Source organism: Panthera onca, chromosome B4 (genome assembly GCF_046562875.1).
Source record: "Panthera onca isolate mPanOnc1 chromosome B4, mPanOnc1 haplotype 2, whole genome shotgun sequence".
Classification (NCBI taxonomy): Eukaryota; Metazoa; Chordata; class Mammalia; order Carnivora; family Felidae; genus Panthera; species Panthera onca.
In genome coordinates this window covers 82,533,608-82,676,420 of record NC_138345.1, presented here as the reverse complement: position 1 = coordinate 82,676,420, position 142,813 = coordinate 82,533,608, and the positions used below count along the sequence as shown (strand labels likewise).

Below are 142,813 nucleotides of genomic sequence, written 5' to 3'. Positions count from 1 at the left end.
ATTTCCCTTTGGATAGAATAAACCTTGTGAAGTCAGGTTTTAATTGACTAGATTTTGTTATGTTTCTTTGAAAACTAAGAGCTAAAATAGTAAATATCTAGTGTCATGTTTGCAACTACTTAACATCTTACATGGTTCTGGCACCTTGATTTCAAATTAAAGAGGAAAAAGAAGATGGGGCAATTCTTTTCAGCTGTGCTATTCCCATTTCTTACCTGTAGTAATTGGTGCCGCCATTTCGCCCAGCTGTGCATGTCACAGCTTAACACTATTCTTTTACTGCCTGTATCCAGTATAACATTAGCGGCCATCTTTTTTTGGTTTTTTTTTTTTAACCTCCTTAATAGCTCTTGAATGTATTTAGTTCATCCTATTTCTATTGCCATTGTATCTTCAACACCTAATATTGTATTTGGCACATTTTGAGCATTTTTCTTGCTCAAAGAAACTTAACCAAAGTGTTCAACAGTGCTATCAGACGTAGGGAGACTCTTTAATAGTTACTCATATTATTTAAGACTAGATTGCCCAGAACTTTTACACTGAGCAATTTGGTGATTAGGGATCTTTCAAAGGCCCCTTTTAACTGTAAAGTGCAGGTGAGCATAGATTTTAGAAGTTTTAAATTTTGTGTATAAAGTTGTATATGGTTATTGAATTTTTTAATTTTAGGAGATTTATAGAAAAGTTGTAGCTTGGGAAGATAAGTCCCTCCCCATCTGTTAATAGTTTAGTTTTGGGTTATATGTACTTTTTTAAATAATACATTGCTTACTTTATGATCAGAAACAACTAAATAGGAAATTAGTACTTCATGTAAGTATGTTGTTATTAGTCCCAATGTTTTGTATGTCTACAAGAGTACTTACATGTATGCAAGTGTATTTTCTCCATAATAATATGTGTCTTTTATTTCAAGAATCATATTTCTTTTCTGTTTTTAACTTTTATTGCTGTTTAGTCTTTGGTTCAGTGTTCAGGTCTTTTATACAACCTAATCATCCTGAAGGACTTTATTTTAAATCATTTATTGGTTCTTCACAATATTTAAAACTGTAGTGAGAATACCATAATACACATGCCACTTAGCTTAAGATACAAAGCTTTAGAACTACAAATGAATCCCATTCTTTTCCTTAGGCACCAGAGGTAAGCACTATTTAGGATTTCGGTGTTTAATTTCTATATCATACATAAATAACTTGCTGGATAAGTTTTAATAATTTCACTTTTCTTCAGTGAGAACTTAGTCTTAACTTCCCTACAAGTTGTCAGGATTTTATAATTTACTTTTTCCGGAAAGGAAGGTACTTAACATTTGTTTTGCTTTTTTTATTGGTGGAAATCTATGACAGACTTAAGGTTTATTCTGGAGCTTGCAACCTAATAATTAGGGCTTAATTTAACATCATTTTTAAAACTAATTTTTACACTTCAAATAGATGATGAACAACATGGGTGGTGATGAGGATGTAGATTTACCAGAAGTAGATGGAGCAGATGATGTAAGTCTATAAATTCTTTTCTCTGTTTACTTAAATAGTAAGAAACAATGTATTTATAGGTTGTTTTATATAGATTTAGGATTGCTTTTTTGCCACTTCTTGTTGGGTTGGTTTTTTTCCCCCTCTCTCAGAAATACAGGAAAAAGCAGATTTTAAAATGTGCTAATTTTTGAAGGATAGGTACCTACCAGGAAACTGGTGTCCCATGGGCCATTCTTAAGGGACCAGATTTTCAAGAGAATCATTGCATCGTATACCTTATTCAATTAAGAATTAATTTAGGGATTATTTTGACAGAGTTAAACAGGTTTTGCAGCAGAACTGGTCAGAAACTAGAGTAAATAGATGGACATTGTGAATCTATAAGAAGGATAAACTGGATCACTCTTCTCAACATTCCGCTCTGGCATCCTGCTAACATCTTCAAGAAAGTTGTTGAGTATAGTTTGAAAAATGTTTAGACAATTCAGCAGCTAGGGTTGGAGTTCTTTGTCTTCTATCAGTCCAGTGGTCTTCGCAGTGAGCTGTTTCCCTGTTACACTGAATGCTAAGAGAGAAGTGAAATCCATTTTATACTAAAATTCAGTCTACCCGACAGGAAGGGATTTAAAGGGTGAGCACCAATTCCCACCAAAAGGCACACATCTTACAGGAAGATAGATCCTCAGCTGTACATCTGTTCATCTTCAGTGAATCTATTCTTAAGTCCAGTGATTAAATTCATAAGCTTGATATAACCACATATTTTTGCTACTTTAGTAAAAGTACAGTGCTTCAGCTTTTTAAGGCAAACTGTTCAGTTAGCAGAGGAATGTTTCATCAACTTGGTAACTTTCAAAATTCTTCTTCTGCAGGATTCACAAGACAGTGATGATGAAAGTAAGTATCTTTGTAAAAAGTATGTTTTACAGTGATATTTCACATCAAAGACAAAACTCTGAAAATGGAGACATTAACTTCTTTATAATTCTTGAGAGAAAAATTATTTTTTCATGGCCTATAATAGCCAAAGAAGAAATTTGAATGCTTTGAGATTTACATTTAGAAAAGGCAAAAAATAATAAAACGACAATTCCCTAGGAAAGTATTAACTCTGTTGTTGACTGCTTTTTTTTTTTTTTTTTTTTTTTTTAAATAAGACTTTGAAGTTGATTGTTCCCTTGTACTTCATACTAATCTTTTTTAAAATCTTTCAGAAATGCCAGATCTGGAGTAAGGAATGTTGTCATCACCGGATTTTGAGAAAGAAAAATAACTTCTCTGCAAGATTTCATAATTGAGAGAATTCCTGAGTTGATAGCTCTAAAGGCAGATGCTGTATTTGCCTCCTTTAACCCATTTTTCAACCTGTTTGTTTTTTTAAGGCTTCACTAAGGGTTGATATGTACCATTGTATGGGGCAGTTTTAAGTCAGCTAAGGCAATAACCTTATGCATGAACTTTTCCCAGACTTCCATGATGCTGTTGAGGTCCTAGACAATTGATACAGCAGTTGTGATAAATAAAAACATTTCACCTCAGTCTCTTTTACTTCATAACATAGATACTGACATGATAGGAAACTCTTGGCTTAGAAGAAAGAACTAAATTTTACATTTTAGAACATGGACTCAAAAGTGGCTGATGAAACAAATTGGTTGATACCTTAAACTGGTAACTTGTTGTTCTTCTGGTATATCCTCCAGGATTATTCCACTAAAGTTTTATTTTTCAAAAAATTTACTTCACATTATTGTAAGTGATCACTTGTCAGTGTTCCAGATGTATCTTAGCTAAAACTAGTGAATGCCCTAACTTAGATGGTTTTGAAGCCTGTACATTTGGTATTGTTTGACCCTTAAACTTTTACATCTCTTAGCATGGAGGACGAAGAAAGGCTGTACATTGTTGCTTGAGAGTCTGTACATTTAGACCAAATTGTATTTGCACTGTCAGTATGGCAAATGAGTGAAAAAAATGTTAATACACTATTGGATTTTTTATTTCTTTTTTTGATTCAGCTTGTCCCAGGCTGAAAACCTCAATTTATGTTCATGACAGTGGGGATTTTTTTTTTTTAATGTCTACCTACATTCTTTCTAATAAACTGTTGGAAGACTTTTTGGCTGTCCTTTTAAGTGTCTGGTTTACTGTAATTTCATGTATTACCATTTACTGGAATGGAGTTTTTATTTGAGGAAGAATTGGGAATATTCCTCTGTTTGGAAAAAAAGAGGCTTGCTGTAATGTCACAGGAAACCTTTTAAAAGTGGATCTGTAATAGCAAATTGTAGATGCACTTTGCAGCAGTTGGAAAAGAAAGTGTTGTGATTTGATTGAAATAAAACTAAATGTGTTGTCCTCCTGTAAATCTTTGAGCTTCTGCATTTGGCAGTTTTTATTCCCTCTAACTTCTGTGTATTTGTCATAGCATAGAAATGCTTCCTATATCAGTACTTTATGTCTTATATTAAGGACCTGTGTTACAGGAAGTTTTAAGTGCTGGGGATACAAAGACAATCCTTCAGGTACTTGCTGTGCTCAGGGAGTCGCAGGCTAGACAAGAGCACAAACAACAAAATCTTGATAAATGGGAAGTGTGCCATAATAGGTTTGCATGGGACATTATGGTGGTTTAGAAGGGAAAACATTTTTTCTTTCCCCTGTTGAGTATATGACTTCAGAGTGATATTCACAACCATTTTCTTGAAATGGTACAGCTAGAAAAATCATCTACTTTCCAGGAGGCCTGGGCATAACACTTGAAATTCAACTCTATTTTCTTATATTATAGAAGTATAACATGGGTTCTGGGCCTGTTAAGGGAATGCAGTTTTTATTATCTTTAAGTAGGCTCTATGCCCAGTGTGGAGCCCAACATGGGGCTTGAACTTGCAACCCTGAAATTGAGTCAGATGCTTAACGGACTAAGCCAGGTAGGTACCTCTAGTCCTTTTAAATTATTGTTTTAAACTTGGTCGCATTTGTCTGGAGTATGCCAAAGGTATTAGTGTGATTGATAAGTAGAGTGTAGTTTTTAGCTTCAGGGGGAAATTTTTTTGAAGTTAAACCCTTCTATTTTTAGTGTAGTTCTCTTGCAAAACATTTTGTGTATCAGTTCTAGAAGTTAAAGAGTCATTAAGGGTTCTGGTGGTTTTATTGCCAGCCATTGAGCTATAGAAATAAAGTATAGCTTGATGGGTTTCTGACTGTGTCCTGTCTCGTAAGATTTTCTAAATTTAATTAAATTTATTTTGTGTTCAAACACTTGAACCTATTCAAGTGTTTCATTAATCCCTTTTGCTCAGTCAGGTACCAAGCCTTACGGATGGCATCTGATCCCTCTAACTCCAGTATTTCTGGCCGAAAGGTGAATCAATAGGTCAAAACTTGAGAAATATTATTATCTCATCTGAATTGTAGTTAGTATTGCTTTAAAGAAAATTATTGGGGAGAGGATCACTTGAGTGAGTTTTTAAGTTTGGCATCTGTTCCCATAGTTTTTGTCCATTTTGACATGTGATAAAGGTGCTTATATTCAACTTTAAAAAAAAAAAAAGTAATAATCCATTGATTTTTGAGAGAGCACAAGCAGGGGAGGGGTAGAGAAAGAGAGGGAGACTGAGAATCCAGAATCTGAAGCAGGCTCCAGGCTCTCAGCTGTCAGCACAGAGCCTGATGCGGGGCTCCAATTTGTGAACCATGAGATCATGACCTGAGCCAAAGCCGGATGCTTAACTGAGCCACCTCACCTTTATACTGTGAAGTTCCCTTCAAGGAAGGGAAGGAAGGCAATTAGTTCTAATTGCATGAAGGTTTTATCTACCAATTTAGTTTGGGCTAGTTTTAGTTTCTTCTGTTGGGGATTTTTTTCTTTTTTCTTTTAATTAAAAAAAAATATATTTATTTTTGAGAGGGTGTGAGTGGGGGAGGAAGAGAGAGAGGGAGACAAAGAATCTGAAAGCAGGCTCCAGGCTCCAAGCTGTCAACACAGAGTCTGATGCGGGGCTCGAACCCAAGAACCGTGAGATCATGACCTGAGCCACCCAGGTGACCACCCCCCACCCCCCACCCCCGCCTTTTAAATATTTTTAGAGAGCACAAGCACTCAGCTTGAAGCGCAATGCAGGGTTTGATCGTACAGATAATGGGAGAGGCAGAGAAGGGGGGACAATCTGAACCAGCTTCCAGGCTCTCGGCTTCGAGCTATCGCACAGAGCCCGACAGGGGGCTTGCACCCGTGAACTGTGTATGAGATCATAATCTGAGCGAAAGCTGAATATTCTACCAACTGAGCCACCCAAGCTCTCCTAGCAGTCTTCTAAAGTGGAAAATCATGTCACTTGCTTATAAGTTTTATTGTCCTGTCTGAATAATTTGTTAATGTGAAGAACCTATCCATAAGTGTAGCCCAAATATTTCAGCTTTAATCCAGTGACCTTCACTTCCATTGTCCGTCTAGCAACCTATTTCCATGGCTATATGTAGTAATGACCAAAGTTCAGGAGAGAGAGTACTATAAAGCTGCCTCTGCTACAAGTGTAACAGCTTTGTCCCTTAACCGCTGTTCTTTGTTCTCACAAGTAATAAGCCTCACAACTCTATAGAGTTGGATCCTTCTATTTCTCTGCGGTCATCTCAAACCCAGTGGTTCTCAACATACCAAAATCATGGGGCTTTGTGATAATGTGGATTCCTAGGTCCCAATGCTAGATAGGCATGTAGGTCCATGTGGGGGCCAGAAATTTGCACTTTAACTGATACTTGAGGTCAGTGATTCTTGAGGTGTGATCGCTGGACTTAGCAGGAGTCTCCCTAAGAACTTGTTAGAAATATAAACAAATTCTGGGCCCCTAAACAGGTCTACTGAGTCAAACAGGATAGAGGCCAGTGATCTTTTTTATTAAAAAAAAAATTTTTTTAACATTCATTTTTCAGAGACAGAGTGTGAGTGGGGGAGGGGCAGAGAGGGGGACACAATCTGAATCAGGCTCCAGGCTCTGAGCTGTCAGCACAGGGCCCGATGCGGGGCTCAAACTCACAAACCGTGAGATTATGACCTGAGCTGAAGTCGGGCACTTAACTGACTGAGCCACCCAAGCGCCCCCAGTGATCTTTAAGTCATCTAGGTGATATGTGCCAAAGTTTGACAACCACTGTTTTTTGTTTGTTCAGTTTTAGAATATTTTAAAGAGAGTGTGAGCAGGGGAGGACAGAGAGAGGAAGGTACAGAATCTGAAGCAGGCTCCAGGCTGCAAGCTGTCAGCACAGAGCCAAACATGGGGCTCAAACTTAAGAACTGTGAGATCATGACCTGAGCCAAAATCTGGCGCTTAACCAACTGAGCGATCCAGGTGCCCCCAGAATCTGAATTTTAGATCCAAAACTGGTTGTTGGGGAGACAGTGGTTCAGCTCAAGTCATGATCTTGCAGTTCATGAGTTTGAGCCCCACATTGGGCTTACTGCTGTCAGCACAGAGCCCGCTTTGAATCCTCTGCCCCCCTCTCTCTGCCCCTCCCCTGCTTGTGCTCTCACAAAAATAAACATTTAAAAAATACAGATTCTGAATCAGTTTATGCTGCAGGTATATCAGCTCTGTTCAGTGAGACTGACTGATGAAGGAAATATTCTATATGTTTATTGTCTGATAGAGTAGCTACTAGCCACATAGTTATAATCTGAAACGTGGCTAGTGTGACTGAAAAACGGATTTTTTATTTAATTTTAGTGAATTTAACTCCACCCCATATGGTTATAGTGGATAGTGTAGTTTTGGTGATTCTGATGCTGGTGATACCTGGCCCACTTGTTAAAACAATTCATTAATCAAATTCTAACCAAATGCTATGGGGAAATCCTTCCAAGCATGATGTAAAATGTAAAAGCTATAAAAGAAAAGTTAAATCTGACATTAAAAATTAACATGGGGGGTGCCTGGGTGGCTCAGTCGGTTAAGCGTCCCTTCGGCTCAGGTCATGATCTCGCGGTCTGTGAGTTCAAGCCCCGCGTGTGGTTCTGTGCTGACAGCTCAGAGCCTGGAGCCTGTTTCAGATTCTGTGTCTCCCTCTCGCTGACCCTCCCCTGCTCATGCTCTGTCTCTCCCTATCTCAAAAATAAATAAAACGTTAAAAAAAAAATAAAAAAAATAAAATTAACATAGGTTGGGGCACCTGGCTGGCTCAGTGGTAGAGCATGTGACTCTTGATCTCAGGTTTGTAAGTTCGATTCCCACATTGGGTGTAGAGATTACTTAAAAATAAAATCTTTAAAAAAACCAAAACAGGTCAAAAGCTATTAGGTTAAAGGATAAGTGCTGTACTAGAAAATATTTAACATTTTTTTTTTAATTTTTTTTCAACGTTTTTTATTTTTGGGACAGAGAGAGACATAGCATGAACGGGGGAGGGGCAGAGAGAGAGGGAGACACAGAATCGGAAACAGGCTCCAGGCTCCGAGCCATCAGCCCAGAGCCTGACGCGGGGCTCGAACTCATGGACCGTGAGATCGTGACCTGAGCCGAAGTAGGACTCTTAACCGACTGAGCCACCCAGGTACCCCTTAACAACCTTTAACAAATATTTGAAGAGCGTCTGACTTCGGCTCAGGTCATGATGTCGCGGTTTGTGAGTTCGAGCCCCTCATCAGGCTCTGCTGACAGCTCAGAGCCTGGAGCCTGCTTCGGATTCTGTGTCTCCCTCTCTCCTTCAAAAATAAACATTAACAAAACATAAATTTAAGGGGTGCCTGGGTGGCTCAGTCGATTGAGCATCCAACTTCTGCCCAGGTCATGATCTTGCGATTTGTGAGTTTGAGCGCTGCATTAGCCCCGCATTCGGATCGTGTGTCTCCCTTTCTCTTTGTGCCCCTCCCCTGCTCGTGCTCTGTCTTGGTCTCTCAAAAATGAATAAATGTTTAAAAAAAATTTTTTTTAATTTTTTTTTTAACGTTTTATTTATTTTTGAGACAGAGAGAGACAGAGCATGAACGGGGGAGGGGCAGAGAGAGAGGGAGACACAGAATCGGAAGCAGGCTCCAGGCTCTGAGCCATCAGCCCAGAGCCCGACGCGGGGCTCGAACTCACGGACCGCGAGATCGTGAGATCGTGACCTGAGCCGAAGTCGGACGCCCAACTGACTGAGCCACCCAGGCGCCCCTAAAAAAAATTTTTTTTAACATAATTTAAGCCAACATTTCTAGGAATCTATGTTAGAAGTATTAGTGCACACTGTGTACAAGATTTATTTTTCATTCATTATTGCATGTAATAGCCATTTGAAACAATCCAAGTGACCATTAATGGGGAAAAATAAATTATTACATGTTCTTAGGGCATAATGTGCAGTCATAATCAATAAAATAGATGTATTGGGGCTTCTGGCTGGCTCAGTTGGTACAGCAAGTGATTCTTGATCTTGGGGTTGTGAGTTTGAGCCCCAAGTTGGGCATAAAGATTTACTTAAAATCTTTAAAATTTAAAGAAAAGAGTAAATGTACTGACACAAGGTTCTGCAAAACAAAGGTCATACAACTTAATTTTTCTGGGGGCACCTGGGCTAAGTCAGTAGAGCATGCGACTCTTGATCTCAGGGTTTTAAGTTTGAGCCCCACCTTGGGTGTAGAGGTTACTGAAAAAGCGGCTCCTGGCTGTCTCAGTCAGAAAAGCTTGTGACTATTGATCTTGGGGTTGTTAGTTCAAGCCCCACATTGTGTATGGAGATTACTTAAAAATGAAATCTTTAAAAAAAAATTACTAAATAAAAATAAAAGTTTTCTGCAGTGTGCTTCCACTGAGGTTTAAAAAGATGCAAGGGTGGGGGTAGTATATAAAGTTCTATGTGTAAGGAATTGGATCGAAAGTGAATGGGGTATATGCAAAACTTTTAGTAAGAAAGGGGAAGTGTGATTTTGGGGTAATTGTACTGTTGAAAGGATTTATTTCCTGTGTATCAAGAATATGTTCATGTATTACTTGTGTAAAGAAAAAAACCAAAACTGGTGTTACAAGACAGTATTCAATTTCTGAGGTAGAACTTTTTTTTTTTTTTTTTTAATTTTGAGACAGAGACAGGGTGAGTGGGGGAGGGGCAGAGAGAGGGGGAAAGAGCCTGCTTGGGAGCAGACTCCACACTGTCTGTGCAGAGCTCCATGCGGGGCTTGAAATAATAAACCATGAGATCACGAACTAAGCCGAAATCAAGAGTTGGTCGCTTAACCAATGACACCCCCCCCCCCCCCCCCCCAGCAACCCTCTGAGGTAGAACTTTTAAGGATTACATTTGGGAATGACTGAGGAGTTAAGATGCTTAAGTGAAATGTGAGTGTGAAATTAATTGGAATTCAGAGGTTAAAGAACTCTAGAAGCTAGAATATTGCATGGATTGTTTTCATGAATTTGAAATCATCCAAAATGATAATAAAAAATGTAGAGACAAAAACATCCTAGCCATTACAGGGTACTAGAAGAATGTGTGGCATGACCAAATAAAATCGGTAAGTTTTTCAGTCACACATTATGCAGTCATTTGGAATTAACTTCAGGTAAAAAGCCAGATTAGGTCTACGGGGTTCCTATTGTCTCATTATAAATAGCTTCTGTTTCAAGTAAAATATTACCTTGGGCTATCCGGGAATCAAGAAACATGATATAGGACCAAAACATACCAGAACTCTAAACTAAATGACACAATTTGTTCAGAAAGTTCCATCTCAATTCAAACTAACCACGTTTACATTTATTTTAGACAGTATTTACAAATTTAGCAGCTTTTCTGATTTCAGAACAGGACCTAAAGTTGCTGAGGGCAAACACTGACAGCAAAAATAAGTTCACAAACTTCAGGGGTCCCTGGGTAGCTCAGTCCGTTAAGCATCCAACTTTTGGGTTTCGGCTCAGGTCATGATCCCATGGTTCGTGAGATTGAGCCCCGAGTCAGGCTGTGTGCTGACATCACAGAGCCTGCTTGGGATTCTCTCCCCCACCCTCTCTTTCTGCCCCTCCCCTGCTTGTGTGTAAGTGCTCTTTCTCAAAATAAGTAAACATTAAAAAGTTCACAAGCTTGGGGCTGGGTGGTTCAGTCAGTTAAGCGTCTGACTTCCACTCAGATCAGGATCTCACGGTTCACGACTTCCAGCCCCACAATGGGCTCTGTGCTGACAGCTCAGAGCCTGGAGCCTGCTTCATTCAGATCTTGTGTCTCCCTCTCTCTCTGCCCCTCCCTCACTTGCATTCTCTCTCTCTCTCTCTCTCTCTCTCTCTCTCAAATATATAAACATTAAAAAAAATTTTTTTTAAGTTCACAAACTTAAGCATAATGGAGAAACATCTCTTAGACATCTACCTTAGTAACACTGAAAGTTAGCATTGCAATGTGATTCAAAGATGTTTACTGATAAATATCCAAGAAAAAGTTAAATTATTGATTATCTGCTAAGGGAACAAAGAAATATGTGACACATTTGAAAAAGCAATGAGCTTCAGTTATCTGGAAATTTATGAAAATCTAATATCTGGGTTTAGTGAAGTGTCAGGATAAATGTGTTTGATGATTAATAAAATTTTGGCCAAGACCAAAGTTGGTGATACAAAACCAAAGGATCTTAACACTAAGTCAATAGGAAGTTGTAATACTAGCTGACATAAATACAGTGTTAATTATGTGCCAGGTATTGTTTTAAATGCTGCTTTCATTAATAATCTTAAATCTCAGAACAAACCCTATGAGATTATTTCCATTTTATTATTGCCTTTATAGATTAGAAAACTAATGCTCAGAGAATTTAACTTGCCCAATGACATCTATTAAGTAGCAAAAACAAGATTTTAACCTTGACAGTCTGGCTTCAGTGACAATACTCTAAGGAATATCCTAGCCTATCTATACAAAGTTAAGCTCTAATAGTTGAGGGAGGCTAGTAAAATATATAGGATCTTATTAACTGGGATACTGTGCCCAGCCTAATGGAAAGCACACATGGGTCACAAATCAAAAATGTGGATTATGTCATATGATGCAGCCCATTGAAATCTTTGACCCTACCTACCCAGGATATAAATCCCCAGTTTTCAAACCTAATTGGTTCTTTTCAGCCCTTATTTTACAGGATGTTTATGTGATTGGTGCTATTGACCACTTTCTCCTTAACATTGTCTTTCCTAATTCTTAACATGGTTTTGGTCCTCTGCTTCTTCCTTCGCTATTTTTCTCTACCTGCTCCATACATGTTGCTGTTTTCTTGGGTTCTTTCCCTTTTACTAGGCAAGATTACCCAAATTTTACATTCTCTTCCTGTTTTCTCCTTCAAATTCTTTAATAGCTCTACCTGCCAAACAGGAAAATTTTTCACTATCATTCAGAAAGATGAGAACTAATGGGAGCTGGTGGGGAAAAGTCTGGGGAGGTAGCACCATTATAAACTCTATATAGCCAGGTTCTAATAGATTAAGGTCTCGAATCCCACCCCCAAACACAGAAAAGGATGCCCTGTTTCTGCTTTTCCATACTTCAGGAACACTTCCTCACACCTACCTCTGCCAGTCTCCATTCCATCCAAAGCACTGAGAGCTGGCTCCTGTTAATCTTACTATCCCTTCTCTTTTTTCCTTCACCTCTATCTAACCTTCCTCACCTGCAGTTAAAACAAAAGGAGCATACGGTTTCATGCAAACGTGTGCTTGGAATAGTCTTCCTACTTTATCCTAGGAATTTCTACTCGGTTTCACAACAGGTATATCCATCTCCTACTGTTAGAGGCAATTCCCCTACATCTCTAGGTGACCCATATTTATCCCCTCTTTCGTGCACCCACTTAACCCTGTACTAATCAGGACCCATCACATTTTACTGCATTGTTTTCTGTTTTTAAAAGGGAGGTCTTAAGTCTTTTGTTTCCTCAGTGCCTAGCACACATCTGTTAAGTGACTGGGTTCCATTAATTTCTTTCATTGTACGGTTTAAAGTGATTTAGATTGTCCGGATTCGTGACATGCTGAACGGCCTGGAAGCTTCCAAGAGTACTACTGCAAAAGAAAAACCGAGTTCTGAGTCTGGAGAAGTCTCCGGACTTTTCCAAGGTCACCGTCAGTGGTGTTTCCCCAGGCTATTACTTCCCCAACCCCCGCCCCTGAGACTGTCAACCTACTTCAAAGTCCTATCTAAGGTGAGAGCCCAAGGACAGTCAAAAACAGCCCACGTGCTTCACAACAGGAACTCTGCCCCTTTCTTAAACGTAGTTCCGCCAAGTACTCTCTCCAATTGACATCGCTGTTGTCCAATTACATTTCGAGTCTCTGAGGGTTGCCCCTAACCAGACAATATCCAATGAAAAAGAAGGAATTCAGATTGGCACCAATTTTGACCAATGGTTGAAAAGATCAGAGATTATTAACCTATAGGAGCAGCACTGAGAGTGATATTCAGCAAACTCATCCAATGGACTTGCTTACTGAAGAGTAGGCCTCTCCCCAACGGCGGGGGAGTTGGCGGCCGGGACCGCAGCAGCGCTCAGTCCCCACCCGAGCTCCGCCATGTTGGGTTTCGTGGGCCGTGTGGCCGCTACCTCGGCCTCCGGGGCCTTGCGGGGACTCAGCTCTTCAGCGCCGCTACCCCAAGCCCAGGTCTTACTGCGGGCCACCCCGGCGGTGCTCCAGCCTGGTAAGTGCCTTCCTCTAGGAGCTGGGGTTTTTTCTGCCGCCCCATGACCTTGAGCCGGGGGCAGATTTTCACTTGGGCCTAAAGCTGTCTCTGGTGTTAGAAGGACGTCAGGGCCAGCGACCTGCCCTCTAATGGCGGGAGAACCAGAATAGGACGCCCACGGGAGGTTTCTTAGACCTAATTCGTCTCATTTTGGAAAAGGAGTTCTCTGTGACGGAAAAGTGCGGGCAGGTGCACTGACCTTACTGTGAATGGGGGCACTGAGCCCTCGAATCATGGGGTTTTGTGCATGGGAAAATTGTGCAGACGCATTCTCGGTTGTTGCGCGGCCTTCCCTCCGGACTCGTCTTACTAGCAAGCGAGACGAGGCCGGTCATGGGCCGAATTTACCAGTTCTTGGGGGTTAAGACGGGGCTTCCGATTACCACTAACAGCCCTGACCCCGATTTCTTCCAATCTTTTTTGTTTGTTAGCTAGAGACTATGCCGCCCAAACATCTCCTTCGCCGAAGGCAGGCGCTGCCACCGGGCGCATCGTGGCAGTCATCGGTGCTGTGGTGGATGTCCAGTTTGATGAGGGACTACCACCCATCCTAAATGCCCTAGAAGTGCAAGGCAGGGACACCAGGCTGGTTTTGGAGGTGGCTCAGCATTTGGGTAAGTAGAATTTGTTAGAAATGGTAAAGAGCTTGTTTAGTCCAAATATCCCCCACATCAGTCTTCCTTCTATGATGATTTTATCAAAATGACTTTCGTTCTTCTGAGTATGCTGAAGCCACATTTAGGTACTGAGAAGGAGTCTTGGCTGATTTAGGCCTTTCAGCCAGCTGAACTTCATCATATGAAGCCAACTTGTCCTTCTGTATAACCTGCAATGCCTTTAACAGGTGAGAGCACGGTAAGGACTATTGCCATGGATGGTACAGAAGGCTTGGTTAGAGGCCAGAAAGTCCTGGATTCTGGTGCACCAATCAAAATTCCTGTTGGTCCTGAGACCTTGGGCAGAATCATGAATGTCATTGGAGAACCTATTGATGAGAGAGGTCCCATCAAAACCAAACAGTAAGTATGCCTCCTCCTGTATCTACATGCAAAGGAACTGCTTTTTCTGTAGGTTGTTTTGGGGTTTTTGTTTTGTTTTAAGTAAGCTCTACATCATACCTGGGGCTTGAACTCCAGAGCCACATGCTCAAGTAGACTGAGCCAGTCAGACACCCCTCTTGCAGTTTTGTACATTAAGGCAACACCTAGTGTAGCAAAATTTTCCTGCAGAGAATACTTAAAATGCTGATACTGTTATTAAAACCACAAATGTAGTTTTTTCTGAGGAAAATTGAGAATGTAGAAGTTCTAATTTTAGAAAACTTGATTCTTAGGACTCAAATTGATTAAGTGACTTTTAATACCAAAGGCTTAGGTTGTGGAGTTTCCAGAAGTAGCAAGTCTTTGTATTTCCTAATGATATATGAAGAAGTGCTGTTAGGTTAGGGCTTATTAAAAAGAAAATCTTTACGACGGTTAGGAAATGGGGACAGGGACCTGGGTGGCTCAGTCAGTTAAGGGTCTGATCTAGCCTCAAATCATGATCTCACGGTTCATGGGAATGAGCTCTGTGTCGGGCTCTGCAAGGACAGTGTCGAGCCTGTTTGGGATTCTCTCCCTCTTTCTCTGCCCCTTCCCTGCTGGCTCTCTCTCGCTCGCTCTCTCTCAAAAATAAATAAACATTAGAAAATTTTTTAAAATGTTAGGAAATCGGATCATTGCTTCGTGAGATAATGGAATTCCCTTTATTGCAGAACATTAGGCTAGGTGCCACATGACAACTTGTCTGGAGTGTTATATAAGAGGTGAGAGGGGCACCTGGGTGGCTCAGTCGGTTGAGCGGCTAACTTCCGCTCAGGTCATGATCTCGCAGTCCGTGAGTTCAAGCCCCACATCAGGCTCTGTGCTGACAGTTCGGAGCCTGGAGCCTGTTTCAGATTCTGTGTCTCCTTCTCTCTGACCCCCCCCCTATTCAGGCTCTGTCTCTTTCTGTCTCAAAAATAAATAAACGTTAAAAAAAAAATTTAAAAAAAAATAAGAGGTGAGACTATGAGTAAAGGGTTAGAATTGGGAGGAACCTTTCAACAGGATGAATAGACCCTGCTCCTCTTTTCCAACCTTTACAGATTTGCAGCTATTCATGCTGAGGCTCCTGAGTTCATGGAGATGAGTGTTGAGCAGGAAATTCTGGTTACTGGTATCAAGGTTGTGGATCTGCTGGCTCCCTATGCCAAGGGTGGCAAAATTGGTATGTTACTGGTGGTACATATTTTCCAAACCTAACGTGGGAAGAAAAAATCCTATCGTGTAATGAGTGGGTACTGAGATCTATCCCTCACTGATGAGTAGCTTCTGACTTTCGTTCTTCTGAGTTTGCTGAAGCCAGATGCCATTCCTGAGAAGGGAAAAGAGAAAAAAGGGTTTTTTGTTTTTTGAAGTTTGCTTATTTGGGAACACAGCACTCAAATATTGCTTCTTTTCAACCTCTTCCAGGGCTGTTTGGTGGTGCTGGAGTTGGCAAGACTGTACTGATCATGGAGTTAATCAACAATGTGGCCAAAGCCCATGGTGGTTACTCTGTGTTTGCTGGTGTTGGTGAGAGGACCCGTGAAGGCAATGACTTATACCATGAAATGATTGAGTCTGGTGTTATCAACTTAAAAGATGCTACCTCCAAGGTAAGGAGTAAGCTGATTTATGTTCACATAGTAGTTGTGCCAGGGAACCATTTTAGTTGACTGCAATGCTAGCTGAAACCCTGTGTCAGAGTTTCATTTTAGTGTCCTATGACACTTTTTTTTTTTTTTAACTTTTTTGTAATGTTTATTTTTGAGAGAGAGACAGTGTGAGCAGGGGAGGGGCAGAGAGAAAGGGAGACACAGAATCTGAAGCAGGCTCCAGGCTCTGAGCTGTCAGCAGAGCCCGACGCGGGGCTCGAACTCACAGACTGTGAAATCATAACCTGAGCTGAGGTCAGAAACTTAACCCGACTGAGCCAACCCAGGCGACCCACAAAGGAAATTCTTGACAGTGTTTTCCCCCAACAATCTAATACATTAACACACATTTTCTTTTCTCTTTGATATCAGATTACATTTTCAGACTTTGTTTTTAGTAGGTAGTCCCATCATTTGAAAGTTAATTTTGGAAAGCTGGAGGTAATTCAGATGTCTCAAATAGCCCTATTTTGTGCCCTTCACTTAGTCTTATTTCCTATTTCAGGAATTTTGCTTCAATAACATAAATCTTTGTGGTGTTTGAACCACGTCTCTAAAAGGGAAAAGAAATTTGCAAATCATAATGACACTTGCTGAGAAGGAGGGTTTTTTGGTAGTTTCTCTGGTTTGGGGTCCTTGGGCATATGGCTTCCATATTCCTCTCCCAGGTTTTCTGATTGTGTATAATTACTTCAGGTAGCGCTAGTGTATGGTCAAATGAATGAACCACCTGGTGCTCGCGCCCGAGTAGCTCTGACTGGACTGACGGTTGCTGAATACTTCAGAGACCAAGAGGGTCAAGATGTACTGCTCTTTATTGATAACATCTTTCGTTTCACCCAGGCTGGCTCTGAGGTAAGAGAAGAAGGTTTGGGAGGATCTGTTTCATTTGACCTTTTTATGGAATGATGCAGATGAGGCTAAGATGTAGACACCTAAAACCTGTGTCCTCATTCCCCCTTCTTTTCTTTTTTTTTCCCTATAGGTGTCTGCTCTATTGGGTAGAATCCCTTCTGCGGTGGGCTATCAGCCTACCCTGGCCACTGACATGGGTACCATGCAGGAAAGAATCACCACCACCAAGAAGGGATCTATTACCTCTGTGCAGGTAAGAAAAATGAAATGGATGAAGGTCTAATTTATGTAAAGTTAGATACAGAGAAATATAAAACCTAGTTACTTCTCTCTCGAGGTTTGTTTTTTATTTTTTTTAATGTTTATTTATTTTTGAGAGAGAGAGAGAGACAGCACGAGTGGGGGAGGGGCAGAGAGAGGGAAACACAGAATCTGAAGCAGGCTCCAAGCTCTGAGCTGTCAGCACAGTTGCAGGGCTCGAACTCACAGACCGCAAGATCATGACCTAAGCTCAAGTCAGACGCTTAGCCAACTGAGTCACCCAGGTGTCCCTCAAGGTTTTTAACAAGGTTAATGAGCTCCCTGAAATAATGTGTAATATTCTATGGATTCATGTTAGAGACTAAAAAGTTAAGAAATGCTCCTTTAAGGTAGTTAAAGGCATGTATGTGAATGTAGATTACAAAGTGTAGTGGTTTCTAGCCTGAGGAGTCTAGAGATGCATGGAAACCGGACATTAATTATTCAGTGTATTTATGCACTGTACTTATGTGCTACACTATGCATTTTCAGACATATATGTAGATGGTATAAACAGTAAAATTATCTAAAGGGTCTAAATTGTAGTAACTTTCAGTGAGGCATTGCAATCGTGCAAGGTTTTTTGTTTTTAACTAAAAGTGTAAGTATCAGTATAATAGGGTTAAAATGTAGGATGAAGAACAAAAGGAAGGACAATGAAAATTTTTCATCACAGCTTGGAGGGACCAGATCATCTATAAGCTCACTCAGCAGGTATTAGGGATGGTAAGAAGTCTTTTTGGGGGTGGACTCTTAAATGCTAAGAAGTTGTAATGAAATAATGAGGAGAGGGCAGAAAGGCAGCGTGGCTTTTAAACAGAATTATTTGGCTTCCTGCTGCTCTTCATGGGTTCTTGACTCACTCTAGGCTATCTATGTGCCTGCTGATGACTTGACGGACCCTGCCCCTGCCACTACCTTTGCCCATTTGGATGCTACCACTGTGCTGTCCCGTGCTATTGCTGAGTTGGGTATCTATCCAGCTGTGGATCCTCTGGATTCCACCTCTCGAATTATGGATCCCAACATTGTTGGAAATGAGCATTATGATGTTGCCCGTGGGGTACAAAAGATCCTACAGGTGAGTACTGCAGGTGAGATCAGTGACTAGAAAGTCATATAGTGGGTATATGGGTACTATATTAAGACCAAAGGCTTCCTGGTGACTTGTGTGATTTGCTTTGGAGCAAAGAGGAGACCTGCAGTTTCTATTAAAGAGTATTAATGAGGGTCTCTTGGGTTTCCAGGTACTTAGATTTAGAATCCATTTTTTCCTAATGGCAGTAGACTAGAAGTGGGGAGAATAAGACACTGATCTTAGCTGAGGGCCCTCATGCTTCCAAGCGTGTAATTTCACCACTATTTCACTTGCAAAGTGAGGTAATGTGCTAAAATGCTTTGTACTAAGCTCAGTGTGAATACAAGGTGGTATTAACCCTGAGGTTTTTGTCCAAATTTAAAAGAATCTGAATATTTATTCAGGCCTCCTGTTTTCTTACAGGACTACAAATCTCTCCAGGACATCATTGCTATCCTGGGTATGGATGAACTTTCTGAGGAAGACAAGTTGACTGTGTCCCGTGCACGGAAAATACAGCGTTTCTTGTCTCAGCCATTCCAGGTTGCTGAGGTTTTCACAGGTCATATGGGGAAGCTGGTACCTCTGAAGGAGACCATCAAAGGTTTCCAGCAGATTTTGGCAGGTGAGACTGCCAGTATAAAGCTGAATATAAAATAGCAGAGAAGCTGAAATCTCTAATGTTCACTGTGCTATGTTCCCATGCCAGCCATCATCAAGCAATGTATAAGCATGTCGTGTCTAAAGAATTTTTTTAGTTAAAAACTATTGTCTGTCAGTGTTCTTTGGAAATAGTCTACTTCTGAGAGTGAAATTTGTATCACTTGATTGTTGTCATACAATACTCAACACTTACTGAGTGCTTTCAGTCCTAGCTACTCTTCTGAGTGAATTACAGATCCTTGTTTTTACAAATTAGGAAAATTGAAGCACAGAAAAGTTTAAAATAACAGGTTCTGATACCATCCAGCCAAGGTAGAGAGCAAGAATTTGAACCCAGATTATGTGGCCAGGACCATTCTTTTTTTTTTTTTTTTTTTTTTTTTTTTTTTTTTTTTAACGTTTATTTATTTTTGGGACAGAGAGAGACAGAGCATGAACGGGGGAGGGGCAGAAAGAGAGGGAGACACAGAATCGGAAACAGGCTCCAGGCTCTGAGCCATCAGCCCAGAGCCCGACGCGGGGCTCGAACTCACGGACCGCGAGATCGTGACCTGAGCTGAAGTCGGACGCTTAGCCGACTGAGCCACTCAGGCGCCCCAGGACCATTTATTCTTAATCCCTACTATATCGTCTTGTAAATTGGATTTAAGACAGAAGTTTGTTAAAAGATTTCTTGGATGACACACATTTATCATATTCTGACTGGTTGCCCCAAGTGGTGAAGTATTTATATACCACAAAAAGTTTATCATTCCACTTCTCACCATTGAATTTTTTTCCCATACAGGTGAATATGACCATCTCCCAGAACAGGCCTTCTATATGGTGGGACCCATTGAGGAAGCTGTGGCAAAAGCTGATAAGCTGGCTGAAGAGCATTTGTGAGGAAATCCTTTTGGCAAACTAAGCGCTTGTCCTCTGTGCTGTACTTTTCCTTGCCCCTAATCCAAAAATCTGTTTACTCCTTAGGCCACAATCAGAGCCTTGATTGAAGACATTGTGTTCTGTCTGAAGAGTATTTAAGGTTTCCAATAAAATGTACACCTGTCAGAATTGGTCTGTTTTTCTTGGTCCTGACAACATAACCAACACTGAACATTAGAGTGGCTGTAAGAAACAGCACAAAGTAGACCACATATGTTTGAAATGGGGTCATCAAAAATGAAAAGCCATTGTCTTGATGGACAGCTGTGGGTCTTGTGAGGGGTTCCCTGTAGATGATGTGATCTCAATAGTAGGGCCTCAGCTTTGGCCTTTTTGTTATTTGTCAAAGCAAATTATTTGCTTCTTGAATATTCTATGTAGTTTATTCCTGTTGGTTAAAAAGCACGTATTTTTTATTTTTAGAAGAGTATATTGTGGAAAAATGGGTCTGGAGGGGACTATTCTAAGACAAAGCAGGGGTTAATGAATGAATCCAGTTTTTAGGAAATGAGTGTTCTGAAGGATTAATAACAAATATGCAAAGATTGAGTCAAAAGGGCCCCCCCTCTGTTTTACCTAGGCTTTTTTTTTTTTTTGGCTTTGCTCCTTCCCCTCCCCCCACCCTCCTTTTTTCAGAAAGTTTCTTGACTACTGCCTGCTGATTTATATTTTGGGCAAACATAGAGTTGTATGATTGTTTCAGGCAGTGCATGGTGTAAAATAACTATGAGGCCTAATCCTGAGCTCTGCTGAGATCCTTTAGGAAAGTTAGGGAGATTGAATCTTAAAAGGAATGCCAATTTCCAGAGTTTGTGGGGGTGGGGTTGGGCTTCTGAAATACATAATGGAATTAGATAAACTACCCTTCATTTTAGCCACTAAAAGTGCAGGGTTAAGAGTACTCAAAAGTATCGTTTCACAGTGAAACAAGCGCAAGGTCAGATTTGGTGCCCCTTAAGTGTTTTCTGAGCCAGGGCCCATCTCCTACTGCCCTCTGGTGGGAGGACTGGAGGCTGCAAGAACTCTGATCTCACCATTTTGAAATCCATAAAGGCCATTTGCTGGGATGTGGTTCTTCGCTAATGACTGTTTACAAACCAGCTGGGGCTTTTGTCCTGAGGAGGAGCCTGCGTCTATAGGCTCCACCCCTGAGGCATTCAAGTTGGGTCGAAGCAGGGCGGGGACAAACTGAGATCCCAATTCAGAGGCCCCTGGGGGCTGAAGGTTGAGGAGGGGCCTTGGGAAAGGTGCCAGGGGTGGAGTAGAGGCCTGTAAGTTTCCTCCCATCTGCCTATGACGTCCTTGGCACTAGTCTCTCTTGTGTCATGATCTGGACAGAAGGTGGAGCCCCTGAGCCGACTGTGCCTGGTCGTTTGCTCCCAGAAAAGCCTGGATTTGGGGAAATGCTGAGTTATAGGGGTGGGGGCATTTTCTCCAGGTTCTGACTCGAATGGGTAAGAAACTGGTGCAGAAAGGCCCCAGGATATGGGTCAGCTCTTTCTGCTTTGTTTTTCCATGTTACCCAGATGCAGAGCTGGTAACTGTGATCCTTAAGGTCGTTTGTATCCCTCCATCCCCTCCCCCACACGTTTACGTGCCTCAGCATTCATCGAGAACCTTCTCCCTCTCACTAGCTGCAACTATTTATTTCCTTCCCCCTTTACCACTCTCTTCTACCACGCCTCTGGAGTGTCAACACAGATCTAACCTTCCTCCATATTTCTCCTGGTTCTGCCCTGTCCTCGCCTCCTCCTCCCTCTCCACCCAGAGAAAGCCCCGCCCTTCCCTCCTCCCTCCCCACCCCAGTCTGTCACACAGGGACATCACCCTACAGCAGTTCAGGCTGTGGTTCGCAGGAAGCATACATTGGCTTTTTGATTCGTGCTAGTTCCCAGCTCACAGTTTAGGAGGATCTAACACCAGCCTTCACGTGAAGGGGGAACCAAGGACAGTGAGGAGCTGGGTGGTCCCAGCCTTGGAGCCCTGCCAGCTGGACATGGGTAAGTATGAGGACCAGCCCTGGGGGAAGGCCTGAAGGATGCCTACCTCCCTCCCTGGCTGACTCAGCAGGGGTGGGGCCTAACCTTTGCTCTTTTGGGGGGTGAAGGAGGGGAAACGGGACTATAGGGGTACAGGGCTCAGATAGTGAGGCTGCCGACCAAGGGATCATGAACATTGGCAAGCTCGGTTCCCAGGAAGAGCCTGAGACTGTGCACCTCAGGTCGGGGCTCTCCCCACCTCACTGTCTCCCCCACGCCCCCACACAGCCCCTTGCTCCTCCCCATTTAAGCTGCTGAAGATTCAAGTAATATTTTACAGTATTCACTGCTGGCCTTCCCCCCCCCCCCCCCGCAAAGTAAAGCTCACTTTTGGCTGCGTTGGAGAATTTTTAAGGTGCCTCTCTTTCCCTTATTTTCTCCCAGGCCTTTTAAGTCCCTGACTTCTCTCCTCCCCCACCGCGACCCACCACCAGGTGGGGGCTGCACTGAGCAGCTGCTTCCTGTTGCCCCAGAGGTTGCTGCAAGGGTGGTGGTGGTTGGGGGAAAACTGAAATAAAGCCTATTCTCACGGTCCCACAGCAGTCCCACTAGGGCTGCTACTGGCGGCCCCCTAAGCTCCAGTCACTAACACTGAGTGAGAGAGTTGAAAGGCAGGATTGAGGTTGAAAGGCCTAGGAGGTCTTTGCCCTCGTGGCTTCCTGATTCCAGAAGCTTTTAAACGTGGGCAGTGCTGGGGGAAGGAGACTATGCCTTTCCACAGCTGTAGGAAATCGGGCCCTGTGGAGCTGAAACACAGAGAACCTGTTCACCTAGCAGGGCCTCTGTGTGTTACCCCCAGCAGCCTCGGCCTTCCTTCTTCCGCACCCCCACTCCTCCTTGGCGTCCTTGGGACTCTCACTGCCTTCCCGGCCCTCCTTTGTGAAGAGATCTTTGCCGGAGTCCCGAGAGCGCGGGCGGAGCTCTCCCAACTCCTCCAGTTTGGACCCACCACCATCCCCCACTTCACCATAGAAGTTTGTCTCTTCTTCCTGGGATCTCTTCTCTTCCTCCATCTGGGATCCTTCCTGGTTCTGGCCCCTAGGAGACGCCACCCGCTTCCCCCTCCCCCAGCGGATTCTTCGCGACTGCCTTACCCTAGCGCTTGTCCTTACCCCAGTAGTTCCTGCCCCTTTAAGTGCTACCCCCCCCCCAACCCCCACACACCGCCGGCGGCCCAGGGCTGGGGGAGGAGGCGCCGCCGCCGCCACCCGGCTCGGGCCACCTGCGCCGCCGCCCGCGGCCCGGCCCTGCTCCAGGTGAGGCCCGGCAACCCCATCCGATACCAGAGTCCCCGGGCAGGCCGCTCCTGCGGTCCCCTGCCCCGGGGATCCCCGCTGCCCGGGACTCAGGATCTGACCCTCCCCCTGCGGGAGCTGCCCTTCCTCTCTCCCCCGCACTATCTACTCGCCTATTTCTCCCCTGTCCTCTGCGACCGGAATCCGAAGCCACCTCACGCTTCTCGGCCAACCTCTCCCGGGTACCCGTCCTGTTCTACACCCAGGATCTCCCCCCTCCCCCGCGCCTTCCTCGCCAGAAAAATCTCCCGCGGTCTGGGTTTCGCCTCCTCCCCTCTGGATCCAGAGCTTTCCCACGCCATCCTAACCTCCAATGGGAGGGGGAATAACCGCCACCCCAATTCCTCTTCCTCGTAGTAAGTGAAGGTTGGAGGGTTAGCCTAGGCTATAGGCACTTTCGGGCCCTGCTCCACTTAGACCTTCAAGTTCAACTAAGCCCCATCTAAAGCTTCTCTGTAGCTCTCACCCCACCCCACCCCTCCTGGAGTTTAGGGGTCCGACCTCAGCACCCGCCAACCAGTCTAGGTGGGAAAGGCCTTCTTGAACCTGGGGTGGGCTGATCCAGCTTAGGAACGCTCCTCCAGAGTCAGGGAATGGGGGGAGGGGGGGTGGCAGAGAGGGCACACCCAGAATCTTCTGATTATGGGCTTAAGGGGCTGTTGGAAGATAGTAGGTGAGGGGCTGGAACTGAGCCTCTAAAGGTGTTGGGAGAGGCGTAGGAAGGTTAGCCTTCTCTGCTCAGATGCAAAAGTCCCCCACCCTAAGGAAGTTCAGACTTTCTCCATCCTCTTCTAAGACCACCATGGAGAAGCTCATTGGGGAGTTCCAAACAGGTATGTGAGCTGAGGGCGTACATATACCAACTTGCAGAGAAGAGGAGGAGGGCTTATGGTCCTTTTGATGGGTTATAAGAGAATCTAGCCTCCCCAAAATATAGAGGGGGAGGAGACTGTTTTGCACTAACCTGAAGAGGGAGGGGAGCAAGTTGGAATGGTTATTGGGTTGGGGGCTTTCTCTCTACTAGATCATATTAACACTATAAACTATTCAGCCAGGGAGGGCAAGGGAAATCTTTAATAATTACATCACCTCTGTTGGGGAATTCCCCCGCTCCAAGTCCAGCAGTGCCCCTAGCTCTGCCCCTTCTTGTGCTTTCATCCTTCCCCCACTGTTCCCCACTCCAGGATGAGGGGACAGGGTGTCTGGATTTGCTTCAGACTTTGAGTCCTGTTCCATTGGCTGGGAGGTAGCTGGGGGGAGGAAAGGATGGTCAGCAGTGGTGTTGGGCTTGAATTCCAGGGATATCTGGAGGGGGAGAGAAAGAGAGGTGGGTAGAGGGATGCAAACAAATTCCCTTCTTTCTTCCTTTCTTTTTCTTCCTCCCAGCCCCAGCCATCTGGCTCCAGAGTGGAGCCAGGCACTGTGGCAGCTGACCCCAGAGTCAGGGTGGTGCAGCAGGATCACAGGGAGGGTGAGAAAGGGGGAGCAGGTGCTAATTTTTCCCTTCTCATTTTCTTCATTACCCGTCCACTGGCGTGGCTTGAGAGAGGTTCAGAGTATTCCCTAGATATCCTTCTCACAGGTTGCTGAAAAGATGACCATTTGCCCTTCCCCTTTCTAGTAGCTTCCTAAAGGGAGATGGGGTGGGTGATTGGCCACATCTGATGGGACTGAGGAATGTTTGGGGACATATGGGGTCAGTCTGCCCTCTGTTGTCTGAATGGTGGGGAGAAGCACAGCTGCTGCCTGGGGTGGCTTCTGACTAGAAGTAAATACCCAGCTGTTGGGCATATTGACACCCCACCCTCACCCTTCTTCAAAGAGTAAGGAAGATCTCTGCTTAGATGGGATGAGGAGGGGTCTCATTCAGGGAGGAAGGTAATTGAAGTCCTTCTGCACCAGATGGGAAGAGTGGATCTTGCCTCACTTTCTTTTCTAATCCCAGGTGGCCTTTCTATCCAAACACCCCTCTTTCCTACCGCTCCTGGCTGGGATAGTCCTAGGGGTTGCCCTGGAGACTAGGCCTGGGGCTCGGAAGGGGTGGGGGCAGTCAGTGGGGCACAGGAGTAACCGGCTCTTCCGGAGCATAGTGGAGCCAGCGGGTGGGTGTGTGTGGGTGTGTGGTGGTGGGGGAAGAGGCGTGGCTACACCCGTCTGACTGGAGCAGTCTCCTCCCCTGCCTCCCGACTCTGACTGGCCAGCTCTATGATTGGGGGTGGGAGGTAGGAAGATTCTCCCTCATCTGTCCTGGAAAAGGGAAGAGAAAAAGATATGTAGCTGCCCTTTAGGAAACCATTTACAAGCCCTAGCTCTCTTTTTCATCTGCCTTTATTTTTTTACTTTTTTATTTTGGGGAAGGTGGGGCATTCCTTAGCAGAAGTTTGCTGGATCCCTGCTTTCTCCAGAAGGAAGGACCTCTGTCCCCTGAGTGTGGCTCCTATTTAATTCAGATACTTAAGGTCAGCAGGCTATTGGGGTCCTTATTTTTTTCTTAACGGTGACCTATAAATCTATTATTTAGTCAGGGAAGAGAGAAGGGTTTTGATTTCTACCTGTCTGCTCCTTCCCCCTGGTAATCTGCTTTTCTCTGGAGAGGGAGAGAAACCCTTTTAACCCTCTTAAACCTCCTCACTCTGGCCCACACACTTTAAGACTCTGCTGAAGTTCGCTTTTTTATTAGCCTCTGAGCCGTTTGTAGTGCGGAGTAGTGTCTGTTCCCAAAACTGAGGAAGAGTCCACTCCTCTGTGAAGTAAGGAAATCCAGTCTAGACTGATGTATTTGGCCCTGCCTTGCCCCCACCCAGTTTTCAGATTTTCTTCCTCGCAGACCCACATAAGAAAAGGTATTTGTTGACCCCTCAAAACTGCCAGAGTTTCATTATTCACACTCCGTTCCTCTTCCAGAATATTCAGCCTGAGTTTTGCAATTGTTTGTATAACTGCATTGCATTGCACTGAATAGGAATTATCTTGAAGCCTGCAAAGTCTGTTGAGTTACAAGGAAAGGAAACCTGGTTCCTGGTCACAATTTATCCACTCTTTGACCTTGAACAAGTCAGTTAACCTCTCCAGGCCTTAATTCATCTGCCAAACAAGAGCAGATTGAGCTAGAAAATCTGTAAATTCTAACCTTATGTGACACTGTTCTCCATCCTGGGGCCCTGCATTAGACATTTTAGATGAGAACCAAACCCTAGTCCTCTATTTTTTTTCTTTCCTGTTCTTGAGTTTCATACAGTCCTCTAATCCTGTCAAAAAAAAAAAAAAAAAAAAGTACTGGGATTATAGAATAGGTGGACATTTGGGGCATCTTAATTGCTGTGTCAATTTTCCGGGTAGTCCCCTGCCCCTCTGACCAGGTTTGGGCTAGACTCAGGTCTTGGCTAGACTCAGGTCTTCCTTGTCTGGTTCCAGAGCCAATGCTTCATTTTCCTACGCACAGGCATCTTCCTGACCCCCAGAGCCCTGCAGATGTCGCTGGGAAATTGGTGATCCAGGCAGGACCAGGCTGCCCCCACGGGACAGAGGTGAGTGGTCAGCAGATGCTGCCGGCTCTTTCCTTTCTCCACCCCTTTATCAGTACTGAACTTCCCTGACTTCAGCTTCTACACTTCGTCTTTTCCGCTACACAGCCTGGGAAATAACTGCCACTGAAATGATCCCCTTCACTTCCACCCCCACCCCTGTTAAGGGACTGGATATGCCTTGGTCCTAAAATTTTGATCTAGTCTTTTAGGTTAATCTTTGGGACCTTGGCACGCCTTTCTGTTTGCTCATTGTGAAACAGGACCACAAGGAGACTTGGTGCAGAGGGAGCTGCTCGCAGGCTAGGGAGACACCGCGGCGCTAGGACCCAGATCCAGGTCTGGGAGCTAGGATGCCCGGCGCTAGGACCCGGTGGTGGAGGCCGAGGAGGGCGGCTCTCTCCCGGCCGTAGCTTCCCCGCCCCCCTCCGGCTTCGGCTCACTCCTCCCCCGCCGGCCATGTTGGCTCCGCTTGGGCCCCGCGGTTGAGCCGCGTCCCCCTCCCCCCTCCCGGACCCCAGACCCCCTCCCCCGCGGTCCCCTCCCCTCCTGGCGCCCGGAGCGCGGCCATGTGAACCGCCCGTACCCCGGGGAGAGACAAGCCCCGAGCCAGGCTGGACGCCGCCGCCTCAGGTCTGTTGGGCTACGTCTGGGGGCCTGAGGGGAGGGAGCCCCGCTTTTATCCTAGGCTTCCCTCAGGGAAGAGAGGCTCTAGTGCTGCCTAGAGCCTCGCCTTGGGCGAGAAGCTGACTTGAGCTTATTTCCAGTTAGGACCCAGCCCCGGGCGGGAGTCTCTCTGCCCAAGGGGCTTGGAGGAGAAGGGGGCTGCTGGGGCTGCTGAAGACCCGGGCGGGGGCGGGAGGAGCTATGGAGGCTCCCGGCGACGGCCGCGGCGACGACGAGGAGGCGGAGAAGCCGCCTGGCTGGTGGAGATGACTCCTGTGGGGGACTCGGATGGAATCCCCGGGAGGGGCTCCACCTCCTTGGGTGGGGGTGGGGACTGCACGAGTGCGAAGGGTGGGTGAGGGGGTTCCCTGGGCGGGTTAAACACTCTGTGGGGATTGGGGCGTTTTGGCAGCGGCAAGTGGAGGGTGGAAAGGGGTTTGAGTGGTCTCAGGGTGTCTCCCTCACTGAGCGGCGCAGGTTCTCTTGAGCGTGGCGAGCAGGAGAGGGCCTTGCTGGAGTGGTGCTGTGCTTGGCTTGGGGCCCTCGAGTCCCGGGAGTCTCCCCCTCCGGGGATGGGGGTTCACAGGGCTGATGCTGAGACGTCTGCATTTGAGCTCGGCTTTTAGGGGCTGAAGGGAAGAATAAAGAGGGATCCCCCTTGGAAGGGGATCCCTCACTAAGGAGATCCCCATTTCCGTGACAGAAAAGATGACCCTGTATCATCCCTTTCTTTCCTAATGTTCCCAATTTTCAGAGGAAAGGCAATGCCTATAGCAGACATCCTTTGTAGGATTTATTGGAGTGCGAGATGTGCGTCCTTGGGGGGGCGGGGGGGGGAGATGAGGGGGGTGGCTTCCACCTCCATCTGTACACAAACAGCCCCTCCCCCAAGCCTCCCGCAGGAAGTGGCCGGGAAATGGCAGCTGTGCGTTTGCTGCTGCGTCTCGTTGTTTTGAAATGTCCATTTTAATCAGATTTGGTTTCATTTTCTGAGGCCTTCTGGGCAAGCTTGGATCCTGCCAACAATGTGGTCTTAGAGTCCTTTCGTTTGACTTTTTCTTTCTTTCTTTCTTTCTTTTTTTTTTTTTTTTTTTGTAAAGTTAATTTGTCAACTGGAAGTGTAGTCACTGCAGTTGACTCACAGAATCCCCATCCGTACCCCCACACCCCCCTCCAGAGCATCTCTGCCTCCCTGTCTGGATTCTTTTTTTCCTTGAGCTAGAGGTCATCGAGAAGCAAACTTAGTCATCCACCAGCCCTGCTGCACTTTCAATACAAGTGATGCAAATTCTTTCAGCATGGAAAGCTGCCAGGAAGATTTGGAATCTTTTGTGGCATGAGAGTGGCTTTTTAGGGTCCTGCTTAATATATTTTTAAGTATAACTTTCTGTATTGCAGAGCACCTTGTCAAGTGAACTTGTGAGGTGACAAAGGGTAGACTCTGAGCATGGAATTTATTATGTGTTGGGATAGGTACTGATTTGCAGAGTGCAGGTGGTGGACTTGTTTCTCACTGGTGATTCTAGCCTAAGTCCCTATGGGAAGCCTGTTAGTTGATGTAGGGTACTGGAGGGTATACCTTTTTAATAAGCAGAACCAACTAATAAGGAGAGTTAGCTGTCATATGACTTACTCTTTAGTACATAAAAGACACCTTCTATCTTCTCACTTCTTAGAGAGTGGTAAGCTTTTCCTTTGTTCTGCACAAAATCATGCGTCCAGGTTTTCTTTTTCTCCCCCCAGATAACTGCAGAAGATTTCAACTATAGCATATAGTGATGGACTGTGTGTACTATGTCCTGAGGCACTTTGTTAGACGCTGGGTTTGGTTTGAGAGGAGTTGGTGACAGGATTTTACGTTTTGAGAGGTGAGATTTTAAGATCGTTTGGACTATCCTAAAAACTGTTTAATGTTTAAGACTGGCATTTAAATAATTTTTTCAGGGGTGCCTGGGTGGCTCAGTCCGTTGAGCGTCAGTCTTCGGCCTGGGTCATGATCTTTCTGTTCCTGAGTTCAAGCCCCACGTTGGGCTCTGTGCTCACAGTTCAGAACCTGCCTGTTTCAATTCTGTCTCCCTCTCTCTCTCTGCCCCTCCTCCACTCACATTCAGTCTCTCTCTCTCTCTCAAAAATAAGCATTAAAAAAAATTTTTTTTTAAAGAATCTTTTCAGTATTTTCCAGTCACAAACCTCCCACCTGAACTGTTAGAGATCCAGGATAAGAATGGATATATGGTTATGTGACAGCAGCAGCATCACTGTTAAGATAGTATCATTGCTGTGTTCAGTGGAGATTTTGGGGTTGATATTATGGAAATAATAACAAGTCCGGTGTCATTGTCCTTTTTTCTTGCCCCTCTCTTTGACTCGTTGGTTCTTTTGAGTTGCTTTTGATAGGGTGGATTTGATGCTGATTTTAAGTTCCCCTTTCTTCAACCTTTTTTTTTTACCTAAGTTGGGACCTGACAGAATAGTAGTAAATTGATTTTCCTTGTTGGGGGTTAAAAAGTGAAGGAAGGGAAAAGACCACCTTTTTTTCAATGGACTCTTTAAAGGAAACTGTAGATTTTAATTCATTTGATACATGATTAATTAGCTGACTGAAGCAGACCTTTCCATGTCCTTCTTAAAAATTTTTTTTTAAACATTTATTTATTTTTGAGACAGAGACAGAGCATGAACAGGGGAGGGTCAGAGAGAGAGGGAGACACAGAATCTGAAACAGGCTCCAGGCTCCGAGCTGTCGGCACAGAGCCCCACGCAGGGCTCGAACTCACGGACCGCGAGATCATGACCTGAGCTGAAGTCTGATGCTTAACTGACTGAGCCACCCAGGTGCCCCTCCATGTCCTTCTTGTAAAATGGATGCATTTTTCTATCAGAGCAGTGGATTTCTTAATATTGACTGCTTCTTGTCTGTATTTCCTTCCTAAAGGAAATTTGAGGAATAGAGAGAACTGTGTGCGCTGACATCAAAGCCAGTCAGAAATCTAGAATGTGTGGAAAGGCTCATCTTGCCCTCTTGGTGGTTCTGGAATCAGGGGTTGCCAAGAGAGAAGCAAAGCTTGTTACGGTTACTGTGTCTTGCTGCTGTTGACCTTTCTTATTACCTTTGAAGAGGTTTGCTATGTTATATTCTTTTTTTTTTTTTAAGCTTTATTTATTTAGAGAACAAGTGGGGGAGGGGGAGGGGGGAACAGAGGATCTGAAGCAGGCTCTGTGCTCACAGAAGAGAGTTCGATGGGGTGCTGGAACCCACAGACCATGAGATCATGACCTGAGCTGAAGTTGGACGCTTAACAGACTAAGCCACCCAGGCACCCCTGCTATATTATAATATTCTCTCGCTGTTAAAATAGCATAGGAGTTAGTCCAATAACTAGTATGATGTTTGACCTTGTATCTGATATGTACAGTAAGGCAATAATGCTGAAGTTTTTATGTCTTAGAATGAAGTATAAAACTTAGGAGGTATTTCCTGGGGCAAATAATCTTCCTAATTTTTTCTTGGGATATGGATGTCTTCATATACCCCATAGGCCAAGATTAATACTTAATCAGCATCGTTGCACATGGGTCAGAAGGACTATTTATGTATGTATTTATTTATTTATTTTTGAGAGCGCGCGAGAGAGAACGCGCATACATGAGCATGGGAGGGGGCAGAGAGAGAGGGAGACACAGAATCTGAAGTAGGCTCCAGGCCTGGGCTGTCAGCACAGAGCCCAACGTGGAGCTCGAAGCCACGAATCTGGAGATCATGACCTGAGCCGAAGTTGGACGCTTAACTGACTGAACCACCCAGGCGCTCAGAAGGCGCTCTTTAATCTCTGTGCTCAACATGGGGCTCAAATTCAGGACTTGGAGATCAAGAGTTGCATGCTCTACTGACTGAGCTAGCCAGGTGCCCCCAGAAGGACTTTATTTATTTTTCTTTACCAGCTTGTCAGTCTGAATAATTTTGAAATTATGAAATTCTACAAAATAGAAAACCTGTCTTTGAAGAACTCTGCAGATGGTTCTTAGATTGGGTCCTGGCAGTAAAAGTAGCATTGTGTTACTGTGTTATTCAGTGCTTTGTCCATTTCCTAGTTATCGAGAATAATTAAGAGGGCATTTTATGGACTAAAAGGATAATCCGACTTTACCAAAAAATTCATCAAAAAACTAAAACATGAGGGTACTTAAGAGAACGGTGGTCTCACTACTTTTGGTCTCCTGAGATTAGATTCTTCATGACCTATCCCACTAAACAGGATCCTTAACCTGCCTGCTCAGTTCAGGTTTTTTTGGGAAGGGGATGTCTTCTTGAAGGAAAAGGCCAAGTCCTTAACTGTTAGAGCTGAAATTCTGAGAAACGCTTAGGGCTGAAAGAGGGAAATAACCTTGTTACAACCTCTGGAATGTGACTTTTACTGTCCTGCAATTTCAGACACACTTCCATTTCTCTGACAGTGGAGTGACCAGAGAGAACTGTGGCAGAAAACCTATCCAGATGATTATATTGTTCCTTTATTCAGTCAACAAATATTTTAATGTTTATTTATTTTTGAGAGAGAATGTGAACAGGGGAGGGGCAGAGAGAGGGAGACACAGAATATGAAGCAGGCTCAAGGCTCTGTGCCGTTAGCACAGAGCCCGACATGGGGCTCGAACCCATGAACCATGAGATCATGACCTGAGCCAAAGTCGGACAGTTAACTGACTGAGCCACCCAGGTGTCCTGAGTCAACAAATATTTTAAAACCTACTATGTAACTTGAGTGTTCAGTTAAATCAAGCAAAACATTTTACTAATTTAGAGCTCAAATTTATTGCCTCTGTACATTCTCACTACTTTCCTGTTTCCAGGCCTTATTTTCTGTAGGGGATAGCTGTGTAAAATATGTCAAAGTATGGGACCTCTCTTCTAGAAATTGTTACCTCTGTGAAGAATTAATTTTTGGGTTCTCTGAACAAAAACTACAGCCTTTATTAGATGAGTAAGCTGGCAGTGGCATAAAAGATAGATTTATTCATTCATTTGTGTAATCTGTGCATTCAACAAATATTTCTTTTGGTTCTTTTATGTACTTAGCTCTAAATTAGGTGCTGGACATACAATGGTAAAACATAATATCCAATTGATGCCGTAAAACCTACATAGTTTGGAAGAAATAAGGACAGAGAACAGTCATCTTTGTGTTCTCCTGAGCAGCCTAGACATAGCAATTGTCTTTGAGTAGCCCCCCTTAGTATATATAGTCTTCTTTCATCATTCTCCTGCCTCACTGCCCTGACTATGAAAGGGGTTAAAGAAACCACATTTTGAGAGAATGAGCCTCAGTCTGTACATGCTGTAGTCTGAGTCAGAGTTCCAAGGGTAGATTGTTACCAGGGCTGTCAGAATGGGCTGTCCTTTACTAGAGAAGAAGGCATGGGTTGGCACTTTGCACTCTGAATTAGTGGAGGAGAACAATTTAGCCAGGGAAGGGATTTTTAGATATAAAAGTAATCCCTCAGGGTGTGGGACAGGAATTGGGGAATGGGGCAGTTTTTGTATTAGAACAAGATTTTTCACCCTTGGCACAAATTATCTCTTGAACCAGAAGATTCTTTGTTGTGTGTGGGCTGTCTTGTGTATTGCAGGATCATTAGAAACATCTCTAGCTTCTGCTTACTAGATGCCAGTAGTATATACTTTTCAACAACAATTCTAAATGTCTCCAGAGGCAAAATCACCCCTGGTTAGGAACCACTTATTAGGGTATGGTAGGTGAATCCAGAGATGAGTAGAGTTGACAAATATCCTTTGTAACATTCACAATTATGGAGCCAAAAGATAGCGGTATGATTTATTTACTATACAGTAAAATTTGCATTTCCTGTTTAATAAAAAGAAAACATTTGAAATCTCTTCCTACCTCTTCCCTCCTACCCTCCCTACTCCCCTGACTGCCCCCCCCCCCCCCTCCCATTTAGGAACCTCTCTGTGGAACTTTGGTATACTATATAGGAAGAATGAACCAAAAAGCTGCAGCTACTGCCAAAGTATCAGGCTGGATGGTTAATGTGTGTTGTCTTTCTGGGGGTAGCCTCAGAAGTCTGGGTGTTAGAATTGGTCAGGGCACCTGCAACAGTGTTGAAATCTATAATCTGTATTTCAACATTTTGTGCATTGTCAGCCTTTTTGTGTTAAAATCATGTCACAGATCCACAGGGTAAGTAGCTCTTCAATTGGGACTGAGGAAAACAGTTGAAAAGCAGCCTTATTTGGCTGTGTGGCAAGGGCTTTACTGCTTCAAGCATAAGGAGCAATGTCCCTTAATTCTTAAAAATGAAGCATAGAGTCTCTTAAGAGATCCATTTACATACTCCTGGGACTGGGCTGGGTGCTGGCCTGATTGTACTTCCTGGTCATGAGAGCTGTCTGCTATTCTGGGGGTTGGGTGCTGATTTCTTTTTTCATTTGGCCAAAATCCTATTAGTTCAAAGGGAGAGACTCTCCTTTGCTTTACCTGTTCTCCTTAGTAGGAGGGAGAGTATAGATGGGAGGGCATAATTTACCTTCAGGCATTATTGTGAAAAGCATCTTGGGTAGGAAGGTTGAAATGAAATAACCCTGGCTTTATTGCTGTCCACATTTTTGCATTCCTATAGTATGATCCCGTAGGTAAGTGACATCTGAAATCAAGAGTCAAGGGTAAAGAAGTCTGACTGGAAGGATTACCCCTAGTTTTATAGTACTGGTAATGGTTTCAAATTATATTTATATTTTGATCTTTGGGGCTGGTTATCTTTTTATCCTCACAAGCCATGGAGGTGAGTACTAAAATTTTTAGTAATCCTGAAACTAAGGCTCAGCAACATTAAGTAACTTGCCCAGGGTCACACAGCTAATAGTAGTAGAGTTGGGATTTGAATGTAGAGCCCACTATGTTGTGCTATTTTCACTGCACAGCACAAAGAGTATTTTATATTTCTAGGAATCTTCCTGTAAATGAAGCGATTGTGGTCCTGATGACCCTTCAGTGGAGGCTAGTGGGGAAACAGACCTCAGGCACTAGATAACTTCCCATTCCTTTTACTTATCTGATTTCTGTGAGCCATCCATTTATTCTTATTAGTATGTAATTTATGAGACCGGAAATGCTGTGCTCTCCCAGAGTAGCAGAGAGGAGAAGGTCACTAGTTTCCTCACAGATTCAAATAGAAATTGGAAAAATGAACTGTGGCCTATCATTGAGTGGAAGCATATCCTTTGGTGTACATAGGAGAGAAGGTGTGTATATGTCACACACACACCATGGGGGGTAGGGCTATGCATAAAACTGGGGGAGGAAAGAAGTGGGGATCCAATGAGATTGGCCCTCCAGGAATAGCATTTCTAGGACTTCCGAAATGAATTACTGCATGTCCTCTTTGCTCTGTGATTTAAGCTTTGGAAGGAACCTAACCTAACCTAGAAGATTAGGGAATGAACTTTCCTCCTTTCATTTCAGAAGGATCACTAATCTCATGATGCTTATTTTTCAGATCCCTCATTACTGAGGAGTGGCCCTTTTTAAATTGTAGGGAAATCCTGGGGGATCCTGAGGTCTTTTCTCTATAAGACCCAGTTTCTTTGACGCACAGCAGGTTTAGGTCTGCTGCTTATTTTAGAGTGAAGATGGGAAGCAGATCAATCCTAAAAACTTTTCCTCTTATATCAACAAAATACAGATTGCTTTTATTTTATTTTTTTTTTAATTTCAGTTAAAATTGATAAAGGTAGGGACAATTAGGGTATTTAGCCTGGAAAATCTTCTAGCTATCATGTCATAAATACAGTTCATGCTTAGAACACCTAATGGTGTCTAATTTGCGTTATCTAGCGTATTTAAAAACATGATTTTTCCAAACCTTGGGCAGTGGTCATATGGTCATATATGTTTTTAATTCTTTAAAAAGTTTTACTTCTGATTCTTTTTAAAAAGAGGTTATTTAAAATGTCATCTAGATTTGCTTATTGCCTCATCTTGGGAGCTTGATAAAGAAATCTTTCTACCTTGCACCTGGTGGTTCAGTGGGTTAAGTGTCCCACTCTTACTTTTGGCTCTGGTCATGATCTTGGTGGTTCATGGGTTCCAGCTCGGAGCCTGCTTGGGATTCTCTGTCTCCCTCTCTCTCTGCCCCTTCCCCATTCACATGTGCGCCTGTGTTCTCTCTCCCTCTGGAAATAAATAAACTTTAAAAAACATTATTAAAAATATAAGTAAATAAATAGATTTTTCTACCTGAATTCTTCTGCCCTTTTTAAAAACATAGTAACCCAAGGAGTTGCTTTTTCTGTATTAAGACAGATCATGTTTCTTTTTATTTTTTATTATTATTATTTTTAACGTTTATTTATTTTTGAGACAGAGACAGAGCATGAACGGTGGAGGGTCAGAGAGAGAGAGGGAGACACAGAATCTGAAACAGGCTCCAGGTTCTGAGCTGTCAGCACAGAGCCCGACGCGGGGCTTGAACTCACGAACCGTGAGATCATGACCTGAGCTGAAGTCGGACGCTTAACCGACTGAGCCACCCAGGCACCCCGATCATGTTTCTTTCATATCAAATTAATATGCACTACTACATCATAGGTATCTGATTGATGTATCAGACTTTTACAATAATTCTGGCTTCTGCATCTTTTCTTTCCTCTTATCTTTGCTCTGTCAAAGTTAAATATATTCTGACCAAGGGCTTTACTTCTTCTTCTTAGTAGTATATCACCTCATATTCAGGACAAGGTGAAGAGCTTTTTAACCATACTGCCCCCCAAATGAGCCACCACCCTTTATAAATGTAAGATGTCCAGCTATTCTCTCTGTCACCCTTTACATTTAAGCCACAAAACTAAAACATTAGGAAGTAACCATATAGGTATAACAGACCAATATTCCTTTGGACACCCTCTTTAATCAGTTTTCCACCTCTGACATTTTTCTGAGCTATGTTCTTAGAAAACCATGAAAAAGGAGTAGAAGTGTTGCTGGACGATTTGAGTTTTGCTATTATGGTCCCCTTTCCTAAAATATATTCCTTCCATATTCCTTTGCTAAGGTACTATACTATCTTCTTCAGATGTTTAGGGCTGTGGATAGGATAACATGGAAATTATTTAACTCAAGTATAATAATAAAGCAGCAAATGTATCAAATGCTTTTTCTGCCAACAACCCCCATCTCCATGGCTTCCTATCAAAAAGATGGCTTTGAGAACCTTCTGTGGTCCCTGGGAATGGGACTCTGGCCTTACCTTGAGGGGAAAAGAAAAAAAAAAAAAAAGGATGGAGAAGGTTAAAATGTTATAATAGAGGGTTAATATCTAACATAGAGGGATAACCTAAACTGGAAGTTTAAGAAGTATGATTCACACAAGGGAAAGATTCCTTCAGGCTTATAGCTTGGTTTTTCTCACTAACTCTGTATCTCTATGAGTCTGACTTTAAAAGACTGTTTCTGTACGGTCATTGTCCAGTTAGGGGTATATTTCCTCCACCTCATCTTTCAACCTGTACCCTTACACACTCCCCAGTACTTAGGTAGGAGAAGGGTAAGTAGATGGAGGGGAGGGGGCATTCCCTCTAGAAGATTCCAGGTGACATAACCTTGTTTAACCGCCAGTATTTTTTTTCCCCTCTCTCTCCCCTCCTACAGAAATGGAGGCAAACGACCATTTTAACTTTACTGGCCTTCCCCCTGCACCTGCTGCCTCAGGACTGAAACCCTCTCCCTCCTCAGGGGAGGGCCTCTACACTAACGGGTCTCCCATGAACTTCCCCCAGCAAGGGAAAAGTGAGTGTGAGGGCCACATGGCCTGGGGAGGGAGTGGGCATCATTCCTTTAGAGCAGGTTGATGGGATAAGATTTGGCTCCCCTACCTCACAACAGCTCTTTTTCTTGCCAGGTGGGGAGGGAGGAAGTAAATCTTCAGAACTTCAGCTGCTGGAGAGAAAGCAAGTTTCTAAGAACAAGTTCTAGGGGTTTATGAAGTGATACTCTTAGTCTTGACTTAAGGTTGGAAAGGGTTAGAAAAACATCCTGGCTTTTTCATCTTAGCCTGCTCTTCTGTCAGCCCTGTTCCCTGGCTACTGCCAGAATGGTGAGGTGGCTACTGCTTCTGATAACTACTTGTGGACCCATGAGAGAGATAAAGGTCCAGCCCTCTGAGAAGCTGTTTTTAAAGCTTGGAGAAGCCAGCCCTAGGATTGGGGGTGGAGGGATTGGGTAAAGATTGGGATGTATTTGCCTTTCAGTTTGTGTAGCAAAGAAGAGGGCAGATGCTTGAAGTGTGTGTGCCACCCCTGTCCTTGAGAGTTGAAGATAGGGACAGGGAAGTTTTAAATGCTTACCTAGTTCCCTAGAGAGAAACGTCTATAATTCCAGACAGAAGTGTTGCTGCCAGGATCAGGTCTTTTCCTGGATTTGGCTTATCAATTGTTCTGTACCATAGCTGTGCCAAGTACTTCTCTAATCTTGCCTGGGTCTCAGGTACTTTATGCTTGGAAGCAGAGAGAAGCCCAAATGGTTTCCTCCTTCCTTGCAGCAGAAAAATACTGCTGTAGGCTTATACTTAACCACCTCTCCCTTCTGTTCTCCACAAGGGGGTTGCGGATAGAAGCTCCTTTATTACACTGAGGACCCTCCTCCCCCTCAGCTTCTTTAGTATCTGGTTCCTTTTATTTGAATTGTCCTCCAGTCTAGAGGTGGCCATTGGTGTTGAGAACTGAAGTCTGTAGTACTAGTCATGCAGTGATTTTTTTTTTTTCCCCCTGCAATATTACCCTCCAGTTCCAATGGGGAGGGACCAAGCCCAGCCTTCTGAGTTGGGATCTTGCCGCTGTGGTGACTGCAGATTCTATTCTTAGCCCAGCACAAAGTGCTGGATCTGCATGTGCCAGTGAGGTGGAGGCTGTCCCTTCTGGTGCCACTGTGGGGCCAAACAGGCTCTGGGGTAAGGGGGGGGCCTGGAGAATTCAGTCATGCCACTTCCAAGGGAAGAATTCCTCTAGGGAATGAGGGTGGAGAAGAATGCAAGTCACTGTAGGGAGTCTGCAGGCAGCTTCATATAAAAAAATAAAAAAACCCTGAGCAGCAGCAGCAGCCAGCTCTCTGCTGGTCGCTCCTGTGGTAGGCCAGGAGAGCTCCCCAGCCCCCTACTCAGCAGCCTCAGAAGCAGTTGCTAAGCTTACATCCAGGAGCATCTGGGTTTGGTGTTCCCTGGAGACTGAAAAGCTATAAATATAGTGGAGGGGGAATCCCCCTCCCCTTCACCTTCCCTTTTTCTAGTCAGTGCTGTTCTTTTGGTAGAGGTGGTAGAGTTACTTGCATACATATCTGTAACTGACCCTTTTTCCTCTTTCTCTGCCAGGTTTGAATGGGGATGTGAATGTTAATGGCTTATCTACTGTATCTCACACTACTACTTCAGGGATTTTGAACTCTGCTCCCCACTCCTCCAGCACCTCACACCTCCATCACCCCAGCGTGGCCTACGACTGTCTCTGGAACTACTCACAGTACCCATCTGCCAATCCTGGCAGCAACCTCAAGGACCCACCCCTTCTCTCCCAGTTCTCGGGGGGACAATACCCACTCAACGGCATCCTTGGGGGCAGCCGGCAACCTTCATCCCCAAGTCACAACACTAACCTTCGGGCTGGGAGCCAAGAGTTCTGGGCCAACGGTACCCAGAGTCCCATGGGGCTTAACTTCGACTCACAGGAACTGTATGATTCCTTTCCTGACCAGAATTTTGAGGTGATGCCCAATGGACCCCCTAGTTTTTTCACCTCCCCACAGACTTCTCCTATGTTGGGATCCAGCATCCAGACCTTTGCACCCTCCCAGGAGGTAGGCAGTGGTATCCATCCCAATGAGGCGGCAGAAAAGGAGCTGACTTCAGTTGTGGCAGAGAATGGCACTGGCTTGGTAGGCAGCCTGGAGCTGGAAGAAGAGCAGCCAGGTATAACTATGGCTCTGTGAGTTGGGTTGGGAGAGGAAAAAGGGGTCTGTGGGGGGCAGTGGCTTTTTGAGGTGAGGAAAACTTGTCTTTCCAGCTCTCTGCAGTGGAGGCTGATTTGCATGTTGGTGATTAGCAGAGCCAAGTGGCTGGTGTTTTTGTGGCAGCAGCACCAGCTCGAGAGTGGGAGTGCAAATTATTTCAAGCTCATGCAGAGCTGCTGGCCTGGAGAGGGCAGGTGGGCGAGCCTGAAACAGCCCCAACAGACACCCTGCATCAAGAAGGGCTTCTTCCAAAATATAGGAAGGGGTTGGGGCTTTAGCAGGGGGCATTGAGGCCAATTTTGACTTGGCTGTGGCAAGGCCAGACTGGGCTGCTAAAGTGGGCTGAGCCCTAGTAGTGATTGACACCTGAAGGAGGGAAGAAACAGGCAGAGCATACCATTGCTTGTTTACTCAGTTTCCTGTTGCTTGTTGTTGTTGTTGTTAGCACTGGTACATGTGACAATCCTCTTATCTTTGTCCTCAAAATAGATAAATGCTTAGTTTGCTATTGATTCCACATATAAGGGTGACCAGCCTGTAAAATCACAGGGTATTTTCTCTGTTTACCACCTGTTCCCACTAGATGGGGGAAATAGCTGAGAACATGACAGGGTTCTTGTCTCAGACCCCACTCTCTTCTCCCTTCTCTTTACCTGCAATAGGATTTTACTAGCACTGCTCACTAGAGTATCTTGGTATGATTGGGAATCCGACATAAAACTGGTACCCCTAATTACTGAAAGAATGAACATCCCTCTAGCAAAGACTGGCTGTCTACTGTAGCTGAATGAACCAGTTTAAGGCCCTGATTTTGACTTTTGCCCTCTTCTGGGATTTCCTAGAACTGAAGATGTGTGGCTACAATGGCTCTGTCCCTTCTGTGGAATCATTACACCAAGAGGTCTCAGTCTTGGTCCCTGACCCCACAGTGAGCTGCTTAGATGATCCTTCACATCTTCCTGATCAACTGGAAGACACTCCAATCCTCAGTGAAGTCTCTCTGGAGCCCTTCAACCCTCTGGCACCGGGTAGGCTTGGAGGCTGGCTCCATTCAATATGTCCATGCAGAAGGTAGCCAGCTCTGTCACCTAGAAGAGATAGTAAACCAGGGAAAGTATTTAGGAATTTGGGGCATTGGGGCCTCCAGATAATCCTGTGGCCAACCACAGGTTCATGCCACTGGCTGACTGGGCCAACTGCACTCTGAGCTGAATTGGTTCATTTCCCAGGTTCTCTCCTAGTGTTCCTTTTGGCCAAGAGCCCTGAGCTGTAATAATTCACTGGATAAGGACTTATTACCACACAGTTGGGCTATTTGAGTTCTCAGTAACTAGAAAGGAAACTGTTGCCAGTGAATAATTACCTTTTACCCCACTGAAATATAAGAAAGGCCTATTTTGTGATGGATGCTAGAATTTTCCGTTGGTGTGTGGGTTAATACAGAGTCAATGCTTTTCCCTTCATTTCTATTTCAAGCTTTTACAATCCCTAAAGTCTGGTGACTACTGTTTCAGGGAGAGACCTGTGATACGTCCTTAATTTAATATTAGAAAGATGGGAACTAGAATTGGGATATAATACCAGTATTTCTTAAATCTTGTTTTCTGATTTTTCCACATCCTGAAGAGCCAGTGAGTGGAGGACTCTATGGTATAGATGACACGGAGCTGATGGGTACAGAGGACAAGCTGCCTCTTGAGGACAGCCCTGTGATTTCTGCCCTTGATTGCCCTTCCCTCAATAACGCCACTGCCTTCAGTCTCCTGGCAGATGACAGTCAAACTTCAGCCTCTATCTTTGCCAGCCCCACCTCTCCACCTGTCCTTGGGGAGTCTGTCCTGCAAGGTAAGTGAAGAGAGGTAGGACAGAGAGTCTGTGGCCCAGGAAAAGGTGAGAGAACCAGTTCCATAGTTATAGTCTTAGGGGTGGGTGCCTTGCTGGGAGCTGAGGGGGCTATGGGATAGACTAAAGGCATAGGCTGTTACACTCTGACTTCTGCCCTCACCCAGAAGAACTTGTGGGAAAGGAGGAAAAAGGCCAGGGGCCTTACTGGCTCCAGGTAGAAGGTACTTCTTCACACAGTGACAGCAGCATCTTTGCTCTTTGACCTTCATGAATGGTTGGGGAGGATAGCCAGAGGCTACTTCTCATTTTCCAACCCCAGGGGAAAGCACTGGAAGTAATTCTGTTTAGCTTAGTCTAGGTTTGACTGAATAGATTCTCTTTCTTTGTAGGACACTATTTTTTCTTATCCATCTTATCCCTTTCAATTCCAGATAACACCTTTGACCTGAACAATGGTAGTGATGCAGAACAGGAAGAAATGGAGACTCAGTCTTCAGACTTCCCACCATCTCTGACCCAGCCAGCCCCTGACCAGTCATCCACTATTCAGCTCCATCCAGCAACTTCACCAGCAGCCCCACCAACAGCCTCCCCGGCAATCTCCCTGGCAGTTTCGCCAGCAGCCTCCCTGGAAATCTCTCCAGAAGTCTCCCCAGCAGTTTCGCCAGCAGTCTCCCCAGAAGTTTCTCCAGTCATCTCTCCAGCAGCATTCCCAGCTGTCTCTCCAACTTCCTCAGCAGCCCTTCCACCAGTCTCCTCAGAAGTCTCCTTGACGGCCTCCCCGGTGACCTCCCCAAAAGTGTCCCCTGCAGCTTCCCCAGCAGCTGTCCTCCCAACAGCCTCCCCGGCAGATAAAGATGTCAGCAGCCTCCCTGAAACCACTGCCGACCTGGAGGAAATCACTGGAGAAGGAGTCACTACTTCTGGTAGTGGTGAGTGTCCAGATTCTGTTTTACTCCTAGCCAGTTCCAAGAAAAGTTTCTGTCCTATGTGACATTTAGCCCTTCCCTGCTGGCCTTCCCTGTTGTGCTTGAATTCTTAACTCGATATTCCTTGTCTTCCTCCCAAGGTGATGTCCTAAGGAGACGTATTGCTACCCCAGAAGAAGTTCGTCTTCCCCTCCAGCATGGGTAAATGCTCTAGTTTGTTCCATATGTTGACCTTGACAAATTTAACGAATGACTCTAGGAAGAAGGAGAGAGGTCATCTCTTCTGAGATGGAGAGGAATGGGCTAGACAAGAATGGATTAAAGGACAGTTATCTGCAATGATAATGCCTGACATTCTTAGGCTATTCTTCTCCCAGCATCTGCCTCCCCTCACCTATTCTTCCCTCATCTAGTGGCTACTTTTTTTTTGCTCCAGGGGCTGCAGCTGTTATCTTTTCCAAAGTCCGCTGGTGACCCTAGAGCTCAGATATCCAAATTAGCTGACTTGTTTTATATGCTTAGAGAAGGGATAGCAGTGAATGAGGAATGGCTGAGTTCTGATAAATTGGGATTGATTATTTATTCATTCATTCATTCATTCATTCATTTATTTATTTTTTTTTTAATGCTCTTTGGAGAGGTAAGGGCAGGAATGGTATTTGACCAGAATGAGCAAGCCAGTTGACATCAAGGGACTTATAAGAATAACTGCCTTCCTGATCTTCTCCACTCCCACCCCTCTAGGCTACTTGTGGTCACCGAGTCTGAGTTCTGCTTAAAGGGTTGATTTGTTTTTTAATATATATTTTTGAGAGAGAGAGACAGGCACACACAGTGCGAGCAGGGGAGGGGCAGAGAGGGAGAGACAGAATCTGAAGCAGACTCTAGGTTTTAGCTGTCAGCACAGAGCCAGATGCAGGGCTCGAACTCAAACTGTGAGATCATGACCTGAGCTGAAGTTGGAAGCCCAATTGACTGAGCCACCCAGGAGTCCCAGAATTCTGCTTAATGTTTTGAGAGAAAGATAGGGCTTAGTCTTAGAATAATCTGTTTCTCAGAACAGAGTTCCTCACTAAACCTTGGCCTATGAAGGCATTTCATGGAGTCAGCAGCAAGTTTACTCTTCTGCTTGCCTCCCCACCTGTCTTTTCTGCCTTTACTCCCTCAAGTCTTCTTCCTCTTTGCTGGAAACCCAGACATTGCCATGAATGGCATCAGGGAGGGGGTTCCTGGCTGCTCATTATACTGACTTTATGTAAAGGCAGGAGTGGAGGTCTTTCTGGGCACACGTAGTTGGGTGGGTTACTTTTCTCCAAGGCCCTGAGGGATTTGTGGATCTGCTTTCCAGCCAAGTTTGTGTCTCATGCTGTTTGCGTCTACATGCAGTTCTAGCGAGACAGATGCAGGGAGGGTCATCTCAGTGGGCTTGGCTCCTGGGGTGGCTTGTGTGTGGGTAGGGGTGTGACCTGGCGGCAGGGCACGTGTGCTTCTCTGGCAGGTGGCGGAGAGAGGTGCGCATCAAGAAGGGTAGCCACCGATGGCAGGGGGAGACATGGTATTATGGCCCCTGTGGGAAGAGGATGAAACAGTTCCCAGAAGTGATCAAGGTAATGTAGCTTTCACGGGCTTTTTAAGGGAAGCACAGGCCCCTTTCTTGGGCCCAGTGGCAACAGGCTAGCATTTTCTGCTCTTTGGCTTATCCTTGTGCTATTGCTGGACCAAGGCATGATAGGGCTGTGACTTCATTAATGCCACTTTTCCTTCTCCTTTTAGTACCTGAGCCGCAACGTGGTACACAATGTCCGTCGTGAGCACTTCAGTTTCAGTCCCCGTATGCCTGTTGGAGATTTCTTTGAAGAGAGAGACACACCAGAGGTGCACATTGCAGGGTTAAATACACTTTTGTCTCTGAGAAAGAGTTGGTGGACAAGCTGTAGCTTCCTCTTGTGGGGTTTGGAGGTTCTGGGCATTGAATGATTCAAGGATCTGGTGGCTTGCAGCCTCACATTATAACAGGTTTCTTCGTTACCTTAGGGCTTGCAGTGGGTGCAGCTCTCAGCAGAGGAGATCCCTTCCAGGATTCAGGCAATTACGGGGAAACGGGGCCGACCTCGAAACACTGAGAAGGCCAAGACTAAGGAAGTCCCCAAGGTGAAACGGGGACGAGGTCGGCCACCGAAGGTCAAAATCACTGAGCTGTTGAATAAGACAGATAACCGCCTCCTAAAGAAACTGGAGGCCCAAGGTACAGTGGTGTTTCTTACTTTAGGATTCTGCTTGCTATGTGAAGTATTAGAAATGTTAAGGACTTGCTGATGCCTGGGTTTCTCAGGAGCATGACTGATATTAATTGTCTGGACAGAATGAACCTTCTGAATCACCTTCTCCTCCTTGGAAAGCAGCACCAGGGTCCCAGCGCTTTTGTGGTACTTTTTTAACAACCAGTTTCTTCTTGAATTGCTTATCCTAGTGGAGCCTTGGGCAGTCCCCAGATGTTGATAGGAGAGGAGAGGGCTTCCATGTCCTTTCTTGCCATCTTTTAGCTCCTTGGCTTATTGGTTTGGGTTGTACACTTTTACCTTACTCATTGCCACCATCATGGAGGTTCAGAATTCACATCTGAATCTAAAGATTATCCATGCTGTTTTAGTGGATAGACAGGTAATATGTGTAATTTTTCAATAAATATTGCATGTACCCTGCTGTAGAGTGAAGAATTTGAAAAAATTTGAAAAAAAGTCTTCTGACTCCTCTTCAGAGTTCCAGCTCTGCCACATTCTGACCACATGACTTGGAGCAAGACACATTTTACTAGAAGTGTATACTGGTTTATCTGCAGATAGTATCTATCTAATTTGGAGGGCTGCTGTATAGCTGTGGTGCTGGTAGTGTGTCCATGCCAGAATAGAATATGTATTATGCTATCAAGAACATCAATTCTAAAATATTCTATTGTTTGCAGCATTCCACTTCAATATGCAGTCTTGCAAAAGCAAAGAAATTTGTATTTTTTGGTAGAGTAAGGCATAAGAGCCAAACATAAGCAATAGTTATGTCACTGTTGATCCAGTTCTACTGCGATGTCCATTACTTGAGCCCTTTCTTTCTGGCACATTTTTTGTTAATTGGTGCCTCCAACTTTGGAGACGACCCTCTTTCCCTGGCAGTTTTCTTTCTCTGCTCTAAAATCAGTGTGTGGGTTGCTGCCCTTGTTGGGTAGCCTGGGAGAAAGATGGGCTACAAAGCTACTCTGTTGGGGCTTCTAGGACCCCTTCTAAAGTAGTCCCACCTGTTTTAGGGGCTGGGACTTCTGGACAGGAGATACCATTTGAGTTTTTTGTGCTACCCCACAGCCAGTGTCTCTTCTACATTCTCCCCCCCGCCCCCAACATTTTCTTATGTGTACTAAAAACCAAACTTTTAGATTTTTCAGGGAGCTGCTTGGGAAGCCAGCTTTGTGACAGGCATGTGCTACTCTGAATGCTGGAGCTCTATCTGCCACACCCTTCATTTTTCTTTCTGCCCTCACAGAAACACTGAATGAGGAGGATAAAGCAAAGATGACTAAAATCAAGAAGAAGATGAAGCAGAAGGTACAACGAGGAGAGTGTCAGTCTACTGTCCAAGGGCAGGTGAGGGACATCAGAGAGATTACACAGTGGGTTAGCTTTTCCTACAGTCTGCTTTGTTGTCTCTTCTTCCTTCTCCCTCATTTGCCACCTCCCCACCTCATGTAGCAGCATACCTTCATTACCTGGAATTTTGGGGGGCTTGATTTAGAAAATTGGGCTTGTTCGAGAATCACATGGGTAACTCCAGGGTGAGAGAATTGATCCATTGCCAACCCCTCATCCCATCTCTCACCTCTCCTCCCCAGCACCCTTGTCTGTTTTTGAATCCTAGCCCAAGCAGAGATGCTTTCAGAGTTTGAGGAGAAATGACTTCCCTTATGGTTTACAGGCCAGAAACAAGCGGAAACAAGAGACCAAGAGCTTAAAGCAGAAGGAAGCTAAGAAGAAACCCAAGGTAGGTGCATGTACACACAAGTATAACTTTGAAGTCACCAAACTGATTTTGCAAGACATGTGTGAGTTGGTCTTGTTTTATAGCCATGTTTGTGGGTTCTGAGGTCGGGAGGATGGGGACCAGGGAAGGGTGGTGACTGGAATCTTTATGGAACTCTTGGTTCCTCTCTCCCTTGGGTGAGTAGGTGGAGAAGGAGAAGGTAAAGACAAAGCAGGAAAAACTGAAGGAGAAAGTGAAGAGAGAGAAGAAAGAGAAGGTAAAAGTGAAGGAAAAGGAGGAAGTGGCCAAAGGCAAGTCAGCCTGTAAAGCAGATAAAACGCTGGCCATGCAGAGGCGCTTGGAGGAGCGGCAGAGGCAGCAGATGATCTTGGAGGAGATGAAGAAGCCCACAGAGGATATGTGTCTGACTGACCATCAGGTAGTGAGGGGACAGTAACAGGTTCTGGGTTTCTGGGTTCTAGAAGGGCCAGTTGTGCGGACATTTCCATTCAAGGAAGAACTTCCTAGATATCCAGACTGTTGCCTTCAGTTATGTTTGACAACCCTACCACTTTTATCCTTACAGCCTCTACCTGACTTCTCACGCATCCCTGGTCTGATCCTGCCCAGTGGGGCCTTCTCAGACTGCTTGACCATCGTGGAATTCCTGCACAGCTTCGGCAAGGTGCTGGGCTTTGACCCTGCCAAAGATGTACCCAGCCTGGGGGTCCTACAGGAGGGACTCCTGTGTCAAGGCGACAGCCTGGGTGAGGTGCAAGATCTGCTGGTGCGGCTCCTGAAGGCTGCGCTCTATGATCCTGGCTTGCCTTCCTACTGTCAGGTGAGGGCCTTTCCCAGATGGGTTGGGGAGCCTGGGATCCAGGGCTTTGTCTCAGTTTTGTTTTCTCTTTTAGTTAAACATATGAAAGCCCCTCCCTAAATGAGGGCAAGTGAAGGGAGATCTGATTTCTTCTTATTTCTGTTTTCCTTATATTTTCTCTTCTGTTTTTCTTTCTGACTTCCCTCGGCTTATTTTATTTTCCTTTAGTTTTACTCCTTTTGTACCTTTTCTTTGTCTTCTCATCACATCTTAGCAACTTTCATTCTTTACCTCTTCTCACCTCATAGTTGTCTCCTAGTGTATTTTCTTATTCCAGATTCTCTCAACTTGTGTTGTTCCACTTTTTCTTGTAACTCCTATTCTGTTCTCCTCCAAACAGTCCTTAAAGATCTTGGGAGAGAAGGTGTCTGAGATCCCACTGACAAGAGACAATGTGTCTGAGATCCTGCGCTGCTTCCTCATGGCGTATGGAGTGGAGCCAGCCCTCTGTGACAGCCTGCGCACCCAGCCTTTTCAGGCCCAGCCACCCCAGCAGAAGGCTGCTGTCCTGGCCTTCCTTGTACATGAGCTCAACGGTTCCACGCTCATCATCAAGTGAGGGGCTGGGGTGGGGAAGGTTACTGTATGCCTTGGTGGGAACGAGAAGGGGAGGAGTTTAGCCATCCTGAAGTGTGTGGTGGGTGTATCCACTGCCATGCTCTGGAGATGCTGGAGCAACTTGGGACTGTATCTTCGTACCTTCCCAGGGAGAATCTAAGACTTTTATCCAACCTAGGCTGTAGGATGAAACTCCTTTTTTCTTTTCTTTTTTTTTTTAACGTGTATTTTTATTTTATTTTTTATTTATTTATTTATTTTTAATGTTTATTTATTTTTGAGAGAGAGAGACAGAGCATGAACAGCGGAGGGTCAGAGAGAGAGGGAGACAAAGAATCGGAAGCAGGCTCCAGGCTCCGAGCTGTCAGCACAGAGCCCGACGCGGGGCTCGAACTCACAGACCGTGAGACCATGACCTGAGCCGAAGTCGGACGCTTAACCGACTGAGCCACCCAGGCGCCCCGACGTTTATTTTTATTTTTGAGAAAGCCTCCGAACGGGGAGGAGGGGAGGGGCAGAAAGAGAGGGAGGCAGAGGATCAGAGGCAGGCTCTGCGCTGACAGCAAGCTCCATGTGGGGCCCAAACTCAAAAACCATGAGATCATGACCTGAGCCAAAGGTGGAAGCTTAACTGACTGAGCCACCCAGGTGCCCTTCTAGGATGAAACTCCTGTTCAGCTACAGCCCCTTCACCCTTGAGTCTCCCTTCTTTTCTGTGTTTGTTACCACTTCTACCTCAAAATCTCATTCCCTGTTCTCCTCCAGTGAGATTGACAAGACTCTGGAGAGTATGTCCAGCTACAGGAAAAACAAGTGGATTGTTGAAGGCCGGCTCCGGAGGTAGGCACAGGACAGAGGATGGAGCCCAGAGAGGAGAGAAGGGGAAAAGGGTGAAGCATAGCCAAGACTTCCTTTTGCCTGGAACTCGATGCTGCGCATATCCTCTCCCCTGGGGCCGGGATCTTACCCCAGGGCTCAGGATGGCTTAGATTCCAGGTGTTCCTTTTGTGGCAGTCTCAAGTTCCTCACCACAGCTTCCTTTAATCTGTTTCAAGACTGAAAACTGCTCTGGCCAAGCGAACTGGGCGACCGGAGGTAGAGATGCAAGGGCCAGAGGAGGGCCTGGGGCGGAGGCGCAGTTCTCGAATCATGGAGGAGACCAGTGGCATGGAGGAAGAGGAAGAGGAAGAGACTGTGGCGACTATCCATGGCCGTAGGGGTCGAAGAGATGGAGAGGTACTAGCCACACATTGAGGACAGTGGGAGTTAGAAAACCGATTTTTTTTCTCTTTCTTGATTCTAATAATTCCCTTTCTCTCATTGTCCATTTGTTTCTTTTTCAGGTTGATGCCACAGCTTCAAGCATCCCAGAGCTAGAGCGCCAAATAGAAAAACTCAGCAAGGTATTGTGCTCCTAACCTCCCAGGAGCTGGAGATGTGGGCTGCAAGAGATTTGATCACCTTATGAGTGGGGTCCCAGATGGTATCAATTTTATAGGGAAGCTGAGAGCCCTTTTCCCATGTATCGGACAGAGTTACTCTTTGGAAATGTGTTTTTTATTCATCTTCTTTTTCCGCTGCCTACCCAGCGTCAGCTCTTCTTTCGAAAAAAGCTGCTTCATTCATCCCAGATGCTTCGGGCAGTCTCCTTGGGTCAGGACCGCTACAGACGCCGCTATTGGGTCTTGCCCTATTTGGCTGGTATCTTTGTGGAAGGAACAGAGGAGAGCTTAGGTAGGTATTTCATGGGAGCCTGAATTGAGTCCTATCTAACCAAAGTTAACCAGTTCCCTTTTTTCTATCTAGTCTTTTTGGGCTTTTTTCATTTTATGAAAATCAGTGTAGTATAGTGGTTAAAAGAACAGGCTCTGGAGTAAGACTTCCTACCTACTTGCTCTGCCATTTACCAGCTAGCTATATGCTTCAGTTTCTTCATTTATAAAGCGGAGGTAATAATAGTATGTGTACTTCATAGGGTGATTGAGAGGATTAGAATGAGTTAGTTCTTAGGATAGCGTTTTACATCTGTCTGGTTCTTAATGAATGTTAGCTTATGATTATGCTACTTCTGATGATTACTTGAGAATAGTGTTTCTTTCCCAGATACTTTGTTTATTGGCATAACAACTTGTTCCCAACTGAATCTCAAGCCGAGGAGGGGGCAGGGCAGGGGGATTAAGTCCGAGAGAAAAATAAAATGTATATCCAGTATTATTCACTCTTTCCTTCTCCTTATATATCAGTGTATGTCTTAAGCTCTTCACTTTCTCTTTACAGTTCCTGAGGATGTGATAAAGCAGGAAACTGACTCCTTAAAAGTGGCAGCCCATCCAGCCCCCAGCCCAGCCCCCTTCTCTCTGAAGAAGGAGTTAGCTGGCTCCAGCACCTCTGCCAGTACTCCTGCCCGGGCCCGAGGCCGACCTCGGAAAACTAAGCCTGGGTCTATGCAACCTAGGCACCTTAAATCCCCTGTTAGGGGTCAGGGTTCAGAACAGCCTGATGCCCAGCTTCAGCGTGAAATTCAGCCCCATCCTCAGCTTCAGGCTCATGCTCAGCCCCAACCCCAGCTTCAGCTCCATCCCCAATCCCAAAATGGGTTCCTGGAGCCAGAAGGCTCCCCCTTGTCCTTGGGTCAGAGCCAGCATGACCTCAGCCAGTCAGCTTTCCTGTCTTGGCTGAGCCAGACTCAGAGCCATGGCTCCCTACTGAGCAGCTCAGTCCTCACACCTGACAGCAGCCCTGGAAAACTGGACCCAACCCCAACACAGCCCTTGGAGGAGCCAGAGCCTGATGAGGCAGAATCCATCCCCGATTCTCAAGCTCCCTGGTTTAACTTCTCAGCCCAGATGCCTTGCAATGCTGCCCCTACACCACCCCCTGCAGTTTCTGAGGACCAGCCTACACTCTCCCCTCAGCAACCTGCCTCCTCCAAGCCAGTAAGTGGCCAGAATTAGTGGTATGCAATTGACTTCATCTTGCTACAGGCTCCACTGCTTGCGTGCGGGCTGTTGCTGAAGCTGGGGCAAGGGGTAGGGCCATTAGGTTCCTCTAAACACTAAAATACCCTCATCTCCTTACGTTTCATCTCACAGATGAGTAGACCCAGTGCTGCCAACCCCTGTTCTCCAGTGCAGCTCTCTTCTACCCCTTTACCTGGGATGGCCGCTAAGAGGCGAGCAGGAGACCCTGGGGGAACACCACAGAGTCTCACAGGGCTAGGACAGCCAAAACGGAGAGGGAGACCCCCCAGTAAGTTCTTCAAACAGATAGAGCAGCGTTATCTAACCCAGCTGACTGCCCAGCCTGTCCCCGCAGGTGAGTACCCTTGGGGTGGCATCAGATAGAGGCCATGGAATTCATAGCTAGTTCCCCACTCCCCACCCCCACACGTAAAATCTTCACAGAGATGTGCTCTGGCTGGTGGTGCATCCAAGATCCTGAGACCCTGGATGCCACGCTCAAGGCCCTGCACCCCCGAGGCATCCGAGAAAAGGCACTTCACAAACACCTAAACAAGCACAGGGACTTCTTACAGGAAGTCTGCCTACGACCTTCAACTGGTAAGATACTTTGACCCAAAGCTGAAGAGCCAAGAGTAAATGTTGAGCTGCTGCTGTGGACAAGAGCCTGATTGATGGGCCTTTCCCTCTGTCTTCTGTGTTCTCAGACCCCATCTTTGAGCCCAGTCAGCTACCTGCCTTTCAAGAAGGGATTATGAGCTGGTGCCCCAAAGAGAAGACCTATGAAACAGACCTGGCTGTGCTTCAGTGGGTAGAGGAACTGGAACAGCGGGTTATCCTGTCTGATCTGCAGATTCGGGTACACTGGGGCTGGCACCGGCTAGGAAGTTGAGGGGGAGGTGTTCATCTCTTGGACTCTGTTAGGAAAAACCTTGGGTCCTCACTTCACAAGTGACCTCTTATGATGCTTTTTTTCTATGCTTATTTACAATGAGTTTTGTTCCTCTCTCCCACCTGCAGGGCTGGACCTGTCCCAGCCCAGACTCTACTCGTGAAGACTTGTCCTACTGTGAGCATCTACCTGACTCTCAGGAGGATATCACCTGGAGAGGTCGAGGTAGGGAAGGACTGGCACCCCAGCGTAAAACTACCAACCCTCTGGACCTGGCTGTGATGCGGCTGGCTGCCCTGGAGCAGAATGTGGAGCGGCGGTATCTACGGGAGCCCCTCTGGCCAGCTCATGAGGTGGTGCTAGAGAAGGCCTTGCTCAGCACGCCCAGTAGTGCCCCCCAGTGCACCACTACAGAGATGTGAGTGATCCCTCTCGCCCATTCTCAGTCTTGGGGGAGAAGGGGTAAGTTTAATGGGTCCTGCTCCTCATCCAAAGATTGCCACCTTCTCCCCCCAGATCATATGAGATCACCCCTCGCATTCGAGCATGGCGACAGACACTTGAGCGGTGCAGGAGTGCAGCCCAGGTGTGCTTGTGCCTGGGCCAGCTGGAGAGGTCGATTGCCTGGGAGAAGTCCGTCAACAAAGTGGTAAGAAGCTGGAACAGCCAGCCGGGTGGGTGGGGTCACTAGCAGGCAGAGGCTTGAGGGCTCACCTCGCCTCTTCATATCCTGGGTCTAGACCTGTCTCGTCTGCCGGAAGGGTGACAATGATGAGTTTCTTCTGCTTTGTGATGGGTGTGACCGCGGCTGCCACATTTACTGCCATCGGCCCAAGATGGAGGCTGTCCCAGAAGGAGATTGGTTCTGTGCAGTATGTTTGGCCCAGGTAAGGCTTCTGCTTTCTCATTCCCACTTCTAAGCAGAAGTCAGAGGTTTTCTTTCTCACCCCATTTGTTACTAGTCCTACAGATAACCACTTCTTACCATGCCACAGTCTCTCCTTGGAAAGAGCTCCAGGCTGGGTGCTGGGAGACCTGGGTTCTTTCTGGTCCTTCTTTGGAAAAGTCACTTAAATTCTGTAGCCTCACTTGCTTTCCTCATGATTATACTTTTTCCTTTTACCTCCTTTATTGGCCTACATGAATAGATGCACATGTGTGGAAGTATTTCGAAGCCTCAATCACACTTAGACAAGCAGGGATTGTAATGAACTGGAGGGTAAGCGAGTACTCGTCCAGCTGTTACTCATCTCACCTTTTCCCATCCTCAGCAGGTAGAGGGAGGATTCACTCAGAAGCCTGGTTTCCCAAAACGAGGCCAGAAGCGGAAAAGTAGTTATGAGCTGAACTTCCCAGAGGGGGATGGCCGCCGACGCCGGGTACTGTCAAGGGGTCGAGAAAGCCCAGCGGCGCCCCGGTACTCAGAAGAAGGGCTGTCCCCCTCCAAGCGGCGGCGACTCTCCATGCGGAACCACCACAGTGATCTCACATTTTGCGAGTGAGTTGAATGAATTCTGGGGACTTCTGGCTCTACCTTTGCCTCAGTAAAGGGCTAAGAGGGGTCAGGGTATGTGCTTCCTGTGATGCAGCCTTCTCTGTCCCTTTAATGAAATGACAGGATTATCTTGATGGAGATGGAGTCCCATGACGCAGCTTGGCCTTTCCTGGAGCCCGTGAACCCACGTTTGGTGAGCGGGTACCGGCGCATCATCAAAAACCCTATGGATTTTTCCACCATGCGGGAGCGACTGCTCCGGGGAGGGTAGGTAGACATCAGCACCTCCCCTGGCTGTGTGTCGCTGCTGTAACTCTTCCTCCCCCCACCCCCCACCCCTACTCACAGCTCTGCCTCCATCCTGCCCAGGTACACCAGCTCGGAGGAGTTCGCGGCAGACGCACTCCTGGTCTTTGACAACTGCCAGACCTTCAATGAGGATGACTCTGAAGTGGGCAAGGCTGGGCACATCATGCGCCGCTTCTTCGAGAGCCGCTGGGAGGAGTTTTATCAGGGAAAACAGGCCAATCTGTGAGGCACGGGAGGTGGGGAGTCACCTGGTGGCATCTTCCCCTGCCCTCCAAACAAAAAATACCCTGCCATTCTTACCTGCTGATGCTGCCCTGGGTCCAGACTCGAGTCAGAGATCTAATCCTGATTTTTGACCCCACCCTTGGCAGCGCCCTACATCCTCTTATCCCTACCTACACCCCTTTCTCCCTTTCCTCCTCTTGCCCCTCAAATAAGAGGGGCAGAGATGAGGTCCTTCTGGACTGAAAGCCAAAAAAAGAAAGAAAGAAATAATTTTTCCTTTCTGTTTTATTTCCTAATTTAAAATGAGGAGGAGGAAAGAAGTCCCTGCTTCCTCTTCCCAGCTTCTTCTCCTTCCCTGTACGTGCCCCAGCATTCTGGGGCTGTTTAACAATAGCAATAGTTCTAGTGAATGTGTGAAACCGAGAAACACTCTGTACTGTGTGTGGACCCGCAGTGACGGCCAGTAAAGTGGACTTAACTCCCAAGTGTGTCGAGCCGGACACCGGGCCCTGAACATGCTGCTTCCATGTTCAGTCCCTCCCCTGCTTCTCACTTTCTCAATTTTTCCTTTTCCCTACTTTCAGATTTTCTCTCATCCAATAATGTAAAACTATCGTGTACGGGTTCCTCTCCCCCTCTCTCTTCCCCCAAATCTTTTTTCCCTTCAAAGGAAAAAGAAGTTCAGAGGTCCCTTTCTCTCTGTCCTCAACTTCCTGCCAATAGCTATCCCATTTATAATGTTGGATACTCCTCATGTGCTGAGTTTCTAGCCTTTTTTGAAACTCAGTAGCTGGGGAGAGGGCAGGGAGACACCCTGGACCCTGGGCCTTCCAGCCTCCTTCCCCACCTCTTACCCAAACCTCCCTCTTGGGAACTCCTCAGGGACAACTACTGCTGAGTTTGGGCGCACTCCCAAGATGGAGGCCAGGTAGCAATCAGCTGGCCTCAGAGAGAGGTGTGTGTGTGTGTGTCTGTCTGTGGGTATGTGTGGTGTGTGTGAGGGAGTGGGAGAAGGGGGGAGGGTGGGAGGATGCTGTGATTGTGCCCTGTGTTGTTTGATGGCATCCAGGTTCCCTAAGTATCTGTTTTTATTTCCACCTTCCCTAGTGTTTCAAACCATCACATTTTTGTCCTTGGGAAACCACAGGAGCAGTTTTTCTGGGTATAAGGCTGTGTCTCCTCTCCCAGGCATTTCTGTTCCAGCCTCTTCAAACTGTGCAATCTTTCAGCAGGAACTCCCTCTCCTTTCAGTAGCTTGGAGTCTTAAGCTTCTGTAGGGAGAGGGGTAGAACTGGATCTTCTCCTAATCCCATGAGCTTCTGTGGGTTTAGTTGTGCTTTTCTTCCCTTACCTACTTCATACCCGGGGCCCCTTTCCCAGCAGCAGAGACCCCAGAGCACAAGAGAGTAGGGAAGAGGGCTCTGGGCCCACCGCTGCCCTACATGTGACTATGCCCAGGTTAAGCCCCAGCTTGTGAGAGGAAAGCTGCTAACTCCCAGCCACAGCCATGGGCCCCCACCCCCTGCTCTCCTGCTCAGCAGAGCCCCTCCCATCAGAGATTACGGGTACTTGCACTGGGGAGGCGGCTGCTGGCGGCCCAAGCAGAGAGCCCAGGTGACCAAGAAATGTTTCATTGGTGGGGGAGGGCGTGCCAGGCAAGGTGGAGCATTCCTTGTCCTTCTGGCAGCACTGGACAGCCACTGAAGGGGGTGGGGGGCAGTGTGGGGAGGTCCTGGGGCAGCCCCTTTCTTATTCCTTTATGCCCCCCACCTCCCCCATGGCCTATTTCTAAAGTCGCCTTTTCTGTCAGATAAACCTCAAAACTTTTAATTTTATGTTTTTTTGTTGTTTTTTTTTTTTTTTTTTTTTGCTTTTAAGAGGTGGATTGAAGAATATTTGAATTGACTTTATATTATGCATAAATATTTATATTTTATCTAAATAACTGCGCTGTAACAAAGTTTGTGTTAGTCAAACGTTTGGAACTGTTATAGTTGGGGGCTCTTCTTTCTCCCCATGGCAGTTTTCCCCTGGTGTAAAATGTACTAGATTAATTTCTATTGTTGGAGGCGAGGTGGACGGGGGAGTGAAATCTCCATGTTCCTGTTTTGTATTCCTCTCCCAGCTCCATCTCTTTCCCTAGGGACCAGGCACTCTTAAGGTGGGGTGGAGTCCTAGCCTCAGTTTGAAGAAGTGGGGGCTTTAAGGGGGGTGGGGTAGGGCATGATCAAAGGGGCCATTTCTCATGTTTCTTTCCCTCATCTTCACTGCCCCTTGAGCTAGGTGGATTTTTCTCTTCTTGTCAAATAAGAGTATTCGGTAGGGAAGGCAGGTAAAAAAAAAAAAAATAAAACCCACCCCCTGCCCCTTTGTTTCCCCTCCCCTCTATCAGTCTGGTAACAGGAAGAAACCACACCATCGACACCAACAAGTTTCCATGTTCCTTTTACAACAAAAGGGACTTGACTTTTTATATAACCAAATGTGGTGTTTTAGTGACTTTTTGATAATGTACAGTTTTTTGTGAATTTAAATTTATTTCTTTCTATATTTTTAGGACCAATCTCATTTTTAATAAGGTTTAAAAAAGAAAAAAAAAGGTCTAGAGAAAAAACTCCTGTTTTTGCCATGTGATGTTCCACAAGTGCAGCTGTAGAAAAGTGCTTGTCAGTTGAAATAAAAACCACATTTGATAGAGATTCAAAAGACTCTTGTGTATTTATCTTCCCTTCAGCATAGGTTCTCACACTTGCCTAAGGGAAAGACTGGGTGTTAGGGTATGACTTGTATAGGAGACAGCAGGCAGGGGAGCAATATGCCCCTAAACTTCCAAGGTGTAGCCCCAAACCTCCAAGCTTGGCCTTTGCTGTACAAGAGGCATCATTGAGAGTAGGATTTCTGCTTACGTGGATGGAACAGATTCTTCGTGCTCCTGGCCAAGGTGCTGGAGCCACAAAGTGGGATTCAGAGTGCCTAGTGCTCACCTTGTGAGATGCCGCCTTGGCTTCCTAAGCTGCCACTTGTGTTCCCACAGTAGCAGATACGGGCCCATCACCAACCTCCCAACTTCCCCCCCAATGGATAAAACACCAGGAGGTAGACTTTTGTGTTTTATTTCAAAACAAAAGTTGAAAGACAAAATGAAGCTCTACCAAATTGTAGGGAAGGAACATGAAAATACCAAGGGTCAAAAAGGAAGAATAAGCTAAAAGGTAGGTGGCACTGGCATAGACACGAAAAGAGTATACAACTAGAAGCTTCCGGATAAAGGAAAAAATGTACAAAATGTATTTGAGTATAAATTAAACTTCTGTCCAAGATGACGAGGGCATGCTAGAAAGCACCACTCACAAAAAAATGGGATAGGGACACCATAATGGAGTGAGGACCTTTACTCAGGCTGGAAATCTCCCCACCCTCCAGTCTGGAAGTTTTATTTTGGTGAACCCTCTAAAGATACAAGGTACAGGAACACCAGCTTCCAGCACCATAAAAATCAAATTCCCTTTTTGATACTTGTTAACCCTTCTTGGCTATACAGCAGCCACACTGGTCAACTCCCTCAATCCTCAAGTTCTGAGATGTGCACCAATGGTGGTGGTTCTGGCAGTGGCTCCCAAGCATTAATTAACATCCTAGGCAGTCATTACATGGCCTGTCCCCGCTCCCCGAGCCTATCACAATGAGATCTAACTGAAGAGTGCACACTATTCCAGGGTGATTAATGAGCTAAAAATCCCAAAGGAGACATTTCAGAAATAGAAATTATTGCATTGGATCATGAACCCTTTCTAGCCTCCAGCTCATGAAGGTAAGGACAGAGTACAGAGGTAAACCAGGTGCCTATGCCCTTGTTTAACTGTGAAATTGTGAGGTAGATGTGTAACAAGGACAAGGAAGTTCTGGTACATGGAGTGGATGTGGCAGGGAGAAAGAGCAATGGTAATGGGCAAGAGGGCACCTGTCATGACTGCAGCCCTGTGGGGAGCACCCCTGGCAAGGTCAGCAAAGATCAGAAGGGTGACACAACTCACAGGCTGGCCTTAGTGGCTGAAGGAAGACCCTCCTTACAAAAGAAAGTGGTTAACAAAAGCTGAGTAAATAGGGCTCTGCTAATGCCTGGAAGGACTTAAAATGTAGCTAAGCACCAAAACGGAGTAATTGGTTTAAAGAGGAATCGGTGTGGCCAGGCACAAGTTGAACACCTAGCCCTTACACACGAGCTTCACAACCCCCACCTTCTTCTCTGAAGCTAGTTTAACAGGGCCTGGGGACAAGTTGAGACCTGATCATTGACCCAAGTTTCTTAACTACTGGTTAAGAAACTCCGTCGCCCTTCATGAGTGCAGTTCTCCTGCTCTCCCAGAAGGTGGAGCATGTGCACAACAGAGCAGGGAGGAAATTCCACCCCCCACCTCCCACCCCTCCAAAAAAAGAGACTAAATCATCCACGATCCCTGCAACATCCCATCCCAGCTGGGCCTCTCAAGCACCTATGTGGTGCAAAGTGGCAACCCATACTTAAGGAGGACACTGAAGCAGCAAGGAATGAGCACTGCAGGCATCAAGGGGGTGAATGAACTCACCGACCAGGTTAAGAAAGGAAGAGGAATGGAGCTAGGCTGAGGTGGCCCAACCCAGGAATGGTTGGTAGAGCAGCACGTCTAGTCTTCACCCTCGACGAACGTAATGTCCTCCACCCCTGCCTATCTATTACTGACAATGGCTGTTGCCTCTTCAGAGCCACCAGGCTTCCTAGTCTGGGCAGCTCTCCAAACTCTTTGGTTTAAAACAGTCTTAAAAAATAACATCTCTCCCTATCATCATTCCCACATCTTCTGTACCCTCTACCCACACCCTCCTCCAAAAAGTCTAATCAGCCTAGGGTTTGAATATCACCCCAGAGGGTGAAAGGAACAGTAGGAACACTGATGTGAGATAGGACAGGCAGGCTCTGAGCCTAGTAAAAGGATTATATCATCAGAAGGGACTCTGATGTATTCTATTTGACCAAAAACAGAAAAGCACAAAATATTTTCAGAATGTTACAAGCATCTGTAATGAGTGGGGGTGAGATGTGACATGCAGACAGTATGATCTTGGCTCTTGTGAAGACAATTCGGAAAATACTAGGCACAGTGTTTAAAGACTTTAGCCCGGCCCGAGGCTGTGAGCTTGAAGGCCCTCCTATAAGTCCCCTGCCACTGCTGCCACTAACAGGCTATTTCATGAGAGAAAAAGCATCCCTCATTCTCCCCTTTCTCCGATCACTCACCCATGTTAGCAACTGACTGTTAGAAATGAACTAACAACTAGGGGGAAAACAGGAGCATAACCCAAACACTAAAATTCCACAGTGCCATTAACTACTACAAAAATAACTTCAGGCTCCCACCACTTCCCATGCTCCAACCTGCCCAAACCAGAAACACTCAACAGAACCCATTATGTAGATTCACATGAATCGAATACACAAAAGGTAACTTCATGATTTAAAACAAGCACGACCCTGGCCCTTTAAACATTAAAAAACAACAACAACACAGAAAATACTATCAAGAGTTCTGGGGAAAAAATTTTTTTTAAGTTAAAAAAAAAAATGTCTGGGAGGGCGGAGGAGAGGCAACAGTTGCATGAACAACAGTTTCCATACCTGAAACGCCCCTGCTGCACTAAAGCTCCTGGGTATAGCAAGGCGCCTCCAAATTATCAATTAAATGAACAGGATTGTGGATTTCTTTTTTCCTCTTCAAGTCCACTTATAAGAAATCTATGGCATACTTGGAGACTCAGAAACAAGAGCTACTTGCCCAGTCGGCCAAACCCTTCTAGAAAGTTACTGGGTTTGGGGCTGTTTTACAAGGGATAAGCCCTTCCTGAGGTGGGACTTACTTATGAGAAAATTAATAGTGGCAATTATGTCCTTTACATTTTATACATGACCCAAGCCGTCCACCTCCCCTGCCTGCAGGGCTGTACAAAAGGGCAGTCGAGGGGCAGAGAGCACAAAGACTCACTTCTGGGACAGGGGGAGGGGTGGGGTGGGGAAGCTGGGTCCAAACTCTTTGTACAAGAACTGACACCACAGCTTCTTTTCCCTCCGCATCATCCCTTTGCTCTCCCAACAGCCAGCCTACCAAACACCCATCCATCTCTCCATTCTCTATCATTCGGCTTGGCTTTCTGTCTCATGGACTGGTGAAAAGCACCTGACCTTGCAGTGAAGGGGAGCACAACTCACGGTGCGCAAGGTAGTGGCTGGGAGAGGACAGTCACAGGATCTTACTTCGAGGGGATGCGCGAAGGCCTTCTCCTCTCTGTCTCCATGTCACAGAGTCCGGGCTCGCAAAGGAGATGGAGTTAAAGAGCAAAATATAGATTTTAAAGGATTCCAACCTTGGAAGTAATGAGATGGGATTTATTGCCCTTTTCTGTCCTAGCTCCCTGTAGTCCTTCCACAAGAAGGAAATTTATTGTTGATATTCCGGTTCCCTGGAAAAGGGATCCAAACACACACGAGGGTAGAGCAGGTTGCCCTGGACAGTTACAGAGAGCTTTGTCCTTCTCACCCTGCACAGCGCACAACACAGAGCGGTCCCCATACATGGATCCCGCTGAACGTGTGTGTGCACGTGCCTCTCGAGGGCAGCTCTCACTGCATGCAGAGGTGTCCGAGGTCAAAGCCTGGGGAAAATTCAAGGGCCCTAGTTCCGTCCCTCTCAACTAGTTACGCTGAGTGTCAAAGGACACTGTGTAGCCAGGGTTAGGGTGGGAACTTACCAAGTCCTCTGTTACAGGAGGCAGTACAACACTGTCCACAATGAGGTTTCTCAACCTTGGCACTACCAACATTTGGAGCCAAATAATTCTTTGCTGGGGGAGCTGGGGCCGTCCTGTGCACTGTAAGATATTTTAGCAGCACCCTTGGTCTCTGGCCACTGGATGCCAAGAGCACACAGCCCCCAGCCCCAGGCAAGAGATTTCCAGAGATTTCCAAGTGGCCTCTAGGGGACAAAACCACCTTCTTGGTTTTTTCATCTAGACCAGAACTACTGGTCTAGATGAAGCAGATGATCTTCCACAGTGGGGAAAAAGCCCAAGTCGATTCAACAAGGTCACAGTTGCAAAGGCTCATCTGAGTACAGCAATGTGTGATAGGAAGACAGGACAGATACCCCGGGCAAAAAAGAAGATCCTTCAGGAAAACAGGAAAGCTGGTATTCCTGTAAACCTGTCGCTGGAGAAGAGACACTTCCTCACACGGTGTTGATCTCAGTGATCTGAAGAATCAGTCAGAAGTCAGAAAGTCCACCCTTTTGGAGCTTTCCAGGAAAGACCTAGTCTTCGTCCAAATTTGGCTCAAGGATAGCTTCCAAAGACTGTGGGACTGTCTCTTTAACAAGCCTGCATCACATCTCTCTTTCCTGAAGGCAAAGTCTGGTCTTTCTTCCAAGGTCGTGAGGATGCAGCAAGGCAGAGGGAGGACAAGCTGCTTCCACTGCCTGCTTAGTGTTCTACCTTGTCCCTTGCCCAGGCCTCTAAAAAGTCCACACAAAATTTCATTCAAAAAAGAAATTCACAAAATTAAAAACTGTAAAAAGGCAAAGTGGGCAGGCTCTGCTGTATGAAAAGAGAAAAAGAACAGTCTGGATGAGAGAAAGAAGGCATAAAATGTGTGAAGAAGAGACGGGATGTATGAACTAAGACTTTATAAAATGAAACTTCTGAAGTCTGTATATTCTTCTACACACACCAAAATAAGCCCATAACTAAAATCTGTGTGAGGGTCCACAGTAGGACTTCTGCATCTTTCTTTCACACCTTTTTTTTTTCCTTTTTTTAAAAAAAGAAATGACAAAAATTTTTAAAGCCTCCCCAGAGAAGCCCAACACATCAAACACTGTTTTGCGTAAAGATGAGAAGAAGCTCCAGGCACTGTCTCTTTGGGATATGGAAAGAGTATATTGCAGTTGAAAACAAAATAGAAAACTTTCTTTGCAAAAAAAAGAAAAACAGTTCTTTTGATCTCCTTGGCTGAAGCACACACAAAAAGTGACGGCTCCCCCAGGCTCCATCAGGAATGGAGGAATAAGCAGAGGGCAGGGAGTGCGTAGATTTCTCTTTCCAGGGCCCCGCCAGTGAAAAACGATGACTGCGTGTTAGTCGTTAGCAGGACCCCACAGATGGTCTGTATTCCTGGTTGGCCCTCTGGAGTCTGGGAGCATCAGCATTGCCGAGAATTCGTTTGCACAGGCATGCCTTAGAGAGATTGCAGTTCGGTTCCAGACCACTGCAATAAAGCAAGTATCGCAATAAAGCAAGTTCAAATGAAATTTTTGGTTTCCCAGCACATACAGAAACTATGTTTACATTATACTGTAGTCTATTAGGTGTGCAATAGCATTATGCCTAAAAAAAATAAGCATACCTAAATTTCAAAGTACTTTTATCGCTAAAAATGCTAACCATCACCTGAACTTTCAGAAAGTCATAATTACTGATCACAGATCACCATAACAAATGTATAAAAAATTTGAAATATTTTGGAATTACCAAAATGTGACACAGAGACACGAAGTGAGTAAATGCTGTTGGAAAAATGGTGCTGACAGACTTGCTCAAAGCAAGGTTGCCATAAAACTTCAATTTGTAAAAAAAAAAAAAAAAAAAGATGTAATATCTGCAAAGCTCAATAAAGTAAAACACACAAAAAAGAGGTAGGCCTGTACTCAGCACAGACGGGGAGGGGGATCCTAAAGGAGGCAGAAGCCAGAGAGGGGAGGGAGGAGGATGACAGACATGAGAACCTATGGTTCTTACCGCTGTTACTTGTTGAACTGGAAAGAGTAGACCCCATGATCTGAGGGAGCATCCACCGTCACCTGATTTTGCTGGCCGCCACTCTCCTGCACCACAGCCAAGGTAGGAGGGTCACCTTACACATGCCTTTGGTGACTTCCCACTAAAGTAGCCTAACTAGAACCCACCCAGACCCACCCCCTTCTGCACACCCGTGAGAGCACACACACACATGCACACACAGCATCACCTCCTCAACGATTAGAGCACTCTGTCTTCTTCCCAAGACACTACTCAGTACGAGCAGCATTAACCACTGTCTGTCCAATGTGAGGAAGGGCCTCATTCAAGGACACAGACGAAGTCCTTATTTCCTACATTCACTCACATACCTACCAGCTGACTGGGAACACAGAACCAGCATCACTGTTAGAGGAAGATCTTGATCAGGTGAAAGTCTGCCTGTTTGTTGTCCTATCCTCAATCCAAAGAGACGAGAAAGCTCTTACCTCAGCTGAGACACTAGACGGCGGCACAGGCGTGTACTGGGAGATGTACGCTCCTTGCATAGCAGCAGCCGTCGGCATGTACTAGAGTGAAAACCAGCAACAGGCTCAGAGATGGGCTCTTTGGCTACATTTAAAGTCCCTGGGAAGCTTTAAAAACCACTGGTGCCTATGTTCCATCCCCAGAGAGTCTAATCTAATTGTCTTTTTCAAGAGCACTTCAGGTGGTTCTAAAATGCACTGGCTTAGAGAGACGTCCACCTCCATGCCTTCCTTTCCTGATCTTTCCTGCCTTCTGCTTTTGCTCATCACACAGCCTTGAAGCTCTCCTGTGCAAGCCAGAATGCAGCCGACCTACGAGAAACTTCAAGAGCTTCATGCATTCTTCTTTCTATGATTTTCGTAAGGATTTCTAAGGACATGTGTGTGAGCTCCTGGATAAACTGCTATGAAGACAGAAGCACTATTTGTTTAGTTTTCCAAGTAGGAATCAGTTAAAAGGAGTGAACTGGGGAACAGAACGGCCGTATTCTGTTTCTCTCCTCGTCTGAGTGTGCCTTCACTGATGCCGAAGTAACCGCCGCCCTCACTCACAAGTATTTATGCTGAAGAGTATGACACAGGGACCCCTTGCTCAGTATGAGTTGAAAATCAGAAATGTCCTGCTTTACCGTGCCTGTACTGCTGAGGGAGAGGTGGCCCAACTGCTGGGTAATAGGTCCCATCATGGAGGCAGGCTGGAGAGAAATGGGGTGATCCATCCCTGGTGTCAGAACTGAACCCTACAGGCAGCACCAAAGGACAGGGTTAGTGATTCACATCTATCAGGACCACTGAAGGCAGACATTTAAAATTCCTGGGAAACAACACGTGAGTAGTAACCCAGCTGTACAACAGAAACGGGAGCTCTGCTCATTGGTGTGGAGGAGTCCTTGTCTTGGAATAACAAACTCTGAGTTTGTTCTAAGCCAGAACTCACACCCACATTGTTTTTCTTTACATTGTTTTTCCCATTGTTTTTCTTTACATCAAATTGCCTCTTTGGCTTCTGCCCACTTATGAACACTCACTGAAGGCTGCATGAGGTATGACTGGTGGTGCATCCAAGATGGGTTAGGTACTTGTACAGGAGATGTCTGAGTTACTCTCTAATGCAAACAAAATAAACAGACAAACACATTAACTGCCTAGAAACCACTGTTTCTCCCAGTGATCTGATAGTTTGGTTTCAGCAAAACCCCAAAAAAGTTGGAATGCCCCCTCACAACATAGAAACATTAAGAATAAACTCTTTATAAAATATATTAGCAACTCTTACATGTCAACAAATAACCCAATTTAAAAATGGGCAAAGGATAGGAATAGATACTTCTCTAAGAAGATTCACAAATGGCCAATAAGCACATGAAAGAGGTTCAACATCATTCGTCACTAGGGAAATGCAAATCAAAACCACGATGAGATACAACTTCATACGCACTAGGATGGCTGTATTTAAAGGGAGAGGATAACAAGTGTCATATACTGCGGGCAGGAATGTAAAATGGTACAGCAGCTTTGGAAAACAGTTTGGCAACTGCTCAAAAAATTAAACACAGAGTTCCTATGTAACCCGGCAAGTTCACTTGGAGGTATATACCCAAGAGAAACTAAAACATGTGTTGACACAATAATTGTACACAAACGTTCAAAGCAGTATTATTCACAATACCCAAAAGGCAGAAACAACTCAAAGAGACATCAACTGATAAGTGAATAGCAAAATGTGGTATAGTCCCACAAAGGAATGTGACTGATTCAGTCATAAAAAAGAACCAAGTACCACTATATGCTACAACACGTTAAACCTTGAGAGCATGCTAAGTGAAAGAAGCTTGACACAAAAGACATATACCGTATGCTTCCATTTATTTTTTTAAAATTTTTTAATGTTTTATTTTTGAGAGAAAGAGACAGAGCACGAGTGGAGAGGGGCAGAGAGGGAGACACAGAATCCGAAGCAGGCTCCAGGCTCTGAGCTGTCAACACAGAACCCGGCATGGGGCTCGGACCCATAAACTGTGAGATCATGATCCAAGCCAAAGTCGGAGGCTCAACCGACCCAGCCACCCAAGAGCCCTGTATGCTTCCAATTATATGAAGTATCCAGAGTCGACAAATCTATACCCATAGAAAGTATATTAGTGGTTGCCAGGGGGTGGGGGTGAGGGAGAATGGGCAGTGACTACTAATGGGTACAGAGTCTCTTTCTGAGGTGATAAAAATATTCTGGAATTAGACAGTGGTGATACTTGCATAACTTTGCAAAATATGCTAGAAATTAGACTTGTCTACTTTAAGTGGGTGAATTTATTTTTATTTTTTTAAATTGTCTTAAATATGAAATTTATTGTCAAATTGGTTTCCATACAACACCCAGTGCTCATCCCAAAAGGTGCCCTCCTCGATACCCATCACCCACCCTCCCCTCCCTCCCACCCCCCATCAACCCTCAGTTTGTTCTCAGTTTTTAAGAGTCTCTTATGCTTTGGCTCTCTCCCTCTCTAACCTCTTTTTTTTTTCTTCCCCTCCCCCATAGACTTCTGTTAAGTTTCTCAGGATCCACATATGAGTGAAAACATATGGTATCTGTCTTTCTCTGTATGGCTTATTTCACTTAACACTCTCCAGTTCCATCCACGTTGCTACAAAAGGCCACATTTCATTCTTTCTCATTGCCACGCAGTATTCCATTGTGTATAAAAACCACAATTTCTTTATCCATTCGTCAGTTGATGGACATTTAGGCTCTTTCCATAATTTGGCTATTGTTGAGAGTGCTGCTATAAACATTGGGGTACAAGTGCCCCTATGCATCAGTACTCCTGTATCCCTTGGGTAAATTCCTAGCAGTGCTATTGCTGGGTCATAGGTAGGTCTATTTTTAATTTTTTGAGGAACCTCCACACTGTTTTCCAGAATGGCTGCACCAGTTTGCATTCCCACCAAGAGTGCAAGAGGGTTCCCGTTTCTCCACATCCTCGCCAGCATCTATAGTCTCCTGATTTGTTCATTTTAGCCACTCTGACTGGCGTGAGGTGATATCTGAGTGTGGTTTTGATTTAAGTGGGTGAACTTTATGGCATATGAAGTATATCTCAATTTTAAAATGGAAAAAAATTAGCAATGAGAAACTAGAAATGCATCACAAAAAACAAGTAGGTTTACCCCATAAATATAAGGATTGTTCAACATCAGATACTCTATAAAGAAAAGTCAAAACTGAAGGAGAAAGCCATAGTATGAGATGCTGAAAAGGCATTTGATAAAATCCAGCAGCAATTTATTAAAAACAAACAAAAAAACACCAAAAAGTGAAATAGAGACTAGAAACTACATACATATATTGAAAGCTATTACCAAAACCTAGCTGTTAACATTAACCTAAACAAAGAAATATTAAAACCCCTGCACTTATGAAAATAGTAGTTTACAGTAGGGTCAAACAGGTTACAATTAGATAAGAACACAATGGCATAAAATTGGAAAGAAAGAGAAAGCTATGATTTTGCACTGATGATATAACTGTATACCTAGAAAACTTAAAAGACTCAGTAAAAAAAAAATGCTAGTAGTAGTATTTAGCATGGTAGCTGCATACAAGATAGATGAACATAAACCAATAGCTTTTCTTCAGTGTATCCAGAAGTATCTAGAAATGCTTATAAAAACTATGGAACACTTAGGAATATATTCAACAAGAAAAGTATAAGACCTATGTAAACAACACGAAAACCTTGTTGACGGACATAAAAAGAGATTTAAAAACATGAAAAGAAATACCAAATCTTGGGTGGAGGGAATACTTTTTAAAAAGTCAATTCTCAAAAAAAAAAAAAAAAAAAAAAAAAAGTCAGTTCTCTTAAACTAATCAATTTAATGTAATTCTAATTAAAATTATCAGTTTTCCGGGGCGCCTGGGTGGCTTGGTCGGTTAAGCGTCCGACTTCGGCTCAGGTCATGATTTCACAGTCTGTGAGTTCGAGCCCCGCGTCGGGCTCTGTGTTGACAGCTCAGAGCCTGGAGCCTGTTTCAGATTCTGTGTCTCCCTCTCTCTCTGCCCCTCACCTGTTCATGCTCTGTGTCTCAAAAATAAATAAACGTTAAAAAAAATTAAAAAAAAAATTATCAGTTTTCCAAAAATTAGATAAAATGATCAATCATAAACTTTACACAGAAGAGTAAATGCCAAAAATAGCAAAAAGACTGAAAAATTTGGAACAGGTTTGTCTTATATTGGACCATATTATGAAAGCCACTGTGATCAAGTCAACGCATCACTGGAGTAAGAACAGACACAATGAGCACTGAAAGAGGATAAAGGATACAGAAACAAACCCCAATATTTATTATATGACAAAGGTGACAATTTAAGTCACCATTTTTAATAAAAAAAATTTTTTTAATGTTTTATTTTTTAGAGAGAGACAGAGTGTAAGTGGGGGAGGGAGAGAGAGAGGGAGACACAGAATCTGAAGCAGGCTCCAGGCTCCGAGCTGTCAGCACAAAGCCTGATGCAGGGCTTGCAAACTGTGAGATCATGACCTGAGCTGCAGTCAGATGCTTAACTGACTGAGCCACCCAGGGGCCCCACCATTAATTTTTAATTTAATTCACCATGTTAATAATACATTGATTCAAATATGATGATATAATAATCTGGTGCTAGGACAACTCGCTAACGTTCTGAAAGAATTCCATAAAATCCCTATCTGGTGGGGTACCTGGCCGGCCCAGTCAGTGGACTGTGTGACTCTTGATCTCAGGGTTGTAAGGTTGAGCCCCTGTGTTGAATGCAGAGATTACTTATAAAATCTTTAGGGGTACCTGGGTGGCTCAGTCAATTAAGCAACAACTCCTGATTTTGGCTCAGGTCATGATCTCATGGTTCATGAGATCAAGCCCCATGAGTCTGAGCTCTGCACTGACAACTCAGAGCCTGCTTAGGATTCTCTCTCTCCTTTGCTCTCTGCCCCTCCCCAGCTCACGTGGGCATACACGCACTCTCTCTCAAAAATAAACATTAAAAAAAAATCCCTATCTGCTACCATATACAAAAATAAATTCCTGGGGGCGCCTGGGTGGCTCAGTTGGTTAAGCGTCCAACTCTCTTGATTTCGGCTCAGGTCATGATCTCACAGTTTATGAATTCAAGCCCTGCACTGTCAGCACAGAGCCTTCTTGGGATTCTCTCTCTCCCTCTCTCTCTGCCCTTCCCCTGCTCACACTCTCTCTCACAAAATAAACTTTAAAATATATATATTAAAAAAATAACTTCCTGATGATTACATATTTAAATGTAAAACAACCAAAATAAATCTTGGAGGGGGCACCTGGGTGGCTCAGTTGGTTAAGCGTCCAACTTCAGCTTAGGTCATAATGGTTCATGAGTTTGAGCCCTGCATTGAGCTCTGTGCTGACAGCTCGGAGCCTGGAGTCTGCTTTGGATTCTGTGTCTCCCTCTCTCTTTGCCCTTCCCCCACTCATGCTCTCTCTCTCCCAAATAAAACATTTAAAAAAATAATAATTAAAAAAAAATTCTTGCCTCCTACCCTAGATGTATTGAATTGGAAATTCTTTGTGTGGTGCCCAGTAATTTAGGTTTGATAAGCTCTCCAAGTGATTCAGATTTACAGTTCAAGACTGAGGACCACAACACAAAGTCAATGGACAAAAAATAAATTTGGAAAAAAATATTTGTAAGAAAGATAACCAGAGGATTAATACTTAAATAATATACAAATAAGTTTTTTATAAGTTGATGGGAAAGGAATAACCAAACAAAAAAATGGGCCAAGCATATGAAGAGCAATCAGAGAAGAGCAAATCAAAATATGATAAATGCAAAAAACAACAACAACAACAAAAAACGCTTAAACTCAGCTATAGTCAGGGAAGTGCAAATTAAATAACAATGCAGGGGTGCCTGGGTGACTCAGTCGGTTAAGCATCCCTTCTGACTTCAGCTCAGGTCATGATCTAACAGTTGGTGGGTTTGAACCCCATGTCAGGCTCTGTGCCTGGAGCCTGTTCAGATTCTGTGTCTCCCTCTCTCTCTGCCCCTCCCCGACTCATGTTCCATTTCGGTCTCAAAAATAAACATAAAAAAAAAATTTAAAGCAACAATGCACTTCACACCTATCAAAACAGGAAAAACTTAAAAAGAGCAATGTCACTTATGGCTGGAGGGAAATGGGCACTCCCATACATTGTTTCAGTTCACTCTCATAATGTGAACTGAAACATTATGGAAAGCAATTTGGAAAGCCTTTATGGAAAGCAATCTGGCAACATCTATAAAACTGAATGTCCAAGGGCGCCTGGGGGGCTCAGTCGTCGGGCGCCTGGGGGGCTCAGTCGTCAAGCGCCAGACCTTTGGTTGCAGTTCAAGGCATGCATGATCCCACTTTTCCTAAGACTGTATCTACCCCCACCCCCCAACTGTGTTCGGCTCCTGTGCTGACAGTGCAGAGCCTGCTTGGGATTCTGTCTCTCCCTTTCTCTGTCCCTCTTCTGCTCACATGCACATGCGCTCTCTTCCTCTCTCTCAAAATAAATAAACTTTAAAAATACGTATTAAAAACAAAAAGAACCCTGAAAGTCCATACATTATTCAACCTAGCAATCATGCTCCTTGGACTCTAGTCCCCAGAAATAAAAGTACTCAAACTTAAGGATGTAGCCATAGGGGTCTTTACTTATGAGTGGTTTTATTTCTGGGAGCTAGAGTCCAAGGAATGTGCCTGCTAGGTTGAATAATACATGGATTGGAGTGTTATTTGTACCAGAAAAACTCTGAAATCCAAGTGAATACCCTTCACCAAGATAGAGTTGAAGAATTCTGGTATATCTGCAGCATGAAATATAATGCAACTATTTAAAAAAAGAAATAATTAAAATAAAGAACCTCAACATTAACTACATTAGAATCACATGTAGAGCTTGTTAAAAATTTAGCTTTCCAGGGGGGTGGAGGGGTGGGGTGAAGATGGACGAAATAGGTGGAAGGGATTATGAGCTACAGACTACCAGGTATGAAGTGAGTCACAGATATGAAAAGTACAGCATAGGGAATACAGTCGATAATACTATAATAACTTTGTATGGTGACAGATTGCTGGGACTCATCCCCAGAGTTTCTAATTCAGCAGATATGGGGTGGAACCCAGGAATTTATGTTTTTTTAAAATTCTCAGGTGATTCTACTGGTCTAGGGACCACACTTTTGAGAATCACTGGTTTAAGATACTGTTAAGTGAGAGGAGAGAAGTATAAAAATATATTTAATATGGCCAGATTTCTGTAAAATAAACGATGACTTCCAAAACTGTATACACATTAAACGATGACTTCCAAAACTGTATACATATGTGTATACCACATGAAGAAAAATATGGAATTTTTTGAAATATATGGAATAGGAAATTAATATGGGTTTACTTATGGGGTGGTAGACAGAGAGTAAGAGGATGCTACCATAACAGTCTATATATATGTAATGTGATCACATGTTATGCTTTCAAGTAAAATGATTTGTGAGCAATATACATAAAGGAAACACCAAAAAATAAGTAGTTTCCAGCCTTATATTCCTTTACCTAAAGCACAGTGATAACGGAAAACCACCACACCCTTTTTTGGGCATGAACACACCTGATATGAAGACACAGGAGATGGAAGATATGGGGAGAGTGCAGACTGAGCAAGCATCCTGCTGGGGGTGATGTTATAAGGAGCTGGGTAAAACCTGGAAGAAGGAACCTCATCAGTAAGGAGTCACAGGAAACCACAAGGGCCCCACTAACAGACACAGCCACTTCCCACTAACTGCTGTTTAAAAATCAAGGTGAAACATCCCAGTACCAGGACAGGCTGTTGTCATTTTCAGGTAGCCCAATGATAGCAAACACCCTTACCCATTCTGAAGAGCTGTGGTGGGATCATAGGTCAAAGCCATACCACCCTATAAAGGAAGAACACAGTGATCAATCATATTGTGAGCCCTTGGGTGGTAACAGGAGGAAGCCCAGAATGTCAAGACTAGGATGTGTTTGATGCAACAGATTAGAGCAAAGTCTGGACTGGTCCCATTACTGCTGTTCTGGAGTTTTTCTGGTTGTGCAGGCTGCAAAATCCTGCTCAAGACCCACACTGAAGATCATGTTAAGCAGCCAGCCATCTCTCAGTTACATGCTATAGCTCTCAAGCTTGCCACTAAACTCACAGAAATCAGGCCATGGTAATTTCCATTCCACTTTAATAACCTTAGTACTCCTGTCTCCTCAGAGGTCCTCTTACCACATCTCCATTCCTTGGCCAGGCCCGTCCATTTTGCACATATTTTCCTTGGTTCTGTCGTTTCTTTGGACCACCATCAGCAAATTTGCAAAGCAAGGGATCAGAAGGGGCTGCCAAGAAAGCAAGCAAACAGGCAGCTGAGTCCTACCTCACTTAGTCCATTCACACTCATGCAAAATGCCTCCAGAATCTTCCCTGGAAGTAACAATCTGTGACTCTCTCAGCCTGATTCCCAGATGCCTCACCTGGTACTCCAGCAGGTGTCTTAATATATTTTCCATTAAAGTGGGTGATGATGGCTTCACACTTCTCTGTGGACTCCATCCTAAGGAGCACAAGAGGGGTTAGGCTCTAGCTTCTCCAGGATCTGTGCTCCCCCTACATTCAAAGAGAAAGCTCTAAGTTCCCAGCCCCACAAATGCTCCAAAAATTATGACTCTAGAAACACAGTTTTCTCCACACAAATTCAAGGTATCTTGAAGAGGCAACCGCATCTTTTTTTTAAATGTTTATTTTTTGAGAGAGAGAAAGAGAGAGCACAAGCAGGGAAGAGGCAGACAGACAGGGAGACACAGAATTCAAAGCAGGCTCTAGGCTCTGCACAGAGCCCGACACAGGGCTCAAACTCAAGAGCTGTGAGATTGTGACCTGAGCTGAAGTCAGGTGCTTAACCAACTGAGCCACCCAGGCACCCTGTGGCAACCCCAGGGTCTAAAAGCTCCCTCAACTGGTTCGTATAGGGCTCCTAAAAGGAAAAATGAAGATCCTCATGCTATGAATATCCCAAAGAAGTTACTGATGGATAGGCCCACTATTAGGTGTGGTTCACAAACAAGAATAGAATAAATAGTGGCTGTCACCATTATTTATTTTATTTTATTATTTATTTCTTAGGAATAACCTTTTTTTTAATGTATATTTTTGAGAGACAGAGAACAAGTGTGAGCAGGGGAAGAGCATAGAGAGGGGGGCGGACAAAGGATCCCAAGTGGTCTCTGTGCTGACGGCAGCGAGCCCAATGTGAGGCTCAAACTCATAAACCATGAGATCATGACCTGAGCCGACATCTGGACACCTAACCAAATGACCCACCCAGACACCCAGATTTTTTTATTTAAAATTTTTTTTAATATTTATTTGAGAGAGAGAGAGTATACACAATACAACTGAACGAGGGACAAAGAGAGAGGGAGAGAGGGCATTCCAAGCAGGCTCCACGTTGTCAGACAGAGCCCAACATGGGGCTCAATCTCACAAACTGTGAGATCATGACCTTATCCAAAATCAAGAGTAGAACACTTAACCAACTGAACCACCCAGGCTCCCCTGCCTTTTTTTTTTTTTTTAAATAAGCTCTATGCCCAGTGTGGGGCTTGAACTCATGACCCTGAGATCAAGAATCACATGCTCTACCCACTGAGCCAGCCAGGTACCCCATGTCACCATTAGTTTTTATTACAAAATTCCTAACTTCACGCCAATAAAACTGTATAAGCTAAGAACTTGCTAATGTTTATTTTTTGCTTTTGTAGTCTAATTAGCTCCTAATAATATTAAGATTTTATAAAACTGTAAGAGGAAAGGGAAGACAGAGTTCATGGTCTATAGTGACAGAAACAATGTTGGGAACTACTGAGTTAAACTGTCTTATTGGGGAAAGACGACAAGTAAGAAACTAGAAAATCTAGGTTCCAGCACCAGTTTACTACCCAAAGTTCTGTGAGTTAGGACCTGCACAAAAACCCACTGGACCTATTCCTCATTTCTGCTTTAGGGATAATATCCACCCTACCCTACTGCAGATCAAATGAGATCATGTCTTTTAAGTGTGTTCTAAAAATTCTAAGGGTCTGTATGACACAAGGTACAGTATCTTCCCCTCCTTCCATATTTAAAGTAAATCTCATTGCATTTTCTATGCCAATAACCACTAAAAATATGAACCATTCCTATGAAGGTGGTCATTTTAAAACGGTCTCAAATGGAACCTTTTAGGGAAAAACCACAACCTAGGTATTCCACAGCAGCAGTCTTTAGTTGGGTTACTTCTACTCCTTAATCTTCCAGAAGGCTATGCAGGCATGGGGTATTTTAAGAGAACTGTTTTCAGACCCTCCACTTCCTCATAAGCTCTTTCCTAAAACTGGTCTGCCTGGGGAGAGCCTGTGGCCACCAAAGGTCAAGTGCCCTCTCACAGCCACCCCTTTCCACAGATTTTGCACCCATCCCCAAACTCCACAAGAGGCAATGATGCCTGGCTTTTAAATCATTTTGTAAGTCAGATGTTTCTAATTCTTCTTTCCAACAAGCTGGATAACTCAGTAGGTTGTTAACGGACACATTAAAAAATCAATTTTGACAAATCAATCACATTGGTTATTGGCATATAAATAAGAATTCAAAGAATTCCTATTTTAACAAAACTCTATTCCCATTTACTTATTTATGTGAACAGGTTTCTCAGCATGAAAACAAAAAAACAGTTACAGAGAAGTACGACAGAATGATCCATAAAAAGACTTTCAACTATAAAAATATTTTATACTGGAATACAATTTTGTAAGGAAATGGAATGGAAATTACAAGATCAAGAAAAGGGGGGGGGCGCGGCGCCTAGGTGGCTCAGTCGGTTAAGTGTGTGTTGATCTTGGCTTAGGTCATGACCTCATAGTTTGTGGAATCGAGCCCCGCATCTGGCTCTATGCTGACGGCATGGAGCCTGCTTGGGATTCTCCCCCTCTCTCTCTGCCCCGTCCCCCGTCAAAATAAATAAATAAAATTTAAATAGTCCCTAAACACATCAGTCTATTAAAAAAAAAAAAAAAAAAAAAAGAAGGGGCGCCTGGGTGGCTCAGTCAGTTAAGCATCTGACTTAGGCTCAGGTCATGATCTCCCAGTTCATGAATTCGAGCCCTGTTTTGGGCTCTGTGCTGACAGCTCAGAGCCTGGAGCCTGCTTCAGATTCTGTGTCTCCTTCTCTCTTTGCCCCTCCCCTGCTTGTGCTCTCTCTCTCTCAAAAATAAATAAAAAACACTAAAAAAAATTTTTTTTAAAAAGAGAAAGAACATCATAATAAGAATGATCTAAGAGTTATGACTACTGGGGCGCCTGGGTGGCTCAGTCAGTTAAGCGTTTGGCTCTTGACTTGAGCTTAGATCATGATCTCGTAAGTTCAAGACCCACATCGGGCTCTGCCCTGGCAGTGTGGGGCCTACTTGGGATTCTCTCTCAATCTCTCTGCCCCTACTCCATTTGCACGCCTCTCTCTAAAAAAAAAAAAAAAACAATAAACTTAAAAAAGTTATAACTATTAAAAAAGAAATGTCCTATATATTTTTAAAAGGATGATTTTGTATATCACATTGCTATGACATTTAGATATATTTGCATACATTTGTAAATGACATGACAGTTTTATTTAAAATGTCAATACTTGTAATTTGCTGGAAATTATACTTTGCAAGATCTAAATGTATGAAGAAAATATGTAGATAGTAACATAGAAAGATGCAAAAGATTTCAGTTTTTCAAGTCTTCAAAGCCACAGTTTCCAAACTGGGCTCGGAGGTACCCTGTGCCTCTGCAGTGAGCTCACAGAGGCACATACAGGGAATTTTTGAACTTTCTGAAGAAAATACAGCAACATCTGTTGGATACTGGATGGACTACTAACTCTAAACAGGTCACTATTTCAATATTAGATCACCCTACAATCCTTTGATAATGTATTATTACAAAGCTAGTTTTTCAATGGTGGCTACGACAAAAGCAAATACCATAAGAAAACCAATGTGTAACAGGAAATAAGGGTGTAAGTGTCTAATCTGATTCCAAGGCTTGGGAAGTTGTGCAGTGTTCAACAGATGAGAAGTTGTGCAGTGTTCAACAGATGCACATCCCATTTATAAGTACAGTAAGTATAAAGATTGAAATAAAAATATTTTCTCTTTTAATGCATTTTTGAAATAGCTACAATTTTTTTAATTAAAATTTTTTTTTTATTTTAGAGAGAGCGCACAAGTGGGGGAGAGAATCCCACAATCCCAGGATCATGACCTGAGCCAAAATCAAGCAAAAACTAACTGAGCCACCCAGGCACTCCAAAATAGCTACAAAATTTTTAACATAAAAACTTTTTGAGTTGTTTAGACCATTAAATTACTCAATAAACTGAACTGTTATGCATTTCTTTTGCTCAGTTTTTTTTTGTTTTTTGTTTTGTTTTTAAATAAACTCTACCCCAATGTGGGGCTCGAACATACAACCCCAGAATCAAGAGTCGCATGCTCTACTGACTGAACCAGCTGGGTGCCCCTTCAAGTATTTCTTTTGGTCTAGAGCAAAAAACAAAGTATTGAGACAACATAAGGTGCCATGAACTGAAAAAGGTTGAGAACCTCTGCTTTAAGAGTATGGGAGCAAAAAAAAAAAAAAAAAAAAAAAAAAAAAATGATGACTTCAAGCCTAGGAACTCTCTTTCAGTTATACTTGGGATTGCCAGCAGGTGGTGCTACCAAGATTGAGTTCCCAAGATCTGAAATACTCCAGAGTAAGGGAGTGTTCCTGGACCAGACAAGATGTTTTAACACAAAATGGGACCTTCAGATCACTTATTCCAATAGTTTTCAAACTTTTAGAAAAAGTGACAGAATCTCCGTTTAAACAAAATCTTAAAATAAAGGCAGAACCATTTCTTAAGTGGGCTAGGAGATTATGAAACCCTACAAATGACACTTAAGCCCAGAAGAGGTAGGCAACCTAGAGAACTCCACAGCTGTACGGTATACCTTAAGAAAACCACTCATCTATATCAATCTCCACTTCACAGAGTAAACCAAGTCACATAAAGGTCTGATATCACAGGGGCAATTAGTGGCAGAATTGGTCTAGGATCTAAGTCTCTCAACAGAACTGAAAAGGTAGACCAAATCTTCATCCCACTGATTTTAAAGCCAGAAGGATTACCACTCACTGTGGGACCTTGCACAAATCACTTTATATTGGGGACTCTGGTTTCCTTATCTATAAAATGGCTTTTTTTTTAGAGTATCCTTTTATTTTTATTTTTTTGAGAGAGAGAGTAAGCACATGAGTGGACAGAAGCACATGAAGGACAGAGGGAAAGACAGAATCCCAAGCAGGCTCCACACCCAGTGCAGAGTGCAACACGGAGTTCAATCCCATGATCCTGGGATCATAACCTGAGTCAACAAGAGTTAGAAGCTCAACTGACTGAGCCACCCAGGTGTCCTGGTTTCCTTAAAACAGAGAATATTTACAGTAAAACCTTGGATTGCAAGTAACTTGTTCTGTGAATGTTCTGCAAGATGAACAAACATTTCCAATAAATTTTAACTTGATAAATGAGCAATGTCTTACAATACAAGTTGTATGTGATGCCAAATGTCACATGATCACAACTGAGCCAATGGTTCTTCTCTCTCTCTCTTTCTGCGGGACTGTGGGTGATCATCTCTATGTTTGAATGCTCAGTCTTAGGCCGCAGTGTTTGGCAGAAATCAGTGATTTTTCAGAACCTTGGAAGATGCCCACAACAGGCACTAGTGCATTTTTTGTCACTTCAAAGCACCTATGGACAGTCCTTTGCTTTTGTATGGACAGTCCATACAAGAGTAAACTTAGGAATGCTTTGCTTCGTTCTAGGTCAGGCTGCCTGCAGGTATACAGACCTTTCCCTCTGCTGCCTTATTGCCAGTTACATTAAATACAGTATATGATAAGAGTTTATTAATATTGCACTGGAGTCAACATCCGTGTGACCATATACTATGGCCGCCACGTAGAAAAAGATTCCACTGAGCCAACAGATAGCAGTGATTCTGTTAGTGAAAGTCGCCCTACACAATAACCCAACTCTCTCTTGTCTCCCTCACACCAGCCATGAAGGTTTTCAAAGGTAAGTGCAGGTTAATTTATTTTTCTTTATATTTTTATTATGGTAATCATTTTTTTAGTAATAATTTTCATATGAATATTTTTGAGTTGTAGCACAAATCATCTGAGTTTCCATTATTTCTTATGCAGAAATTCACATTGATATTCAAGAGCTTTGGATTACAGGCATGTTTCTGGAATGAATTATGCTCGCAAACCAAGGTTTTACTATATTTCGTGGGGTTGTTGTAAAGATTAAATGAGATAATAGAATGAGAAACTATTCAGTAAACTGTAAGAAGATATAGAATTATTGTATTCTGCTTGGGTCTGGATCAAAGGAACAAATGCTACAGTAGCAAGAAATAGTGGAGAAAGGATAAAGATTTGGGAACAAATGGGTTTTTGAGTATTGTGACCTCTAATTAAATGAATTTCTGATTCACTGTCAAGTACTTTAGGCCAATAATTTGTCCCTTGGGGGAGGGAGTACAGATTTTTTTGGTGATCTTCTAAGTGACATTCTTTATTAGCTTCATCATTTCCCATTCTTGATATCCCTCACCTTGCAAAGCCAACCCCTCTGCTGGTCCCACTGGTATCTCGAAGGATTCGAGTAGAGATAACCTGGCCAAAGGGCTTCAGCATCCCCTCCAGTTCTTGTTCATCCATTGATAATGGAAGGTTTGATATGTATAAATTTGTGGGGTCCTGCTCCTGTTGCTATGGGGAAAAAAGTGAGAAAATGAAGCTCACATCTCTTATCCCTCTCCCACCCTAAGCCCTCATCACAATACGACATCTCAGAAAAGAGACAGTAGGAAGGGGCCCACATAAACAAAGAGTATCTTAACTATTCATAACACCTAGTCTCACTACCATGGATTGTATGTTGAGTCAAGGGAAAAAAAAAAAAGCAGATTCAATATTTCCAGTACTTTACACACCCATAATAGAAGTCATTGGTGATGTTTTGGCTGTCTCTTTAAGAACTAGGCAGAGCAGCTACTCCTCCCTCCCCAGCACTGGATTCCCTTGGCCAGCACTGCTTCCCGGCTGGCCTGTTTTAAGCAATCCCCCTCCCTCCTCTTCCGGCCACAGCAGAATCCTCTGAGTAGGAATGCCTGTTCAATCCTCTGAGTAGGAATGCCTGTTCACTCTCGACTGAGGGAGAGCAGGAAGAGGGAGAAGGGGAAAGGAAAGGCAACGTGCTGGGGGCTGTGCTAAGGGGCAGATGTTTAGCTCTCTGGGTCACCATGCAGCCCTCAGAGCTCTAATCTCGTAGGAACTCTGAAGTCTCCTAAACGCCATTGTCAGAGGGCTTTTCTCAGAAAAGAGGAAAGAGGTGGAAGAGCCCCCACCAGGGGGCAGAATGTGCAAAATGGCAATAACTTTCCACAGCTGTATTTTTAAGAATTTAAGCAGTCACTGCCCTAGAGAGTAGGGTCAGGTCACCACCAACTTCAATCCCTCTTCTGCCTTTCCCCTCAGGGCTTTGTTTTTCTTTAACCATACAGAAAAGAGTGACGGTCAGGCCCACCTCATCAGCTCTACAGAGTATTCACAATGACTTCAGAAAGGCAAGGGGGCAATCCCGCCTCAAAACAGAAGGGAGAGAAAAGCCTCAGGGTTTCTAGTAGTCTGGATTAAAACAAAAGCTCCCCAGAGACATGACAAAGAGGGTCAGCTTCCTTCCTTGCTGTGGCTTCCCTCTCCCCAACCCCTAACAATTCCCCTACAGATACCCCATCCCCAGCACAAGCAAAGGGAACAGTGTTGGGAAGTGAAGAGCACTTCTTAACTTCTGAGTTGCACAACTGGCTTCTTCATAGAATGTTGCTAAACTACCACAAGCTGTCTGGTAGGGAAGTGGGGCCAGGGTGTAAATGGAGAAACAGCAGGAGGAAGGGAAGCTATCTTGACCCTCTTACCTGCTTATAATACTTGATGAGAGGAAGAGTCGACAGAGCTACCTACCACAGATTTTGAAGAACACCTTCCTCTGGCAGCCAAGGGATGCTCAATGGGACGCTGGCCCAGCCTTTCTTTGGTCAGATATAGTCAAAAACTACTGCACATGGCCCTTGCCCATCAAATTCATGGTCTTACACCCTCTGGAAGCCTTAGAACTGGACCTCTGGTGCTAGGAGGAGTAGACATGGGGTAGAACCCTTACCTTTGCCATCTGTGCCTGCACACCACTGGCTTTCAGTGCTGTGACAGCTTTCTGTGCTGCCGAAGGACTGTCAAAGTCCACAAAGCCATAGCCTGGAACAGGGAAATAGCATCACTGGGAGGTGGGGGTGTAAGGGAGGCAGGAGGCCCAGGCTTGTCAGAAGACAGAGGAAGAGTTATGATCCATGTAACAGAGTAGAAGGGAGAAAGAAATTAAGAGGTTTCAAGTGGTTATCCACGTGCTCTTCAAACCCCATGAGATTTAGTCTATTTTACAGCTATGCATGCCAAGGGCGATGGGGTCCTTGTGATGTTCTTGCCTTTTCCCCTCCCCCTTAAGAAATAGGAGGTTTCAGAAACTAGGCTCTTCTAATAATCCACAGCCCCCACCCCTAACGAACTCCTTCCTGTTTTCTAGCCACATCCCAGGAATGCCAGGCATGTAGGGAATATAGCCTCTCCATTGCAGACAGCCAGCCACCTGTGAGAAGCCCCACCCCACCCAATAGATAGTCCTTCACCTCCTTCTATTCCTCCATCCACACCCAGCGCTGCTCGAAACCTCAACAAATTCATCCTTACAAAATAATACCCACCAAGTCATCGCACCACTACCACTACTGCAAGGCATTTACAATGCTTTACTAAATAGAAACAATCTTACCTCCCATATCCACCATCCAATCTGGGGAAACAAGAAGTCCAAAACAGGCTGAGGGACTCTGTGCAGGCTTCTAGCCTTGGGTCCCCAAAATAGCATTTTCAGCTCTAGCTATCTGGTCACCAAACAATCTAAATATCTATTAGTCTTTTAAGCCTGAAAACCTTAGAAATTCCTCCCCAGCACTGAGTACTAGGAGCTTTGAGCAGTAAAGATAAGAGACAAGGGATGGCCTCACTCATAGGTGCTCTCCATCACCAAAGATAGCTGTTCTCTCACCTTTGCATTTGTTTGTACTCTTGTCCAGTATGGCCTTAGTGGAGACAATCTTGCCATATCTAAGGGAAAAGAAAATGCAAAGTGATAATGTGGGGCAGGGATTTAGAACAGGACAGAGATCAAGACATCTAGATGAATCCATGCCCTTTCTTCAAAACTGTTCCTACTCAAACCTTAATAAAAACAAGAAGAAATAAATTTAAAATGTCAAGCTCATCATATAAACCTATTCTCCAAAGATGCCTACAAGAAATAACATAACCGCAGTCCCTACAATACCAACATGTTTCTCTCTTCTTCTCCAAATAAGACTTAGAAACTAGGTGGGAAGAGACTATTATCTTCTTGGGAAAAGAAGCCTGGTGATATCCACATAGTGTGTGTAGGGGCAGAGCTCTGGCTGGAATTCCTTGGGGACTAAATATAATCCTTAATAATCAATTACCTTCTTCTGGACAAACACCATTCCTATGAAAAACCTACAGACATTTCTCTTCTCTGCATCCCATTACCCACCTCTGATTGAAGGTTAACCTGAGCCAAACTTTTTCTTTTTGTATAATTTTTTTCCTTCTATATAATTTTTTCTACATAACTTTATATTTTTTTCCTTCTATATAATTTCTATATATAATTTTCTTCTATATAATTTATTTTTTAATTTACATCCAAGTTAGTTAGCATGTAGTGCAATAATGATTTCAGGAGGAGAATCCAGTGATTCATTACCTACATATAACACCCAGTGCTCATTCCTTAATGCCCCTTGCCCAATTAGACCATCCCCCACCCAAAACCCCTCCAGCAACATTCAGTTTGTTCTCTATATTTAAGAGTCTCTTATGTGTTGTCCCCCTCCCTGTTTTTTTAAATTATTTTTGCTTCCCTTCCCTTATGTTCATCTGTCCTGTACCTCAAATTCCACACAGGAGTGAAGTCATATGATATCTGTCTTTCTCTAATTTCCATTAGCATAATACACTCTAGTTCCATCCACATTGTTGCATATGGCAAGATTTCATTCTTTTTGATTGCCGAGAATTACTCCATCACATATATATATGTATATATACATATATATGTATATATATACACACACACACGTACGTATATATATGTATATGTATATGTGTGTATATATATATATATATACGTGTACACACACACACACACACACACACACACACACACACACTACATCTTTATCCATGCATCAGTTGATGGACATTTAGGCTCTTTCCATAATTCGGCTATCGTTGACAGCACTGCTATAAACATTGGGGTGCATGTGCCCCTTCGAAACAGCACACCAGTATCCTTTGGATAAATATCCTTTGGGTTGTAGGGTAATTCTATTTTTAATTTTTTGAGGAACCTCCATACTACTTTCCAGAGAGGCTGCATCAGTTTGCATTCCTACCAGCAGTGCAAAACGGTTCCTTTCTCTCCACATCCTTGCCAACATTGGTGGTTGTCTGAGTTGTTCATTTTAGCCATTCTGACAGGTGTGAGATGGTATCTCATTATGGTTTTGATTTGTATTTCCCTGATAAAGAGTGATGTTGAGCATTTTTTTATGTGTCTGTTAGCCGTCTGGAATAGGGGAATAATTCCAGTAGCCTTCTTTGGAATAGTGTCTATTCATGTCTTTTGCCCATTTCTTCACTGGATTATTTGTTTTTTGGGTGTTGAGTTTGAGAAGTTCTTTATAGATTTTGGATACTAACCCTTTATCTGATATGTCATTTGCAAATATCCTCTCCTAGTCCGTCGGTTGCCTTTTAGTTTGGTTGACTGTTTCCTTCACTGTGCAGAAGCTTTTTATTATGATGAGGTCCCAATAGCTCATTTTTGCTTTTGTTTCCCTTGCATCTGGAGACATGTCAAGTAAGAAGTTGCTATGGCCAAGATCAAAGAGGTTGTTGCCTGTTTCATCCTCTAGGATTCTGATGGCTTCCCGTTTTACATTTAGGTCTTTCATCCATTTTGAGTTTATTTTTGTATATAGTGTAAGAAAGTGGTCCAGGTGCAGTCTTCTGCATGTTGTTGTCCGGTTTTCCCAACATCATTTGCTGAAAAGACTGTCTTTATTCCATTGGATATTCTTTCCTGCTTTGTCAAAGATTAGTTGGGTATACATTTGTGGGTCCATTTCTGGGTTCTCTATGCTGTTCCATTGATCTAAGTGTTTTTTGCCAGTACCATACTATCTGGATGATTACAGCTTTGTAATACATCTTGATGTCTAGAATTGTGATGCCTCCAGCTTTGGTTTTCTTTTTCAGGATTGCTTTGGCTATTCAGGGTCTTTTCTGGTTCCATACAAATTTTAGGATTGTTTGTTCTAGCTCTGTGAAGAATGCTGGTGTTATTTTGACAGAGGTTGCAATGAATATGTAGATTGCTTTGGGTAGTATCAACATTTTAACAATATTTGTTCTTCCAATCCATGAGCATGGAATGTTTTTCCATTTCTTTGTATCTTCTTCAATTTCTTTCATAAATTTTCTATAGTTTTCAGTGTATAGATTTTTCACCTCTTTGGTTAGATTTATTCCTAGGTATTTTATGGGTTTTGGTGCAATAGTAAATGGGATCGCTTCCTTGATTTCTCTTTCTGCTGCTTCATTATTGGTATATAGAAATGGAGGGGCGCCTGGGTGGCTCAGTCAGTTAAGCGTCCGACTTCGGCTCAGGTCATGATCTCATGGTCTGTGAGTTCGAGCCCTGCGCCAGGCTCTGTGCTGACAGCTCAGAGCATGGAGCCTGTTTCGGATTCTGTGTCTCCCTCTCTCTCTGACCCTCCCCCATTCGTGCCCTGTCTCTGTCTCAAAAATAAATAAATGTTAAAAAAAACTAAAAAAAAAAAAGTAACAGATTTCTGTACATTGATTTTATACCTGCAACTTTGCTGAATTCATGAATCAGTTCTGGCAGGTTTTTTGTGGAATCTTTTGGGTTTTCCACATAGACTATCATGTCATCTGCAAAGAATGAAAGTTTGCTTCCGCCTTGCCAATTTGGATGCCTTCTTTTTCTCTGTGTTGTCTGACTGCTGAAGCTAGGACTTCTAATACTATATTGAACAACAGTGGTGAGAGGGAACATCCCTGTCGTGTTCCTGACCTTAGGGGGAAAGCTCTCAGTTTTTCCCCATTGAGGATGATATTGGTGGTGGATCTTTTGTATATATGGCTTTTATGATCTTGAGGTATGATCCTTCTATCCCTACTTTCTTGAGGGTTTTTATCAAGAAAAGATGCTGTATTTTGTCAAAAGCTTTCTCTGCATCTACTGAGAGGATCATGTGGTTCTTATTCTTTTATTAATGTGATGTGTCACACTGATTGATTTGCAGATATTGAACCAGCCCTGCATCCCAGGGACAAATCCCACTGGATTGTGGTAAATAATTCTTTTAATGTATTGTCGGATCCAGTTGGCTAGTATAAACTGCTCATTTCAAACCCTAGTTCTGACACTCTATAGCTGTATGTCATCTCGGACAAGTCATTTAACCCCTATGGGCCTCAGTCCCATCGTCTGTAAAGCAGAGATAGGATTGTTGGGAATATGAAATGAGTTCATGGATATAAAGCACTAATGTCTACCATATGGTAAACGCTTGAAAGTTCTTAACTACTATTATCATCGTTACTACAGTCAAGGAACTTCAACTTTAGTGCAAATGGTTCTCTGTCCTGCTTTACTTTATTCTAAGACTTCTATTTCTCACTGTCAAGATTTGAGCATGTTAGGGAGGTGAGTGGGTACAAAACCAGGTGCAACAGCAGTGTTAAGAAATTACCCAAAACTTGACGATAAGGTAAAGTGAAGATCGTGTATCCTTTCAATGTCATTCTGAAACACTGTCTAAAAGGCCTACTTGAAATATATTTAATTATCTAGGGGGATGTTTCTTTTTTTGACTTACTGTTTACTACTGCTTAGGGTCCAGGCCTTGTGAAGATACATATTAACTTGTAGATTTTGTCCAGTAAATGCAAATAATTTCTGTCCAGTAGAAAAGAGATCCCAAAAATTCCTGTTTTATATTGTCCTATAGGATATGAACCAGTTTTGTATATAACCCAGCCATCTTTTTTTTTTAACATTTATTTTTGAGAGAGAGAGAGAGAGAGAGAGAGAGAGCGTGTGTGTGTGTGTGTGTGTGTATGTGTAAACCGAGAAGGGGCAGAGACAGAGACACAGAATCCGAAGCAGGCTCCAGGCTCTGAGCTGTCAGCACAGAGCCCAACAAGGGGCTCAAACCCATGAACCATGAGATCATGACCTGAGCCAAAGTCCAGCACTTAACTGACTGAGCCACGCAGGTGCCCCCAATCTTTTTTTTTTTTTTTTTTTAAATAGGCTTCATACCAAGCATGAGCCCAATGCAGGGCTTGAACTCACAACCCTGAGATCAAGACCTGAACTGAGATAAAGAGTTGAATGCACTGAGCCACCCAGGCACCCCTATAACCTAGGAATCTTATTCCAACATTATATCTTCAGTATCTATAAATACTCAGTCCCTCAAATGTCTTTGAATCCATTTTATCATCCCTCTGGTTCCCTTATTAATGAATGAAATAAATCTTGGGCATGTGTTTACCTATATTTGTATGAGAATCATGTTTTTCAACTTTTTGAAAATTATACTTTGGCAGCAGTCATGTGGAGTCCCCCAAACTCAGCAGTGGAGTATCCCAGGTCAGGATCATATTAGAAGTGTTCCACTAGAAAGACATCTCTACATCCCACCCTAGGAGGGTGAAAATATTAAAGATACAGAACAGAAATCACTAACAGAATCAGAAGTATAGGATTTACCTGAAAATAGCTGGCAGGGACTGAATTTGAGACCAATACCCCAAACAAGTGTTTTGTTTTTCACTTCCCCTCTCATCCCTAAAGAACATATGATGACTGATATATTTGTTTTGTTCCTGGGCAGGCTCTCACTGACTTTTTTGGTGGGGCTTCTGTCATCCAATGGATTAGACAGAAAAAGCCAAGTAATGCCTTGGAGGCTGGGAAAAGAACACATCAAAATGGGGGTGGGGATGAATATGATGATCCTAGCCCTTCAGGACTACATATTTGGATTCTTTCCCAAACTTAGGCAAAGGAAGAGATGCAGGAGACTGGCCAGAGGGCATACAGGTTGCTATCCCTACCAAGGCCCCAAGGTGGAGCTGGCTGTGGGTCTGAGCAGGTTGAGACCTAGAGCTCAGAGTCTGCACTGCAGTTGGCAACAGACGGTTTGGGTTTGCTTCCTCCTTGGAAGAAGCCCCTCTAAGAGAACAAGGATTCCAGTCCTACACTCCATGCCTTTTCTTCCTGCCCACCAGGGTTTAGGATCCAGGAATATTCACTTCCCCTACAACCCAGAGAGAGATAACTAGGAAGAAAACAGGAAGTCCTTCTATGCGTGGGAAACACCCTTCCTAGAAAGGTTTAACTCCCAGCTTGCAGCATCCAGCAGGGCTCCAGCCACCTGCTCTTCTCAGCTCCTTTTTGTCATAACTCATCTAGCACCTATTCTTTCCCTGCCTCATTTCTACGTCTCTATAGTCTCCTATTGAGCTCCTCAGTTCCATCCTATATGATGACCCTGACTATTCTCATCCCTTCTTCAGACACATTCAAAGATAAGGCAACTGTTGTGAAGGGCAAAGTGAAAGTCTAAAAGTATTGTGAAGTAGAAGTGAGTTTTGTCTGTCTTGTGAAGTGAGAAGATTTTTGTAGCATATTATATTTCGTGCAAGAAACCCAGCATGCAGAAATCAAGGAACTAGACTGATATGATAGCCTTTTCCTTCACAAACCAACATTTCTGCCAATTCCCATTCCCCTCAAAAATTACTAGTCCTAGACTAAGTTCCCTCACTCTCATTTAAAATACCTTTCGGGGCTCCTGGGTGGCTCAGTCGGTTAAGCGCTGGACTTTGGCTCAGGTCATGATCTCATGGATCGTGGGTTCGACCCTGCATCAGACTCTGTGCTGACAGCTCAGAGCCTGGAGCCTGCTTCAGATTCTGTCTCCCTCTCTCTCTCTCTCTCTGCCCCTTCTCACCTCACACTCTCTCTCTCTCTCTCAAAAAAATAAACGTTAAAAAAAAATTTTTTTTTAATAAAATACCTTTTAACCAAGGTAATCTGAGGTAAACAAAACAAAACAAAAAAACAGTTTCAAACATACATCTAGCCTTTAGAGACTGAATCTATGCAACCTGGTGCCAGCAAAAATCCCTATGATTTGCATGGACCAAACCTCAGAAGAGTAAGGGATTTATAAAGCATCTCTGATGCCTCTCACACCTACATTTTGGGGGCAGAATGTTCTGCCTTTCCAGGATTTGGAGCAGCTGGAACTTTACACATACTGTTGTGGGATTTTGAATTAGTTTAACCACTTCAGAAAATTATTTAGTAGTATCTACAAAAGCTGAACAAATGTATATCCTATGACTCAGCAATTTTACTCCTAGGTATAAACCCAACACATACGTACATCAAAACACATGTACAAGTTCATGGCAGCACTATTCATATAGATAATAGTCACAAACTGGAAACAACTCAAATGTCCAGCAACAGTAGAATGGGCAAATAAACTATGGTGTATTCCTATGATGGAATTCTATAAAGCAATAAGAATAAACAAAGTTTTGTTATAATTCATATGAATGAATTTCACAAATAACACTGAGCAAAAGAAGCCAGACATAAAAGGGCATGTATGCTGTATCATTGTTTATATGAAGTTCAAACAAACCACACCAATCAGTCATTTAGAATACAGACAGTAGAGGGGCGCTTGGGTGACTCAGTCGGTTTAGTGTCTGACTTGGCTCAGGTCATGATCTCACGGGTTCGTGGGATTGAGCTCCACATTGGGCTCTGTGTTGACAGCATGGAGCCTGCCTGGGATTCTCTCTCTCCCTCTCTCTACCCCTCCCCCACTTCCTCGTTCTCTCTCTCTCTCAAAATAAATAAGTTAAAAAAAAAAAAACAGTAGATCTTTGTTTGGAGGTGGGGGGATAGAAATTGACAAGTGGGCTTCCAAAGAGTGGGTAATGTTCTTTTCCTTTTCATTTTTTTTCTAAGTACACTCCATACCCCATGTGGGGCTTAAACTCATGACCCCAAGATCATGAGTCAGATGCTTTACTGACTGAGCCACCCAGGCACCCCAGTAATGTTCTTCTTCTTGATCTGGTTACAAGGGACCGTTGCGAGGATACGTGTACCTTATGAAAAGTCACTGCTGTATATACACTTATGATTTGTGTACTTTGTGTTATATGTCAATAAAAGGTTTTTTTTGTAATGGTAATTACACAGTCTAAGGTTCCTATTTCTATTTCTTTCTACCATTCCCTACCCAAAATCAATTTTCCTCTTCCCTACCCCCAGACTTCTTCCTATAACCATTCCCCCAAATGTATCATTTGAAACACGTATTTTTCTGCCAAATGGAACGGAGTTCGCATCTTTGGACTCTTGCAAATTTTTCTAGCATTCTTAACTGGGCTAATTCCATGGTAGTTATCTCTACCTCATGACTCAAATCCACTCTGAAGAACCCCAAAGGTCTTTAGGGGGGTATATGCAGAGTGTCAGCCTCCTTCTCCACCGTCTCCTTTATCCACTAATTTGAGAGCTCCTCTGGTTCACTGGGATTACTTCTATCAGCAGAAACTCTCCTAAATGTACAATTCAATTGTTTACTTCCACTTTCTTCTATCCCTACTGCACTGCCAACTCTGTCTTCTAATCAGTATCTTTAGAGATACTGAGCATTTCAATTTGAGGTGTAAGGATGGGAATCTCTCCACAAAGACCATCAGTTCTGGGTACACAGTCACCTATTAGGCTTCAAAGGCCAGCCCTATGCTGGCTTTCCTCAGAGAAACGCAAGAAGGTTTCATGTATTAATAACAAGTAGAATTTAAGAGGGGCTGCTAAGAAATCTTGTGACAAATAATACTGCATTTCAGGACAAGAGTATTTGGCAAGAAGTCAGTATCGCCAAACCTGTACTGTCCCTCGAAGCCTACCCACATGTCTGCCAACTTACGACTGGCACAATTTGACAAGGTCTTGGTCAGTAGTGCCTGGTTGCAATCCCCGGATATAGAGGTTGGTTTTGCTCAGCTGGTCATTTCCATTGTTCCCACTGTTGCTGTTAGGGGTACTGCTGCTTGGACTAGGTGGTGCCATTTGCTGAGACAGTGACACATATGGCTGCAGAGAGACATGAGCAACAGAAGATCAGAAGATTATACATTTAAATACTGGAGAGTGAGGAAGATCCTGGCTCCTTGCACAGAATGATTCCAAACTTTAATAGCAATTAACTCAATAGAGAATTAAAAAACAAAAAAAAAACAGAAACTAAAGAAATTCCTCTCTGCCATTCTGCCATAGAATAAGAAAATATAGAACTGTCTTACCTGTGTTTCAGGAATGAGAGGCCAAAATAAGCTTGTTAAAGGTTTTTAAAAAAGGTACTTTGGGGGCGCCTGGGTGGCTCAGTCAGTTAAGCATCTGACTTCAGCCCAGGTCATGATCTCGTAGTTTGTGAGTTCAAGCCCCACATCAGGCTCTGTGCTGACAGCTCAGAGCCTGGATCCTGCTTCGGATTCTGTGTCTCATTCTCTCTCTGCCCCTCCCCGACTTGTGCTCTGTCTCTGTCTCTCAAAAATAAATAAATGTAAAAAAAAAAAAAAAAAAAAAAAAGGTACTTTGTTATAGTGGAATGTTTTTATCATACCGATACTGAAGAACACAACGTATGCCTCTTAAGTAACTTATGTAATGAGACAGGGCTAATGAAATCTAGATTCCACTTAAAAATGATAAAGAGAAGGGGCGCCTGGGTGGCTCAGTCGGTTAAGCAGCCGGCTTCAGCTCAGGTCATGATCTCACAGTCTGTGAATTCGAGCCCCGCGTCAGGCTCTGTGCTGACAGCTCAGAGCCTGTAGCCTGCTTCTGACACTGTGTCTTCCTCTCTCTCTTCCCTGCTTGCTGTCTGTTTCTCTCTCAAAAATAATAAATATTTTTAAAAATGATGAAGAGGAAATAATAAAAATTTATCAAATCATGGAAGTGTAAGTAAGTTTAACATAGATTATTCAAAAAACTGTAGAATATGTGAACTGCAAAATACCTGGAACTTGAACATTACTATAAACTTAGACAAATAAAATGAAATACTAATGACCATGTAAAAATACTAATTACCAGTAAAAACTGAAATTTGTTACCTTAGTAAAAAGAATTTAGTCCTAAGTTACTTATAAATGTTTTAAAGTTTAAGTGAATGAACAACAGCTACATTACGGTCAAGGAAACCCAAGATTTGAGATGAAGCATCCCAAATCTTTCACTACTAATACCAGGACAAGCAACCAGACTGGGCTACAGTATTTTTTTTGGTACTTCTATTAGAGGAAAATACCAGGTTGGCAGGAGCATGGATCCATTCCTTCATGAATATTTTAACTCTTTATGTTCTAATCAGGCTTTTAGTGTTTACATTTATATTTGGTTCATAATACTCTAAATTTACATAGTTACCTATAATATCGTGCATTTTACTACCTCACACTCATATTCCAGTTCTCCCTAGGTGCAAAGCACTTCACAGTATAAATCTATTTGGAATTACTTCCCTCTCAAATGCTAGTTTCATCTCCAGGTTTTTCACTCCGTTCTCTTTTTGGTGGTGGTGTTGAGGAAGTAGAGAAATAACAGAAGAAAAAGAGAAACATGAATATCAAAGAGTGAAAACCTTCACCCCGAAGAATCTTTAATATGAAATGTGCCTCTTATATTTATGCCCCTGACCTTTAGCAAACCTCAAAATTAAAATCTTTGCTTGAGCTAAAATATGTTGAAGCAGGTATTTTTCTATATCACTGTACACAATAAAAATGTGTACCTGCTTGCACACACACAGTTTATCCCTGCAGCAAAGAAGAAGAGACCCAATATCACATTCTGGGATGGACGAGACTCATGACCTACTACCAACACAACATTTATATTTCCTATTCCTGTCCCCCTCTCTTTGCCAGCACTTACACTAAGATCTCCCATACAGAACAATCCATGTGACAGTGGTAATGATGATCATCCATATGATGATGGTGACAGTCACATTATACAGTCAATAAGTGCAGGAGGGTGCATCAGACATGGTGTATTTTTTAGCAACTTTCAGACAAGACAAAAATAGGGCAAAAAAACCTAAAGGTCATACATTCAGCTCTACAAATTGCAGTACTTTTTTGCCAGCGCCTGGGTGGCTCAGTCGGATGAACATCTGACTTCAGCCCAGGTCATGATCTTGCAGTTTGTGAGTTCGAGCCCTGCGTCGGGCTCTGTGCTGACAGCTCAGAGTCTGGAGCCTGCTTCAGATTCTGTGTCTCCCTCTCTCTCTGCCCCTCCCTCATTTGCTCTCTCTCTCTCTCTCAAAAATAAACAAACATTAAAAAAAAAAACTGAATGACATTGAAATCTCCACTGAATTACTAGATTTGCAATAATAATCAAATACTAGGGGCGCCTGGGTGGCGCAGTCGGTTAAGCATCCGACTTCAGCCAGGTCATGATCTCGCGGTCCGTGAGTTCGAGCCCCGCGTCAGGCTCTGGGCTGATGGCTCGGAGCCTGGAGCCTGTTTCCGATTCTGTGTCTCCCTCTCTCTCTGCCCCTCCCCCGTTCATGCTCTGTCTCTCTCTGTCCCAAAAATAAATAAAAAAACGTTGAAAAAAAAAATTAAAAAAAAAAAACCAACAAATACTAGTGGGTCTAGGCCCCCTCTATTATCATTACTATCATAATTGCACCACCCGATTTAAAGTACAGTCAAGGGACACCTGGGTGGCGCAGTAGGTTAAGCGTCCGACTTCGGCTCAGGTCACGATCTCACAGTTTGTGAGTTCGAGCCCTGTGTCGGGCTCTGTGCTGACAGCTTGGAGCCTGAAGCCTGCTTCAGATTCTGTCTTCCTCTCTCTCTCTGCCCCTCCCCTGCTCATGCTCTGTCTCTCTCAAAAATAAACATTAAAAAAAATTAAGTACAGTTAAGAAAACTGTGACCTATATTCTAATCATGGCTGTTCCTGAGTTCAGAGCAAGATCACTACTGGAGATCATTCAATAATATAGGTCTTTCCTCATCTCTAAGGAATTACTATTGTTTATCCTTAGGCTGAGAAAGCCAAAGGATATTCTATGCCTGGGGTGATGATGATGATGATAATGATGACACCAACAAAACAGAAAAAGCAACTCTAGTGTCATAAGACCATGTGCCAAGCACTGGCACAGGAGACCATTTGCCTGAGTTTATCTATCCCCTGTCCCAATATGAGAGAATATGTCTAACAGAAAGTATCAAGGATGCCAGTACTGTCCAGAAAAGAACACAAGGGTTACTAAGTAAAGAAATAAACTTAAATTATTGATTTGCTACATAGCTATAAACCTTGGTTTTAACACTAAGGTCTTAGCTATAATTTAAAAATATGGCTTAGTCAATAATAAACTTGCTGTAGGCCAGAAAAATTCCTAGGAAAAAAGATATGGCTAAGAAAAACAAAAACAAAAACCAGAAAACGAAAAATGAAAAAAAAAAAAAAAACAAACCACGACTTTTGTCTCTTGATATTTTTATGCAGCTTCTGAAATTGCCACATAGGTTTGGCTCCGAAGAGAAATGGTATATATATTTATTTATTCATTTTGAAAGGTAAGACAATCCAAGAGAAGGAAAAAAACAAACAAACAAACAAACAGCTGAGAAAGCCCCTAAGAATAGCTTACCTGGCTTCCCAAAACAAAATGATTTGGAGAGACATAATAACTAATGTAAACTAAAAATCCATGTTTACCTATGTAAGAGAGAAAAAGGTAGTATTTAGAAAGGTCCAGAGAACTGAGATATTCTTATCAGTAAGGGAAGGACAGGGCAGTTTTATCTCTCTTGACTCCTACTGAAATAGTTCTCTGAGGTCACTGGTCATCTGTCAGGCCTAACTTACAAAGTGAAGCGCAAGATATTTCTTTCCTTAATCCTGCTGAACTATGGAAGATTTCATAACTCAAAGCAGACCATAAATCTTAAAGCTAATTTGCTTTTTATAGTTATGTCCTAAAACATGTCATTTTCATGTGAGGATAAAATTCAGGGTTATTAGAGAAGCTAAAATGGCTGACTTGTTAGTATACCAGGTTCTCTTCAGGAAGGGATATAAATCTACTATAGTATCTATCAATTAACTTCATCCTTTTGAATGACATGTAATTTTGTTTTGCTCCCAGAAGAAAAAGAAAGATAGGTAAGTTTTTACTTATAACCTTGGTTTGTATTCATGTAGGTGAAACTCCTGAAGTCATTTGGATTAGTGGCCATGTAGAACATGATTCAGAACTGTACTATGCCCTATAATTCCAATGTTAATGTGAATTCTTTAAACAAGGTCCCTCACATTTGGCCTAGAATCTTAGATACATGAGATTATTAAATATGCCTTCAGAGGGATTGCCTGGGTGGCTCCATTGGTTGAGCGACCAATTCTTGATCTCGGCTCAGGTCATGATCCCAGGGTTGCAGGATCAAGCCCCCTTGGCGGGCTCTGCACTGAGTGTGCAGCCTGCTTGAGATTCTCTCCCTCTGCCACTCCCCCGCTGGTATGCCCATGAACGCTCACACGCTCCCTCAAAAAATAAATTTAAAAAAATTCTTTCTCTCCCTCTCCCCCACTCATTCTCTAAAAAACAAAACAGAACAAAAAAAAGCCTTCAGAAATAAAGGATGCTAGCATATTATGTATCAAAGAAATACATATAGTTACCCAGTAAAAGAGTACCAGTATCAGTCTTCTTAAGAAGGAGATTTAATTCTGGAAATGAATAGGAAAGATTATGGGTTTACAACAGAGAAACGGTATCACATATCTCAATTGCATTATCAAAGCTGGTTCGGAGAGGTGGGAGACCAGAGATGATGAGAGTATTTAGACAATATTAGACATGAAGGAAGGTGAGGAAAAAGCCTAATTAAATGATTGGTAAGGTGGTATTTAAAAGGATGTGCAGAGAACGCTGTGATATATCCCATTAAGAATATCTAACGATAGGGGCGCCTGGGTGGCTCAGTCAGTTAAGCGGCCGACTTCGGCTCAGGTCATGATCTCGCGGTCCATGAGTTCGAGCCCCGCGTCGGGCTCTGTGCTGACAGCTCAGAGCCTGGACCCTGTTTCAGATTCTGTGTCTCCCTCTCTCTGACCCTCCCCTGTTCATGCTCTGTCTCTTTCTGTCTCAAAAATAAATAAACGTTAAAAAAAAATTAAAAAAAAAAAAAAAGAATATCTAGGGATAAATACCTGGGGAAGGGCTGTTAGGATGGGGAAACAGAAATGTATAACTCCTTCAACTTCAACCAGGGGAAAAAAAACAAAAAATCAAACTCCCCTCTTCCTGTAGCATGAATTTTATGTTTCCAGTCTTGCTGAGTTATAGGAAACTGGGAGACAAGACAGTGTTCTTCCTTTGGCTCTCTTTCAAGAGATCATAATGATAGAGATGATACGATGCCTACTTACCAATCACGAAGTTTTGTTGTTTTTTTTTTTAAGTAGGCTCCATGCCCAACATGGGGCTTGAACTCATGACCTGAGATCAAGAGCAGCCTGCTGTACCAACTGAGCCAGCCAGCTGTCCCCCAATCACTAAGTTTTCATCAGATCTTTAAGAGAATGATCCAGTCAGATTAGATACTTGTTAACCAAATTATAATGTAAGTAAAACACTGTCTTTATTCTGAAAATTAGATTCTGATCAAGCGTTCATTTTGCATTTCAAAAAATTTGAAAATCCTATATCCATTCATTTGCCATCAAGGTTATCCCCATCCTGGGCCCTTAACATTATTATCATCAAAGCAGGAGAAAACCTCATCCCAGCTAGCTAAGTTCCTAGCACACAGTATACAGGCATGGACATTAACTAAAAGGAATAAAACAAACTTAGGGGATTTGCTAATTGTGTTACCTTTTTTTGTTTTTTAATGTTTACTTATTTATTTTTGAGACAGAGAGCGAGCACAAGCAGGGGAGGGGCAGGGAGAGAGAGGGAGACACAGAACACAAAGCAGGTTCCAGGCTCTGAGCTGTCAGCACAGAGCCCCATGTGGGGCTCAAACTCACAAACCATGAGAGATCACGACCTAAGCCAAAGTCAGTTGCTTAACCAACTGAGCCACCCAGGTGCCTCTAATTGTGTATCATTTTAATAAACCCCTAAAGAATCTCAAAGATATACAATCCACTAGCCTGACATCAAAATTCCTATTGCAACTTGAATATGGATAAGACAAGTCCCTGGAGCCAATGATCTCTAGGACATATGATATATCTAAACATTTTTTTAAGTTTATTTATCTATTTTGAGACAGAGCAAGTGTGAGTGGGGGAGAGGGAGAGAGAGAGAATCCCAAGCAGGCTCTGCACTGCCAGGGTGGTGCCTGATGCAGGGCTCGAACCCACGAACCGTGAGATTGTGACATAAGCCAAAATCAAGTCAGATGCTTAACTGACTGAGTGCCCTTATATCTGAACATTTTTGTCTAAAATACATTATTTCCTTGATTCCATCACAGTATCTCCTAATAAAAGAAAGTTGACTTTCCCTGAGAAATAACAGACTTCCTGATAATCATTCATGAGACCCTTTGCACTATTTGAGTCAGTCAATAAATATCTGAATACCAACTATGTGCAAGCCCTACGTGATGCAGTGGGGACTCACAAATGCGTAAGAGTAGGAGTGAAATATTTCATAATAAATTTAAACACACACCCACAAGGAGCCATTAAGGAATTCACAAACCAGAGCTTACAATCTAGATAACTAGCAGAATGACATACGTGTGCTAACGGGGATCCAAGCAAAATTGTACAAGAGTATGAAAGAAAAAACAGTTAAATCCTGAGGAAAAAGTTTCTCAAAAAAGATGGTTGTATCTTTATTCTTTTAATATTTAGCTTTGAGAAAGACATTACATGCATGAACTGGGGAGGGACAGAGAGAGAGGGAGACTGAGAATCCCAAGCAGGCTCCAAGCGGTCAGCACAGAGCCTGTTGCAGGGCTTCAACCCACGAACCATAAGATCATGACCTCAGCCAAAACCAAGACCCAGATGCTCAACAAACTGAGCCACCTGGGCACCCCCCAAAAAGACAGCTGTATCTTGAAGGATGTGTAGGATATTAAATTCTTAACAAGGAGCTTTATGGCAATGCAAATCATTATCATAATGAGATACCACTTTATATCTACTAGGATGGCTAGAATATAAGGATTATGACTTTAATCGAAAGTTCTAAGTTTGATGTTATAATAAAAAATAACAAGTGTTGGTGAGAATGTAAAGAATTTGGAACCCTTCTACACTGCTGATGGGAACATAAAATGATACAGCTGCTTTGAAAAACAGTTTGACAATTCCTAAAACAGTTAAGCACAGAGTTATCATATGACCCAGCAATTTCACTCCTAGGTATGTACCCAAGAGAATTGAAAACATTATGTCCACACAAAACCTGTACACAAATTTCATAGCATTTTTTATAGTAGCCCAAAGTGGTAACAACAAAAATGTCTACCAACTGATGAATGGATAAATAAAATGTAGTATATCCATACATGAAACTATTATTCAGCTATAAGAAAGAATGAAGTACAGATATATGGATGAACCTTGAAAACATGCAAACTGAAGAGTCAGTCACAAAGAACCCCATATTGTATGATTCCATTCATATGAAATGTCTAGAACTGGCAAATCTATTCTAGATTAGCAGATTAGAGATTACCTATGACTGTGAGAGGTGAGTAATGAGAGAATGGCAGCAGGGGGTGGGGGTAGGAGGGGCTGATGGTTAAGTTAGTGGGGTTCCTTTTGGGGGGTAATGAAAATGTCCTAAAATTGATTATGGTAATGGATGCAAACTCTGTGAAAACACTAAAAGCCACTGAACTGTACACTTTAAATGGGTGATTTGTATGGTATGTGAATTATATATCAATAAAGCTGTTGTAAAAATTTGATGGGGATGGGTGGAAAGAGGAGCACATTCCAACCACTAAAAACATCTTGAGATGTCAGGCAACCACGGGTAGCGTGGACTAGCACAGAATTCAGCCTAGGCTGGCATCACCACACTTCATTTCCAGATAAAAAAGTCATGATATTAATGTATTTATTGAAATTCAAGTGGAAATATAGATTAACCATCAAAACATATCAGAACAAGAAAGGGATATTTCCGGGGCGCCTGGCTGGCAGAAGAGCATGTGATTCCTGACCTTGGGGTCATGAGTTTGAGCCCCATGTTTGGTGTAGAGATTAAAAAAAAAACAAAACAAAAAAAAGCTTTGGGGCACTTGGGTGGCTCAACTGGTTGAGCATCCAACTCTTGATTTTGGCTCAGGTCACGATCCTAAGGTCGTGGAACTGAGCCCCAAGTTGAGCTCTGTGCTGAGCATGGAGCCTGCTTAAGATTCTCTTCTTCTTCCTCTGACCCTCCTACACTCGTGCTCTAAATTAATTAATTAAGCTTTGTGGGGAAAAAAAGGGGATATTATCTTACAGTCCCCCTTTCCTAAAAACAAACACTAACAATATTAAAACTAAAACAAAAAAGGCATCTCTGGAAAATGCAGAGCCTGCGCCAGAGAATACATACCTATCTGTCCACCATAGTTGGTTGATTGATTGATTTTAAGGATTTTTTTTTAAATTTTTATTTATTTTTGAGAGAGACAGAGTGCGAGTGGGGGAGAGGCAGAGAGAGGAGGAGATACAGGATCCGAGGCAGGCTCCAGGCTCTGAGCTGTCAGCACAGAGCCCGACGCGGGGCTTGAACTCATGAACCTTGAGATCGCTACCTCGGTCGAAGTCAGACACTTAACAGCTGAGCCACCCAGGCGCCCCACCATAGCTGATTTTAAAAGCTGACTTGGCACTTTCTACTACTTCCTCTGAACTCAAGTAAACCTGACACCATCTCTAGCTCCTCATCTCCTCCTCCTCTTTCATGGCTCTTACACTAGAACAGCAATCTGTTTCCCCACATCCCTTGAATACCAAGATGGGAACAGTAAGGTACACCAAGCATATGGCCTCCAGCCAGTTTCTTACATTTATACCAGGTGGTATTCAAACTGGGTCTCAAGTATACAACAGACATTTAAAAGCCCTAAGCCAAAATGACTATAGAATCCTCAGTTAAGCATGTAACCACAGAATGCTACCCAGGAATCTATTTGCCTTTCCAGATCCACTCACCATTCTTGCTCTCCTTGCTTTGTGTACCAGGAAGCTGACCATGTAGAGTGCATGCACAGGCTCCCTTGCCCTCTGGCTTCCAGCTGGGTTTGGGTAACCAGATGTATACCAGCAGAAAATCAAAGGGCAGGAGGAGAAGGAGGTCAGAGTATTTATTTCCCTAGCTCCTGCCAAAACACCATGATTTGCAGCCCACAGTTCCCTCCATATAGCTACTCTTAGATTCTGGTATTCTCTCTCAATACTTTGCCCTATTAGACCTAGAGGTGATGAAGTAATGTAGGCTCTGGAATTGCTGGCTATAGGGTACTCTGCTCTCTCACTGGTTTCCTTCAACCCATTTGTAAACAGTCTCTTTATTAAATCTCTCAAATTACTCAATTTGGATATGCCATCTGTTTCCTTTTAGGACCCTGAATAATGAACCAACCAGTCTACTTTGAAGACTCAGGTGGAAGATTTGATGGAGAAGGTCTTAAGAAAAAGTCTTCTTCAAAATCGGATTAAAAAAACCCTCACTGTGCAAACATCCTCAAGGCCAAGTTTAACACAGAATTCTGTTCTATATCCATTTGTTTAACCTTCAGCAGTGTCTTAAATCCTATCACATTTATGATTTCATTTGATTTTCCTCACAACTCTGTGAGCTGTAACAGGGAGTGTTATTCTCTTTTAAAACTTAGAAACTGAGGCTCAGTCTTATTTCAACATTTCCTCTGTTGTTATCACCTTGCTTTTTGTTAAGCAGAACCAAATAACAAAAAACCTGAACACTGAAAGTATCCAAACCATGCTAACAGCTGAGTAAACACATAAAGCAGCCCTTTACAGGACCCTGTATCTTTTGTTTCTTTCTCTTCTGGAAAGAGAACAGTTCTAAGTTCTTAGACAATGGGTAATGTCCAGTCAGAGTAGAACATGTAAGGAACAAAGGTATCTGAACTATGACTTAAACAAGCTAGAGGAATATCTCTTATGTAATACTGGTGCTTACATAAACCAACCAGAGAAAGAGCCCTCAACTGAAGTATATGGGCAATTTTATGGTGGGCAGAGCCCTTTTAAGCACAGTCTTTTTAGGGAGCACACGCCCATGCCTGCAATCCTTGTAATAACCATGTCACCAGTTTGTGGGTACATGTCAGTGTGGCAATAACTCATATGTACCAGGAAACATACAGCAAAAAGTTTAATAACTTCTTAGGACAGAAGAAGGATCTTTAAAGATTAAGCAGCTGCAGTAGGAACAGGACAGCCGACTGCTTGGGGAGAATATGTGTGGAACACAACTGAGCCCCCACTGAGTGTTATTCTGCATTACCAAATCCCTCCACTATTCAGCCTGGCTGACGGATTACCTGTGTTCAGGAGAATATATGGCCCAGGAAGGAACTGCAAAGTGAACAAAAATAGCAGCATCATTAGAACTTCATGGCTTTCAGGGCACCCGGGTGGTTCAGTTGGTTAAGCATCTGACTTCGGCTCAGGTCATGATCTCACAGTTCGTGACTTCGAGCCCTGCTTCAGGTGAACAGGAGCCCCGCTTCTCTCTCTCTCTCTCTCTCTCTCTCTCTCTCTCTCTCTCTCTCTCTCACTCTGTCCCTTGCCCACTTGCTCTCTCTCTCTCTCTCTCTCTCTCTCTCAAAAACAACTTCATGGCTTACAGAGAAATGTTATCTGCCTCTTCCACAAGAGAGAAAAGGGAGAGAAAAAAACAGGAAAGATAATGCCTGCCTATAGTTTGTTGTACCCTACCCCATCATTTACCATATGTTCATCATTTGACACAATTTCATTTTGGCCAGAAATAGATCAAAAACCCACAAGAAGTCAGGAAACACCAGCACTCCTCTTTTCCACCCTCACTCTACCTGTTCAAAGAATACACAGATTGGTAGACTGAAGATCTGGTCTTATTAAGACTCAAAGTCAGAAAGATTCTGCTCCTTTGGTCATTATAGATTTTTTTTTCCTTATAGAAAAGACAATAAATACTGGCAATACTACACACCTAAAGGAACTGGCCTAATCCAAGGATATGAAAGGTATGTATGCCTAGTCTATTTCCAGATCAAAATAAAATGTGTATGTGCAACCACCCAGCAATACATCAGGTATATAAAGTCCTATCCTTGTTCTAGTCTGCTTTTACAAGTCACAAAGAACTCACAAAGTTTGATATAATGTGTATACAACTATCTCTAAAAAGATACAAAAGAAACAGTTTATAATCCTGGCTACTAGGTAGAAAGGGACTAGGTATACGTAGGATGGGGTGAAAACACAGGCTTTTTCTATGTGTGTTTCATTAATACCCATTTGAACATTTTGTTTTATCCCAAGGCCATACATCTATTATCTATCAAAAAACAAAAATCAGAGGATGTGGCTGGCTCAGTCAGTAGAGCATCTGACTCTTGATCTCAGGTTGAGTTCGAGCCCCACACTGGGTGTAGAGATTACTTTAAAATAAGTAAATAAGGGGCACCTGGGTGGCTCAGTCAGTTGAGTGACCTGACTCTTAATTTTGGCTCAGGTCACAATCCCAGGGTGATGGGATCCAGCCCCACGTCGGGCTCCACACTCACTGAGTGTGGAGCCTACTTAGGATTCTCTCTCTCCCTCTGCCTCTCTCCCCAGCTTGCGTGTTCTCTAAAAATATAAAATAAATGTCTTTTAAAATCTGACATACTATTTTTTTTTTTTTTTAACTAGGATAGAGGGCCGCTTGGGTGGCTCAGTTAGTTGGGCATCTAACTCTTGATTTTGGCTCAGGTCATGATCCCAGAGTCGTGGGATCAAGCCCTGTGACAGGCTCAGCACTGAGTGTGGAGCCTGCTTCAGATTCTCTCTCCTCCTAACAAAAACAAAACTAAACTAAATTAGTCCTTGGAAAAGTGTTAACCTACTTTCTCAAACTCATGATCTAAATCTACAATTGGAATGGGGCAGAGGTTACAGGTAAGAGGTGGAAGTGAGGACTGATTGCCAAACTGAGCACTGAATACCAAAAATGGATTACAGTTCATCCTTAACAACATGGATTTGAACTGTACAGGTCCACTTATACGTGAATTTTTTTCAATACAGTATATTACTGTAAATGTATTTTTTCTTCCTTGTGATTTTAATAAGATTTTTCTCTTCCCTAGGTTATTGTGAGAATACAGTAATATGTAAAACTATGAAATATGTCTTAATCAACCGTTATTGGTAAGGCTTCTGGTCAACAGTAGGCTATTAGTACTTAAGTTTCAGGGGAGTCAAAAGCTACACTTGGATCTATCGACTACACAGGGGTTCAGTAACCCTAACCCTTGCATTGTTCAAGGGTTAACTGTATAAGCAAAAGGATAAATTCTCCAAAAAAGGAAGAGAAAATTCTATCCAGTTCTTGGATAGTAATGTGGAAGATGATGTAAGAATTTCTACAAGGTCCAGTACCCACAGTCTCATAAATATGTACTATTTACATAACAGCTACAATATACTACATCTATAAAGAATATAGGAAAAGGCGTGGTGGGGGGGAGGGGCGCACCTGGGTGGCTCAGTCAGTTAAGCACCCAACTTTGGCTCAGGTAATGATCTCACGATTCACCAGTTTGAGCACTGCATAGGGTGAGCTCAAGCCCTGCTTCAGGTAAGCTTGAGACAATGCTCTGGGCTCCACACTCTCTCTCTGCACCTTGTGGGGTTCTCTCTCTCTCTCCCCTTGTGCGCTCTCTCTCTCTCTCTCTCTCTCTCTCTCTCTCTCAAAACTTAATTATTTATTTAAAATGGGGCACTTGTGGCTCAATCAGTTAAGTTCCAACTCTTGATTTTAGCTCAGGTCATGATCTCAAGGTTGTGAAATCAAGTCCCTCTTCGGGCTCCACTCTAGGCATGGAGTCTGCTTAAGATTCTCTCTCCCTCTCCCCTGTTCTGTCTCTCTCTCTCTCTCTGTTATTCATAAATAAATACATACGTAGATACATACATAAATATATACATAACACAAAATTCGGGATGCCTGGGTGGCTCAGTAGGTTGAGCGTCCAACTTCGGCTCAGGTTATGATCTCCCAGTTCATGGGTCTGAGCCCCACATTAGGCTCTGTGCTGACAGCTTGGAGCCTGGAGTCTGCTTTGGATTCTGTGTCTCCCTCTCTCTCTGCTGCTCACCTGCTCATGCTCATGCTCTGTCTCTGTCTCTCTCTCTCAAAAATAAACAAACATTAAAAAAACTAAAAAAAAAACCAACTACTTTCTCAGCTCACCAATAAGAAGCAACTCCTCATGCACTCAAGTTTTATTATGAGATTGCAGCAATTCAGTCACATACTCAGACTCCACTTCTGATTCCAGTTCTCTTGCTATTTCCACATCTACAGTGACTTTCTCCACTGAGGTCTTGAGCCCTTCAATGTCATCCTTGAGGGTTGGAATCAACTTCTTCCAAACTCCTATTCATGTTGGTATTTTGACCTCTTCCCACGTATCATGAATGTTCCTAATAACATCTAGAATGGCAAATTCCAGTAAGGCTTTCAATTTACTTGGTCCAGATCCATCAGAGGAATCACTATCTATGGCAGCTATAACCTTTCAAAACGTAGTTCCCTTTTTTTTTTTTCTTAATTTTTTTTTTCAACGTTTTTTTTTTTTTTTTTTTTTTTTTATTTTTGGGACAGAGAGAGACAGAGCATGAACGGGGGAGGGGCAGAGAGAGAGGGAGACACAGAATCGGAAACAGGCTCCAGGCTCCGAGCCATCAGCCCAGAGCCTGACGCGGGGCTCGAACTCACGGACCGCGAGATCGTGACCTGGCTGAAGTCGGACGCTTAACCGACTGCGCCACCCAGGCGCCCCTCTTAATTTTTTTTAAGTTTACTTATTTTGAGAGAGAGAGAGAGGCAGAGCACAAGTGGGGTAGGGGCAGAGACAGAGGGAGAGAGAACTCCAAGTAGGCTCTGCACTGTCAGTACAGAGCCCAACGTGGGGCTTGAACTCACAAACTGTGAGATCATGACCTCAGCTGAGATCAAGAGTCAGAGGCTTAACAAACTGAGCCACGCAGGTGCCCCCAAAATGTAGTTCTTAAATGATAAGACTTAAAAGTCAAAATTCATCCTTGATCCATGGGTTGCAGAATGGATGTTGTGTTAGTAGGCATGAAAAAAAACATTATTCACATTGGATAGCTCCATCAGAGCTCTTGGATGATCAAGTACATTGTCAATGAGCAGCAATACTTTGAAAGCAATCTTTTTTCTAAGCAATAGGCTCAACAGTGGGCTTAAAATATATGGTAAACCATATTGTAAAACAGATGTGCTATCATCCAGGTACTGCTGTTTCATTCACAGACCACAGGCAGAGTAGACTCAGCACAATTCTTAAGGGCCCTAAGATTTTCAGAATGGTCAGTGAGCATTGGCTTCAACTTCAAGTCACTAATTGCATTAGCCCTAACAAGACAGTCTGTCTTTTGAAGCTTCGGCACTGACTTTTCCTCTCTAGCTATGGAAGTGCTAAAGAGCATCTTCTTCTCATAGAAGGCTGTTTCATCTACATTGAAAATCTGTTGTTTAGGGGCACCTGGGTGGCTCAGTTGGTTAAGCGGCTGACTTCGGCTCAGGTCATGATCTCACGGTCCGTGAGTTCGAGCCCCGCGTCGGGCTCTGTGCTGACAGCTCAGAGCCTGGAGCCTGTTTCAGATTCTGTGTCTTCCTCTCTCTCTGGCCCTCCCCCATTCATGTTCTGTCTCTCTCTGTCTCAAAAATAAATAAACGTTAAAAAAAATTTTTTTTTTTTAAAAGAAAATCTGTTGTTTAGTGTAGCCACCTTCATTTAACTCTCTTAGTGACATCTGGATAACTGGTTGCAGCTTCTATATCATCACTTCCTGGTTCACCTTGTACTTTTATGTCATGGAGGTGGCTTCTTTCCTTAAACGCTATGAGCCAACCTCTGCTAGCTTCAGACTTTTCTTCTTCAGCTTCCTCACCTCTCTCAGCCTTCACTGAATTGAAGAGATTTAGGCCCTTGCTCTGGATTAAGCTTTAGATTAAGGGAATGTTGTGGCTGCTTTGATCTTCTGTCCAGACCATTCAAACTTTCTCCATATCAGCAATAAGGCTGTTTCACTTTCTTATCATTTGTGGGTTCATTGGAGTAGTGCTTTTACTTTCCTTCAAAAACTTCTCCTTTGCATTCAAAACTTGGCTGCTTGGTACAAGAGGCATAGCTTTAAGCTTATTTCAACTTTTAATAGGTCTTCCACACTAAGCTTAATTATTTCTAGGTTTTGATGTAAAGCAAAAGACACTGAACCCTTCCTTTCACGTGAACACTTAGAGGCCACTGTAGGGTTACTAACTGGCCTAATTCAACATTGTGTCTCAAGGTATATGAAGGCCTGAGGAGAGGGAAAGAGATGGAGGAAACAGCCAATGAAGTGGTAAAATCACACACACTTACCACTTAAGTTCACCATCTTATATAAGTTCACAGCACCCCAAAACAATTACAATAGTAACATCAAAAATCACTGATCACACATTACCATAAATATAATAACAATTAAAAAGTCTGAGGGGCGCCTAGGTGGCTCAGTTGGTTAAGCGTCCGACATCAGCTAAGGTCATGATCTCATGGTTCGTGGGTTCCAGCCCCGTGTTGGGCTCTGTGTTGACAGCTTGGAGCCTGGAGACTGCTTCAGATTCTGTGTCTCCCTCTCTCTCTGCCCCTCCCCTGCTCACACTCTGTCTCTCTCTCTCTCTCAAAAATAAACATTCTGGTTGGGGCGCCTGGGTGGCTCAGTCGGTTGAGGGTCTGGCTTCGGCTCAGGTCATGATCTCACAGTTTGTGGGTTCGAGCCCCACATGGGGCTCTGTGCTGACAGCTTAGAGCCTGGAGCCTGCTTTGAATTCTGTGTCTCCCTCTCTCTCTGTTCCTCCCCAGCTCATGTTCTCTCTCTCTTCTTCAAAAATAAAGACATTAAAAAAAATTTTTTTTAAGAAAAAATACAAAATAAACATTCTGGGGCGTTTGGGTGGCTCAGTCGGTTGAGTGTCAAACCTCAGCTCAGGTCACGATCTCGAGGCTCGGGAGTTTGAGCCCCACAGTGGGCTCTGTGCTGAGAGCTCAGAGCCTAGCCTGCTTCAGATTCTGTGTGTCCCTCGCTCTCTTCCCCTCCCCCCCTCACACTCTGTCTCTCTCTCTCAAAAATAAACATTTAAAATAAATATTTTAAAAAAATTTTTAAATAAGCATTAAAAAAAATTTTTTTAAGTTTGAAATAGCACAAGGATTACCAAAATGTGACATGAAGTGTGCAAATGCTGTTGGAAAAATGGTGCCAATCAACTTGTTCAACACAGCATTGCCACAAATCTTCAATATGTAAAAAAACACAATACCTGCAGAGCACAATAAAGTGAAGCACCATAAATGAAGTATGGCTATACACATTTAGCTTTGCTATTCCACACTGGTTAAGTTTTAAAGGGGTAAGTCACCAGATGGGGAAGTCTATAGCTTTCTATTTTTGTTTTGTTTTGTTTTGTTTAATCACTGCTGTATCCAGGTAGATAAATCTGTCTAATTCTGGGGTAGTAGTAGAAATCCACTGGCCCATAGATATAAGCTACCTCATTGAATATTAGTTTTATTAGAAATAAAAGCAATACCTTTATTATTATCTCTCAAACTTTTTCTTATTTCTCACATGGAATGGAGGAAGAGGAATGCTTCAAAGTGAAATCCCTCAAACCGCAACAATCTCTGAGAGCAAGGCAAGTACCATCTTTGGTAGTTGAAATGAGAGAGGGGATGGGTAAAGTGTTAGCATGCCTGGCTCTCCTAGTTTGTAAACCCTACAAATGTAAAATAATGATTTAATAATAATTCAACTTAGGTTAACAAAAAAAAATCATTTCTTTCCTTTTTTTTTCTTTTAACATTTATTTATTATTGAGAGACAGAGAGACAAAGAATGTGAGCAGGAGAGGTGCAGGGGGGGGGGGGGGAGACAGAATCCAAAGCAGGCTCCAGGCTCTGAGCTGTCAGCACAGAGCCTGATGTGGGGCTCGAACCCACAAACTGTGAGATCATGACCTGAGCTGAAGTTGGGATGCTCAACCGACTGAGCCACACAGGCGCCCCATTTTCTTCCCTAATGTAAAGTTTTTATTTTATACATAAGGAAAAATTTTTATACACATGTAAAAATTCAGTTTTTATATAGGCACTCAATTATTCACTATTCATTTAAGAATTAAGTAGGCAATGAATCATTGTTTACTAAATGTCTTTTCAAAAGTATCTTTAACTATATGTCCCATTAACTAGCAGGAGTGGTTAAAACACAGGCTCAAAATTCACAAAGACTTAGGTTTAATTCTTCTAGTGTTGCCATGTATTAGCTGTGTGACTTTGGATGTGTTGCTTAGCCTTACCTGTAAAATGGGAACAGTAACAGCACCTATGCAACAGAATTGTTATGGAGATGAAAATAAATACATGTAAAGCTCTTCTACTAGTGCCTGAAAAATTAAAAGAGTTCACATCCATTTACTCAACATACACTGAATGCCTGCTTTAGAGTACCAGGCTATGTCAAGTACTAAGGATGAAATGCTGAGCTAAATCAAAGATAGTCTTGGTACTAATGAAATTCAGCGTTTAGCAGGGATAGAGACATTAATCAAATAATCATAATGTAATTGCGTAATTACCCATTGTGATAAATGGGCTAGGAAAAAAAAAAGAACAGAAAGCTGTGACCTAATTTAGTTAGTGTGGTCAAAAAGGTGGCATTTAAGTGAAATTTCAAGGATGAGAAAAAACTAGCCATACAGAGAATGAAAGAGAGGATCCTTTCAAAGAGAGGAAACTTGGGCAAAAGATATAAAGTGGGACATTCAAATGAACCTAAAAGGAACAGAAGGTCAGTAAAGCTAGAGTGTAATAAAGGATGGAGAGGGAGGCAGATCCTTCCAGCCTGTGCTGAAGTATTTGGCTTTCATTCTCAACACATTAGACAGTCAGTGAATAATTTTAAGTAAGAAAGAAGTTACAAGATCTGATTTAGGTTTTGAAAATACTACTGTGGCTAGTCTGGGAAGAACAAACTAAAGTGAGGCAGGAGTTGAAATATCAAAACAAGAAACAATGCAACCTATAACTGGAGAAACAGCAGTAAAGATGAAAAAAAAAAAGTGGAAAGATTTGAGATTTAATTTATAAGGCAGAATCAACAGGACTTCTTTATAGATTGGATGTAAGAAAGGACAGTATCTAGCTTGAGTAACCAAACAGATGGTGGTATCATTTATAACACCATATAGAGATCAGGGGAGTGCAATTTGAGGACTACAAAGCAAGCATTACATTTTAAATATGTTAAATTTGAGGGGTGCTTGGCTGGCTCAGTCAGTAGAACATTTGACTCTTGATCTCGGGGTCATGGGTTCGAGCCCCACATTGGATCTACAGCTTACTTTAAAAAAGTAGAGGGGTGGGGCGCCTGGGTGGCTCAGTCAGTTGAGCGTCCCACTTTGGCTCAGGTCATGATCTCACAATGTGAGTTCGAGCCCCGTGTCGAGGTCTGTGCTGACAGCTCAGAGCCTGGAGCCTGCTTTGGATTTTGTGTCTCCCCTTCTCTCTGCCCCTCCCCTGCTCGTGCTCTGTCTGTCTCTCTTAAAAATAAACAACAATTAAAGGGAAAAAAAAGAAGTCTTGCTACCTTTAATAAATTAATCAGTCAATAAATAAATAAATATCTCATTCTTTCTCTTCCTCCTCCTGCCCCTCTCCCCAACTCACGTACTCTCTAACATAAAAAAGAACTTGAATAACTTATAAAATTTCCAGGAAAAAATATCTATTAGGCAGCTGGATACACAGTGGAGAGATCTGTCTGGCAATTATAATCTGTAAATCTGTTAGCATACTAATAACTAAAATCTAGGGAAAAAAGTATATTTAAAGAGAAGGTAAGGTAGGAAGGCCTAAAGAATTCTAAATAATCAGGAATTGAACAGAATAACTGACAAATAGACCAAAAGAGAAGGGCCAAAAGGGCATGACCCAAAAAGGTTGTGTAACCAGAGGCAAGGAAAGAGAGCGTTTCAAGAAATGGAGAATAGTCAACTCTAGCAAATGCTGCCAAGAAGTTATGTAAGATGTAAACTAAAAAAAAAGCTAGTTGGATCTGGCAACTTACAAGTACCTTATAGGCTAGACCAAACAAAAGAATCACTGAGCCTGAAGAGTGGTCCTTTGAAATTATCCAGTCAGAAGAAAAAAAGGAAAAGGAATGAAGAAAGTTAATGGGACTTAGGGACATGTTAACAGAAACAATTTATACATCCCTAGAATCCCAGAAGGAGAAGAGAAGGGGTAGAAAGCTTATTCAAAGAAACAATGACTAAGAACTTCCCAAACCTGGAGAGATATTTGGACATCCAATTCATGAAAGTAATAACTTACCCCAAAATTTCAATCCTAAACAATCTTCTCCATGATAGATTATAATAAACTGTCTAAAATCAAAGACAAAGAATTTAATTTATTCAAAGTAATCTCTACCCCAATGTGGGGTTTGAACTCATGACCCTGAAATCAATAACTGCGTGCTCAAACTGAACCAGTCAGTTGCCTGACAAAGACAGAATTTTATTTATGCTTGTAAGTATTTACTTACTTATTTAGAGATAGACACAGAGAGAGAGAGACAGAGAGCGAGCAGGGGAAGGGCAGAGATAGGAGAGCTGTCAGTGCAGAGCCCAATGTGGAGTTTGAACTCACGAACCGTGAGATCATGACCTGAGCTGAAATCAAGAGTCAGATGCTTAACCAACCAAAAGAGAGGTGCCCCAAAGACAGAATTTTAAAATCAACAAGAAGGGATGTCTGGCTGGCTCAGTTGGAAGAGTGTGCAACTCTTGATCTCAAGGTCTTGAGTTCAAGCCCCACATTGGGGGTAGAGATTACTTAAGTAAATAAAACCTTAAAAATAAATAAATAAATAAATAAATAAATAAATAAATAAAATCAACAAGAAAACAAATTCCCTCATACAAGGAAACCTCCATAAGGCTATCAGTGGATGTTTTAGCAGAAACCTTGCAGGCTAGAAGAGAATGGGATAATATAGTCAAAATGATGAAAGAAAAAAGAAAAACGCCAACCAAGAATAGTTTACCCAGAAAAATTGTTGTTCAGAAATGAAGGTCAGGAAGACTTTCCTTAACAAACAAAAACTAAGAAAATTCATCACCATTTGACCTGACTTACAAGAAATGATGAAAGAAATTGGTGAAGCTGAAATGAAAGAATACTAACTGGCAACATGAAAACATATGAAAATACACAACACACTGGTAAAGGTAAACATATAATCAGATTCAGAATATTCTAATACTGTAACATAATGGTATTAACCACTTAACTCTAATATAAAAGTTAAAGAACAGAAGTACTGAGGCACCTGGCTGGCTCAGTTGGTAGAGCATGCAACTCTTGATCTCGGGGTCATGACTTCAAGCCACCCATTGGGTGTAGAGCCTACTTTAGAAAAAAAAAAAAAAGTCCTACAATAGCTATACTTAAAATAATTTGTCAATGGATATACAACATAAAAATATGTAAACTGTGATATGAAAACATAAAATGTCAGGGGGAGGTTAAAAGCATAGATTTTGTATACAAAGACAAGTTACCAGTAATCAGTAATTATCAGAAAATCATCAATTCACAAAAAAAAGTCAGCAAAAGAGGAAGAAAAGAACTACAAGACAGCCAGAAACAGGGGTGCCTGGTCCTTGATCTTGATCCCAGGGTTGCGAGTTCAAGCCCCATTGGAGGGTAGAGTTTACTTAAGAAAAAGAAAAAAAAAAAAAAAAAAAGCCAGAAACAATTAACAAGATGCCAATAAGTCCTTACCTAGAAATGATCACTTTAAACGTGAATGGATTAAATTCTCCAGCCAAAATGCAGAGTGGCTGAATGGATAAAAAAACAAGACCCAACTTAACATGTTACTTACAAAACACTCATAAGAACAAAGTGAACGGTTGGAAAAAGATATTCTATGCAAATGGAAACCAAGAGTGCAAGATAACTATACTTACATCAGAAGAAATAGACTTTAAGTAAAAAACAAGAGACACACATTATATAATGATAAAGCAGTCAATTCATCCAGAGAATATAAAAATTGTAAATACGTATGCACCCAACATGAAAGTACTTAAATATATTAAGCAAATAATAACAGATCTGAAGGAAAAACAGACAACAGTACACTAATAGTAGGGGACTTCAACACCCCACGTTCAACAATGGACAGATCACCCAGCAGAAAATTAATATAGAAATGCAGGACTCAAAGTATACTTTAAACCAAATGGCCCTAAGAGACACATACAGGACATTCCAACCAACAGGAGAATACACATTCTTTTTGCAAGTGTACACGAACATTCTGCAGATTAGAGCATGTATTAAATCACAAAACAAGTCTTAGTAAATGAAAAATTACTAAGCCCATCAAGTATCTTTTCTGGCCAAAATGGTAAAAAACTAGAATCAATAACAGAAGGAAAATTAGAAAATTCACAAAATGTGGAAATCAAACAATACACTCCTGAACAACCAATGGGTCAAAGAAGAAATTTTTAAAATCCTGAAACAAAAAAAAATGGTAATACAACATACCAAAACTCATGATATGTAGCAAAAATATTGCAAAGAGGGAAGTTTATAGCAATAAATACTCACATTAAGAAAAAAATCGGGGCACCTGGGTGGCTCAGTAAGTTGAGCGTCCAACTGGCTCTGGTCATGATCTCGCAGTTTGTGAGTTCGAACCCTGCATCTGGTTCTGTGCTGGAAGCTCAGAGCCTGGAGCCTGCTTCAGATTCTGTGTCTCCCTCTCTCTCTGCCCCTCCCCTGCTCACACTCTGTCTGTCTGTCTCTCAAAAATAAACATTAAAAAAAATTTTTTTTAAAGAAAAAAAAATCTTGGGGCAGCTGGGTGGCTCAGTCAGTTGGGTGTCGGAATCTTAATTTCAGCTCATTATCTCACAGTTCATGAGACTGAGCCCTGTGTCAGGATCCACATGGACAGGATGGAGCCTGCTTGGGATTTTATCTCTCCTCTCTCTCTCTACCCCTCCTCCTGCTTGTACTCTCTCTCTCAAAAGTAAATATTTAAAAATTTTTTCAAACAACCTCAAGGACCTTGAAAAAGAAGACCATATTAAGTCCAAAGTTAATAGAAAAAATGAGAGAACAAAGGTCAGAGAATAAATAAATCAAATAGAGAATAGAAAAACAATAGAAAAGCTCAGTGAAACTAAGCGTTGGTTTTTTGAAAAGATAAACAATTGACAACACTTTAGCTAGACTTACAAAGAAAAAGAGAACTCAAAATTGTACAGAAGAGACATTACAACTGATACCACAGAAACATAAAGGATAAGAGATTGCCATGAATAATTATACACCACCAAATTCGATAACCTAGAAGAAATAGATAAATTCATAGAAACTTATGCCTACCAAGTATTAATCATAAAAACAAACAGGGGCGTCTGGGTGGCTCAGTCAGTTAAGCGTCCAACTCTTGATTTTGACTTAGGTCATGACCTCATGGTTCATGAGGTTGAGCCGTGCATTGGGTTCATGAGGTTGAGCCATGCATGTACTGACAGTGAGGACCCTGCTTGGGATACTCTCTCCCCCTCTCTTTCAGCCCTTCCCCTGCTCACGCTCATTCTCTCAAAAATAAATAAAACATTAAACAAACTACACAGAAAATCTGAACGGATGAGTAACAAGTGAGGAGCCTGAATCAGTAATCAAACACCTCCCAAGAAAGAAAAGCCCAGGACCAGACAGCTTCATGGGAGAATTCTACCAAACATTTAAAGAATTAACACCAGTTCTTCTCAAACTTTTCTAAAAACTAAAGAGGAGGAAACATTCCCAAATTCATTTTGTAAGGCCACCATTATCTTGATACCAAAGCCAGATGAGCACACTAAGATAAAACAACAGACCAAAATTTCTGATGAATATAGATACAAAAATTCTCAACAAAATACTAGCAAAATAGGGCGCCTGGGTGGCTCAGTCGGTTAAGCGCCCGACTTCGGCACAGGTCATGATCTAGTGGTTCGTGAGTTCAAGCCCTATGTCGGGCTCTGTGCTGACAGCTCAGAGCCTGAAGCCTGCTTCAGATTCTGTGTCTCCCTCTCTCTCTGCCCCCCCTCCTCTGTTCACACTGTTTCTCTCTCTCAAAAATAAATAAACATTTTAAAAAATTTTAAAAAAATACTAGCAAAACAAATTCAACAGCACATTAAAAGGATCACATATCATGATGAAGTCAGATTTACCACTGGGATGAAAGAATGTTTTGACATACAGAAATCAATAAATGTGATACACCACAACAGAATGAAAGATAAAAATCATACATCTCAACAGATGCAGAAAAAGCAACTGACAAGATTCAACGTCCTTTCACTATAAAATTGCTCAACGAATTTGGTATAGAAGGAACATAATTCAACATACAAAGGCCATACACAACAAGCCCACAGCTAATATCATACTCAACAGTGAAAGGCTGAAAGCTTTTCCTCTAAAATCAGGAACAAGACATGGATGCCCATTCTGACCACTCCTATTCAACACAGTACTAGAAGTTCTAGCTGTAGCAAGTAGGCTAGAAGAAATAAAGGCATCCAGGGTGGTAGCAGGTGCGCCCTTAACATGCAGAATGACACCAGGGAGTTCCTGGACTTGTATTACCACAGAAATGCTCCGCCAACAACCATATCATCCACCAAGAACCACACATTCAAGGACGAGATGAACGCGGCCAAGGTTGACAAGGTTCAACAGTCAGTTTAAAACCTACGCTATCTGTGGGGCCATGTGCAAGATAGGCAAGCCAGATAATAGCATCCTCTGACTGGCCAAGGCCCATGGCCTCATTTCAAAGAACTTCTGCCAGGGGCACCTCAGTGGCTCAGTGAGAGGAGCATGTGACTCTTTATCTCAGGGTCATGATTCAAGCCCCATGTGGGGTGAAGAGATTACTTTAATAAAAAAAATTAAAAAAAAAAGAGGATCATAGATGTGGAATATTTGTCATAAATAAATAGCAACTTGCCACCCAAAAAAAGAAAATAAAGGTATCCAAATCTGAAAGGAAGAAGTATAATTGCTGATAACATATCCTATATACAAAAAATTATAAACCTCTACCAAGAAAGTGTGAGGCCTAATAAACGAATTCAGTAAAGCTTCAGGATACAAAATCAACATTAATAAATCAGTTGTTTTTCTATATACTATCAATGAAATCAGTTACATCTCCATATAGTATCAGAAAGAAAACAATTCCATTAACAAAAGCATCAAAAACAATAAAATACTTAAAAATAAGGAAGTGAAAGATCTGTATAATGGAAACTACAAAACACTGGTGGAAGAAATTGAAAGTGGAGTGCCTGGGTGGCTCAGTGGGTTAAGGGTCTCGCTCTTGATTTCGGCTCAGGTCATGATCTCACAGTGCCTGAATTAGAGTCCGACGTTCAGTCTCTGGGCCATCAGCTTGAAATTCTCTCTCTCTCTCTCTCTCTCTCTCTCTCTCACTGCCCCACCCCCACTTGCATACACCCACAACCCTCTCTCTGTCTCTCTCAAAAATAAATAAACCCTCAAGAAACTGGGATAGAAGGATCATACCTCATGATCATAAAAGCCATATACGAAAGACCCACCACTAATGTCCTCCTCAATGGGGAAAAACTGAGAGCTTTCTCCCTTAGGTCAAAAACACGACAGGGATGTCCACTCTCACCACTGTTATTCAACATAGTATTGGAAGTCCTAGCCTCAGCAATCAGAGAACACAAAAGAATAAAACACATCCAAATTGGCAAGGAAGAAGTAAAACTTTCACTCTTCGCAGATGACATAATACTCTATACAGAAAACCCAAAAGAGTCCACAAAAAACTGCTAGAACTGATCTATGAATTCAGCAAAGTCGCAGGATATAAAATCAATGTACAGAAATCTGTTGCATTCCTATACACCAATAATGAAGCAACAGAAAGAGAAATCAAGGAATCGATTCCATTTACTATTGCACCAAAACCCATAAAATACCTAGGAATAAATCTAACCAAAGAGGTGAAAAATCTATACACTGAAAACTATAGAAAGCTTAAGAAAGAAATTGAAGAAGACACAAAGAAACCCATGCTCCTGGATTGGAAGAACAAATATTGTTGAAATGTTGATACTACCCAAAGCAATCTACATATTCAATGCAATCCCTATCAAAATAACACCAGCATTCTTCACAGAGCTAGAACAAACAATCCTAAAATTTGTATGGAACCAGAAAAGACCCTGAATAGCCAAAGCAATCTTGAAAAAGAAAACCGAAGCTGAAGGCATCACAATCCCGGACTTCAAGCTGTATTACAAAGTTGTAATCATCGAGACAGTATGGTACTGACACAAAAACAGACACTCAGATCAATGGAACAGAAGAGAGGACCCAGAAATGGACCCACAAATGTATGGCCAACTAATCTTAGACAAAGCAGGAAAGAATATCCAATGGAATAAAGACGGTCTCTTCGGCAAATGGTGCAGGGAAAACTTGACAGCGACGTGCAGAAAAATGAACCTGGACCACTTTCTTACACCATACACAAAAATAAACTCAAAATGGATGAAAGACCTAAATGTAAGACAGGAAGCCATCAAAATCCGAGAGGAGAAAACAGGCAACAACCTCTCTGACCTTGGCTGCAGCAACTTCTTAGTCAACACATCTCCGGAGGCAAGGGAAACAAAAGCAAAAATGAACTATTGGAACCTCATCAAAATAAAAAGCTACCCCCCAAAATACATAAAATAAATAAAAAAATACAATAAAATAAAAATAAAAATAAAATAAAATATAAATATAAATAAATAAAAAGTTTCCAGGGATGCCTGAGTGGCTCAGTTAGTTAAGCATCCAACTTCAGCTCAGGTCATGATCTTGCGGTTCGTGGGTTTGAGCTCCACATTGAGCTCCACATTGAGAGCCTGGAGCCTGCTTCAGATTCTGTGTATCCCTCTCTCTCTGCCCCTCCCCCACTCACACTCTGTCTCTCTCAAAAATAAATATTAAAAAAATAAAAATACATAAATAATAAAAAGCTTCTGCACAGCAAAGGAAACAATTAGCAAAACTAAAAGGCAACCAACAGGGGCGTCTGGATGGCTCAGTCGGTTAAGCATCTGACTTCGGCTCAGGTCATGATCTCGCAGTACATGAGTTCGAGCCCCGCTTTGGGCTCTGTGCTGACCGCTCAGAGCCTGGAGCCTGTTTCAGATTCTGTGTCTCCCTCTCTCTCTGACCCTCCCCCGTTCATGTTCTGTCTCTCTCTGTCTCAAAAATAAATAAACGTTAAAAAAAAAATTAAAAAAAAAAAAAGGCAACCAACAGAATGGGAGAAGATATTTGCAAATGACATATCAGATAAAGGGTTAGTATCCAAAATCTATAAAGAACTTATCAAACTCAACACCCAAAAAGCAAATAATCCAGTGAAGAAATGGGCAAAAGACATGAATAGACACTTCTTCAAAGAAGACATCCAAATGGCTAACAAACACACGAAAAAATGCTCAACATCACTCATCATCAGGGAAATACAAATCAAAACCACAATGAGACACCACCTCTCACCTGTCAGAATGGCTAAAATGAACAAGTCAGGCAATGATAGACGTTGGTGAAGATGTGGAGAAAGGGGAACCCTTTTGCCCTGCTGGTGGGAATGCAGACTGGTGCAGTTGCTCTGGAAAACCGTATGGAGGTTCCTCAAAAAACTAAAAGTAGAACTACCCTACAACCCAGCAATTGCACTTGTAGGTATTTATCCAAACGATACTGGTGTGCTGTCTCGAAGGGGCACATGCACCCCAATGTTGATAGCAGCACTATCAACAATAGCCAAGGTATGGAAAGAGCCCAAATGTCCATCGACAGATGAATGGATAAAGAAGATGTGGTGTGTGTGTGTGTGTGTGTGTGTGTGTGTGTGTGTATACATACACACACACACACACACACACACACACACACACACACACACACACACACACACACACCAGGAATAGTACTCAGCAATAAAAAAGAATGAATCTTGCCATTTGCAACAATGTGAATAGAACTAGAGTGTATTATGCTAAGTGAAATTAGTCAGAGAAAGACAAATATATGACTTCACTCATATGTGGAATTTGAGATACAAGACAGATGAACATAAGGAAGGGAAGCAAAAATAATATAAAAACAAGGAGGGGGACAAAACATAAGAGACTCTTAAATATAGAGAACTGATGGCTGCTGGAGGGGTTGTGGGTAGGGGGATGGTCTAAATAGGCAAGGGGCATTAAGGAAGTCACTTAGGAAGGAAGATGAGCACCGGGTGTTATTTGCAGGGGATGAATCACTGAATTCTACTCTTTTTTTTTTTTTTAAATGTTTATGTATTTTTAAGAGAGACAGACAGAGAGCAAGCAAGGGAGGGACAGAAAGAGGAACAGAGACACAGAATCCAAAGCAGGCTCTAGGCTCTGAGCTGTCAGCACAGGACCCAACTTGGGGCTCCAACTCACAGACCGTGAGATCATGACCTGAGCCAAAGTCAGACGCTTAACCAACTGAGCCACCCAGGCACCCCTGATTCTACTCCTGAAATCATTATTGCACTATATGCTAACTTTGATGTAAATTAAAAAAAAAAATTTTTTTTTTTAATTAAATTTTAAAAGAGTACCTGGTTGGCTCAGTCAGTAAAGTATGCAACGCTTGATCTCAGGGTTGTAAGTTCAAGCCCCATGATGGGCACAGAGCTTACTTAAAAAATAATAATAATAAAATTTTAACTAAAAAATTTAAAAAGCAGACACAGACCAATGGAAACAGAATCAAGAACCTAGAAATAAATCCACATATACACTGGCAACTCAAATTTGATAACGGAACCAAGAACATTCAATGAGGAAAGAACAGTCCCCATCAATAAATGGTAACGGTAAAACTGTATATCTACACACAAAAGAATGAAATTGCACCCCTATATTAACAACCACTCACAAAAATTAATTTGAAATGGATTAAAGACTTAAATGTAAGATCCGAAACCATAAAACTCCTAGAAGAAAACAGTGAAAAAGCCCCTTCACATTGATCTAGTTGATGTTGTTTTTTTGGATATGACACCAAAAGTGCAAGCAACAAAAGCAAAAAATCAGTATTGGGGCTATACCAAACGAAAAAGTTCTGCACAGCATAAGAAACAATCAACAAAATGAAAAGGAAACCTAGAGAATTAAAGAAAATTTTGCAAACCATATAGCTAATGAGGGGTCAAAAAACCAGAATATATAAGGAACTAATATAAATGTATAGCAAAAAAAAAAAAAAAAAAAAAAAAAATTAAAAAACGAGCAGATGCCTGGGTGGCTCAGTAGGTTGAGCATCCAACTTCGGCTCAGGTCATGATCTTGCGTTGCACTTTGTGAGTTTGAGCCCCACATCAGGCTCGCTGCTGTCAACACAGAGCCTGCTTCGGATCCTCTGTCCCCTTCTCTCTGCCCCTCTCCCACTCATGTTCTCTCTCTCTCTCTCAAAAATAAATAAACATTTTTTAAAAATGGGCAGAAAACCTGAATAGACATTTTCCCAAAGAATACATACAAATAGCCAATAGCTAAGTGAAAAAGTGCTCAATGTCACTAATCCTTAGGGAAACACAAATCAAAACCATAATGAAATATCACCTCACATCTGTTTTATTGTCATAAAAACAAGAGATAACAAATGCTGGAAAGGGTGTGGAGAAAAGAGAATCCTAGTGTACCATTAGTAGGAATGTAAATTGGTGCAGCCACTATGGAAAAGAGTATGGAGTATGGAGGTTCCTCAGAAAACTAAAAATAGAACTCCATTAGATCCAGCAATCCCACTTCTGGGTATAGATACATGGGAGATAAAATCACTTTCTCAAAGAGTATCTTGAGTCCCATGTTCACTGCCACATTATTCACAAGCGCCAAGACATGGAACCAATCTAAGTGTCTACTGACGGATGAATAAAGAAAATGTTGTATATACATACATACAAATATTATTCAGTCATAAAAAGAAGGAAATTTTCCTATTGGTGACAACACGGATGGACATGGAGGGCATTACACTAAGTGAAAGAAGTCAGAGAAAGACAAATACTGTATGATCTCATTTACATGTGGGATCAAAAAACATCAAACTCACAGAAACAGAGAACAGAATGGTGGTTGCCAAGGGTTAAGGGGTAAGGAAAATAGGGAGATGTTGGTCAAAGGGTACAAACTTCCAATTATAAGAGGAGTAAGTTCCAGGGATCTAATGTACAGCATGGTGATTAATTATGGTTAATACCACGGTAACGTATACTTTAAAGCTGCTACGACAGTAGAGGTTTAATGTGCTCACCGTAACAACAACAACAACAACAAGGTAACTATTTGAGGTGAAGGATGTGTTATCTGACCTTAAAGTGGTAAACCTTTTGCAATACAGATGTATATTAAATCATCACATTTTACACATTAAACTTACAGAATGTTATATGCCAATTATATCTCAATAAAGCTGGGGTGGGGAAGTTGGGATGGGGGGGAAATACCTGATGATTATGATGATTTCTCTTAGAGGGCTAGTAGGGGCAGAAGCCAGACTGGAGGGGGATGAAGAATGAATAGAAGATTTTGAACTGAATATATGTAATTACCTCTATAAGCTTCCCAAATCCCACTAAAATCATAAAAGTTTTAGAAAGACACAGGAGTGTTCTGACTGGCTCAGTCGAAAGAGCATGCGACTCTTGATCTTGGGGTGGTGAGTTCAAGTCCCACACTGCATTTACACCCAGTAAAAAAATATAAATAAATAAATGAAAACTTTAATTTAAAAAAAAATAGGAGGGGCACTGGGGTGGCTCAGTCAGTTAAGCGACCGACGCTCTTGGGTTTCGGCTCAGGTCATAATCTCACAGTTTGCAAGTTTGAGCCCAGCATCTATCAGTGAGAAGCCCACTTGGGATTCTCTCTCTCTCCCTCTCTCTCTCTCTCTCTCTCTGCCCATCCCCCCACCTCATTTTCTCTCTCTCAAAATAACTTAAAGAAAAAAAAAAAAAAGGAGCACCTGAGTGACTCAGTCCGATAAGTCACTGACTCTTCATTTCAACTTGGGTCATGATCTCACAGTTTTTGAGATGGAGCCCCGTATCAGGCTCTGCACTGACAGCACAGAGCCTGCTTGGGATCCTCTCTCTCTCTCTGCCCTTCCCTTGTTCACATTCTTTCTCTCTCTCAAAAAAAATTTTTTTAATTAAAAAAAATAAAAAATAAATTAATAGGAGTGCCTGGGTAGCTCAGTCAGTTAAGCACCCAACTCCTGATTTCAGCTCAGGTCTTGATTTCAGATCTTACAAACTGTGACATCGAGCCCCCCCTTAGGATACTCTCTCCCTGTTCCTCTCTGCCCCACCGCCCCCCGCCTCTATGGTTGCAAGCACACTCTCTCTCTCTCAAAATACATACATAAAATAATAAGTAAATAAATAAAGCATTAAAAAAGGCTTTTTTGATAAAAGAAGTAATAGTTGGGGTGTCTGGCCAGCTCAGTGAGTGGTAGAACATGTGACTCTTAATCTTAGGGTCATGAGTTCAAGTTCCATGTTGGGCATAGAGTTTACTTAAAAAAAAAAAAAAAAAAAAAAAAGAAAAGAATAGGCCATTTACATCCTAACATGTGATTATAAATATTACACATTCTCAAAAGAATCCAATAAAGTATATCAGTACTTTAGATGAAAAACTCAAGGTCTTAGAGAGCCTAAGAAACTTGGAACTAGCACCCAGCTAGCAAACTGACAAAAGCCACAATTAAATTCAGCTCTAACTCCATATTACACAATTTGTATAGAATACAATGCTGCCTTCCTTTGTTTAACCTTAGTTTAATGCCTAACATTAGCTTAATTACATTTATTAGGGTAGATTTTTTTTAGGATCTACGAGTAGGCTTTAGAAGCTATTATCAGGAGGCGCCTGGGTGCCTTAGTCGGTTAAGCGTCCAACTTTGGCTCAGATCATGATCTCACGGTTTGGGGTTCAAGCCCCACATCGGGCTCTGTGCTGACAGCTCAGAGCCTGGAGCCTGTTTCAGATTCTGTGTCTCCCTCTCTCTCTCTCTCTGTCTCTCCCCTGCTTACACTCTATCTCTCTCAAAAATAAATAAGCATTAAAAAAAAATTAAAATCAGGTGTTTTGGGGGATAATAAACTGAATGACACCGTATCTACCTTTACAGAGTTTACACTCCAGCAATGAAAATAAGACAATCACCTAAATGATTCCAAAACAACACAAAGTTACATAAATTACCATATATGAAATACAAAATTTTATAGAGGCTCAGAAAAAAAAAAGTCCTCTTTGGGGGTGGGAGGTAGAGGGATTAGGAGATGCTTTATAGAAGAGGTAACTTTTCAGCTGAACTTAAAGAGATAGATAGGGTTTTAAAAGACAGTTTTATTTGAGCTACTGAACAGCCTCAGTCATGCTGTAGCCCCAGGGCCTAGCACACTGGAGCAGTTTAATGAATGTGGGTGGAGTGAACAAATGAACAGAAAGGCCATTCCAAAAGGAAGGGACAACAACAAAGGATCAGAGGCTGAATACATGAGGCACAACAAAAATAAAAGGATCACAAAGAAGGAACACAAATAGGCACATACATATTTAGAAAATAAGAATAAAGTACCTCGCCATGATTCTTTTTACATTTTGGCTCCCATATCTCCCATCTCTAAGAAAATTCTCTCAATATCACCCCCATCCTGTTTCTGCCTTTATCTCATTTCTCTATTCCCTATCTTTTTAAAATAATGATTTTATTGACATATAATTTATACACCATGTAATTAGCCCACTTAAAGTATAAATTCAATGGTATTTAGATCACACTTTCACAACCATTACCACGATCAATTTTAGAACATTTCCATTACCCCAAAAGGAAACCCAATACCCGTCACTCCCCATTTACCCCCAACCATCACCCTCCCCCCCTAGACCTAGGCAACCATTAATCCACCTTCTGTCTCCATAGATTTGCCTATTCAGGACATTTCATATAAATGGAAGCATAAAATATGTGGGCTTTCGTGAGTGGCATCTTTCACCTAGCAAAGTATTTTTCAAGGTTCATCCATTTTGTAGAATGTATCAGGACCCTATTCCTTGTCACTGATGAATAAAATTCCAAAAATTGTACTGTATGGATATATACAACATTTTATTTATTTATCTGTTCATCAGTTGGTAGATACCTGGCTTGCTTCTACCTTCAATGTTGCTATGAACACTGGTGTACAGTTTTTATGTGGACATGTTTTAATTTTTCTTGAGTATATACCTAGGAGTATGCTTAACCTTTTAAGGAACCACCAAACTCTTTCCCAAAGAAGTTGCACCATTTAACATTCCCACATGCAGTGTATGAAGAGTCCAATACTCCATGTTATTACCTGTCATTTTGATTACAACCACCCTAGTGGGTGCAAAGTGGTATCTCATTGTGGTTTTGATTTACATTTCTTGATAGCTAATGATGCTGAACACCTTGTTCATGGTTATTTGTAGATCTTCTTTGAAGAAATGCCTATTCATATCTTGCCCATTTCTTAATTGGGTTCTGCTCTCCATCTTAAAGTTCTTAAATTTTTTTTTTTTAATGTCTATTTTTGACAGAGAGAGAGAGAGAGAGACAGAGTATGAGTGGGGAGGGGCAGAGAGAGAAGGAGACACAGAATCCGAAGCAGGCTCCAGGCTCTGAGCTGTCAGCACAGAGCCCGACGTGGAGTTTGAACTCACAGACCGCGAGATCATGACCTGAGCCAAAGTCGGAAGCTCAACCGACTGAGCCACCCAAGCGCCCTGACTCCATCTTAAAGTTCTTAAACGATTGGGGAGCCTGGGTGGCTCAGTCAGTTGAGCGTCCGACTTCGGCTCAGGTCATGATCTCACAGCTCATGAGTTCGAGCCCCACGTCGGGCTCTGTGCTGACAGCTCAGAGCCTGGAGCCTGCTTCTGTGTCTCCCTCTCTAGACTCTGCCCCTAACCCACTCACATTCTGTCTCTGTCTCAAAAATAAATAAACATTAAAAAAAATTTAAAAAAAAAAAGTTCTTAAACGATTACTCTATACACACCATCTACACTACATTACCTTTTACAATCATCAACTCACTCCAACCTTGCTTTTGCTCCCCACTCTGAAACTGCTCATCAAAATTATCAACCACCTCTGTAGTGACAAAATCAATGGCTCATCTTCAGTCCTCATCTTCCAGGATAAAACTCTATGGTTTGCACATATGTATTTTAATTCCATCTGACCTCTTATTCTCATCTATATTTTATCATCCTGTTTCTTGTATTTTCTTACTGCATATTTTCTTATGGAATTAAAATGTAAACTAAAGGGTATATCCAGAGAATTGCAAGTAAAACAACTGGGTGGGGCAGAGTGAAGGTAGTGGAATCAAGGCGGGTAGGTGGGGAAGATAAGAAAAGGCTGGATAAATAGTGAGTATTGGGCTACGGATTTGGACTTTGTTTGGCAGGTAATATGTAGCCATTAAAGGTTTTTATACAAGAAATGCTCAGCACTAGACCGTTGGGATGTTGGAAGACTATATCAGCAGCAAGTATAAAGTTATTTAGAGGGTGGAGAAACAGGAGGCAAGGAGATCATGTGGGATACGTATTACAGTAGAAAAGATAATCAGTGTAGTAGTGCTCAAAACGTAAAGGTGGAATCAACAGAGAGACATTACCACTAAACTCTAACCGAGTCCATTTTATTACCAGTAACACAATAGCCGCCCCCAGACAAGAGATGTTAGACCTAAACATTCTTAGTCCTCAGTTCTACTAAGTTTGATTTGATAGAAACTAGCTGAATATGTAGTAAACACACAATTATCTTTCCCTGTTGTAAATACATAAACAATTATAGTATTGCTTCTCTCCTGAGTAAACAAAAATTTCAAGTAACTCATGCTTCTCAGAGTGAAGATCTGACAATGCCCAGCAGTCAGTTCTACTCTCATCATTACTTCCAGCACCACCCCCCTACTGATCTTCAATAAGTTAAGATCAAGAGGAAATAGAAATTTATGCAAAATAGGCTGGGGAAGGCAAGTTATCCCAAGTTAAACACAATCTCCTTTCTTTTTTTTTCCACAGGAAATAGTTGTTGATGCTCTGAGGAGTTAAATTATAATAACACATGCCAGGAAGATGATGTCAGGGAAGGCGTGGTTAGGCCCTTTACAAGTCTGAGATTCCTTCAGTTCCAAACATTGCCTCTTTCAATCTCACCTATACTCAAAACCTCTCTACTGAGCTACTCTTTCTAACACTGAAGAAAAGAGTTGAGATCCTAGAACTCTGATCTTTTTACCTTAAAACAATTTAAAAAAAAAAAAAGTTTTAATGAACCAAAGAGTAAGTGAAGGCCATTAAAACAGCTGTTTTTAAAACATGTACTACATTGTTTTGTAGAATCAGTCTTTGAAATCCACATTCCCACCTTCTGTGACCATTTTAATTCTAGAGAAAAGAATGAATATTCAACACTACATCTTGAGAAAGAATCTGCCTTTATTAGGAGTTATACATTCCTTGACTGTATTCCTTTTTTACCATAACCAAAAAAGAGTAAGAAAACTACTGTCAAAGACTCCTCAGGTAACAAAGTCCCTGACAAATGAAGTACATGAATATGTTTCAAAATAAAACAAACCTACTTGTTAAGGTCAAGTAAATAAAATTAATACACTTTCAAGCAAGTCACAACACTAGGTAAAAATGGCTTTTCTGAGCTCACTGGCAATTACTCTTACTCTACAAACTAGAAGTGATGACTACAGTAAATTATGATGTAAAAATTCCCTTAAAGAAAGCAGATCTCTACAAATCTATTATACTAGATTTTTGTATAACATAATGATGGACAATAAAAGCAGATATTTATAATTTGTATTTTTCAAAAGTTTAAATTTTTATTGTTATTTCAGTTTTTTAAACATTTTGGACAAGTCCAAGAACTTTATTATACAGGCTTGATCTACTTGAGAAACAGCTCTTAATAGAAATGGCAAATAAGCCAAAGTCAAAATTAAAACTTTATCTTGTCATAGAAAAGCCTGGTAGGATACACATACCAAATTGTTACCAGTTATTTTCCTTGAGGGGTGGGATTTGGGTAAGGAACTTCCAGACATGAAGGGAAGACTTAACTTTTTATTTTATATGCCTCTTTATGCTTAATTTTTTTTTTAATGGGCAGGTCTTAAATTTATTACTAAAAACAAAAGTTATTTTAAAAATGTGACCTTGGTTATAAAAATTTACAAATTACATGAACAAATCCATCCAAACATTCTTCCTAAAAGAGAAATGAACACATGTCAACACAAAGACAAAGAACAACATAGTAATGTTTTAAATATACCCAATATTCACCAACCTACGTACTTACACAAGGAGTCATATACATTGCTAACAAAGTGATGTCATCATAACACAGACCTATAAAAACCCAAAGAATTCTTTTTTTTTTTAATTTGAGAAAATGAGAGAGAGAGAGAGAGAGCGCACATATGTGTAAGCAGGATACAGGGGCAGAGGGAGAGACAGAATCCTAAGCAGGCAATAAGTTCAGCATGGACCCTGACATGGGGCTCAATCCCACAACCCTGGAATAATGACCTGAGCCAAAATCAAGAGTTGGATGCTCAACTGAGTCACCCAGGTGCCCCATGAGCCAAAAGAATTCTTGACAAATACATTAATAAGCATGTACCTAACCATGTTTTCTCAATGGCTTCTCAAACCTTACAAGTTATCAGAAGAGACATGAAATTTGAATCCAAGTCCATAATTATGCTTCTTTGTCCCTTATGCTGCCCTAGATTTAGAAGCTGGTTAAATATTTCCTATACTACAAGGCAGAAAGGGAGTGAAGAGAGCTAATTTAGACAGCATCAAATACATGAAACCCCTAAGAGGGAAAAAAACTAACTTCCAGAATTCATTTTACTTTATTTTAATGGGTCTGGGTAACCTGAGAGACTTGGAGAAAAAAAATTAAGAAGGAAAGTTTCATATAGTACTATATAAATTTTAAAAGGAACAAAAACAGATGTAATATCCTTCTATCAAAATCATATACTCATGGGGCACCTGGCTGGCTCAGTTGTAAAAGTGTGCAACTCTTGATCTTGGGGTCATGGGTTCAAGCCCCATGTTGGGTATAGAGTTACTTAAATAAATAAAACTTTTTCCTTTTTTTTTTTTTTAAGTTTATTTATTTTGAGAGAGAGAGAGAGCATGAGCAGGGGACGGGCAGAAAGAGAGGGAGAGAGAGAATCCCAAGCAGGCTCCTTGCTGTCAGTGCTGAGCCCCACACAGGGATTGAACTCATGAACCATGAGATCATGACCTGAGAGGAAACCAAGAGTCAGACGCTTAACTGATTGAGCCACCCAAGCGCCCCAAAACTTTTTTTAAAAATCGCATATTCATAAGTGTATGTCTATTACTGATAACCAACAAACATATAAGTACCCATATTTCTTAAGGATATAAACCAGAATGAATGCCATTATAAACTGATTCTAAGTGTTTTGGGTCTAAACATTTACCAACTGCCTTGATCAGACACTTTAAGTTACCTATAGTAGCATCTTTAGGTATAGGAGAAAGCAGCAGGAATCTTTCCCACACCCTCTAACACTCCATCAGATGGGCAAAAGATCCCTACACATCTAAGTCATCTTTTTTCTTCAAAGAACAGTTACAATGCCAAGAAAGAGGCTAAAGGGTCTTTCTCCTACAGCACGAAGTTCCTCCTGATCAGCACTGTGTGCCCTGAAATGCCAAGAAACTGCCAAGGATACTCCCTGGTGAATGTGGGCATAACTGTCCACCTCTCATTAGACTACCCATGTCCCCAAGCACAACACAATTCTCTGGCAACCCTGGGTTAATCACAAAAACTCTAAGGATCCCTGCTGAGCCTGGCCATCAGCAGAGGTCTAAGCAGCAGCTCAGCAGCAGAAACCAAAGAATCACAGAACTTTCTGCCTTAATCCCAAAGTATGTCTTCTCTTACCACTCCTTCCCTATGGCTAGGTGGGGCAGTCTAGAGTATACCCTGTTCTTGATGAAGCTGTTGTGATTTCCCTGACTATAATTCCCCCACCTGATAAACCTGGTTGAGTGAGTAGAAAGGAAGGTTGCCCGAAAGGGGGAAAAACAGTTATTCAAAAAGATGAAAATAACTTCGGAGAGAGTGAGCACAGGACCAGGGTTTGAGATGACATTATTATCCCAGTGGAGACTGGGTATATCAGCAGGAAGTCAAACTAACTTCATTTCACAAAGATACAAACTTGCAACTTTGATTTGTTTTTAATTCCCCTGGCTTCTCAGGCCTCACACACAGGGACTGTAAATTGCTGGAACTTCAAAACCAGGTGAGAAAAGATGCCGAAAGAAGTGGTGGAAAAGGGAGAAGCGCTGAGCAGAGAGAGGAATTCCGTTCCCCTCTTAAGAAGAATGTTAAAGCCAAGGGCACTCCCGGATCCCCAGGAAAGGAAGTAGCTGGATTCCAAAAAAGCACTTTCCCTACCTTCTTGTTGTTCTTGTTATAGCCAAAAGTCGAAATCCCAGGCCTGGAAGTCACTGATAGCAGCATTTTCTCTTTAATGTAAGGGAGCTGAGAGAGAGAGGAGGGAGGGAAAAGGAGGGGGAAGAGAGGGGGGGAAGAGAAAATGAGAGGGAAAAGGGAGGGGGAGGAAAAAGGGGGAGAAAAGGAGCAAGAGGGAGAGAGATGGGGGGGCGGGAGAGAAAGAGCTGGGGCTGCTTGTTTACGTCACTGAGAGAAGTTAACCAAGAGTCTGAATAAGGCACTTCCACTGGGTCCTAATGCCCAAGATGTTATTTATTTATTTTTTTCCACAGTCTTAGTAGTTAAAGCAAAAGAAAAGTTCTTAGGTCTACCCCTTTCAACTCCATCCCTTCTCCAATATGAACAAGTTCTGTTTCTCCTGAAAAGACACTGAGGATTTTTTTCCCCTTAGAGTTACAAGATTTAGAAAAAGCTTTCAAGTTTGATTTTAAAGGGGCCACTGAGATACACTGCCTTAGAGAACTCATGAAGACAACTCTACTGAGAAAGAATATGTGAGATGAGCTCAGGACTTTTCCCACACTTTATACTTACAGTGATCTTAAGACACGAAGAAAGAACAAACAGAAGAGCTCAGCAAACAGCAGAGACAGACTGCGGGGAAATAACTAGTTTCAGATCTGTGGATAGTTCTATTCCTCTTGACTCATGCTGATGGGCTGATGCTTCTCACCCCTTTTCAGATTCCCCCAGCCATCAGAATCCCCCAGGCATGATTTCACACTTAAGAAGGAATTATCAAACTTAACTATGCCACGAAACTTGGTGCCTAGTGATTTCTTTGCTTTCCCCCCAGCTTTATGAAGATAAAATTGCCTACTTAGCACTTTCTTCAACAACTGTAAGCTATCTTGTTTGATTCTTTATCCCACCATTTTCTAGTCTTCAAGGTCCATGAAGCTGAAACAGTTAAGAGTTACTCACCAAATCTGGAATTTATGCCCAAACTGAAGTTCACAGAGTTGGGATGTTTGCTTCAAGTTGTCTCTGAGCTGTAGAGCTGTAGGAAAAAATAACCGTAAAAAAACATAAGCTTCACAGAGAAAAAAATACAAAGTTCTCAGGGAAGAAGAACCTAACACAGTTGAGACAACACTCACCTCAAACAGTTTCAAAGTAATGTCCTGTGGAAGTAGCCTTAATAAGAAACTTGTAGGAAACCAAAAATTCCAGAATGACACCCAGTAATTCTTACCAATCCAAATGGAACAGGGATATAGAATCAAAGCCTTCAAATCTCTTCTTCAGGTCACCTTGTGCCATCATACATGTTCTCTTAAATTAACCTTGTCGGCTTTGCCACGACAAACATTAAGCCCAAACCCTTTCTTAAATGAAGTCCCAGTAGTCTCTAGTCCAGTTTTCCTGTCACCTTTTTGCTGTGATAATGGGACCCACAGTACTAACATTCTGCAGAAAAAATACACACATATCACATACCACCCCCAAACTCTAACTTTCATTTCCAATAGGACAGGAAGTGCCTGCTCAGCTCAAGGGACACAGGAAGGGTGGGAGCAGCCTCAATGTGGGAACTGCAACTGAGATTGGAAGAACAGCAGTCAAATGCAATAAATAAATTACTAAAAGGTATCTCTCAGCGCTACCATATTTTTTTAAGTCCCTTTTCTGCCCTCATAGATTTTCATTCATTATATGCCAAGTTATCCATGCCATTTAGGCCCTTAGTTGATTTCTTCTCCCTTACCCTAACAATGTGGCACAAAAACCTTAATCTCTAAGGCCTGATTTATAATGCCAGTCAACCTAATTTATTTTTTTTTTTAATTCTAACATTCTCCGGGGTCCTGGGTTGCTCAGTTAAGTGCCTGGCTTGATTTCAGCTTAGGTCATGATGTCAGAGTTTGTGGGTTTGAGCCCTGCAACAAGCCCTACATCTGGCTCCATGTTGAGAGCCTGCTGCCTGCTTGGGATTCTCTCTCCCTCTCTCTCTGCCCCTCCCCAGCTCACACACATGCACGTGAGCTTTCTCTCAAAATAAATAAACATTAAAAAAAATTCTAACATGCTCAATGTGTTTTGTTTTCCTACTGCATCCTTTAACACTCAATGGTATTTTAGAATTTAAAATAGTTAAAACTATGAGTTTTAGAGAGAGGCAGACATGAGTTCAAATGCTGACACTTTTGTAGTTACTACTTATGTGACTTTATGCCAGGGTACTTAACATCTCTAATTCACTCATTTGCAAAATGGAAATAATACCTACTTCATTAGCCTCTGGAATCAAATCTAAATTTTAGCTCAGTCCTGTCACTTACAAAATGAATGACACTGAAAATAACCCACGTCTGGATTTTTCTCATTTGTAAAATAGGGTAAATAGTATCTACTTCCTAAAATTGTCATGAAATGAAATAAGGCAATACATAATAAGCCCCTTAGAAAGGTCCCTGGCACTTGGTAAACACTCAATAGATATTAGCTCTGTTATAATTAATTGCTCTATTATCTCCAGCATGTATCCCTCTGGATATTGTATAACCCAGATTTAATGATCTGAAGTGAGTATTTCCAAAAACCAGTATCTTGATTACATTCAAAAGATTATACTAGGACTAGGCAGGCTAAACTATAACTAGAAATACTAGATATGAAATTCAGGAATCACCCATCCATTTATTTCCCTACCTTCTATAAGCAGATAATCTGATCATTCAGAAATTCTTTTCTTGAGCACCTGGGTGGCTCTGTTGGTTAAGTGTCCAACTCTTAATTTTGGCTCAGGTCATGATCTCACAGTTCATGGCATCGAGTCCTGCATCAGGCTCTGTGCTGGCATTGTGCAGCTTGCTTGGGATTCTCTCTCTCCCTCTCTCTGTCCTTCCCCCGCTCATGCTCTCTCTCTCTCAAAATAAATAAACATTAAAAAAATTATTTTCTTAACTCTGATCTCCCGGAAATTAGTGAAACATTTCTTATCTCTAGAAAAAAGGAAATAATACAGAAACAAAGCTCATTAGATTTAAGACACCCCAGCCTCCACTTCTCTAGAGTCCTACTACTCCAAGAAATAGAAACAGATCTAGAAAAAAAAAAAAGGAAAAATAAAATTTTCATGCACCCTAAGATTTAATACCATTTCTCTCCTCTAAAAGGAGCAGTATCAGGAGGAGGTTGGAAGATAGAGGCAGAGCAGGAGGACCCTAGGCTTGTGTCGTGAATACAACTAGATAACTATCATTATCATCCTAAATACCCCAGAAATTGACTTGAAGACTGGCAGAACAAACTCCACAATTAAAGGGCGCCTGGGTGGCTCAGTTGGTTAACCAACCAAATCCTAGTCTCAGCTCAGGTCATGATCTCATGGTTCGTGGGTTTGAGCCCTGTGTCCAGCTCTGCACTGGTAGCACAGAGAATGCTTGAGAGTCTCTCTCTCTCCTTGTCTGTCCCCCGCTTGCATGTGCACACACTCTCTCTCAAAATAAATAAACTTTTTTAAAAAACATTAAAAAAATAGACTTTAGATTTTTGTAGTCTAAGAAGTTCAAGGCCATAGAAGTAAAATGTCCTAGGTTTGTGAACTGATGCTTAAGGCTAATTATGTCAAAGAGCACCAATAAGACTGCAAACTACATCCTTTATTCTAAGTACATTTTTAAAAAATTTTTTATTGTTTGCTTTTATTTATTTTTGAGAGAGAGACAGAGGGCGAGCAGGGGAGGGGCAGAGAGAAAGGGAGACACAAAATCTGAAGCAGGCTCCAGGCTCCAAGTTGTCAGCATAGAGCCCGATTCAGGGCTTGACTTATGAACCGTGAGATCATGACCTGAGCCAAAGTCAGATGCTTAACTGACTGAGCCACCCAAGCGCCCCTCTGGTAAGTATATTTTTAAAGGAGGTTATGGAGTTTTGTAGAAGTGACAGAGAATATAACAGAGTTCAATGGTGAGATTCAGAAGGCATATGAGAGGAGGAAGAATCCTATTTTTTCCATTGTGTCTATTTTGATGCCCACCCCCAACTGCTTTGCCTATTATATTGGCAACATGTTTCCAGATCTAGTCAATGCCTCTCAAATTCTTGGTTCTTATGGGCCCAGCACTCAAGAGTTGTTTTGAGGGGAAAAAGTAAAATAGAGGAGTTACTGGAAACCTCTTGGAAAGAGACATTTGCACCTCTGACTCAAGATAGACTGTTTTTTTTTTTAATTTCTCAAAAAAACCAACACTTTTAAATAAGTGTCTCAAGTAAAGGGGCTGGGGCTAGATCAACTCTGATTTTTATGTTGAAAGATGTCTGCATGCAACTATCAGCCCTTCCACATCAGGGTGGAGAACTCAAAAGAATGTATTACCTGCAGATGCGCTAGCCCTAGATAGACATTCAAAGGGAGCCAGGCTGAAGTAGCACATGCATATGAAAGCAGGGAGACAGGGCAGTTTGCTAGTGAAATTCTAAATTAGGTTTGGAAAACTAAACAAAGTATATTAGGGCTGAGGATGCTCCCCACCCCCACCTCCACCCAGCTATTAATATTCTCTTGTGGATTATCTTTCCTCCCTTTTATTAATTTTTGTGTCCAAAGAATAGGTAATGGAAATATACCAAAAAGTTATTTCATGGTAAAAAGATGAGATAATGCCTTAGGAAACAGTGAAAAAGAGTTTATTTAACATATCAGCTTCCTTAAGCAGGAAAACTTAAGGATTGGCAGCAAACAACAAAGAAATTTTAGCCCCACCTGCTTCTGATGTAGGATGGAATGACAAAGTTGGCTTAAAATCAGAAATTGGGGAAAGCTGGCTTAACTCCTTGACTCAATTTATTGGAAAACAGGGAAAAAGACAACTCTGAAGAATTATTTAACTCACATGCTGGATATCAGCACTTATAATATGTGCTCCTCTCCTATAGCAACAGATACTTGTGGCCAAAAATTACTGTAAGGAATATCCTACCAAAATTTTCAAGTAGACTTTTCCCCTGCCAAACACTAAAGAAATGCAGGAATCAAATCACCTAGAATCACTAGGCCAGAAAATTAGCACAATGTAGAAAGAACAGACTAGACTGGATTCTATACACACCCAAAATGGACCATATAGATTATATGGTAATATTATATTCTTTAAATGTATATTTCCTTCACACCTGACACATTAATTTTACTTGGTCTCAACTATTCCTAAAATAAATAACTCAGATGATCCCAATAGGGACCACAACTGAATTTAACAACTAGGTTGAAAAAATGGTTGTCTCTTGAGGTCAAATATGAATGTCTTCAAATAGCTGAACACTGGCAATTTCATACAGTTAAACCTAACATTGCGAAAACTGTGAGACTGTGGAGATGATAAAGAGAATACCAATTAACTTGATAGTTCCTTTCCTTTGTCCTCTCTCATTTTCAGATGAGAAAACAAACCTAAAGAGGTAAACTCACTTGCAAAGGTCATGACAGTCAAATAATGGCATAACTGACACCAGAATCCAGACTTTCTGCCTCTCAATTCAAACTTCTTTCCATACCAATCTAATTTGCCTATAAAATTAAAAATTCTCATAGGGGCCCCTGGCTTGCTCAGTCTGTGGAGACTCTTGATCTCAGCATTGAGAGTTCAGGCCCCACGTGGGCATGGAGGCTACTTTAAAATAGTTTTTTAATTAGAAAAATAAAAATGAGGGGCGCCTGGGTGGCTCAGTCAGTTAAGCGTCCGACCTCGGCTCAGGTCACGATCTCGCGGTCCGCGGGTTCGAGCCCCGCGTCGGACTCTGGGCTGATGGCTCAGAGCCTGGAGCCTGCTTCCGATTCTGTGTTTCCCTCTCTCTCTGCCCCTCCCCCGTTCATGCTGTGTCTCTCTCGGTCTGGAAAATAAATAAACGTTAAAAAAAATTAAAAAAATAAAAAATAAAAATGAAAATTCTGATAAATATGTATTTTGAGGTTAGAAGTAATAAAGGAATAATCCTAGGATTCCAGAGGTGAAAGTTCAGTTATTCTCCTCAAACCAGCTCTGATAAAGCTACTACTCACGTAGCAGTAATAAACAATATTTTGGCCTATTAAACTGAACACTAGATAATATTTCTAGAAATAAATTTATAATGGAAACAAGAAGATTTATATAAAACTACAACTGTATATAGACACATGAAAAGATGCTCCACATCATTCATTATCAGGGAAATGCCAATCAAAATCACACTGAGATATCACATCTGTTAAAAAAATAAAAAACTCAAGAAATGACAAGTGTTGATGAGGATGTGGAGAAATAAGAACCCTCATGCACTGCTGGAAATGCAAACTGGTGTAGCCACTGTGGAGAACAGTATGGAGCTTCCTCAAAAAGTTAAAAACAGGGGTGTCTGGGTGGCTCAGTCAGTTAAGTGTCCCACTTTGGCTCAGGCCATGATCTCACAGGTTCATGGGTTTGAGCCCTACATCAGGCTCTGTGCCAACAGCTCAGATCCTGGAGCCTGCTTGGGATTCTATGTCTCCCCACTCTCTCTGCCTTGCTCCCATTTTCTCTCTCTCTCACTCTCTCTCTCTCAAAAATAAACCTTAAGGGGCGTCTGGGTGTCTCAGTCAGTTAAGCGGCCGACTTCAGCTCAGGTCATGATCTCGTGGTCCATGAGTTCTAGCCCCGCATCGGGCTGTGTGCTGACAGCTCAGAGCCTGGAGCCTGTTTCGGATTCTGTGTCTCCCTCTCTCTGACCCTCCCCCATTCATGCTCTGTCTCTCTCTGTCTCAAAAATAAATAAACGTTAAAAAAAATTTTTTTAAATAAAATAAAATAAAATAAATAAACCTTAAAAAAATAAGGGCACCTGGCTCAGTTGCGGTTAAGCATCCCACTTCAGCTGAGGTCATGATCTCACAGTTTGTGAATTCGAGCCCCACATGGGGCTCAGCTGTGCTGACAGCTCAGAGCCTGGAGCCTGCTTCAGATTCTGTCTCCCTCTCTCTCTGCCCCTCCCCTGCTAGCACTCTGAATCGCTCAAAAATAAACATTAAAAAAATTTTTTTTAAATAAACATTAAAAAAATAAATTAAACAAAAAAAAAATTTTTCAAGTTAAAAATAGAACCACCCTATGATTCACTAATGGCACTACTGGGTAGTCTGACTTCAGCTACAGTCATGATCTCACAGGTTCATAGGTTTGAGCCCCGAGTCAGGCTCTGTGCTAACAGAGCCTGGAGCCTGCTTCGGACTCTGGGTCTCTGGCTCTCTCTGCCCCTCCCCCCGTGTCTCTCAAAAACTAAAAACAAACCGACAAAAAAAAGACACTACACCAAAAGGTCCACTATAAGTTTGTATTCCTATAGCATTATGTACAAAATTGCAGTAGGCTTTTTTTTTTCTTTAAGGGGGGGCGGGGAGTGTGTGTGCCCGTGGGAACACAGACACAGGGCTGGCTTAATCCCACAATCCTGGGATAATGACCTGGGCTGAAATTAAGAATCGTATGCTCAACTGACTGAGCCACCCAGGTGCCCCTCAGTAGGCTTTTAATTCTGCTTGACTCTCCCATTTCTTGCACCCAGATTGTGAGCTCCTCAGTAGAGGCACCAACTTAACTTTTTTAACACCAAACATAATTTATGCTCAAAAATTAGCTGAAAGAGGGGCGCCTAAATGGCTCAGTCGGTTAAGTGTCTGTTATGAACTCACAGTTTGTAGGTTCAATCCCTGCATGGGCCCCATGATGACAATGTGGAGTCTGCTTGGGATTCTCTCTCTCCGCACCCCCCCCCCCCACTCATGCTTTCTCTCTCTCTCAAAATAAATAAATAAACTTAAAAAAGAAGAAAGAATTAACTGAAAGAACACAATTTTCACTTCCTTTTAAGTTACTTCCAATGGGAAAATGCATTCTCAATGACTATTAAGATAACACTGCCGCCTCCTGGGTGATATAGGTCATGCAACCTTTAGCAAATACCAGGAAAACAAAGCATGGAATTTGTACACATTTAGACCAGAAGTTTGAAATTTAAAGCCAGCTCTACCCCTTTCTGTGTTAAACTGGAAAAGCTCAAAAATTTTAAAGATTTTTAAGTAATCTCTACACCCAACATGGGGCTCAAACTTACAACCCCAAGATCAAAAGTTGCATGTTCTGAGTCAGCTAAGCACTTCGAAATCTTAATCTTTTAAAACATCAGTTTTCCCTTCTACAAAATGGGCACAGTATCTCTCAGGGATTATTATGACAAATCAGATAATGATTGTAAAAGTACTTTTGTCAATTATAAAGCATCTTACATGCTTACAAGTACAAGATGTATTTTTTCACCCATACGTGATATTTAGATGACACTATGTTGAATATCACAAATCCACCATTTTTCTTCAAACTGAATTTTTTCAAATTGAATATTTTAACATGGTAGTTGTCTTAACAAATCCATCTTATTCTTTACTACAAATCTAATAACCTGCAGCCTGATAATCAGAGCCAACTCACTGAATTTTAGATGGCTAATGGCAAATTTCTTTCTTTATATGTTAGAGTCACTATCATCAACTTACTAAAATATGTTGAATATGAAAATATGCTAAAATTAGGGGTGCCTGGCTAGCTCAGTCAACAGAGCATGCATGCAACTCTGAGTCATCAGTTCGAGCCCATCTGGCACTGAAATTACTTAAAAAAAAATTGGATTGTTGTGGGGCATCTGGATGGCTCAGTAGGTTGAGCATCTGCCTCTAGGATTTCCGCTCAAGTCATGATCTCAGGGTTCGTGGGAGCCAGCCCCAAATTGGGCTCTGTGCTGACAGGAATTCTCTCTGCCCTTCTTCCACTTGCTCTCTCTTTCAAAATAAACCTAAAAAAAATTAGATTGTTGTGATGGTTGCATAACTTTGTAAATGTACTAGAAATCATTAAAGTATACTTTTAACATGAGTAAATTAAAAAAAAAAAATCGATGTTAGTGCCCACTGGTGGTGGTTAAAAGTTGAATAAAGATTATTTATTTTTTACTTTTTCTGAATAAAGATTTTTTTAATATGCTAAAATTGGGGCACCTAGGTGACTTGGTTAAGTGTCCGACTTCAGCTCAGGTCATGATCTCACAGTTCATTGGTTCAAGCCCTGCATCAGGCTCTGTGCTTACAGCTCAGAGCCTGGAGCCCACTTTGGATTCTGTGTTTCCTTCTCTCTCTGCCCATTCCCTGCCTGCGTGCTGTCTCTCAAAAATAAACAAACATTAAAAAAAAAATTTAAGACAAAAAAACTATATACAAATATAAAATATCCTTTATGAATAAAGATGTAAAAAGCCCTAACAAAATATTAGTAAACTGAACTCAAACATATTTATAAAAGGGTTTATACATCATGACCAACTGCTATTTATTCCAGGAATGAAGGCTGGTTAAACATCCAAAAATCAAGTAACATGATATAGCATATTAATATAGGAGAAAAAGCACAGATCATCTCAGTAGATGCAGAACAAGCAACTAACAAAAGCTACTATCTACTCATGACAAAACCTCTCAATAGAAGGGAATTGCTTTAATTGACAGATAAGGAACAGTTACAAAAACCCTACAGCTAACATAATGCTTACTGCTGAAAGACTGAATGCATTCCCCGCAAGATCAAGGCAAGGGTGTCTACTCATAATTTCTGTACATTATGCTAGAACTTCTAGACAATGTGCTAAGAAAAAGAAATCAAGCAACAACAAAACCAAATAGCTTACAGACATCCAGATTAGAAAGGAAGAAATAAAATCATCTTTATTCATAAACAACATAACTGTCTATGTAGAAAATCCCAAGCAACTCACAATAAAACTATTAGAATAAATTAATCCAGCAAGGTCATAGGCTACAAGATCAATATACAAAAATCAACTGTATATCTATACACTAGCAATAAACAGATCGAAATGAAATTAAGAAAATAATTCCATTCATAATAGCATCAAAAGGAATTAAATATTTAGAAATAAATTTAACACAGCAAATGTAAGATTTATACACTGAAAATTATAAAACATCACTGAGAGATATTAAAGAAGTAACTCTTAAAATAGTGATTTTCCCCAAATTGATATGTATATAGTTTCAGGACAATTCCTATCAAAATCTTAGCAGGTTTCTCTGTAGAAGTTGACAAGCTGATGGAAATACAAAGGACCTAGGAGAACCAAAACAATTTTGAAAAAGAAAAAAGTTGGAAAAAAGAAAAAAGTTGAAAGATTTATACTAACTGATTTAAAAGCTTACTAAAAGCTAAAGCAAACAAGATAACGTGGTATTGCTGTAAAAAGAGGAATGTAGGTCAATAGAATAGAACTGAGACCAGAAAGAAACCCTTATATTTATGGTCAATTAATTTTCAACAAAGGAATCAAAACAATTCAATGAGGAAAGAATTTTTCCATCAACAGTGCTGGGATAATTGGATATCTGCATGCAAAAAACACCAAATAACAAAAACTTAGACCCCTAAGCTCATACCATACACAAAAGCTAACTCAAAATGGGTCACAGAATTAAGTGTAAAAACTAAAATCATAGTCTTCTACAAGAAAACATAGGAGAAAATCTTCATGACTCTGGGCTAGCAGAGCTCTTAGACACAACACCAAAAGCATGAGCCATAAAAGAAAAACATGATAAAATGGATTTCATTAAAATTTAAAACTTTTTACTTTCACAAGATACCATCAAGAAAATGAAAAAACAGGGGCACCTGGGTGGCTCAGTTGGTTAAGCGTCCGACTTTGTCCCAGGTCATGATCTCACGGTCTGTGACTTCGAGCCCCATGTCGGGCTCTGTGCTGACAGCTCAGAGCCTGGAGCCTGCTTCAGATTCTGTGTCTCCCTCTCTCTCTGACCCTCCCCCATTCATGTTCTGTCTCTGTCTCAAAAATAAATAAACATTAAAAAAAAAAAAAGAAAATGAAAAAACAGGTCACTGGCCATAAGAAGACATTACAAATGATATACCTGATAAAAGACCTGTATCTAGAACATATAAAGAGTTCTTATAACTCAACAATAAGACAAAAACCTAATTAAAAAATGGGCAAAACACTTGAAGAGACACTCCACATCCATGACTAATAAGCACATGAAAAGGTGCTGAGAATTATTAGGCATTAGGGAAATGCAAATTAAAACCACAAAGAGATACCTACTAGAATGGTTATAATAATTAGAGAGACAGAGAGAGAGCGTGCACGCACGCAAATATTGGTGAGAATGTAGAGAAACTAGAACCCTCATACATTGCTGGTGGAAAAGTAAAATGGTACAGCCACTTGGAAAAATGGATTGGTGGTTTCTTAAAAAGTAAATCACATCTTTACCACACAGTTGTTTGTTTGTTTGTTTGTTTAGAGAGAGAGAGCGTGCACACGCAAGCTAGAGAATGTGTGCACTGGATCTCACGAACCATGATATCATGACCTGAGCCGGACTGAGCCACCCAGGTGCCCCTGCCACACAGTTTTATAAAAACTGTTTTATCTTTCATAAAAATTTTAGATTTAAAAATAATTTTTAGATTTCTTATAAATTCTATGCAAAATCCTGTTGAGATTTTGACTGGAACTGTATTGAATTTATCAATTACTCTGGAGTTTTCCTCCACTGAACATGGTGTATTAATTATCTATTGCTGTATAATAGTATTACTGCCAATTTAGGGGTACAAAACAACATATTTTTATTATCTCACAGTTTCTATAGGTCAGATGTCTGCCCATGGCTTAGCTAGGCTGCAATCAAAGTGTTGTCCAAGGCTCAGCTCTAACATGAGGCACACGTTTGGAAGGATCAACTTCTCTGACTTGATTTTTGGAAGCATTCAGTTCCTTGCAGGCTGTTGGACTGAAGGCCTAAGTTTCTTGCTGAGTGTTCGCTGGGAGCTGCCTTCAGTTCCTTGCCATGTGGCCTTCCCCTGAGGACAGCTCATAACATGACTGCTTGCTTCTTGAAAGCCAGTAAGGCAGTTTATCTCTGCCATATTCTATTTGTGAGCTGGAAGTCACAGGTCCCATTTATACTCAAGAGGAGGAACTTAAAGGCAGGAATATCAGAGGCAAGGATCATGGGAGCCAGACTAGAGTTTGCAATATGTGACATGCCTTTCCATTTAATAATTTCTTAGGGTGCCTGAGTGCCTCAGTCAGTTAAGTGACCACCTCTAGATTTCGGCTCAGGTCATGATCTCATGGTTCATGAATTTAACCCCTATGTAGGGCTCTACACTGACAGTGCAGAGCCTGCTTGGGATTCTCTCTCTCTCTGCCCCTCCCAAATGCTCACTCTCTCTCTACATAAATAAACTTAAAAAAATTCTCTATAATATTCTTGTACATCCTACATTTATTCACATGTACTTTTCAGTTTGTAATGCTATCATAAATGTAGCTTCTAAAGAATAGGCATAGGGGCGCCTGGGTGGTTCAGTCAGTTAGGCGACTGACTTCGGCTCAGGTCATGATCTCACAGTTCATGGGTTCAAGCCCCAGGTTGGGCTCCCTGTTGTCAGCACAGAGCCTGCTTCAGATCCTCTGTCCCCCTCTCCTTCTTCCCCTCCCACACACACCCTTTCTGTCTTAAAAATAAACATTAAAAAATATAAGTAAATAAATAGCCATAATTATTACTTCAGTATAGGAACAGTACTAAATTTTGGATACTGATCTTTTATCTAACGATCTTATTGAACAACTTTTTTTTTTTTTTTTGAGAGACAGAATCCCAAGCAGGCTCCATACCCAGCATGGAGCCCCAAAACAGAACTCAATCCCTGGTATCATGACCTGAGCTGAAATCAAGAGCTGGACACTTAACTGACTGAGCCACCTTGGTGCTCCCTCCCCTTTTTTAAATTTTTAAATAATCTGTATACCCAATGTGGGGCTTGAACTCAACCCTGAGATCAAGAGTCACATGCTCCACCAAATGAGGCAGCCAGCTATCCCCCAGTAAACTCTGTCTAGATTGGGTTCTTTTTAAGATTTTATTAAGTAATCTAGGGGCGACTGGGTGGCTCAGTCGGTTGAGTGTCAGACTCCTGATTTTGGCTCAGATCATGATCCCAGGGTCATGGGATCAAGCCAGGCATCGGGCTCCACACTGAGCATGAAGCCTGCTTGAGATTCTTTCTCTCTCTCTCTCTCTCTCTCTCTCACATTTCCCCCACTCTGTCCCTCTCCCCTGCCCATACTCTGTCTCTCTCAAAAGAAAATACAAATTAAAAAATCTGACTATATAAAGATAAAAAATTCCTACCTGGCAAAAACCACAAAAGGAAAACCAAAAGTCAAGTGATAAACCAGGAAGGGGGGGAGGAAATGTATGTAACTCATTTCATAGAAAGCTAATTTCCAAAATATATGAAGAGCTCCTATAGGGGCACCTGGGTGGCTCAGTCAGTTGAGTGTCCAACTCTTGGTTTCAGTTCAGGTCACGATCCCAGGGTCATGGGATCAAGACTTGTAATGGGCTCTGTGCTGAGCACAGAGCCTACTTAATATTCTTTTCTCTCTACAAAATAACATAAAATAATCTAAAAAAAAAAAAAAAAAAAGATTCTCTCTCCCCCTCTCCCAGCTCTCTCTCTCTCAAAACTAAAAAAAACCTTTAAAAAAAAGGTAAAATAAAAGCAAACACTCAGAAATTATTTTATACTTACTTGGCAATCAAAAAGAATGAAATCTTGCCATTTGCAACTACGTAGATGGCACTGAAAGGGTATTATGTTAAGCACAGTTAGTCAGAGAAAGACAAATATCATACGACTTCACTTGAGGAATTTACGATACAAGACAGATGAACATAAGGGAAGGGAAGCAAAAATAATACAAAAACAGGGAGGGGGACAAAACATAAGAGACTCTTACATATAGAGAACAAACAAAGTTGCTGGAGGGGTTGTTGAGGGGGGATAGCCTAAATGGGTAAGGGGCATTCAGGAAGCTACTCCTGAAATCATTGTTGCACTATATGCTAACCAACTTGGAAATAAATTACAAAATAAAGAAATTAATTAATTTAAAAAAGAAATTATTTTATGCTTATTGTAATGGCAAACATTTAAAAAAGTGATAATCACCTGAGATGATGGCAGAAAACAAGTGCTCTCCTACTGCTCTCCTATGCTACTGGAGACTAAAATGGTATGAATGATAAAGAAACAATTTGGCAACATCTATCAAAATTACAAATGTATATACTTTTTGACTCAGCAATTCTAATTCTAGGAATTTATCCTACAGTTATATTTGTAAACCTACAAAATGACAAGATTTTTAATATTATTCCCTGCAGCAATGTAATAGCTAGGGTAACCATAAAACATATTGTCCAAATTGGGACACTTTTATAAAAGAAAGAAGGCACTATTAATATTTAAGTTAGGACAACTGGCACAGGTGAGACTGCACCAAGCAAACCAGGAAATATGGTCACTCTAATAATAACAAAAAAAATGTAAAATAATACAAATACTCACCAATGGGGGACATTTAAAATAACAATAAAACCAGACAATCAACTACTACATAGCCATAAAAGGAAGAACATTAAATAGTGATTTGGAAGGTTCTCCAAGATGTATAGTAAAAAAATTTTTTTAATTTTTTTTTTTTTTTTTTTTTTTTTTTTAAGTAGGCTTCACACCCAGCAATGCAGGGCTTGAACTTGCAACCCTGAGATCAAGACCTGAGCTGAGATCAAGAGTCAGACACTCAACCAACTGAGCCACCCAGGCGCCCCTAGAGTAAAAAAAATTCTTAGAGGAAAAATACAAAATAGTGCTTATAGTATGGTACCATTTGTGTAAAAGAGAAAAATATATAATTGCTTACATTTGGATAAAATATATACAGGAAAGATATACAGACAACTGATAACAATGCTTGCTTCTGGATAAAGTAGGTAGCTAGGAACAGACAAGAGGGTGACTACACTATATGCCCTTTTGTACCCTCTAAATTTTGTGGGTTAAAAAAAATTTTTTTTAATTTTTTTTAATTAAAAAAAAATTTTTTTTGACGTTTATTTATTTTTGAGACAGAGAGAGACAGAGCATGAACAGGGGAGGGTCAGAGAGAGGGAGACACAGAATCTGAAACAGGCTCCAGGCTCTGAGCTGTCAGCACAGAGCCTGACGCGGGGCTCGAACTCACGGACGGTGAGATCATGACCTGAGCCAAAGTTGGCCGCTTAACCGACTGAGCCACCCAGGCGCCCCACAAAAAAATTTTTTTTGACGTTTATTCATTCTTGAGAGACAGAAAGACAGAGCATGAGTGGGGGAGGGGCAAAGACACACACACACACACACACACACACACACACACACACACACACACACACACACACACACACACACACACACAGCAGGCTCCAGACTCTGAGCTGTCAGTACACAGCCCGATGCAGGGCTCAAACCATGAACTGTGAGATCATGACCTGAGCTGAAGTCAGACGCTTAACCGACTGAGCCGCCCAGGTGCCCCATGTGGGTTTTTATTTTTTTTAAGATTTTATTTTTAAGTAATCTCTACACCCAATGTGGAGCTCAAACCCATAACCCTGAGATCAAGAGTCACATGCTTCACTGACTGAGCCAGCCAGGCGCCCCTGTACCTTCTGAATTTTGAACCAAAATTCAGATGAATAAATAAATATGCAAAAGAAAATAGTCCTAGCAATGAATTTTAATTGGTCACTTTTATGACCTGTGTTTTTCCCCTGCTTGAGCTTCTACGCTCAATAAAAGAAATTCTGGGGTGCCTCAGTGGCTCAGTTCATTAAGCATCTGACTCTTGATTTCGGCTCAGGTCATGATCTCACAGTTGGTAAGTTCGAGCCCTACGTCAGGCGTCAGGCTCTGTGCTGACAGTGTGGAGCCTACTTAGGATTCTCTCTCTCGCTCGCTCGCTCTCCCCTCCCTCTCTCTCCTCTCTCTGCCCCAACCCCACTCACGCTTTCTCTCTTTCAAAATAAGTAAGTAAACTTAAACGTCCAGCTCCATGCTGGCAGTGCAGAGCCTGACTAGGGGATGGAACTCACCAACTGTGAGATCATGACCTGAGCCAATTTTCTATTAGCGCTTCTCTCTGCTCCTCCCTCCCACTCTCTCTCTCAAAATAAATAAACTTTTAAAATAAAATTATAAAAATAATTCTGTTAAACATTGTGATCCTACACACTTCCCTAGTTTTAAATCATTTTAATTCTACTATAAATATGTGAATGAGAATTGCACAAAACACTTAATAAAAAATTTAGGGGCACTGAGTGGCTCAGTTGGTTAAGTGTCTGACTCTTGATCACGACTGACTAAGCTCAGGAAAGGAGCTCACAGTGGGTGTGTTCAAGCCCCACCCGGTGGGGCAGCATAGGGATTGTTTCCCTCTCCCTGCAAGTCCCCCACTTGAGTGCACATGTTCTCTCTTTCCCAAAAATAAACATGAAAAAAAAAAAGAAAAATTTCAAATCAAGTGCCAGTACTGTCAATAACTATCACAGAAATATGTACATATTACTTTTTTTCCAATTTCTGTATTTAGTAATTCTCACAAAACAGCAATTATATTAATCATT

General features: G+C 42.3%; 4 protein-coding genes, 1 long non-coding RNA gene and 2 other non-coding genes across 17 annotated transcripts in view; 5 read left to right on the top strand and 2 right to left on the bottom strand.

Annotated features, from left to right (window-relative positions):
• Positions 1–3,855, top strand: part of PTGES3 (prostaglandin E synthase 3) — a 22,659-nt gene extending 18,804 nt beyond the window's left edge. Inside the window, exons 6-8 of one of the 2 annotated variants that reach the window (XM_060657245.3) lie at positions 1,443–1,505; positions 2,360–2,384; positions 2,702–3,855. In XM_060657245.3, the coding sequence (XP_060513228.1) occupies positions 1,443–1,505; positions 2,360–2,384; positions 2,702–2,721 (108 nt within the window). In that variant the 3' untranslated portion in view covers positions 2,722–3,855. The remainder of the gene's footprint in view (positions 1–1,442; positions 1,506–2,359; positions 2,385–2,701) is intronic. The other variant, XM_060657246.3, reaches the window with a different exon arrangement.
• Positions 3,856–12,962: 9,107 nt separating this feature from the next.
• On the top strand, positions 12,963–19,843 carry ATP5F1B (ATP synthase F1 subunit beta). The gene is made up of 10 exons (XM_060657254.3): positions 12,963–13,136; positions 13,610–13,792; positions 14,023–14,197; positions 15,304–15,425; positions 15,671–15,855; positions 16,591–16,749; positions 16,880–17,002; positions 17,918–18,130; positions 18,551–18,752; positions 19,578–19,843. Exons 1-10 carry the CDS (start codon positions 13,010–13,012, stop codon positions 19,673–19,675), a joined length of 1,587 nt encoding a protein of 528 aa, XP_060513237.1. The 5' UTR covers positions 12,963–13,009; the 3' UTR covers positions 19,676–19,843.
• On the top strand, positions 13,858–13,932 carry LOC132660483 (small nucleolar RNA SNORD59). Its single transcript, XR_009601823.1, has one exon. It is a non-coding gene; the product is annotated as a small nucleolar RNA SNORD59 (small nucleolar RNA).
• Positions 15,511–15,581, top strand: LOC132660482 (small nucleolar RNA SNORD59). Its single transcript, XR_009601822.1, has one exon. It is a non-coding gene; the product is annotated as a small nucleolar RNA SNORD59 (small nucleolar RNA).
• On the bottom strand, positions 19,720–21,162 carry LOC132694201 (uncharacterized). Its single transcript, XR_009617204.2, has 2 exons — positions 20,749–21,162; positions 19,720–20,102 (listed from the first exon to the last, which is right to left on the bottom strand). It is a non-coding gene; the product is annotated as an uncharacterized LOC132694201 (long non-coding RNA).
• A 354-nt stretch (positions 21,163–21,516) lies between these two features.
• Positions 21,517–56,049, top strand: BAZ2A (bromodomain adjacent to zinc finger domain 2A). Of its 7 annotated transcripts, none has more exons than XM_060657247.3 (30): positions 21,517–21,714; positions 26,491–26,575; positions 36,904–37,041; positions 38,618–39,211; positions 40,095–40,280; positions 40,879–41,097; positions 41,529–42,029; positions 42,167–42,227; positions 43,525–43,633; positions 43,800–43,901; positions 44,061–44,271; positions 45,558–45,658; positions 45,987–46,052; positions 46,237–46,470; positions 46,618–46,872; positions 47,252–47,466; positions 48,235–48,309; positions 48,525–48,705; positions 48,813–48,872; positions 49,059–49,203; positions 49,747–50,405; positions 50,562–50,784; positions 50,874–51,029; positions 51,137–51,288; positions 51,450–51,739; positions 51,838–51,970; positions 52,062–52,208; positions 52,593–52,819; positions 52,940–53,083; positions 53,186–56,049. In XM_060657247.3, the coding sequence occupies exons 3-30, from the start codon at positions 36,906–36,908 to the stop codon at positions 53,349–53,351; spliced, it is 5,748 nt and encodes a 1,915-aa protein (XP_060513230.3). In that variant the 5' UTR covers positions 21,517–21,714; positions 26,491–26,575; positions 36,904–36,905; the 3' UTR covers positions 53,352–56,049. The 7 variants fall into 7 exon arrangements, with proteins under 7 accessions (XP_060513230.3, XP_060513233.3, XP_078305900.2 ...); XM_060657250.3 differs by lacking the exon at positions 21,517–21,714 and adding an exon at positions 22,910–23,009; XM_078449774.2 differs by lacking the exons at positions 21,517–21,714; positions 26,491–26,575 and adding an exon at positions 26,807–27,205 and having other exon boundaries at positions 52,596–52,819.
• A 5,348-nt stretch (positions 56,050–61,397) lies between these two features.
• On the bottom strand, positions 61,398–127,724 carry RBMS2 (RNA binding motif single stranded interacting protein 2). Of its 4 annotated transcripts, XM_060657258.3 has the most exons (16): positions 127,353–127,724; positions 127,177–127,252; positions 98,725–98,758; positions 88,089–88,255; positions 80,003–80,061; positions 79,064–79,155; positions 77,453–77,610; positions 71,238–71,317; positions 70,993–71,102; positions 70,611–70,657; positions 70,348–70,441; positions 63,726–63,803; positions 63,327–63,437; positions 62,659–62,739; positions 62,171–62,256; positions 61,398–61,640 (listed from the first exon to the last, which is right to left on the bottom strand). In XM_060657258.3, exons 4-15 carry the CDS (start codon positions 88,229–88,231, stop codon positions 62,176–62,178), a joined length of 1,134 nt encoding a protein of 377 aa, XP_060513241.1. In that variant the 5' UTR covers positions 88,232–88,255; positions 98,725–98,758; positions 127,177–127,252; positions 127,353–127,724; the 3' UTR covers positions 61,398–61,640; positions 62,171–62,175. The 4 variants fall into 4 exon arrangements, with proteins under 4 accessions (XP_060513241.1, XP_060513240.1, XP_078305902.1 ...); XM_060657257.3 differs by lacking the exon at positions 98,725–98,758; XM_078449776.2 differs by lacking the exons at positions 127,177–127,252; positions 127,353–127,724 and adding an exon at positions 126,193–126,491.
• Positions 127,725–142,813: the final 15,089 nt, after the last annotated feature.

Bases quoted from the DNA above. Each gene is read 5' to 3' on its own strand.
- BAZ2A (XM_060657247.3), top strand. From the start codon at position 36,906: ATGGAGGCAAACGACCATTTTAACTTTACTGGCCTTCCCCCTGCACCT. The intron at 46,053-46,236 runs GTAGGTGCATGT...TTGGGTGAGTAG, and splicing joins AAGCTAAGAAGAAACCCAAG to GTGGAGAAGGAGAAGGTAAA. The intron at 50,406-50,561 runs GTAAGTGGCCAG...TTCATCTCACAG, and splicing joins AACCTGCCTCCTCCAAGCCA to ATGAGTAGACCCAGTGCTGC.
- ATP5F1B (XM_060657254.3), top strand. From the start codon at position 13,010: ATGTTGGGTTTCGTGGGCCGTGTGGCCGCTACCTCGGCCTCCGGGGCC. The intron at 15,856-16,590 runs GTAAGGAGTAAG...TAATTACTTCAG, and splicing joins TAAAAGATGCTACCTCCAAG to GTAGCGCTAGTGTATGGTCA. The intron at 16,750-16,879 runs GTAAGAGAAGAA...TTTTCCCTATAG, and splicing joins TCACCCAGGCTGGCTCTGAG to GTGTCTGCTCTATTGGGTAG.
- RBMS2 (XM_060657256.3), bottom strand. From the start codon at position 126,258: ATGCTGCTATCAGTGACTTCCAGGCCTGGGATTTCGACTTTTGGCTAT. The intron at 80,062-88,088 runs GTAAGTTGGCAG...CTTTTCCCTTAG, and splicing joins CTTGTCAAATTGTGCCAGTC to ATATGGCAAGATTGTCTCCA. The intron at 70,658-70,992 runs GTAAGAGGACCT...CTTCCTTTATAG, and splicing joins GGCCAAGGAATGGAGATGTG to GGTGGTATGGCTTTGACCTA.